Source organism: Astatotilapia calliptera, chromosome 1, assembly GCF_964374335.1.
Source record: "Astatotilapia calliptera chromosome 1, fAstCal68.1, whole genome shotgun sequence".
Lineage (NCBI taxonomy): Eukaryota > Metazoa > Chordata > Actinopteri > Cichliformes > Cichlidae > Astatotilapia > Astatotilapia calliptera.
The window spans coordinates 30,742,327-30,864,842 of NC_137422.1; the positions used below are offsets into that span (position 1 = coordinate 30,742,327).

General features: G+C 39.3%; 1 protein-coding gene across 1 annotated transcript; it reads right to left on the reverse strand.

The window, feature by feature from the left end:
* Positions 1-47,099: 47,099 nt before the first annotated feature.
* cd276 (CD276 molecule) lies at positions 47,100-120,647 on the reverse strand. Its single transcript, XM_026172836.2, has 8 exons — positions 120,394-120,647; positions 115,418-115,513; positions 102,840-103,190; positions 101,071-101,367; positions 69,185-69,322; positions 65,642-65,686; positions 58,185-58,223; positions 47,100-47,971 (listed from the first exon to the last, which is right to left on the reverse strand). Exons 2-7 carry the CDS (start codon positions 115,461-115,463, stop codon positions 58,201-58,203), a joined length of 900 nt encoding a protein of 299 aa, XP_026028621.1. The 5' UTR covers positions 115,464-115,513; positions 120,394-120,647; the 3' UTR covers positions 47,100-47,971; positions 58,185-58,200.
* Positions 120,648-122,516: the final 1,869 nt, after the last annotated feature.

A 122,516-nucleotide genomic window follows, 5' to 3' on the forward strand; every position in this document is an offset into this window, starting at 1 on the left:
GAGACCAGTGTAGATATGGAAGCTAAAGCCCTTCTTCTAAGGGATTTCTCTGTAAGAAGGTGATTTTGTTCTCTTGGTGTCCGTTATATTACTTTCAGCATTTCTGCAGCTAAGACGAGATCTCATTTCAGCATCGTGCCTGAAAGAAGAGCCTTAGAGGAGATGACAGGCCTCTGTCAGAGCCTCCGTGCCAGGAAAATTAGGGTTACACAATTACATACAGTTCCACAAGCATCACCAAAAAGCCCTCTTCGTAATTGGATCCATTTTAGGGGGTTTAAAGCCCGCTTCTTTGAGATATACAGTCAGAGCAACCCTAAGAAGAGAATTCATCATCCTTTCTCAGTCTGCATCCCTTTTGCATTTAGACTGGCCTGGAAGAAAAACAAAACAGCATTGCAGTTAGTCCTGTCACATTGAGTTGTAGAGCACAGATGCAACATGTCATTCTAAATCTCAATAATTCTTTCAGCTTCTATTTATACTTTGTTTTTGTTTGTTTTTCTTTTACAGGAAACGAAAGGTAACTCATATTATTAGCCCCATCTGGAGAATTTTGACTGATGGCACAAGATGATGCAAAACACTGTTGTGAGTTTTATTTTTGAGTATTAATTGCTTCTCAAAAAAAAAAAAGAATGGATAGACGGAGGTTGGATTACAACAGCAAGTTGTTCTTGTGCCAGGCCTGATCGGCACCAATTTCAAGACAGGGGTAGTATAGCATAAAAACTATATTTTCAGTCTCATAAATCTTATGTTTGTGATATTCTAATAATACTATCACTGAAAACAAGAGGAAAGGATGCAGTCAGATACATCATCGTCGTATTGAATCATACTGGACTGAGCCAAGCTGAGCACTGCACTGCCATTAGGCTTCTTGTATTCTTGAGTAAATGACAGATGAGGCAGAAATAGTAACTACACTATGAAAATCAGTGTACATGAAATTTCATTTTACTACAGTTTATTTATATAAAAACAAGGAGGTGGCATGTACTCATCAGCTTTCAAAAGGGCAATTTAGTGGTTGAAAGAGCAGAAAAATTTGTATGTTTATATATACTGTACGAAAACTTAACCAGTACCCATTGCAGCTTACATACTAATTAGATCCTTCGGTCTATCAGTTGAAGGAAATACATTCATGGCAATGTAAGCTATCACTTCTCACTTATCACATAACGGCAACTGTGTTGTCACCTCATATTCCCATGGGTGTTTATTACAGCCCCTGAGGATCAAACTGTCTGGGGCAGACTATAAAGGTGATTGCAGTGTTTATGAGAACTGATTTTCAATCAGGCAAATGCAGTAGAGTGACTTTCCTCTTGAGCACAATTCAGCCCTTAACATGCTGAGTGATAATTGCAGCTCATCTGTAAAGGCTGTTTTAATGCTCTCTCTCAAGGTGTATCCTCACCATTTTGGATCGGTTTCGTAACTCTGCACGGCTTGAGGAAGTCGTGAAACAGAATAAGATAAAAGTTACTGGAGCACAATGTCATTCCCCTCAGGCAAGGGTAACTTAAACTTTATCAAAAGCTCAACTGTAAACTGTAGTTTTGTTCTTGGCAAGGTTAAATGATTTGTACACTTGTAAGGAGAAGAATGAATGCCTGTTACTGTTGAGTTTTACAAAATATGGAAAAGGGAGAAGATAAAAAAAAGAATCATCATGCATAAGCACGCACACAAGACCACTTACTTAGGTATACTCCTGTATATGAACACATGCAATCAAAAGGACACTTTGTCCTTACCATACAACCCTCCATCCCCCAAAAACATGAACACACACAACTGTCACTTGCACACAAAACAACCCTACTTCCTCTCTTCATTTTCATCAAAATATTGCAGATGAGGTCTTGAGCTCAATTAATCATGCTTCAGCCCTCCTGCACTCCCCCCCATTAATCACAAAGCCCACCATACTGCAGGGTCAGTCCTCTCTTTCTGGGAGGGGTTGTGTTGTCACCTGTTCTGTATACATAACTACACCCCCACTGCACTGATACACACACCTGCAAGCAGGTATGCACACAATCACATTTAATGCCATTTTTGTGATTTATTTCATTCAGGCAAAAAGGTTTGGCTCATGTACAGAGATTATGTCATAAGAAAATTAAGTTGATGTCAAATTTCTAAAAACAAGACACGTACCGTTTCTATAGTATCAAAGATGATGTAGCTACCACAGAAACTGAACAGTAACAACATGTAAAATGCTGGAGGCAAGTGCAGATACATGAACCAGTCTACTCAGGACAAAAAAAACAAAAACAAAAAACACAGTTGTACACAGATTTTTTTTTTTTTTCAATAACGATGATATGGAATGTTCTGGCTGAAAAGTACACTGCTGTTACGATGGAAACAGAAATACAAGCAATGTTCTGAGGGGTTAGTGAAGCTGGATTTGTTTATATGAGCTGCAATTCCTTGGCTAGCTACAGAGGTTAGGCTACAAAAAAGCATCACTGCCATTATCCTTAGGTGTTAGGGTATGGGTTTGCTTTCAATATATGTGCTCGTAAGAATCAGTGAGCAACCTTGTCCCTATACATACTAAAAAGATAGTATAGTATAGCTGTCAAACAAGTAATCTTTCCATTGTATTTCAAGTAAAATTGAAACTCAAACTGCTAGGATTCACCATGGCACATTCCTCTTATTTAGATTCAGCAGTGAATAACTGATCAATATTTATTTATCTCTCCTTACTCTTCTCTGCTCTTCATGTCTGCTATTTTGTTAATGGAAGTAAAGAGTACAACAGCTTGAGAGGCAGGGGCAGCCTACTTAATTATAATAAATTTGTGACTCTTATCTGTCCTTAGTCAACCTTGGCAATTTTTACTGCATTCCTTTTACTGCTCACTCCTCAGTGGGCACAGAAAACAACCATCTTTCGTCAAATATCTGCTTAAAAACACAAGACAACCCCTTATCTACAAGCAGCTGTGAGCGTGTTAAGAGAGCAAATGATTTAGTTCCTCAGTACACTGCAACTTGGCCTGTGATGCATTGAATTTCTCAGCACTGAGGAGACAGTGCACTCTCCTGCTTTGAATGGAAATACTAGATAAATCTTGATAAGAGACATGTGCAACTTTAAAATGAATACAGATTTCAACATACCAAAACTATCAAAACATTAATTTTTTTCTTTATAGGCTTGTAGGCTAATAAACAATACCTTAATATATCATCAAATCTGACAACCAAGCAACTAAGCATGCAATGTTACAAGAACAGAGTTGGTGTCTTTAACATATTGCCAGTAAACAGTCTCAATGCAGCAAGAAAGTAAATCACAGTGGGGCTGGAGCAATGGACCAATAGCACAGTGCAAGAACATCATTGAGAATTCACAAATTGCCTGTTTTCCTCTCTGACAATCTGCTGTTGGGGCACTCTCACTCAAAATAAATCAGTTTTTCCAGACATAAAAAATTGAACAATTAGAACAATATCACAGTGGTTATGTACTGTATGATTTAAGACTGCATGCGAGTTCATATGCAGTACTCTTGGGTGTTACTTACACAGTAAATTCCTAAAAATATTGATTTAAAGTAATAATTAAACAAGAACTTCAGAATATACTACATCTAGAGCTGCTCTTGGGCTTGAGCAAAATTCATAATCACAATTATTTTGATCATAACTGAAATCATGAATATTTAACACAATTGCTCCTAGAAATGCATTATTGAACTTAAAATAAATAAATAAATAAAATTTACCCATTCGTCCAAATATCCATTCATCCATTTTCTGCCTCTTATTTGAGCCTTAATAGAAATTGAAACATTAATGAATTGCCAGATTCTTTATTGCACTTTTGGTAAATAAACAGACATAAACAACATCAATCTAATATTTTCTGTGTCCACCTTTTGACTTTAAAAATAGCACCATTTTATATCAGTTGGTATACTTGACCAGACAGTACCCTTTTAGATGAGGAGCTTTTAATACTTTTTATATCTCTTCCAAAGACGCCCTTTTTGATTCCTCACTGTAGGCCAAGAGCGCAATTATCAGTTTTAGGTTTTATTTCTCACCAAGTCAGAGAGGAAACGTTGGGTGAACCAAGTATATGTTGATTGATACCATACATAATGCTGCATAATGATTCCCTTTTGGAGAAAAAAAAAAAAACCCTCTATAAACACAAGTAAAACCTTAGCCAAGCAACAGCTCTTGACATCGGTCTTAAAATGGAACAGGATAAAGACTACTGGACTGACTGTGAAAGCCAGCTTTATCAAGCCTATATACTCCTGTACCAACTCCTGGCTGCATGTTAAATCATTTTGACACTCCATTGGTGGTGCAAATGTGAACCAAAAAAAAAGCCCCTGAAGCATGATTTCTCTGAGCAGCCCACAGCTGGGTAGTTACCCTCAGCATGTTCTCAGAACTGTTTGGTTCTAGAAAAAACTAAATACAAACAGACTACTGTAAATGCTTGCTACAAGCCAAACTGTGGCAGGATAATTGACTTTTTTGGGAAAACTAAACTTGTTCAAGTGGATGTCTGTCAACCTATACACTACCTGCAAAAAAGGAACCAAAAAGTAACAAAATAGAAACCCCTCTGCAAGCAACTCAGCATAACAAACAGTCAAGCGTGCTGAGTGATGGACTGAATACCTTTTTTGGTTATGACCTTTTCACTGGATTTTCTTTTTTAATTTATTTATTTTTTGTTAAATACCAAAAATAAAATATAATCCTAAATGAATCCTTTAAAAAGTGCGTAATCTCTTGTATACCCTGAATTTTAGAAATTATACAGATCAATTCTTTGTTCTAAGTATATTGTAACAAGATTAACTTTCTTAATCATTCATCCTTTAAAATGTGGTTAAAACCCACCTATACAAAAGTCCAATAAAATTAAATGTAAAAAAAATTCATGCTTCAGCAAAATTCACTACTGCTAATGTTGCATGTAGCGAGAAAAGAAAAGTGAAAGAAAGAAAATAGCATGAATGCTGTCTCAGCTCCACGCAAGTGCTCCAGTGAGACAGCATTCAGGGCCCTGGCACCAGGAATAGAAAATGGAATATAGCTACTATTAATGCTGTTAGTTACAGTTGTGTTTGACTAATCGAACCATCTTTTTATTAGACATGACTATAAAAAAGGCACACAATAGTCCATATACATTTTCGTTTCACTATACATGTCATATTGGATTAAAGCAAACCCTGATGTCAAAGAAAATTTTATGCTTTCAGCTCAGAACAATTGCTGATAGCTCTAAGGATCTCAATCATCAGTGAATGCTATGATTTTTTTCTTTTTTTTTTTGGAGGGGGAAAAAAAAAAAAAAAAAAAAAAAAAAAACACACACACACACACACGCACGCACGCACTGAAAGACTTACTTTACTCAATGAATAAAAGATGGTGCTATAATTTTCTGGTTATCTAGTTGCAATTCTATTTGGGCCTGACTTTGTGTGACATCCACCACTTACTGTTTAATGCTAATGGATCAAACATTTTAACACTGCGAAGTTTCAAATGAACTTGTCTCTTGTGCACAGGTTGAATATATCGATTTGTAGATATCTGTTTATAGAGTTTAGCTACCAATCAAGAGGTCCTGGGCAAACCTAGGAGAGGCAGGAACGATATACATTTTTCTGCTGGATTGGGAATACCTACGTGTCCCCAAATGATTTGGGGGAGGTGACTGGAGACAGGGAGGTCTGGGCTTCTGTTTAGACTGCTGCCCCCATGACTATCACCCAGGCTCAGATAAGAAGCAGCAGAAAATAAATAAAGCAATGGATGAATCAATCCATTTCTATGCATTGGAAGCCATGTTCTTTTGCCTTCAAAGTAATATCAAAAAGGATTTGCATAGAGGCCTGTAAGCAGACCTCTATGCAACCCGTTTGATGTGCTTTAGTTGACTTAAACAGAACAATGGATAATGTATTATGCAAGTCATATGCACTTTATGTCTTTGATCACACACATCTATAACTGATCAAAGCTTGGTTAGGTATGTGCATTTCGACTGGTACTGACAGTATGTAGACTGAACTATTGGTTTTTTGTTTGTTTCTTTCGGAGTGTAGGGTATTAGGCTGTGGTGATAACTGAGATGGATAGAAAGTGCAAGTACATCAAGTTATTACACTTTTATGTATGGTGAGAATCAATTAAAGTGAGATAATGTATCTGATTTTGTGGCTCTCACTGCAGTTTGAACCAGTACAAGAAACAAACTTGTTCCTACACTGGCTACATTTACTGCAACAGTACAAAAAGGGCTAAAAGCCTTTCCCCTATATGACTGTAAGACATGGACTCTGGTTGACCAAAAAAAAAGAAATTACAGCGTATGATTTTATTCAGAGTTGTGATATTGAATAAGCTACATCCTTCACTGGTTTAAAGTGTGATATCCAAAAACTGTTCTCTGTATGCTAACATTCATTCTTTTTCTAATAAACTTTCAGGACTCCACAGGGAAGGCAATTAACAGAAAAGCAGTGGTATGCACATTTTCAGTGCCCCAAATTCATCATTTGCACATCAAACAGCCTCCGCCTTTATCCCAGTCAATTTGCATATAATACCACAAAGGTGCATCAATGTCAAATAGAAGTCTTCATTCCAATGCAGCAACTATGTCTCCTCTGCTGGGATGCTGAGAGAGGTAGCTGCACCTGAGAAACACAAAGAAGCAGGTAAAATGAGGGGCAGGTAGAGAACAGATACTGAAATCACAAGAGAAGTTGTTTTGCAGTTAGAGATTAAAAGGCAAAGAAAGGCAAAGAAACCTTCATCCTTACAGATGAAGGTTTCTTTTGTAGTGCTTTTGCCAATGTCCAGATTAAACAGATATATATTAAAGCTAAAAAATAAAAAAAAAACAGTAAGGAATTTTAAAATGTAAAAGTATTTTTTCAAATTCAATCACAATAAAAAGGGAATGCATAGCAAATAGTAATAGTTACATTAAAAAAAATTATAAAGCATGCTTTTTTTTCTTCTTTTTTTTTACCTGTTGTGAGCTGGAAATTTGTCCCAGGTGCACCCTGCCTCTTACCCTGTGACAGGTGTGATAGACTCCAGCCCTAATGAAATGTTGCTAGTACAGTAAATGCAAACTATGCTGAAAAGCAGGAAAATGAAAATTTTGAAACATTTCAAACTGACAATACATCAACTCTCAAGTAAACTGAGAAAAAAATATAATAGTAAAAAACTAAAAAACTAAAAAAAAACAACAACACACAATTACAATGTTTTATCTGAACAAAATTAAACAATTATCTTGTTTCCATTATCAGTGTTCAAATTTGCCTTTGCAATGCAGAAATTATGCAGGAACACACCATGACCAAAGGACCACCAGTAATGCTATTGGCCCAAAGCATACTAGTAGTAATAGTGGTGACATAAAGCTAAAATTCTTAGTCAAGATTTGATTGACAAGATTTGGGCCCCACTCAGTGGATTTTTAGTGCATACAGGCCCTTACATTAATGCTGACAAGCCGGTTATAAAACACCTATTTTCACACATTCCAAAGAGATGTATCCCTCACAGCTGAGTGAAAAGGTTTGATCATTTCAAGCACTGACTAAAGTCCTACTTTAAATATCTAGCTAGCAAAACACAGTAGTCTGGATCCATGGATTATTCATATATTTTCTCTCCTCACAATGGCATATTAAATATTTGTTAACTGGTAAAAGCATCATGGAACACACTGCACCTCAGAACTATCAATTTTCCAGAAACGCAGGATTCTAAGGTACATGTGTTACATCACTGATCCTATTAAGGCCAAGATGGAGGGCTTGAATATTGGAGAGGAGCAGTTAAAGCTAAAAGACAGGAGAAATCACAACGGAGGCTCTAAGTCCACAAATAAATATAGCAAACATACACTCACTGTGAAACAGCTATTGCAACATATGAAATCCCAGCGATGCTATACACTGACACAGTGACACTGATGAGTGATTTTTATACTCTGAGCTATTCCTATGTCATAGAAACCTTTTGTAGATGGACCAATAGTGAAAAAAATATTACAATTATAATTAATACTGAAGTAGGAAAGAGTGTTACAGCTGAACATTTTTCTTTCATCAGCTTTTAAAAACAGTCTCTGTAATAACTTTCAATGTTCTTGGGATGAAAAAGTAGGATGTTCTGTACATTAGTTATTGTTTTAGTTTACTTATTAAACAGTCCCAATAAATCATCTGTAATCACTAAACAGCCAATGTAAGTAACCTTAATTTCATTCTGTGCATGCAGACAAGCCAATTACATTACACTATATATACGATCGGGTTCTTTTCTGCAATGATTTATTAGGGCCTATGTTGCTTAAATAATATTATTGTATTACAGATTCAAACATGTACGTGTTTGCATCTTTGTCCTTAGATAAATTAGACCAGAGAACTTTAAGCAAAACACTTGAAAAACTTTTCACTGATGTTTAGGTGGCCCGACCTAATCACCCATCGCCTCAAACTTGTAAGCCAGGTTTTATGCTTTCCACAACTCGACACAGGGGTTTTCCTTCATACAAGAATTTTTAGCAGACCTTAAAGAGGGTTAGGTTGGACTCAAATGCAGACAACATCACTGTAATTGTCTAATACACATTTTTTAATCAATTTTTATTTCAACACAGTTGAAATTCAAAATTAATGTAATGCAGAACAAATAAAGAGGAACTACGTAACATGTGGCTTTAAATAATCATTCAGGGTTTATTAATTCATTATAGTTCACAAAAGGTACGTCTTGTCAATTCAATTCAATTTTATTTATATAGCGCCAAATCACAACAACAGTCACCTCAAGGCGCTTTATATTGCACAGCAGATTTATATCTACTTTATTATCCAGGGCATTGGCTTTTTCCTTGTCTCTTTCGCTGACTTTTTGACCCATGTTTGCCAAAAATAAAAATAAAAAATCCTAGGCTTGAATTGTTCAGAATAAACACTTCTGGTTCAGTGTGCCAGTGTGCAACAACAAATCTTCAACGCAGACTGTCAGAAGCAACTGTAGCTCCACACAGAGACAGACACCATTGTGAAAGTTGTCTCACCTGTCTCATGCCTTACCTACTACCACATACAAGCCTGTATCTTATATGCAACTGTTCACTTATCAGCTATGTAATTCCTGTCCTTACCAAGTGAAGATTGTCTCCTGTCCTTGAATAAAAATTCTAGACTGTATATCAAGTTAAATCTGTAATTATTTACGTATTTTTTTCTATTTATTTCTTTATTCATTTTAGTTTTTAAAAGACAAAGCTAGAGGCAACATCATTTGTCTTGTGTGGCACTGAAAAAATGTCCATATTTTAACAAAGAACTTGCAAAGTAAAACAACTTTCATCAAGGTCAATGCAAGAAAATTGGTGATTAGAAGGTAATTTACTAAATGTAATTGTTCTAAAGGGAATGTAAAATACTACCAATAGATTTTTAACAAAGAGTTTTGATTACGTAATATATCAAAAGTTTATCTGCTTTGTAGAATAAATTCTTTATTATGTGTTTTTTTAGTAGGCGGACTTAAGTAGTTTCTTAACGGGTAATGTTTTATAGCCAACATTGATAAGGATATCCCAAGAGTAGAAAAAGCTGCTCTTCCTCTCTGCAGTTTCACCTCCAGATACAATCAAGGCCACTGGAATTCAACTTCTCTTTGAACTCTTGTGATTACATTTCAAACCTTGAAAAGGGTGCTTGTTTTTTGTAGATGAGCCATTGCATTGTGATTTAATTTAACATCCCAGTTCCTTTCCTCTTGGCATAATTAATATATCCAGTGTGTCTCTAATTAAGCAATGTGGATTAAAAAAAAACAGAAGAACATTGTTGCTTGTTTTTTTTTTTTTTATCAAATTTGATGGAGTATCAATTTCCCATCTCCCTATTAATTGAAAATGTGTTTTAGAGATAAAATGCAATACATTATATGCCCCCAAGACATGATTATCTTTGCTACTGTGCATATCAGAAGTACAGATCAAGACAGAGAATCTGGTATTTAAAAAAAAAAAAGAAAAAAAAAAGATGATGATCTTCCTGCATGCCGTCAGGACAGAAAAGGGACACACAGAATTTCAACAACCTATTAATTCAATATCTGGTCTATCATCCTGCTATGAAAGTCCACAGCAGACAAAAAATAAAGGCCACTAAACAAACAGGCAGAGTTTAGAGGGCTGGCTGTTGTTGCCCAGAGGCTCATTAAAGCAGCCGGCCTCTCTTCTTGAAAGCATTTCTATTGGCAGAGTCACCGATAGAAACTCCAAACTGACAGAATATTTCATTACAAGTCTTGAATATTTCATTTGAATGCACATCTTCGTATGCAATTCCTCTTCGCATTAGAAATTAGGTGCAACAATTAAAGACACCCATCTGCATATGATGAAAAGTATGTTGAATCAGCGCTGACTCCATGCAAACCTTGTCCCTGTTCTGAAATATTCTTTCCAAAAGATTAATGAGATAAAGGGTGCTGTAGAGTCAGTTCCCACGCCTACCTTACTGAGGCCTATCAGCAGGTTTGTCAACATACCTAACAACACTCATTACAGCTCTAGCCACTCCACACCCCATCTGAAGTCTTGTGGCCCATAGAAACCAAAATCCAGCTCTCCTGACCCATCTGCCACTGCGTCACCATGGCAACTGTTCTTTTTTTCTTCTTCTTTTTTTTTTTTTAACCACAGCTACATTTCCTGAAGGCTGGTTTTAAGCAAGCCATCCAACTGATGTTTAAGCACTTGAAGGTGAAGTTATGGCACAGTGCCATGTCCCCCACCCCCACCCCCTACAAAAAGTACAAAGCTAGATGAAAATAATTCAGGACAGCTGTGTAATAGTCCTTCTACGATTCATATAATTAGTAAACAAAAAGCACTGGAGCTATTGTTCTGAGATGTGCCAATTATTGTAGCATCAGTCTTTTTGTTTTATGCATCTAGAGCTTATTTGAGACACATCAACTACCTTAGCACTTAACGTCACCATACTAGATATTCCTTATAAGGGAAAAACAAAGACTTGTAGAGTTTATTTTCCATCAAGATATATCTATCGTTGCAGCTCTACAGCTCTGCTCCTATTTTCCATCGAGGGTCCAAGGAATTACAGAATCGACTCAGATAATACCATAAAATCAATTATTGACTTGTGGTCTGGTAACAAGTACACGTGAGCCACCTTGTACTTGAACATGGTTTGATTCAAGTCAGCCTATGTCTAGCACAGAAGTCAACCAACAAAACACCACTGTTTTTTCTCTCAGTTACCAGGCGTCTACAGCATTGCCCAAATGAGCATTCAAGTTTTCCGGGAAAACTATGGAGTCCCAAGGCAAAACCCCTTCCAAGAGTCCACCCATTGCTTCTTTGACTTTGCAAGATTTGGTGAGATTTATCTCTGTATACCCAATGAGGTTGTAAAAACATCTAAAAATGTATTTAAGATCACTCTCATTTTTTTTTTTTTTAAATTCAGATCCTTAATTATTTATCTACTTTATCATATCTCTCTTGCTCAGTTAATTAAATTTACTCTATAATTTTAGTTGCCCATTGCTATAACTCTTGTATTCACTGTTCAGGCTGCAAATGACAATTAAACTGACATGATAACAAGGGTATACTTTGAACTTAACAACTGCTGACACTTCAATCCTTATCAGCATTATATCAAAGCAAGTTACAACGACAAATGTCGACTAAAAGTGCCTAATTAATATTTAAATCACATTCAAACAGCAGTGTAGACACAGTTTTACTTGTTTTATTTATCTTTCCAACATCACATCCCAGTGATGTCTCTTCACACCAGTCACACTAATCATTATCCCCTCATTACATGTGCTACCTGTCTAAATTTATCTAAAATAGCCTTGGATTCATGCTATTGCATTCTAACCATTACTTTACACATTTTTACCTGCCTGTTTACGACCCTCCTTTTTGTCTTCTCTCCCCTTCCACAAAAATCAGCTGTGTTTTTTTTTTTTTTTTTTAAATCAGAAATGGTTAGTGTAAACTAAAAAGCTGATCTTCAAGTAATTTTAGCCAAGGGCTTATGAAGGAAACAGTTACTTGTCACACCACTAGTAAATTGGCACAGATTCATAAGTAAAGAGCCATCCATTATCAAATTGTGATTTAAACTTTCCTTTTCTTGTTGATGCTTGGTAGTACATGTGTCATATTTCTATTGTAGCTCTATCCCTTTAAACCAGTAAGACAAGGGCACTCAGTTGGGTATAACAACGTCTGTTAGAAATGGCTTAGGGTTATTGTGAAAGCGTAAGTGCTATTTGCAACAGTTGTGTCTTTGGAAGCCCCTCTGTGGATATTGCAATAAATATTGCATGCTTCAGATGTGTTTTTTTGAACTTCATATGACAGCCGTCCGCAGCGTGTGAAACTGCAGTGCATCTGGATGATGCTTTTGGGTCAAAGACAGATCATGACGTCTCTGAGCAGAGAGGAATCTGTTATCAAAGAGCTGCCTTGGAGAGGCGACACAGAGGAAGAGGGCCTTATCATGTTGAAGCTTGAAATATTTATTTGATACAATAGACACTTACAGTTGCTGTAGTTCAGTGTGATATGACTGAAAACCACAGCAAGACAATGTTTCACATGGGCTACAAGTAATAGATGATCCTTTTTAAACTCTCAATTTTTATATAGTAAAAAAAAAAATTATAATAATTTATAATTTTGCTGAGCACTGCTGCCTCACAGCAGTCCTGAGTTCAATTCCATTATCAGGCCAGGATTTTTCGTTTCAAATTCAAATTCAAACTTTATTTGTCATGTACACAGTTACACACAGTACGATATGTAGTGAAATGCTTAGACAACTGCTTGTGACCTAAAGAAAACAAAAAGGAAAAGGCTATGAATAAGATAGGAAATAAATATGAAAAATTAAAAAGGGTAAATTTAACTAGGAAGGAATAAAATATAAATTAAGGTTAAAAATGAAACAACTGTACAACACAAATTAGAAATTTTTGGAGTTTACATGTTCTTGCGAATGGTTGTCTGTCTCTATGTGTTACTGCGACAGACTGGCAACCTGTCCAGGGTGTACCCCACCTCTCGCACTAAGGCTACGTTCACACTGCAGGCGAAAGCGCATCAAATCCGACTTTTTTGACCCTATGCGACCCATATCCGATCATGGTATGACAGTGTGAACGGCACAAATCCGATATTTTCAAATCCGATCTGGCTCACTTTCGTATGTGGTACTGAATCCGATACATATCCGATATTTTAGAAAGCGACTGCTGTTTGAACGGTCATGTCGCATTAAATCCGTCTTTTACGTCACTGACACAAGACAGACGCCAATTATCAGCGCCGGAGAAGCACCCGAGAAGACATCGTGAACGCTTCCTGGCCATCCAGTGTAGATGTCAGTGAAACTGTTGGGAAGACAACATTGGAGAAACGTGTACATTTTATTTGTACTGTATAATCTGCAGATTCTGACAGAAATCTGCAACTAGCCTTTGAAGCACCGCTCCTCTAAAACAGCAATAAGGATAATTATTAGGTTATTTACATTATTATGTAAATAACAAAATAACTTAAAACAAAAACTGGGAAACGTAAAGTTCGAAGGCTTTATATTAAGGGCCATCAGTCAAACAATACTGTTTGCTCTGGGTCTAAACAGAGCGCGTTGTGTGTGACGTCTTCTTTTGCACATGCGGGCCGCTTTGAGGGTTCACACTAGAGCGCGTTTGCTGTCGCATTTTATTTGTAGTGTGAACGAGCAGACAAAAAAATCGGAATTGAGCATTGAGTCCTGCAGTGTGAACGTAGCATAAGACAGCTGGGATAGCCAGCCCCCCTCCGCAGAATTGATCGATGGATGGATAACATTTTGCCCATGTTTCTCAGTAATCTTCTTTCCTGAAGGTAATTTTCACTTGACATATTGTTTCAGTTGAAGGCACCGTTTTAAATTAATTCTTTTCATCTTTCTGAAAATATTCTCCCATTTACAGGGTGTATCCTGTCTGTAATCTGGCAAGCACAGAGCAAGTGTCACGACCAGCCACCTGCCAGAGCTTCACTGAAAATCATTAGGAATAAGGGCATTAAATTATAACTCTTCTATGGAATATCAGAAGTTGTTAGGAAAAATTTCTTGGTGATCGTTAACACTGCCAGAACAAAATGAGAAGACCTCCACAGCTTGTCTCATGTCACACTTTATATAATCACGGTACTGCTTTCCTAACTGTTTTTTCAAGACAAATGCTTGAAATCATTTTCCATTTCTCAGAAACTTATGAGATCACATTGCTGTACATTTACAGTTGGCCTCCAGATATAGCTTCCTTTTTTCATTTATATTCACTTTGTGGTCTCTCTTTAAAAAAAAAAAAACAACAAAAAAAAAAAACCAACATTTGTCTTTTGTTATTGCACTCTTTGTATCAATGTTCATTGGTGCCCTTTATAAAACCCAGCCTTTATCCACTCATTATTCTTACAGAAATGTTGTTACTGTTATGTTAAGAACAGCAGTTCACATGTATTATAAACAGTCATTATGAGAATTAATAACTTTGAATATTAAAACTTTAAAATTATCAATTCATCAGTTAACATCAAATCATTGCTGACACATTTTCTGACAGTTGTACTCTGCAAAACAATGGCTTGGAGCTAAATTAGTGGAGCGTTGGCAGTCAGTGTTTTTCTCTGGCTCAGAAAGGGTGCATAGAATAAAGGCAGCCTTTAAATGAGTCTTTGTTATGTTATTTGACAGTAAAGCATTTGATACTTATTTCTAGCCACGATAAACAAAAATGTGTATTATTTGAGTGCAGGAAACTAACAAAAATAGTTACACATACACTTTATTATGATATTGGGGATTTTATCTTGGCTCTGACAAAAACCTCAGTTTTTACAAGTAAGAGGGATCTTATCGACTGAATCCCTAATCAGTAGTGGCAATACTCTGAAAATAGCCTCTTGTCTGGTGACAGCCTATTCCAGCTGTCATTGGGTGAGAAGCAGGGTACACCCTGGACAGGTCACCAGGGCTATTGCAGGGCTAAAGCATAAAGACTGATCAATGTTAACACTTATGGCATATTTAGAATCACCAGTTATCCTAATAACCATGTCCTTGGACTGTGGAAGAACTTCCACAGAGTATTCAACATAGAAAGACATCAGCCGGCAGGTGGATTTGAACACAGGGCATTCTTGCAGTGACGGTGCCAACCACTGCTCTACTGTAATATCTGTTTTAAAAATAACAAAATGATTTCTCATTCTAAAGAAAGTCATCACATTTGTGAAATCATATAATATCTAAAGGCATCTGAAAGGGACATACACGCATACTGATGAGAACCACAATAATTAGAAAAATTCAAAGCTTGTTAAAAATAAGACTATGACAATATTATCAACAGTCTCTACTTAGTAATAAATATACTGCAGCCTCAGCTTATCCACAAAATTTATGGATGGCTAAGGGAAAGGTGATGACTGCTAAAAACTCACTTTTCTGTTGCACAAGCAGTTTATTTTTCAAATAATCGTGCATATAATTATTGTTTAGAAAGCCAGCAGTCTGGTGTAAAAATCTATTGTGAAGGTCTCAGAGTCCAAACTGCAATTGCTAAGAGAAAATATTTCAGATGTAGAAAGTAGGGTTGTAGTCACAGCCATGCAAACATAAGTCAATCTGACTCCTTGGTTGATTGTTCCAGAGGTGGGACCAAGTCATTGTTTTGCAAGTCTCAAGTAAGTCTCAAGTCTTTATCCTCAAGTCTCAAGTCAAGTCTCAAGTAATGTCAGGCAAGTCAGAGTCGAGTCTCAAGTCACTGGTGTAAAAGTCCGAGTCAAGTCACAAGTCTGAAACTTTGAATTTCAAGTCCTTTCGAGTCTTTTAAACAAAATAGTGAACTTAGAAAATATACACAAATTGTGAAATTGCACCTCTTTAAAATGCAGCTCAATTAAACCTAGCTCCAAGAATAATTTTCACCGACAGTTCTGAGATAAGCTGCATGTTATTCTTGGATGCGCTTGTAGGACTGGCTTTAAAATCGCATGACAAAAATATCATACACATTAAAAAAAAACTGCATCACCAACGTAGCCTGGACAACATTTGCTAGTTAGATGAAGTCAACTATCTCATCTTAGCATATTTATATGCATATTTATAATTATACGGTTCTTGGAGTGAGTGCATACACTCATGAAGTTTAGTAACTTCAGGTCACTGCAACAAGCCCAGGTACAGTTTACCGACGGATGGGTACAGGACCTTGAAATGCACCGTGTAGAACGAAAGACCATCGTACGTATCATAAGTTTACCAGTCTCACAAATTGTCGTCATAAATACACATTCCTTAACCGTTTATTAATAGGACCTTTGAGCTCAATGGTAATTAATTAGAAGTGGAAATAATTTCTGGTACCCATCACAGAAATGTAGCAGTGACAACAATATTGTATGCTGTAATCGTACTGGGCAATTAGTGATACAAAAAACCTGTTTTATCCTGTGAATAAAAGTATATGTTTTTGTCAATGTACCATAATAACAGAAGCGAAACACAATATTGTGTCAGGACAATTCACTATTTATGCACAATAAATAAAGGAGCATAGCGCGACAATTTCTGTTCAGCGCCAGACTTACTTGTAACCTATATCACCAATTATGTTAAGAAAAATGACGTATTAACTACTAAAAAACACTGACCTTCGTGTAAATGCTTGGAGCAGACTAACCTGTGAGCTGGAGTGTTCTGGGACGTTATATTTGGTCTTAGAATGGCTGCAATCCAGTCGCGTCTTTGTTACTTCGGAAACATGGCTCGAACAATTTCTCTTCAACGACGTAATCCGATAACAACCGATCTCTTTACCCGTCGGCTTCCCGTGGCTGTCATGCGACCGGCTATTGCAGTTAATAATACAACGGCTTCTTGACATTTTTGTGTTTCTTTTTATCGCTGTGTGACTGATTTTAATTGAAAGCCTGCGTGCGCTAGTACCGCTTGCCACGAGTTCCCAGAATCCTTTGCGGTTCTACCCGTGAATGACGTCACATTTTCAATCTCTATATAATATGCATGTTAAATTTTATATTTGGGGTAAAATATCAAGTCTTTTCAAGTAAACCGGTTCAAGTCCAATTCAAGTCCCAAGTCATTGGTGTAAAAGTCCAAGTCAAGTCACAAGTCTTAGAACATTTTTTCAAGTCAAGCCTAAAGTCATAAAATTAATGACTCGAGTCTGACTCGAGTCCAAGTCATGTGACTCGAGTCCACACCTCTGGATTGTTCCACTCTGAAAGCAATTGACCAAAGAAGAAAAAGTCAAAACTCACAGACACAGCAGGTCCTGGTATCATTTGATAATAGGCAAGTAATTATAACGAGAACAAACTCAAAAAGTGTGGGATCATTTCAAAAACACAGCTTATCATGTAAAAAGCTTAATCTTTTTCACTTACACGGTACCTAAAAACTTAAGAAAACCCGCATGGGAAAGCTGAATAGTCTGGTCAGAATGATTATCTATCCAATTAAACTGTTTCAGACATTGTCAGGCATCAACCAGTGCTGCTGTGGCAGCAGAGAGGGGCAAGATTGGGTCAGGAAGAGATAGTTGCAGCTAATCAAAAGAAAGATGAAGGAGAGGAGAACAGAAACACTTCAGTATATAAATTGTTCATGAAACTGTTACTAGATCATTTAAATAATGGTTTAAAAAAAATAATCCAACAGTGATGCGATCAGCACATAGAGAAGATATATGGTGAATTCAAAACAAACAACTGCTTTGGGAATGTCAGTGCCTTTCAGTATAATCTGCCTTCTTGTTTTTCCTTCAGCCAGTATGTGCAAGTTTCAGTGTCTGCAGTGCAACGACCTGGATTCCAATCCACTGGGAAGAAGGTGGGGAAGCAGGATAACAAACTTCACAAGGGACCTTAGGAAGGTTTGGCTTTAACACATGCACCAATTACAGTGAGCACAGCGTGTATCCCATTCCAAACACTGCTGAGAGTGCCACACACCCCCTGAGAAAACATCTGCTTCTGTACACCGATCCCATTTCTACTCCCACATACACATGTACTCTGGTGCACACGCACGCACACAAAACAATAAATAAATTCCAAACAACAATAAATGAACTTTTTTAAAATAAGAAAGCACATTTAATTTCTTTCCGTCAGAATAAAATATAATTGTAATTCATATCTGTTTTGCCATTATCCAAATGCTCACTGACTGTGAAATTAAAATTTGTTTCAAAAGTACTAAAATAATAATTCTTTAATCTTTCTCATCATTTTTCTTTTCTTAAAAATGAACAAACCATTTTCTAAAAATTTTCACAACTTTTCTGTCCATGATTTAAGATTAGACTCACATGTGACCAACATGCATCACTCTCCTCAGAAATTAAAATCTGTAGATAGAAGCTGGAAAAAAAAATGCCAGCTGCTCTTTTCAGTGAAATCTAGAGACTGTCAGATGTCTTGTTAACATTAAGTTCAATCAAGAGTTTAAGCAGTAAATCAAATACATCAATAAAACACAGCATAGATATACTGTAGTAACTAGATTAAAGAAGATGCACACATATATATATATATATATACACACATATATTTAGCTATGTGTGTGTGCGTGTTTATGAGAGTCAGTTCACCATAAAGGATGATGTGGCCAAACCTCAGTTTTTTAATCAAAATACTACTAATACTAAAATCAGATGTTACTGTAAATAAGAAATTATTTATGGAAGCATAACAGGCTCAATTTTTGTACAGCTACTGGAGGTACTGGCGCGCACACACGCACACACACTCATTCAGCTATCTTAGTGAGGACCTTCATTGACATAATGCTTTCCCTAGCCCCTTATCCTAACCATCAAAAATGAATGCCTAACCCTAACCCTTACTCTAAACCTAGCCATAACCTAATTGTCAGCCTGACTCTAAAACCACATTTTGAGCCTCAAAAATGCCTTCAAACTTGTGAGGACCGGTGAGTGACTGTTGATTCTCACAAGTATAGTAGAATGCAATTTCGGTCCTCACAAAGATAGCTACACAGGAACACATACACACGTAGCATTTAAAGAATATTACCATGCTTTAATGGCCACCTAAATAGCACTGACTGACTGTCTTATACTTAAATGCCTCAAAAACATACACTTTCACTATTCTGATACGCATTAAGCAATATGTAATCTATACCAATCAAGAACTGTCTCCTTACACAAGATGAACCACACCTGTGTGTTTTCGTAGATATGATTTCACATTGGGCCTCAGGTGTCCCAGGCAGGGATACTGATAATCTGTTCTTCGCCATTTCCCAGGAGATGTATTAGGGGTCGTTCATTTAAGTTGGTTAAAGCAGGAATAATATATGTGATCCATCTGCACGGTCTAATTTGAGGTTTGTGCTTCAAGTTTTCCAATCTCAACTCACAAAGAAAGTAGCCTCAATTAAAACTTTCAACTCTGCAACAAGTTCTGGTAGAATAACAAGATGACCTTCTGTACTGTGCTGTACATCAAACTGTTGGGCTATTCTAGGTAGTTTGTACTCCAAAATCACAGTCTCTCAGATAACGTAAAGGATCAATGCACACTGAGCCCCCTTTAAGCTCTCACACCAATTTCCCTGAAACAAAATTCCACACATATTCTCTGGTTAATGAAAATCAGATTTTAAATTTTGCAAATGAGTTTATGCCAGATGTTTTTCAGTTTCTGGAACCATGTACTGTAAATTCTTTGCCTGACTCTATTTCAATTTTAAAGAATTTGCAACACTGGCATTATTTCACTCAGTTATAATTACCCAAGTACGATCAAGAGAACAATGTCTTGTACTCACAGATAACAATATTGCAGATATGCTACTACTCAACGTTGCCTATAGAGTTTATAAATAAAAGGAAATATTTGCAGTGATGGTCATTTATATTATAGTTTTGCAGTGTTTGTGCTTTAGGACTTCCTATATCCCACCAAACAACAGAGAATATTATATTTCCTATCATTGAAACTTGAAGGGGTGCAGTGGAATTGCAAACGATTGCAATATAATAAATATAACTTGCATACTAAATGAACAGTTGTTTGTCTTAGCTAAAATCTTTTGATTGTCATCACTCACTGCTAACTCTGTTCTGTCTGAACTCATAATGGCTTATATAATATGTGTGGGCAAACAAAGGATGATGGAAATGATGATGATGTAATTTCTGACTGCCTCTGTAACAAGTTTAACAGATTTCATTACTCCCTTACACAGCACACTGACGGCCACCCAGAATGGGCAACAATTTCTTGCCAACCAAAACTATGCAAGGTTGTCAAAACCAACCTCTGCATCCATGACTCAACAGTGACTATGTAGGTCAGCACCGTCTGACAAGCTCTAATGCTTGGGGGGTGTTACTGCACATTACAGAAGCAGACACACACACACACCTCAACTATTAAAGGCGAAACCCAGTCAGTAAATGTACAGAAAGAGGTCATGAACGTCTAACAACTAATCCAGTAATACAGCAACATCGACGAGGAGGACGCAACAACATCATACAGCTTACATCATCTCAACTGACAACAATAACATTAAGTGAGGAATAAGAATCCAGAAATCTCCTGAGATAGTAATCAAGCAGAACATTAGAGTTTTATTCAAAGATAAGAACAAAATCCTGATTAAAATAATCAGTGATACTGGATTTTCATGGCCAAAAGCCATTTTTAAGGAGTTTGAAAAAAAAATCTGATATATATTTATTCATTAATTGGTTGTTTTTTTTATCATTTCAGTGTCCAACTTACATACAATTTAGACACCGCATGGCTCTCCACCACCAGCTACAATGATGCAAACTGGAACATAAAGCAGATAGTGCTAAGGGTATAACACCAGAATCAGAACAACACTACTCTTAAAACATTGACAACATTTTTCATTTAGCCCAACAATCTTTTCTGCCTTTTGTTCTGCCAGATGATATGAAGAAACATATGTAACACATACACTGTATAATATATCAGTGCTGCCATTCTTAAAAAAATAAATAAATAAAAACCCTCACAACCCACACAGACAAATTTATGCATCTGGGTACAAGAAGAGGCACAAGAAGCAGCCCAACAGTTTCACTCCTCAGTATAGTAACTATAGACAGGTGGGCTCATCATTGTAAGATAAATTATTATTTTGTAAGAGAAAGCACAACAGTGCACTGGCCACAAGGAGTCCATAACTACTGCCTTGTGGGGCCCTGCTTATCATCAGCAGCAATTTTTGTGTCGCAAATATTCCCTCAACAGCCTTTGATGTAATTACTTTCCAAACAGCTACCCTCGAGCCCATATCCTGTTCTAAATTCATGGCTTGACTTGTTCACAACGTCACTGGAACACACACGTTTTTCATTTGTTGCCTTCTAAAAACCACTTCCACTAGGGAGAGGACCCGCAAATATTTAATAGTACTATGACAGAAAGTAAACAGGTGAATTGCAGAGTCTGATGGTGCACCAGAAAACAGCTACATATAATTAAAAAGTGGGAGAAAAGTGTTGTGGCCAAGTTTGTGAGGGTGAAATGTAAAGGAAGGGAAGGTCTAACTTGGTCTTTAAAAGAATGAATGAAGCTCATTTAATAAATGAGCTTCATAAAGAGACTACAAAGCAAACAGAGACTAGATCTACAGTTACAGACTGCCATCTGCCCTTTTTCCACAGTGCTTCAGAATTGCTCTAGTCGCTTTGCAATGTACTGTTTTCATTGTGTTTTGGAGAATGAAGCGTTTCAAAGAGTGAAATGTTCTTTTATTCGTGTACTCCCTTCTTAGATTAAAAAAAAAAGACAAAGTCATTTTGGAAGCCTTACATCAGATTCTGTGACAATTGGAACTTCATTGGGAACAAAGTGCCTGGCCATCAACCTTGACTAAATTGCACAATACAATTCCACTTCTAGGCTTCCAAACAGGCAGAATTATCATTTTGAACAGCCACAGATAATTTGGCCTAATGGAACACATTATCACACTACAATGACCAGAGTTTATTTCATCTTATAAAAGATTGTTTCAAGTCACCCAATGTGCCAAGGATCACAAAATAAAGGTTATGAAATGAATGTGACCTTTAACAAGATATTTGTCAATGCTTTCACAGATACATCAACATTTTCATTACGACTTGATGAAATCTGCTTCAAAGGGTGCGTACATATTTTGGGTGGTGCAGAAAGGGGAATGCATTTCTGCTCATGTAACTTGACAAATTGTGCTTCAAGGTTTCTATTTATATCTTTCTCATCTCACAGGAAGGGTAGAATCTTCCCAATTCCCTTGCTGTTTGCCAGAGGCTTAGTGTGACATATTGCTAATCTGGTTATTATGCAATTTATCAGCCGTCTCTCTTTTACAGCCGTGCATGAATATTATGCAGGTTTCTCATGAGCCAAACTGCAATAACACTGCAAGGAGCTAATGAGCAACCACTACTACTGTGGTAATATATCTCAAGTCACTTCAGGGTACTCTTGTTGCAACAACTTGTTAGTCTAAGTCACTCCATTAAACTAACTAAATTATTTTTTTGCTAATGATATAGAAAGCCTCTCAGGCTGGAGCCAATGGATTGTGACCAAAACAAGGAGCGAAGAACTCATCAGTGTCCTCTGTCTGACAGCAGATACTTCAGGAAAGAGAAGTTAGAGACCTTGCTGCAGACCAAAAGCCTTGCATAACTGGCACTCTGAATTGATGCAAGGGAAGGAGGAATCTCAGCAAGGATTCATTATTGCCTCTGGCATCTCTCAACATATGAGGTATGGCCACAGTCACCAGTGGAAGCTGTTTTTGCAAAGTGAGCACGATTTGATACGGATGACAGATTGAGTGTGGCCTGAAGCAAACATCTTCCAGAGCCTTAGATGGTCATCCTTTTCAGAAGCGGCTGCGTTTTTGTGCCACCAGCTAATTAAGAGTGGCCCATCATTAAAGACGCGTAAATCAGACCTTAATGTGACTCAAGAGCCTTGGTGAGACACCGGGCAGAAAAATGTGGTCCTCTGATTTAATGAGCCCTGAACTGAAGGAGATATAAGTCTTGATAATGATAGTCAAGTACAGTGTATTGATCACATCTCCCACTGGAGTCTATGTGGGTTAAAACAGCCAGCTCGGAAATTGAACAGGGATTTCTCGACTGTGTAGAGCAATCTTACAGAGAGGCGGGATGGTCAAAATAACCTGACTAATGCATTTCTACAAAACAACTGTGGTTCACTTTGTCACTTCTACAATATACTACAATAGACAAAGTTCTATCTTTCCAGCAGACTAAGTTGCAGATGACAAGAAACATATATACACAAAGGAGAGCATGCTGTAAAAAGATCTATTATTTTTAACTGTTTAATTGTCAAAAGGATTAAGATTCACACAGTGGACACAAACGCTAAATTACTGTTAGACTCTGCAACTGGCTATGCTCTCCATACAATTCCCTTCCCTGTCACCACGTATTCATGAGTGCGCTAAATGCTGGCTGAGGCTGCTCTGGGAAATTGTTAAGACAGTTGGAGCTTTCTCTAATTACAAGACAACAGTGACAAAAGTTTGACATTCAGTGGTTTGGCATTTTGCATTCCCATCATTATTGTAATGAAACATTAAACATTTATCATATACGAGCTGGGGAGGAATCATTTTTCCCGATGTCATTAAGATTTTGGTTAATTATCATGGCCCATTGGGTCCAGCACCGCCTGCAATGTGCTACTATCCTCTGTCCATTATCCACAATGTAATTATCAACACATGCTGTCTAGCCACCATTACAGCATTTTCTCTTGGAAACATGTTTATAATTATACCTCAAGATGTTGATTTGCCAAATGCTGTTAATGGAAAGCTCCTGTTTGCCTGGAGTTGAAATCAAAAGCCATTTATGGAGGCACTTGAGAGTGCTATCTGCAATTACCTGTTCAGTGTTTTCAAAACCACTTTTCTAACACTTTTTTTTTTTTAAATCTCAGAAGACTTTGAATTAAAAGTACAATGGCAATATCCCATCTTGGCTAATGGTTGGCAATCTTGTATCTGTCACACTAAAAACAGGATCTTTCAAAAATGTGTTTGTCTACCATCCATCACGAGTCTGATTGATGCACACATTACAACAGATATGGTTATCGTGGTACAAAATATACACAATAGTGTCAGAAAATCAATCAATTTCTCAGACACAATATTCACAGAAAGATGCAAGAAATAAGTGCCTACCTGACCAGACTGAACCAAACCTCAGAAAAGTCTTACAGAATGAGATCCCACATCCTGTGCGCATTTCCTGTTTACAAAAATTCAAAAATAATGTAGAAGAATATGGATTTTACTTAACCAAAAAGTTGCAAGAACACTGTCTTAAATGGTTTCAAATACAAACAAAAAGAAAAAAAATTGACAAGTGTCCCTTTTATGGGTTAGTTTACTGTTTTTGACCTCTGGCGTCATTCTGGACCATCATCTACTGGCAAGTGATATACAAAAAAGCTCTTCAATACACTAATGCTAGCTAAGTATAATTTTAGTGTTTACTTTATTAATTTAATAATCTAGTTCTCTTTTTAGCTAGGATTAATTATATTTTACAGGGTGCTGCTCGTGCGTGCTAGCTAATTTGCTTAGCAAGCTGCAGCGATAAATGCACAGGTGCACCGAGATACATAATTAGACAGCTGAAAGCTCACCTCTCGCTTCTTCGTCAGGCTGTAACATACAGAAAGCCAGGCTACGTTCACACTGCAGGTCTTAATGCTCAATTCCGATTTTTTGATCAAATCCGATTTTTTTGTCTGCTTGTTCACACTACAAATAAAATGCGACAGCAAACGTGCTCTAGTCTAAACGCTTAAAGCGGCCCGCATGCGCAAAAGAAGACGTCACACACAACGCGCTCTGTTTAGACCCAGAGCAAACAGTATTGTTTGACTGATGGCCCTTAATATAAAGACTTCGGACTTTACGTTTCCCAGTTTTTGTTTTAAGTTATTTACATAATAATGTAAATAACTTAATAATTATCCTTATTGCTGTTTTAGAGGAGCGGTGCTTCAAAGGCTAGTTGCAGATTTCTGTCAGAATCTGCAGATTATACAGTACAAATAAAATGTTCACGTTGTCTTCCCAACAGTTTCACTGACATCTACACTGGATGGCCAGGAGGCGTTCACGATGTCTTCTCCGGCGCTGATAATTGGCGTCTTGTCTCAGTGACGTAAAAGACGGATTTAATGCGACATGACCGTTCAAACAGCAGTCGCTTTCTGAAACATCGGATATGTATCGGATTCAGTACCACATACGAAAGTGAATTAATCGGATTTGAAAATATCGTTTGTGCCGTTCGCACTGTCATACCATGATCGGATATGGGTCGCATAGGGTCAAAAAAGTCGGATTTGATGCGCTTTCGCCTGCAGTGTGAACGTAGGCTTAATGTCAGACGATTTCATTAAAATCCTCCAAAAACGCCACAAAAGTCAAACTAGCGAGGTGAGCCGTATCAGACAAGACTGGCTTCAACAGCAGATGTAAGGAAAGTTGCCACGTCACGATGTATTTTTATTTGAAAAAATAAAATAATAATTAAGACGCCCAATTTTTTTTTACTAGTCTGTAAAAGTACGCTTTCAAAAACTGAGAATTTTAACACATGAATCTGCTGAGACTGACTCGCTTTTAGAGACAGCCTCAAGTGGTCATCAGAGGAACTTCATTTCTTTTTCGGGGCTTCATGCCGAGAGGAGAAAACACGAAAAATCTAGAAAAAAGTAAGAGGACATAAAAAGGCTTTGCAAGGGTATAAGATGTATTGCCAAGAAGCATTGTTACAAGAAAGAAACAAATAGACCAAGCACAAATCTGTCTTTTTGTGCTAACCCGTGCTAACCTTTCACCTTTCAGACTAGTCTGAAAGGAGAAGCCAAATCAACCTCATATCTGCATGCTTTTTAGTGGCCACCAGGAGGCAACCCCAGTGTGTGCAAACAGGCTTCCTATCCTATAGAACTCTATGGGAAAATGCATCAATGCTGACCTTATTAAAACACTTTCCTGGTCAGTTGATGTGAGCCCATCAACTGTCATTCCTTTTAAATGTTAAGTAGAATATGAACTCTCTTTTGTAAACTTTGGTTATTCTAAGTGTCTCAAATGATATGTTCATTTACTAATGCTTCTTCATTGATTCATTTAAAAAAAACACCCAGGTAGAAGCAGCAAAAACACATTTCATAAAGAACTTAAAAATAAACAGGTTGCTTCAGTATTTAGTTTCATACACATGTATTTTTTCACCACTTCAGCTACTGGCTGGAATGTTGTTTTAAAAAGAGCTGAAACCCTTAAAAGTTGCTGAAGTTTTTAGTTATCTGTGTGTTCTTTCACATGGTGTTGTAAATTTAAGAGCATTAATGAATATTTAAAGGCAAACAAGGAACACTTGTTGGCTTTGAGTGGTACTCACTCAAGAAACCAATCAGTGTTACTGCACATTTGTATTCATCACAAAAATATGGAACTCACAAATTAATAATATAAATAACATGTAAAAATAGGATCCTAACTTTGGCTGTAAACATGCAAGTTTAGATAAAAGGAAAAAAATTATTTGGTCAGATATGACAGCGCGAAAAAATTAATGAGCATATTTCGACATCACAGAGGTACATGCTGTCATATGGCTGGGAAGCATTTCTTTCACGCTCCCAGTGTGTCCGGTGATGACAAACAGTAGGAAGAAGGACTGAACGCAGCAGTGCTTTTCCATTGCCTCATGTCTCTTCTCCTGCTGAGATGCAAGTACAAGTGTGCTAGTCTACGTATAACACGGTGCCTTTCAGGTGCAGGCATTAATTACTTGTTTTGTTTGTGAGTCCTTCCATTGCGTCTCAATTTTTGTGGCACCTGATAGTGGATCGTTGCCCAATCAGTCGTGAGCAGTCCTTTGGTCTCTTTTTTAAAATCTGATGTTCAATTACCAAAAATTCAAAGTCACATAATGCACACTACTCACAAATGGCAAATCTAGCCATCTGTCTGTGGCTTGTTGCAGTTGGCTAGTGGGAGTAATACATGAACTCTGTGGGCAAGAAATTACATTTCCTGTTTAAAGTACTGAGCATTATATGTGTTGTATTAAGAATTATGAAAATCAAATGTCATTTCCTTTAACAGATGCACTTCTTGACGTCAAATTTGATGCCTTTAACCTATTTATCATTTATGGTAAAAATAAAATAAAATAAAAATATGCTGCTTTTAGGACTTGAGGAAAACTCGCAAATGAAATCCACATAGTTCTGCTGATGCATGATATATAACTTCAGTTATCATTCTAGATGACAAAAGAAGACTTCTGGCATTAAATCTGGATTTAGTCAGGCTTAATATAGATATAATTGAAGGAAAAAGTGTCGAGCTAATGTGCTAGACTTGCTCAGAGGAAAAATGAGGCCCCCCCCCCACCCTCCAGCACACACACAGTTATTAAAAAGTTGTTTTGTTTTGTTTTTTTGTGCAAAAGTTAAATCAGTACCAGTCTCAGGCATGTCTGTTTCCAGTAAATACATACCCTAAAGCTTCCCATAAGGATTGCAGAAAGTATTTCTTATACTACAGTAATATATGACCACATAGAGTAAAAACACATTTAGATGTTTCCTTTACATCTATACTCTTAAATCTGTCTCATTTAGCCACCATATTTTGTGCTGGACAATAAATGACTGAGCAGTGGAAGAAAATGCACTGTATCAACCAAAGCACAGTTCATCATACTAACTGGTTTGTAAATGCAACAAAGGCCGTGAAACTGAGATAGAAAGTTCCATTCTTAAGCACGATTTTTTCTTCTTCTTTTTTTCATAAAGCAGCTACTTGACAAACAGTTTCTCCTCTAGTTAATCAAGACAATGACAGGGATGTTTGATTCAAAATAAAATGAGCCCCTGAGACACGTTGAGAGCCATGTTGACTGATCACAAATTAAGTGTATGCTTACTGAAGATTTCCCAGTTGCCTTTGACTTTGGGGGATTTCATAACTTTCACAAAGAGTCTGTCTTGAAGTTTGGGCCTCAGTGGGAAATGTATATATTTTTATGTATTTTGTTGCTTTATGCCAACTTCACACTGAGTACTCCTGCTTTCTCCCAATATCCAGAGGCATACAATAAGTGGGGTTAGGTTAACTGGTGATTCTAGATTGCCCATGAGTGTGAAAGTGAGTGTGAATGGTTGTCCATCTCTCTGTCTTAGCCCTCCATTAGAATGGTACATTGTCCAGAGTGTATCCTGCCTCTCACCCTATGGTAGCTGGGATAGGCTCCAGCCCTCCTGCAACCTGATTAGCAGAAGAGGATGGATGGATGGATGGATCCTCAACATCTAGGGTTCCCCTGAGCAGCTGAGCAGAATCTGAGAACTGAGCTAAATGATGCCTTCAAAGCAGGGTCTATATGTCTATAAAAAACATTACACATCAAAACTACAGTATATCAGTTTAGACCATGCATAGAAAATGTCAACCTTGCAAAGAGCTGTCACGGGATTGGTGGATTTTCAACTTTGCAGTATTGATGTAAAAACAACCCTAAATGTGACCTCACACAAAAGTCTTCTTTTCAATTCAAAGAAAAAACATCCAGGTATATAAGAGATTATAACAGAAGAATAAAGTGATGGCATTAAAACATCTATCCAAACACCTTAAATTCATTCTGGTTACTTCTTTAAGGAGTAGAGTATGCCACACCTTTTTTGTGTATAGAAACATGCTCCATATGATCCTTATGTTTAGTCCGCCAATTGTTGTTGTGTAGCTCAAACTGCCAGCTTTCATTTATAAGCAAATAAAACATGAATGAAAAAAACATGTAGTGGCTTCACTGTGATATGCCACACTTTCATATTTAAAGCAGGGTCATGAGGAGTTTTAACAATCCTCCTGAGGGAAACTGAACTAATTTTCATGACCAAACACAGCTGTCAACTTCCAATAAAAAAAAGTAGAGGAAAGAGATACAGTGCCCAATATAAAAGTCAAATGACCTCACTTTTATTTTCCTCCAGCTATTTAAAGCATAGCGGGTCATGAAAATGAATGCCAATGAACAGCAGTGTTCATTCATTATTCTTATCAAGTGTGACAATCCAAAGTTTATCAGATGTGGATTCCTGAGAGCAAAGACAACAGAGGAAGGCTTGGATAATTTGGCTGAAATAGCAAGTAGCTCCAACACCCCCACCACAGCTTCCACTTCCCCACACTGAGCTTAATCTTTTATTGAACAACCTGAATAACACAAATGAGTTCGTGCATCTTTATTTGTAACATTCAAAGGGACCAATCATTATCTTTTAATTACTAGTACCCAGTAGTGGGGCCCATTAAAGCAAAGTAATTAATCTAACACTTTGGCAAGGGAGGGGATCTGCTGTACAACAGCAAGTTCATTGAAACTGGTTTTGAGCTATAATATTTATACATGAAGAGGCAGTGAACAACAAATTAATGGTCCAAACAAGGACTAAACTGAGGCAGTACAAAGAAGTGAAAATACTCATGTGATGTATAGAACACAATAGTTTATCAGAAGCCTTCTTCAGACAGTTCTTTTTATTTTCTGGTCCCATTGATCAACAGAGCACTCCTGGCACAACAGATAAAAAGAGCAATAAACAAAGTGCAAGTATGTTATGATCATACATAACCCCTTGTGTAATATACACATTTGCCTGCTTTTAGTATGAATGTTATATCCCTTGTTAACATATAAGTGTTTGTCCTAGCTATATTGATGCCTGATTAGCATATCGGATTAAATCACTGTGAAAGCAATGTTAGCTGTGCCGATAGTCCAGTTATAGCTATTAACTGGGCGAACCTAGCCAGTTCTCAAGGACAACAGTCAATCCCAAGATGCAGTATGACTAAAGATCCATATTTGTTAATCATTAGTTATTAGAGGCTGAAAATTAATAATTGCAGTATATTTGCCACTGAGGAAAAATGTTTTTGGTTGTACCTGATATTGTTGGTCATACAGCACCCATGGTACATCAAGAACTGTGCATTCAAAAGTATCCTATAACAACAGAGTCAGGCTCAGTCTCTTCTCTGTTAAAAATAGTACGGGAGTTGTCGGGTGGCATGCAAAGGAAAAGGGGACTTAACTGTATTGTGGCTGTATCTGGCAAACCCGTATAGATCCATACCCTGCAAACGTCTTGAGCTAGCTCCACACTGACACCATATTCCCAGTGAAATCAAAAACCTCATCCTTGATTATTATAACAACTTCAGACAAACAGTCACTGCTGGGTCAGGGACATCAGACTACCATCAGTTTGAAAAGGGCATCAATGCAGACTGCAACTCTCTTTCTCTCAAGGTAGGCCATGAAGGCTGTCATGGCCTACCTTATGTTCATCAGATCAATCCCAAGCAGCAGATGGATCCTTCAAGGACTAGTGAAGCTCATAACCTGGGCTAGGGTAAGTTTAAGTTAAGTTGAAGAATAACTTGAGGCCTGGTTCACCAAGACGGACAAATCAGACCTTCCCAGGAGATTCAAGACCTGAATTTACCAGCACTTCATACTACCCTAGATCTTGTGGCCTCTGTAAGTGTTTGAGGTGCTCATTACCACAGTCTTTGTGGAGAGCAAGATCAGCATCTACATCTTGAAGGTTTTAGTGGCTTTACCACAGAGTTCATGGTGTCACAGATGTAGGAAGCCTTATAGTGCAGGGAACCCAGAAACCTAAAAATGGCAACCACGGGTATCCACATTTAAACAGGCAGGAAGTGGAACACAAGCAAATCTCTGGAGGTGGCAGAGTCATGGCTGAGACAGAAGGTTTAGGTGGGGTCCATTGTAATGTGCTACTTCACTAAAACCAGAAGTACCTATGGGCAAAAACCAGTGACAACTTTTTCAGGGCAAAGAGTGACTCAGCATAGATAAAGGTCAAACAAACAAGATGATCGGGGTGGGACAACAATGAGCTTGGACAAGATGGAAAGGTGCAGCAGAAAATCTCATGTTCTAACATCCAACTACTGCTGTATAAGTTTCCTGATCCAGCATGTATATGATGCACTACCAAATCCTCCAGACCAATCAGTCTGGGGCAGGAGTGAGACACCTTCCTCCCATCGGCTTTGGAAAGAGCTCCTCAGAACCCCTTCTGAGCAGCTGCCCAGAAGGCCTTAGAGACAGTTGTTATCATTTGTTTCAAGATTAGGTCCTCAGTGCAGTGACCCTAGGGAAGCAGCTGAAGTTAATCCAGTTATGATCATTGTATCTGAATCCACCAAAGAATGGAATTAACACTACCCCAGAAAATGTGTCAGGAACTTGTTGATGCATTGTTAAGGAAACGGTGGTGAACCCCTGCAAGAATGTGGCAATGGGCTGTCAAGCATTTGCACATTTGCTCTGTAAGGTGATTCTATAGGCATCACTGGTCAAGATAAAAGGAGGGTCATTAAATCATGTACTGAAGCTGCAGAGAAAGCTACTAGATGGCTATGGATCAAGGGGGCACATCTGTGAACAACTGTTACTGGGATGTAAGTTGGGGTAGGATGATTCTCGTCTGGGTTACCTGGGAGAGAATGTATGATGCTGAAAAAACATTTGCTGACTCCAGGTTACATCACTGATAATTCATGCCAGATCATCCGCACTTCATGTTTTTTGTTTGGTTTTTTTTAATCATCATCATCTATCTGATATATGTAATGCACGAGTGAAAGCTGCAAAAATATCTATTGGAGGTATTTGGCATTTTCTAAAATTGCAGCAGGATCTAAAAAAAAAAAAAAAAAATCCAATAAGATACTGCTGTTGCAGTATCGTTTTTCCCGTATTGGAAGTAGATATTACAGTATCAATTTTCCATTTTGATACTGCACATTGATTTTCGATATCAGTAATGGAAATCTCAGTGTCTGTTGACCCAAAGGTATGTTTTTCTGATAAATCTGTTGTAATATATACCCATGCAGTGCATATTTCAAAAAGAGCAAGTGGCATTCCATACTAAAAACAAATGCTGCACCGTGCTGGGTGTTTTGTTTGTTGATATGCATTTAATTCACAGTTTAAACTGATTATTGTTATCCTCCATCATTTCTATCTCAGTAAAATCATAAAATTCTTAGAGCTAAGATTGCCCCTCAAAACAATATAAAAAAACATCCTTTCACTCTGTGAGGGGAAAAAAAACCCATGAGTGAGCACTACTAATTGCACTTTGCAAAGATTTTATTCCTGCCTCAGGAAAAGAGAAGCCATCATGACTACTACTGGAAGAACACAACAAGGTACAACTCCAGAGGAAAATGGTTTGGAAATTTGACAGCACTGTGGTAGTTTGTCAGGGTCATTCTCCAAGATCGTCTCAACATCGTCCCCGCCCTTCATATGATGATTCATCTGCATCCAGAAGAGAAGCTAAGCGCTCTTTCTAAATTACCTATGAGTTATCTCCCCAATAACTTCTAATCAGACAGCTGCCGTTTCCTCCACTGTAAACAAAAGTAATTACAGTAGATGTGATGGATGGAAAGAATAAGACAGCTTCTGCATGCTCAGGACCAGTATGGGGCTCTACAGAGCAGAACACTTTAATTAGGGACGGCCTAGCCCAGCACAACAGAATGAGTCTGACAAAGCACACGTTCCAGTTACTAAAATAAGCCTCTGCCTATGCAGTGTCTTTTGTTTTCCCAAGTTTGGGCAAGTGATTTACTTCAGCACATTTGAAGAAGTTGTTTTAGAAAGGGAATAAAATCTAGCATGATATCACTTCATTCTTATTAAAGGTAATGAAATTCTAAATAGAATTTAGGAGGGAAATCAAATATGCAATATGGAGTCAGTCAAAGCTGCAGTTTCAATAGGCCGACCACAAGGGTGTCATTACTTATTTGCTGTTCAGCACACTTGATGATTGATCATTATTTATTAAATACTTTTACCCAGAGGAGACACTGTAGAGTACAACTGAAATACAACTAAAATCTAAATTGTTTATATTCAATTCTGCACACAGTAGAGAAAAGGAAACACTGACTGAGTGCATTTATTGTACAATACTGACAAAGGTTATTCAGTAAAGCATCTCCATTTATGTTAATTAGTAAGTTATAGAAGTTAGTGGGGACACTCTTTAGAGCCACATTTGCAGACCCTCATGAAAAAAAAAAATCGGATTGCCAGTATTCACAAGAGAGATGTTAGACAAATGTGAAGAGGCTTTTGCAATGACACAAATACCATATGTAAAACAGACTCTGATTTGCGACATTTGAACCTGAAAAAGTTTAGGCAACAGCTGAAGCTACCTCAGCCTATCTTACAGATAACCTTAAAAGTGATGTCATTATTTTAATCAACAATTCATTTATATTTACATGTGCTTTGGTACACTGCTAAACCAAATTATAAACAGGACCTTACAGTAAACTCATGAAACCCTGAAGTAAACCTAAGGAAAGATTTTTCTTTTATAGCTCCAATATCTCTCTCTATATATCTCCAAACACTGACCTCCCTTGATTACCACACTATACCCATATTCTGAAAGCTGTGTCTAGCAGGATAATGCACCATGTCACAAACATCTCGATTTATAGTTTTTAATACAAGTTCAGTGTACTCAAATGATCCCCAGATCTGAATCCAGTAGAGCATCTTTGGTTCGGGATGTGGTGGAAAGTGAAATTAGCATCGTGACAAAGCTGATAAATCTGCAGTAACTGTGTGATACTATCCATTCTGTTCATGCTATTGATTATGGACCAATATCTCTGAGGAATGTTTTTAGGAGCTTGTTGAATCTATGCCACAAAGAATTGAGGTAGTTTTGAACAAAAAGGGAATCCACCCGAGTACTAGAAAGGTATAGAAAGGTGTCACAGTCAGTCATGGGTAAAATGTCTGTTGTTTTGTGATTATGTATAAAATGTATGTTCTATCTCTCTGTGGTCACTGTATAATAATAATAATAATAATAATAATAATGCTAATAATCTGTCTTTACTAACAGATTATTAGCATATTTTTAATGTGTAGTATATTATGTAATGTATAAAGGACTGAAAACCAAAATAAAACAAACAAACAATAACAAAACTCACCTTTTCTTTTTATTGGTTGCTTCAGAGACCCAGGCTGCATTGCTTAAACCACAGTACATTTTCACTGATCAGCAGCTTGTGAGTGGGGAAAAAAGGCACATTCATGTTGGTATGGACGGCATGTTTCCCTGACTCACACATTCGTTTGGCAAATGACAGCATTTTGATGAACTGGCATGTCGAGTTCAGTTAGCAGCGGGGATTTAGCCATTTCATTCTGTTTTGGAGGATCCAAAGGTTGGCTCGCTTCCAGATTCAGTGGCCAAGATTTCAAACAAACAAGTACCAAACATGAAATATGGTCAGGTGCAGTTTGCACCTGTCTAAGTATTTACCTCAACAAAAAATAACTTGGATGTGAAAGTGTGTTTCAGGGAAGTAGAGGTTCAGTCAAATACTATTAATTGCATGCAGAAAATGGGGCACACAGTGCTTCTTGGAAGAGCAAAAACATCAGAACTCACCATCATGTCAGGTATTAGACTTTTCACTGTTGCTGATTACGTGGAAAATAAAAATAAAAAAATCACAAAAATGTTCTTTGATGTCACTTTTGCAGCTTTGTATGTTTGCTTGTTCAAAGCAATCTCATGTTTGATACTGCAAAACTCCTTACAAAAATATCTGTCATGTCATTGATAAAGACAATGAACTTGTCAAGAGCCATGTTATGGAAATAACTGAGCAAAAGATTAACATACACTACATCACAGCAGGGAAAAATACACTGCTCAAAATAAATAAATGGTAAAATAAATCCGCTTGGCATCTTTCTTGGCCTTAAGACAATAATTCTGATGGCTAAAGATCCAAACGGGACACAAAATAAATAAATAAATAAATGAAATGCTTTAAACACTTTGAGATGTCAGTGCGGGTGGGGGACCATACTTGATATATATTGATATGGACTGGGTAATGTTCAATTCAAAATTCAAATTCAAAAAACACTTTGGTTTGTTTTAGGAACCATGGAAATGAAAATGACCAACCTACACAGGGCGGAATTCAAAAGCAACTGTAAAATCCAAGTGAAAAAAAAAAGATATGTCAGGATAGGCAAAATAGTGCTCAGTTTCTATAACACCCACTTGCTTGCGTGCGTGCTTGACAGCACTGGAGCATGCTCCTAATGAGACAATGGATAGAGTCTTGGGGATCTTCTCCCACATCTGGAACAGGGCATGACTGAGCTCCCGCACAGTCTCAGGTGCAACCTGATGGTGTCAGATGAACATAATGTCTTAGAGGTGTTGTACTGGATTCAGGTCAGGCAAGTCTGGGGACCAGTCAACAATATCACTTCCTTCATCCTCTAGGACAGGGGTCCCCAACTCCAGGCCTTGAGGGCCGGTGTCCTGCAGTTTTTAGATGTGTCCTTGATCCAACACAGCTGGTTCAAATGGCTAAATTACCTCCTTAACATGTCTTGCAGTTCTCCAGAGGCCTGGTAATGAACTAATCATTTGATTCAGGTGTGTGGACCCAGGGTGAGATCTAAAAATTGCAGGACACCGGCCCTCAAGGCCTGGAGTTGGGGACCCCTGCTCTAGGAACTGCCTGCATATTGTGCATCAGGGGGACCCAGGACCCACTGCTCCAGTATAGGGTCTGACAGTGGGTCCAGTGATTTCATCCTGATACCTAATGAAAGTCAGGATTGAATTGGCTAGCTTCCACGTCATCGCTGATCCACCACTAACCTGGTCATGCATTTTCCACAGCTTCTCCAAGGTTCAAGGTTCAAGGTTCTTTATTTGTCACATGCATAGTTATACAAGTATAACACACAGTGAAATGTAGCCTGACACGCTCCCCGACATGTGCAAAAAAATTGGGGGGGGGGGGGGGGGGGGGGGGGGGTGTAGAGGAAGAACATACATACACACACATATATATATATATATACATGGATGACATCAAGCTGTATGCCAAGAGTGAACGAGACATCGATTCACTGATCCACACTACCAGGCTATACAGCAATGACATTGGAATGTCGTTCGGACTGGAGAAGTGTAGTCGGATGGTAACAAAGAGAGGGAAGGTAGTCAGAACTGAGGGGATTGAACTACCAGAAGGCAACATTGCAGACATAGAGGACAGTTACAAGTACTTGGGGATCCCACAGGCGAATGGGAACCATGAAGAGGCCGCTAGAAAAGCTGCAACCACCAAGTACCTGCAGAGGGTCAGGCAAGTCCTGAGGAGTCAGCTGAATGGTAAGAACAAGATCCGGGCCATCAACACGTACGCCCTGCCCGTGATCAGGTACCCTGCTGGGGTAATAGGCTGGCCAAAGGAGGAGGTAGAAGCCACTGACATAAAGACAAGAAAGCTCCTTACCATGCATGGAGGGTTTCACCCCAAGTCCAGCACCCTGAGGCAGTACGCTAAGCGGAAGGAAGGGGGCCGGGGACTGGTGAGTGTCAGCACCACAGTCCAGGATGAGACAACGAACATCCAAGAATACATTAGGAAGATGGCCCCAACTGACCGAGTGCTCAGTGAATACCTCAGGCAGCAGAAACCCAAGAAAGAGGAGGGAGACGAGGAACCATCATGGAAGGACAGGCCCCTGCACGGTATGTACCACCGGCAGATAGAGGAGGTGGCTGATATCCAGAAATCCTACCAGTGGCTGGACAAAGCTGGACTGAAAGACAGCACAGAGGCACTAATCATGGCAGCACAAGAACAAGCTCTGAGCACAAGATCCATAGAGGCTGGGGTCTATCACACCAGGCAAGACCCCAGGTGCAGGCTGTGTAAAGATGCCCCAGAGACAATCCAGCACATAACAGCAGGGTGCAAGATGCTAGCAGGCAAGGCATACATGGAACGCCATAACCAAGTGGCCGGCATAGTGTACAGGAACATCTGTGCCGAGTATAACCTGGAAGTCCCGAGGTCAAAATGGGAGATGCCCCCAAGGGTGGTGGAGAATGACCGAGCTAAGATCCTGTGGGACTTCCAGATACAGACGGACAAAATGGTGGTGGCTAACCAACTGGACATAGTGGTGGTAGACAAACAGAAGAAGATGGCCGTAGTGATCGATGTAGCGGTTCCGAATGACAGCAATATCAGGAAGAAGGAACACGAGAAGCTGGAGAAATACCAAGGGCTCAGAGAAGAGCTCGAGAGGATGTGGAGGGTGAAGGTAACGGTGGTCCCCGTGGTAATCGGAGCACTAGGTGCGGTGACTCCCAAGCTAGGCGAGTGGCTCCAGCAGATCCGAGGAACAACATCGGAGATCTCTGTCCAGAAGAGCGCAGTCCTGGGAACAGCTAAGATACTGCGCAGGACCCTCAAGCTCCCAGGCCTCTGGTAGAGGACCCGAGCTTGAAGGATAAACCGCCCGCAGGGGCGTGCTGGGTGTTTTTTTTTATATATATATATATATGTGTGTGTATATATATATACACACATATATATATATGTGTGTATATATATATATATATATATATATATACACACATATATATATATACACACATATATATATATATTAATATTAATTGATTAATATGGCGGATGTAGCAGGTGGTGGTGCAGACGTAGCTCCGACTTTCAAACGGTCACGATTAAAACCAGAGATATATAAAACAACTGATGGAAGGGTAATTGTAGAGGATGAACTACTTAATTTCCTTGCTGTAAAAATCAAAACTTTAAGTCAGGATGAAATTGTGTTGTTGGCCACGAACACATTTGAATCCGAGGGGATTGAAGCCTCCAAGAAAGTTTTGTTTGAGCTCTGCCCCACTACCTCACAGCGGTGCGTTGGATATAAAGGACAGCATAAAGACGCCAACAATATTAAACTCTGTCTTAAAGTGCTGAATGAGTGTGGGGAGAATATCCCAAGATTTGTCTCTCATCACCTGGATGATCTGCCGCCTGTTACATACTCCAGCATGGATGTGTGTTGTCTACTACGGCGAATGGACCAGCTGTGTGCTGAGGTGGGTGCTTTAAAACATGTAGTTAAACTACAGGCGGATGTCTGCGAGCAAGTTATGACCAATGCTGTGGAGGTCGACCAACGTGTGACTGTTCTTGAGTGTCAGCCTGAGGTACCGGCTGAGCCTGTTATGCTGAATGCTCAGGGGTCGGGGACCGCTTCCCACTTTCCCCTGGGGAAACACGCAGAGGAGCGGTGGGGGAATCGAAGTAAAGGCGGCCCGCGCGGAAGGCAGGGAGCCGGAGCTTTGGCTGCTTCAAGGACTGGGACAACAAGCACAGTGTCAGCGTTTTGTCCGGAGATGTTGCTATGTGGTCAAGATCGGGCTCCGACGACAGCCCGAGGCCGTAATATGGAAACTACAGCAACAACGGAGGATCCCGTTGAGACAGTGCTTTCTACATGCTCTCCACAATGGAGTAAAGTTGTGAAAAATGGCAAGCCTCGTCTCAAGCTGGAGAAGGTTAATTCAGGTTCAGGAATGCATGCTGCTACCACTGGACACAATAAGAGGCCTGGACCTGTATCGATTATCGGCACTGGAGCTGTGAGTACAATCAGAACTGTGAAAACTAAATTGGTGAGCGTGTTTGCCACTAAATTTGCCCTGGATGTAGATGCAGAAACTCTTGCTCTGTATTTGAGAGAGAAACTTAAGAGATGTGACCTGTCAAAAAATTGCTAGTAAACGTAGCAGGTTCGGCTCTTTCAAGGTTACTGCTGAATGTAATGATGTGGGTGAAATGTACAATCCTGAACTCTGGCCTGAAGGGGCTCTGGTCCGGCGTTTTTATGAACCTCGTAAGCCCGGTACGGTGGTGCCAAGCTCAGTGGATCCAGCAGGGGAGATAACTGCGCCTTTTGGTACCAACGTATCAACATGAAGATGTCTATTCGGGTATTATCTTACAACTGTCGTGGTCTACGTTTGGGACAGAGTGCAGGGGACAAAGCTCGACGGATTGTTGTGGACAGTCTGCTTGCAGAATGTGACATTTTATGCTTGCAGGAGACATGGTTGTCCAAACAGGACCTGGGAAAACTTAACTGTCTAAATGCAAGTTTTTTGGGAGTGGGGGAATCAACAACTGATCTCAGCACAGCTATAGTCAGAGGCAGAATACCTGGAGGGGTTGCTGTGCTTTGGGACAAAAAAATAGACCCTGTGATAAAGCCCATTAGACTGGATGTAGACTGGTGTATTGGTATACAATATACACAGAACAATAGTAGTTTTATCATTCTTAATATTTATACTCCCTATGAATCTTGTCAAAATGAGCAAGAATACCTCAGTAGGCTGGCTTTTATTAATGCATTTATTCAAGACAATGATACTTACAGCATATATGTTTTGGGTGATTTTAATGCTGATCTCACAGACAGCAGTTCTCAGTTTGCTGACCACTTAACTCATTTTTGTCAAGTTAATAATCTTATCTTGTCTACCAAAGTGTTACTGCCTGCAGATAGCTATACATACATAAGTGAAGCCTGGCATAGTACATCATGGCTGGACCACTGTATCTGTACAGCTGATGGACATGCAGCTTTAGCAAACATGACTATTAGGTATGAGGTAACTGTGTCAGATCATATACCTTTTGGTTTTACTGTGAATGTGGAACAAATGCCAGCAACAACTGGAAACAATATTGCTAATATTGCTACCAGTGTAAAATTAGACTGGTCAGCTTGTAGTGAAGATGATTTCTTAGCTTATCATAGTAATACCGATATACATCTGAACAACATTTCTTTGCCGAAAGAAGCTATTTTGTGCAAGGATGTCAACTGTAAGAATGCTGTGCATAAACATTTACTCTGCTCCATGTATGATGATATAGTGACTGCTCTGCATGAAAGTGGTACACTGCTTGATAAACAATATAAGCATAAGAAACCTAACATCAGACCTGGCTGGAAAGAACATGTATCCATGTACCATGATGAAGCTCGCATAGCTTATAAATGTTGGGCCATGGCTGGAAGACCTAAACAAGGCCCAGAATTTGAACAGAAAAAATGTGCGAATGCCAGATATAAGTACGCTGTTCGCTTTATAACTAAAAATGAGCAAATGCTGAGAGCAGATTCTTTGGCCAGGAAAATGTTGTGTAATAATACGGCAGATTTTTGGAAAGAGGTGAAAGCTCTTAATAACTGTAAACCATCTCTACCATCAACTGTTGAAGGTGTTTCTGGGGCAGATAACATTGCAGCATTATGGAGACAGCATTACAGTGCGTTGTTTAACTGTATAAAAAGTGATCCATATGAGGACAATCTTGACATGAGTAATGACACAATAAGTGTAAGGACACATGAAGTATATGAAGCCATTCATAGGTTGTCTGATAATAAATCCTCTGGTTTGGATCACATCACTGCAGAACATTTAAAACATGCTAGTTTAAGGCTAGCTCCTCTTTTAGCACTCTGTTTCACTGGGTTTATGATTCATGGCATATTACCAGACTCAATGCTGTGTATTTTACTGGTACCAGTTATGAAAGACAAAGCTGCAAAAGTGAGCTGTTTGGATAATTACAGGCCGATTGCACTAGCCAGTATTTTATCTAAGGTGTTAGAAAGAATCCTGTTTGATAGAGTTAGTGTGTTTATCTCTTCTCTGGATAATCAGTTTGGCTTTAAACCAAAGCACGGCACTGACATGTGCATATATGCACTCAAGGAAATAGTCAGGTTGTATAGGGCTAAAAATTCATCTGTCCTCATGTGTTTCATTGATGCCTCTAAGGCTTTTGATCGAGTGAACCACAGAAAACTTTTTGATAAATTGAAGACACGGGGAGTTCCTCAATACATCGTGAGGATTCTCTCTTACTGGTACGCTCATCAGAACATGCAGGTTAAATGGGGAAGCAGTATTTCTGCCCCCTTTGGTGTCAGCAATGGTGTCAGACAGGGTGGGATTTTGTCTCCAATTTTATTTAATTTATATGTCGATGATTTGTCCATACAGCTGAGAGCCTGTAACACTGGGTGTATATTAGGTGAAGCACTGATAAATCATCTTATGTATGCAGATGACCTGGTTGTTTTTAGTCCAAGCAGTGCTGGGTTACAGGATCTTCTTAATGTCTGTACTGAATATGGTGTGCAATATGACATTGAGTACAATGCTGCTAAAAGTGCTGTTTTGATATGTAGAACCAAGCAGGATAAACAGCTAAATTTCCCTTTGTTTAAACTGGCACAAAAAACTCTTGAAGTTCATAAAAAGGTGAAATACCTCGGTCACTTTATTACTGAGCAAATGAATGATGATGATGACATATACAGACAACGATGTAAGCTCTATGTGCAGGCAAATACTATTGCACGCAAATTCAGCTTTTGTTCACTTCCAGTTAAAGTGGCTTTGTTTAAAGCGTATTGCACACCGCTATATACTGCCCCCTTGTGGTCATCCTACAAACAATGTAGCATGCAGAAGCTGCATGTTGCATATAATGATGCGATGAGAATCCTTTGCAGGATACCTAGAAGTGGTAGTGCCAGTCAGATGTTTGTAGCTGTGGGTGTCTGGACTTTTAAAGCACTTTTAAGAAAGTTAATGTTCAGTTTTAGAGAACGACTGGATGGTTCGAGTAACAGTATAATTTTAGCACTTACAGATCCGACAGTGAGTGGTTCCCGTTACTCATCCAGTCTCAGAAAGCACTGGTTAAAGTGTTTGTGTATTTATTGATTTATTTTAAGTAATTGTGTTTTATGTATATTATGGTTTTATATTTTTACAAATGCTTTATATACTTATTTATATATATATATATATATATATATATATATATATATATATATATATATATATATATATATATATATATATATATGTGTGTGTGTGTGTGTGTGTGTGTGTGTGTGTGTGTGTGTGTGTGTGTGTGTGTGTATTTTATATTTATTATATACATTGGGTGAATGTGCAGTAGTAGCAGCAGACCCTTTCACGTTTGTCACAAAGGCTCAGGGTGAACCTGCTCTCATCTTTGAAAAGCACAGGTCTCCATTGGTGGACCTGCCTATTCTGCTATTCTATGTCAAAAGCCAGTTGGGCTCCACAGTGCTGGGCAACTGGCCCTAATGAGGCCACCCTAATGAGGTTTCTGATTATTTGGTCAGAAATATTCATACCAGTGACATTCATATTCATACCAGACCATTTGTAGGATCCTTGCCGTGCTCGTCCTGTTCCTCCTCGCACAAAGAAGCAGATACCAGTCCTACTGACGGTTTGGGACCTTTTATGGCCAGCTATCCAGCTCTCCAAGAGTAACTGCCAGTCTTTTGGAATCTTCTCCATGATCTTTAGCCTGTGCTGGGAGACACAGCAAACCTTCTGGCACCAGCACATATTAATGTGCCATCCTGGAGGTCAGTCAGAGAAAATATGTAGGGAAAAACTGCCAGTGGCCTTCACCTGCAAAACCTTTTCTATTTTGGGGGTTTTCTAATTGTTGCCCCTCTAGTGCACATGTTGTTAATTTTATTAATGCCAAAAGTATTCCCTTATTTATTTTTGAGCAGTGTACATATGCAGCCAATAACACGATTCTGACAACAGAGGATAACACAAAGACTTGAGTGTGTGGCTCCAGTGATTCATCCATTTTTACTGATTATCTACTTCTAGTAGTTACGTGGTGTTTATCCTCAGCTACGTACCCCAGAACCTAGGGAGATCCAAAGACCATCCCAGGTTAACATGCTCTTTGTCTGCCCAGGTGGGTTTCCTCCCAGCTGGATATCCTCAGGATGACTCCACAGGGAAGAATTCAGTAGAGGCCACTGACTGGAGGCCTCAATTGGCTCATTTTAAAACAAAAGCCCAGTGGTGCAACTCAAATCCGATATCCTCAGCCTATCCCCCCTTATACCTTTTCTTTCTTTTGGTCTTGAATCTTCAAATTTATTTTCTATCCAAGTTAAATCAAGAGCTTTGCCTTCAGGCTCATTTCAATCTTACCACAGATCCCTGGTACAAAGAACACAATAAGTGCTGTATAAATCCCTGATTCGATTCCTTTCTGTAAATATTAGTCATATTTTGAACAGTAAAGCTACGAAAACTATGAAAAGCTGTGTAAAAATCCCTTCAAAGACTTTACAGTACATATTCACAGCTCGTATTCTTGAAAAATTCGGAATACGGCTTTACTTCTGACAACCCAAGCTTCTTTTTGTTCTCCTTCATTGTAGCTTGGCTTTTCTGCCCCCCCCCCCATAGAAAACCTTGATTTTCTGACTCCATTAAATCCTTGCACTGGCATTTCATGCCCAGTAAGGTTGCTTGTCATTCACAGAGAAGTGTTATTCAGCTACTTTCAAGTAATTTATTTTGTTTGCGTGTTTCCTCTTCCACTTTCACATAATGATCCATTCAAGGAATTTTGATCTAACCTCAAAACCTCAACTCAAAACTCTTTTGTCCTTGAGGACGCAGCTGGGTATGCATCCTTGAAAATCCACAACACAAACTATGACCTGAAGAGTTTGTTTTTTAACAAATATCTAACAAGATGGTTCAGCTGGGTTTGTGTACACAGCATCCTGACTTATATAATAAAAATGTCAGTATTTTACATTCAAATTCTCTAAAATCCATTGTTGTTATTAATTAAATAACCTATCTGTTGTAGCAGTTTTTAAAGCTGCAGTAACATGTTGAGCCTTTTGACAGAACATTACACTTACACTACACATTATATATTATGCATTATGCTCAGGTTAACTTCAAGTACTTTCTAGGTCTGGTCTGGTTGTGCAATGTATTGGATTTCGATTACTATTTAACATAAACACAAAGCCACTTTTAATAGAAGTTGACACAATACCAAGCCTGCTTTTGTGGATTTTGATGGAGGCCGATGGTTTGAATGGCATCTCAAAAATTCATCAAACATCACAGCCATTAGCAGCTTTGTTCCTGAAGTGCTGGTCTTAGCTTACAAGAGTGCATATTGGTAAAACACCACAGCAGTTGCCTGTTTAATGTTTTGCTCCAACCTCTGCATACAAAATGCACTGCTGAACCTCCTCAGGAGAAATAAAACACAGTGTAAAATGCTGGCAGTGTTTTCTTCTTAAGTGGTGAACAAACCAAGCAGATCGTAAAAATGATGCAAGGACGCTCGCAGTGAGCTGAATTCTTAGTAGGCGTTTACACGCTATGCTTAAATTCTGGGTAGCTGACCGATGGCTAGAGCACAAATTATTTACATGCATCTTGATAACTTGTGATGAAGTGGCCTGTCCCATGGTTCCATGAATAAACCAATTAAACAGCAGTCTTCAATCCTGGTTGCAGAGCTGGTTTTCTTTACTACAGCCAACTTAATTGCAGTCACTTGCAGTCCCTGGTGTGAATCAGTTCATGATTAGACTGAAATCAGCCGAACTCTAGATCCAGAGTACTTGGACTGGGAGTCACTGGCCTCAGGTGTTTCATCACAAACAGAATACAAATCACCAGTAACTATGAAAGGGTGAATTTGCCATTTGCCTCTTCCTATTAGACTCATTACTTTTGATAGATGTGACAGAAATTATTCATGTTGTAATGAAAGGATGCTTACGCAGAAGAATCTGTTAAACAAAAGGGATAGAAAGTACATTTCCAAAAGAGCATTTACCATGTACTAAAATTTAAAGAGCACAGCTGTCCCCATTTAAATTACTACTTTCCTAGAACCTCATGTTCAAATTAAGTTAAATGCTGAGTAGCAGAAGTGCTTACATAAATATATTGTGGGGTTGGACCACAATCTGAGGCACGCTGTGCTCTGGAAAGTAAAAGAGGGAGAGCTTTTTGAAAAATAGATACTATTTTAAATAAGTTACGGTTTCATCTTGTCTGCACTGACAGCAACATTTATACATTTTTCACTGGATTTTCATTGTGAAGTTTTCTTTTCCTTTTTGACTTGACAAACAGCCAACATATAAGTATATACAAGGTGTGAAGTGTGCCTGTGTCACAACTATTTAAACCTTATGTACTAGAACTTCAGCTGTTTCTCCTACGCCTTTGCAGATTGACAAAGTAGAAACGTAGAATACCTGCAACTGTTAGGTCATCTAAAAGTATGCTGAATTTGTCCCAATTCAGAATTCGTCTACATCAGTGTGCCTCATTTCGTGTTTGAGTGACTTCATAAACACTCGTGTCACCTCTGAAGTATTCCAAGCATGGTAACTGTAACATGTAGTCATCACCACAGATGAAAGGGAGCGTTCAACTCTTAAAAAAAAGATTATATTTCAAAGGAAAAAAACAAGTACAAAGAATTTTAAAATGACTGAGTATGCCAACTGGACTGCACTGCCAAATGAGAAGCTGGCACGAGCAGGGATGCTTTGCTTGAAATCACAGATGCTACTTACTATACAAAGGTTCCATATTATTATTATTGGTCATATTCATGAGTCTATGCACCAGAAGAGATTTAGGTCTCACAGTTTGAACTCTTTTTCAATCTAAAGCCAAACAAGTCTAAATTTTGATGTGATGCATCATTGGTTTATCATCTTTTTGTAATAAGTATTAGCACTACTGCAACAGTACTAGAAGTACTAGAAGATGGGGACAAAAATCAGTTTTGTGTAAGTAAAGCTAATATAGAGCATCGGTCATCTAATTTAGCCAGATGAGGCAGTTTTCTAATAAAATAAATACATTAATTAATTAAAATAATTAACACACTTTCTTTTTCTGCCTTCAAACAAACTGTATGTGAATGCAGTTGGAAGTGAATATAATTTTTAATTAGCGTAACATTTGCCTTTCTTGTTTTCCCTAAAATAATAATTTTTTTTTTTTAAATCCTATTCAGGACGGTCAAAAAGTAACTATGACCTACTGAGACGACGCTTCATCAGAGTTCAGCTGAGCCTCTGTCACTTCCTCCTATAATGTAAGATTTAGAAATCTTTGCAGACAATTCAATTTTATGTGACCACTGGCTGCAGCACTCGCTGTCACAAGAAAGAAAATATCTTCAAGACTGGAATTTTCTCCCTTAAATCCCACAACATCTTTTCCAGTTTGTGAATGAGAAAATGAGCGCTTCACTGAAGGGCCAACCAAATAAACCCCTCTTTGGGCCTGGAGCCACTAATCTGTAATTTAATTTCAGGCGGGTGTCTGGGCTATAAGGACACACAGCAAGGTCAAGGGCTACTGTACAGAGAGATCTGCGCATTTGGGCACAACCTGGGGTTTGGTCAACAGTCTCAGCCAGCTTAAGCAAAGGACACAGTGTGTGCGCGCATGTTCCTGTGAATGCCGTATGGGTATCAGTATGGTTAGGTGTGCTGGGAAGGTATTTCTGCAACACTTCTACAAGTCAGACTTGATACAAGGTAGCTATTTTATATATGACAGGAACAAACAATCACAGAGAAAATCCATTATTCAAAACAAGTAAAATGTTTGGGATGACTGAGCATCTGCAAACAGAGAGGGATTAGGCCCAAAATAGGACTGCGTCTAACTGGGAACAATTCAACATGTCAGTGTTGATCTGCATGTAAATGAAATATTTGTGTTACTTTGACCATAATTCATGTTTTACTCATTATGTAGAATAGGGTAGTCGGCAGACATATCAACTAATAGAAAAGTGGAAGGACAAATTTGAACTGCGTGGCTAATCCTGTGAGTGAAGAGAAGAAATGTCTTCTCTTCTCGACCTTGCTCTGCCTGAACGAACACACAGTGGCCCTGGGAACTGGACCAATAATTACCAATGACCAGCCAGTTTCACCTTGTCTCTTTAATGTAAATAGGCATTCGGTTATCAAACACAAATGGCTTTGACATTCATACATGGACATACCTGTACTGCATAGGAATCTACTTAAGTACTGCAATAAAACAACCTGCACAACCCCTGGCCTGGGCGAGATAAATCTTTCAACACCAGCTGTAGAAGCTAGCTGTGATAGTCTGACTTCATTAAAAAAAAAAAATTCTTACATACAAGGCAGTCAGGTCAGTGAGGAAATCAGGGTGTATCCCATGCACCATTTGCAGTTTGTTGGAGCTTAGCTGGCATTCAATTTCAATTCCCTCAACTTACTGAACATAGGAGAGCGGCACACACTGACAGGTACAAGTTACTCCAGTGACAGACGCTAATTAGCAAGTGCAGGAGTAATGGGAGAGCCAAGTTCTCTCCCTGGCCAAGAGACAGTGATAGCAACTGAGGCAGGGTCATCTCTTTAAGTGTCTCACTTCCTATTAGACAGGAGATCTCTGGCACATGCCCCATCACTACCCATACAGAGTGATCTCAGCGACAGAGAAAGGATCCTGTCACATCCTGTAGTTCTCAAATAGAGCTTCTCTTTTGCATAGAACACAACCCACTCAACTGCATTCACTCACTCGCGTGGCCCTCCGTCGACAGAAAGGGAGGACGGGCAATAGAAAATAATGGCACATGATGTGTTTATGTGTTTTGATGGAAACTCGAGGGAAAGTCTTCGAAAGAAGATGATGGACTCGTCTTCTGCTCAGCGAGGCTTTGACATTCTGTAGGGGATGCTGGAAATAGTCTCCAGGTTGATGGATAGGTGGAGTGGGATCACCCGCCAGACTCATCTTCTCCCCCCCATCTGGTCCTGACTCCTGAAAAAAGGCACAAAAAGAAAATCGGCATCAGCCTGCTCAGTGTGGAAAAGGTGACGATCACAGCAGAACACAGAAACGAAATAACTAATGCAAATAGTGATGAGTCAGCTTCACACCAAGTAAATAACAATTTTCAAAGCACTATTGTCATTATTAGTGGCAGTAATAATTTAAAAATTGCAAAGAAAGAGTCAAAAGAACCCAAGTGGATTTCACATTATTAAATAAACAGTTACACCAGTAAGAATTAGTCTTTTCAACACTGTTACAACCTACAAGTCTCTCTCTATCCTCCTCTCTGTGTCTTCCTGAACTTCCCCTTACTGGTGGCCCCCGTGGACCATCCCACTGCTAGCGCAGCGAAAGAAACTGTTCTCCCTGCATCATTAAACAGTATGAATTAACTTGGGAGGAATTTAATTATGTCACACATGACGCTCTTCTACTTGAAGCTTTTAAAGGCAGTATAGTTGCCTACACACTTAGAGGTTCAGTTTTTAGATGCAATAGTCAATTTAGCCACATCTGCTGGACTCCTAAATAAACATATTGAAGACAGATATTTTCATTTATGTTTCCTGCTAAGATGAATGTACTCTGAGAGGGTCTAATAATCTGACTTGTGTGCTCTCTGTACCACTAAGACTTTGGCTGTCTAAACCCGTCATGAATCTACTTTTGTTTCAGATAGGATATAACTTGAAAAGCTTTGACTCTGTGCACTCAATAAGCAGATGTATTGTGGTGTTTGAAGCCCTCACTATAAATTTCATCACAGGAAGTACAAAAATAGTCCTGTTAGCAAGCTGCTCCTACCTCCTAATTAATGCTTATTATCATCCTTTTATTATATTTTACACATGACAGCTGGTGTGATGTGGATAAATCCTAAATGAAAGCCCTAAGGGTATTGCTAACAGCTCCAAAATGTCAGAGCAACAACTGATACAGTTGTAGAGACTGTCATTATGAATGATAGGAATCTTTGCAAATTGTAAAGCTTGCCACAAGAAGATCCATTTCATTTGCTCCCTGTCAGAGTGTAATCTGACTTCCTAACATATCCATCAACCAAATGAACAACAGATTTTTCAACTGATTCAAATCTGCCCTTAGAGTCAGACATACACATTCTCTGAAGATGTGTTTTTCAAAGTCATCAAAGCTTTTGAGCCCAGAGGTGAAATAAAAGCACCCTTTGTTCAGTGAATATACAGCTACACCACAGTAATGTAGAATCTTGCAAAATAACAAGCTGTCCACCGGTAATCAAAAAGTAAGATCCACTTTAAATGTTTAATTAACAGCTTCTGTCTGAGAATCCAGAGGGGCCCTGGCAAGGCAAAACCACTCCTGCAACCCAAACCCTGAGACACAAGGAACCACAGATTTACTGGGGCTACAGGAGGATATTCACTTGAATGATACAGCTGCAGAGGGGGTTCAATCTAATGATTGATTAAATCCACACTGTGCCCATTTCATTCCTCATTTACAGTAAAATAAGCTCCATTTCATTTTTGTCATTGGTAACTTCTCCCTAAAAGAATAACATGAAACTTCAAGTTAATAACAAGCAACACAAGAACAATCGGAATATCAATCAAAGACAAAGATCAGGCATAGCGCTGTGGAAGAAAACCACTGAGAATAACCTTGGAGACGAATTTAGAATAATGAGGAAGCAGCTAAACCTTGGTGATACTTAAAAGATGTTACCGGATGATAAACACATCATGACGCTTTCTTTGCACAAGAATGAATAATTATGATAGGTTAGACATCTCTGCCTTTAAAAGTACATTTATATTTATTTTTAAGTAGATACCCTAGAAGCTTATAATGTAAAGATGATGCCAGGGTTACGGCAGGACAAAAACTGTATGCTGTGAAATATATTTAAATAGCAGTTACTATCATCAGTGTGGGAAGACCCACAAAAGGCTGTTATTATTAGGCCTAACCATGCATGTAAATGCACTGCCTTCGAGTAAAGTATGAGGAATGTGACTCTAAATAAGGTACTAAAAAAGTTAAGTGTTTTATTACCTCTCTCTTTTTTTTTGCAGCACCTTCTTTTAAAAATAAGCTGTAGAGTTCGTGACATACGCATTACTTGAGGCAGAACTCTTAAGTCAGATTTCACCATTTATTTTAGAATGACATACGTTGTCATTGACTGTCCCTGAGATCACATCCCAGAGACTGAGATTTAAACCATTTGAATGAAAGAAATACAATATGTACAATGAGGAGGAAGGAGATGAATTTCAGTGTATCTGGGCAATGTAGTGTGATGAGGTGAGCACAGAGCAGCAGGAATAAAGGACGTATGAAGCAAGCTACATGGTTGGGCTTATGAGTGTGGCCCTGTCTGAACTAAAAAGAAGTACCATTAACATTAAAAATTTCTATTCTTAAGTTAAAAATAATTACTAAATACTGTAAGTCCCGCATTAGAGCACCTTATAGGACAAGAAAATAAGAAAAAGGGTCGGAAAGAAAGAGTGGCAGTAACAAAATCTGCCTACTAGCATCTATTAACACCTTATGTTGTCTTTGGTAGACCTGCACAAAACCCATACTTTAAATATAAGTGCTCTAAAGTGAGCTCTAGAAGAACTGGGAAGCAAGCTGGCCATAGCTTCATACTTACAGATGGAAGAATGCTATCAATCTTCTCCTCTGGTTCTTGTCAGGAAAACAATAAGTGATAAAGGATTACATACGTGTCATATTCTCTGGAAATCGGCGCAGACAGTTACTTAACTGGAAACTGTTAAGAAGAGTTGTGGGCACAGGCCTGTGCTGGGATCTAAGGGGGAGGGGGGCCCTGGTCCCGTGCAGAGATAATTCAATAGATCAGAACATATAACAATGATCACTATGAATGATGGAGTAATGCAGCAGCTCTTGCTATGGGCTTTTCCACTTTATCCCAATAACAATAAGCCAGAGTGAGGTGTCTGACAGGTCATTCTGTTACCACACTGTTGTTCCAAAGCAGCAGCATATATCACACTCTAAAAATCTTACACCTTTATCAGCTCTTTTTCCTATGGTCGCGGTACCCCACCCTTAACCTCTTTCCAAAAGCAGTCTGCAGCCCCCCTGGTGTTAATTATAAGACTTTTCCCCCCAGAGCCTGGGCAAGACGTGGAAGTGCATTAATCTTGATTCTTCACTTCAGTCTAAAGGATCATTTGAAGAGACTCCTGTGGTAAGCCCCAAAGGTGAGGTGACTCAGTACCAGGAGAAAGGTACAAAAAGGGGTAAAGAAACTGCCCTAGTTTATTCTGGGCGCACACTGGGACGCTGGCTACCTCAACAGGCAAGTCGATCATTTACCCTAACCACTTGTATTCTCAGTATGTTAACTTTGAGGAGTATTCAGTGTCATACAGGATGACATGCCAAGAGTCTCTTACCTGTGTTGTGATTCATTTGTTCCCTGATGCAGCATGAAGGTGACTGTCACCTTACAAGCTGAACTGAGGCGAGCTGAGAGACAGCTAAAGGGCTGTGACATGTTTACGTCAAAGATTTTAGATTCAGCTCCATTTCATTGCACACTTTAGTCCATTACAGTTGTGCATAAAGGTCAATTCCAAATGTTTTTATGGAAGATTCATATTTCCCATTTCAGTAGGTTTCCGGGTATCTTTTTGGCTCTTTAAATGACTTTTATTAACGTAGAATAAAAGTGTTTTGTGATGTGTAAAAATAGTTTGGTACTCATTTTATAGCAACAATCCATTGCTGCCTGATGCACAATTACTTATACGCCAGTGCGTTCCTGCACTGTTTTGCTGGCTGTGTCACAGACTGTTAAGTGGAAGGATGGAAATGACACGGGTAATCGGGCAATTGCTTAAAAAAACAAGCAATAAAAAAGCCTGTACGTGATAAACAATGGTCTGAACACACAGGTCATTTCTGAGGATAAGAGCAAAATGATCACTTCTAACTGACTGACAGATTGAATATTTACTCATGCACTACTATGCTGGATGCGATAGTAAAAGAATTAATGGTTCCATTAGAAGAAAAGAAAATCTAGAACATTCTTACAACCGTGTTAACAAGTGCATTTCAACAACATCTCTTCTGTGCACTTGATTCTGAATAGCTTGCTCTTCGCATTTGATCATGGTCCTTCTTATCTCATTAACTACTCTTCTGCATTACTGAAGCAGTTAGCCTGCCGGGACGTGCATGTTTAAGCTTCCGCTGTCTAATCATGCGATTTCTCCTGTAGTTTCACAATAATGTGCACACTTCTGAAAGCTATCCATGAAAGTCATCACGCCATCTCTCCGAGCAATATGGTTAACATATTCCCTTCACAGTGGGGGGTTTGTTCAGTGTTTAGGTTTATGCCATCTGTAAATTCTCTAGTGCTTAGCATATTCACTTTGATAACCAGCAGCATCATAAACAATACGCTGGGATCCATTTAAAAATACCAGTTTTTACAAGTGATGAGTAATTTATGTATAAAAAGTAGGTGCCAGCCAGTGTTGCTTGATATGAACTGAACATTTTCAATGTAAAAAGACAGTTGAGGAATATTAACCGATGCTATAGCTTATTATAATTGAGTTTTAGTCATTCTGTCCTTACCGTGTTGCACAGAGCCTAATAAAATAATCTCACAAGATACAAACATGTGCACACAACAGTGTCTATTATCATTATCAGCATAATAACTTTGTTGTTATTGTTGCTGCTATTTGTGTGGAGGCTTTTTTATAATCTATGCATTGATCCCATATCTCACAATCAGTGTCCATTTGGTCTGTATCCACGAATGCATCCACTTTGTGTTCGCACGTTTTTCCAACATCAACACGCTGTCGTATGCAGTCTTTCATCTGCATTATGAGTAATATATGGTAGTTAATTGAGCCCAGAGGCAGTTGGTTTCAATGAAGGCTCCTGTGCTTTCCTGGCAAAAACAGTAGAGAAGTAACTCTCTGGAGAAGGCAGCTCTCTGTCGAGTGGCAAACAGAGCAGAACTCCTGCCGTGTTCATTAGCTGTCATTGATCAGTGATTCAGTTGCTGTGCAACTCCTACCATAGCTCACATATTACCAGTTTCATCTCCTAAAAATTAATATAAAGGTAAGAGAGCGAAGCCAGCACAGCATTTTCCTTCTTGTCTTTTATTTTTATTTTATTTTTCACAGCACTATTTTGATGTGGATGGATGTTTGCCAAGGTTTTCAACAGCATGCAGAGATTGCTACGCAGCACACTTGTCCATTCCACAGTTTTCTGATATCAATATGAGCTACTATATTCAGTTATTGGCTTCCCTCAGAGGCTATCATCGCTGCAACCTACTCCATCACAGGAGATGTACTGTAGAATGAGGCTGCGAGGTATAAAAATGCTGATAAATGGCTGAGACAAAAGCATAAATAATGCAGAGATCAGAGATACTGGAATAGTGAGTCAAACTCTACTTCAAGATACCCCACACCTCCCTGGAGTGAGTCCAATGTAAGTGTCCTGTCTGACATGATCAGTGTCTGCCGGGCTTCACCTGCCACGTACAACACGGAATTCAAGAACCTCCTCTCTGGCTCCCCTTGCCCTTTACTACTCCTTGCTCCAAAAAAACACAACATCAGAGAACTCACATCCCATCTTCTAGAGTACACCTGGCTGCAGCTAGCTTTTAAAATACACTCAGGCTAGTTGTCTGTTTTCAAATTTCACCACATCTCCCCCCTTTTCATCTTTTCATATCTTTGAAAAAGAACTCCCTATTTGCAGCACAGTATGTAGTTAAAAATCCATGATAGAGCCAAGCCGGAGCTACTACTGCATAGAAATACAACAATGAGATGTATTATTCGCATGACAGTGCAGAGTTTAAGTGAATATATAGGGGTGAATTAAATCAATATTTCACAACTCTGCTGAAGGAGCTGCAAAAGGGCCATTATGTAGCACTAATTGCACCTATAGGGCCTATCTTTAAAAAATGTAATCTGCACTCTCATTGGAATTCATCGAAAGTCCTCAGGTAGATGACCGGGATCGTCCGTGCTACCCCTTATTTCACTGAGTTTTCTTTATTCCCTTCATGTCTCCCTTTGAATATTTATTCTCATCTCATTTGCAGCTATCTCTGGCTAGGCCAAGGTTCTGCGCAGTACCAGTGCTCATCCCCCCTTAACATGCACAAAGAATAAAAGACTTTAAATATCATTTCAAATTACGAACAGAGAGAGCAAGCAATGAAATGCAGAATTTCACCTGGGAAGCTCTAAGGTTTCTCTAGATAATGTTACTTCTAAGATATTCGCTGTTTTATGTCAGACGAGTCCATTGTACGATGTGATACAATAACTCCAGCTCTCTAAGAACAATGCATCGATGTTCAACTTTTTCCTCGAAGCTTTGCTGGGAGCATCATTATTCAGTGAATATCCTTCCATAGGCAGAAATACAAAAGGGAGATTTTAAACTAAAATGACAATTATGAAAAACTGGACTCACGGTGTTCTGTGGACAAGAAGGAGATTTTGTTAAATGTTTAATAACTTTAAGGAGCTCCTTGTTGAGGGAATAAATGAAAAAACCTCTCTTTTAAATCTCACTTTAAAGAAAGAACTGTTGTTCCCCATCAATTGTATCTGACACCTTTCAATGCTGAAAATATCCCACATATAGAATTGAACTTTTATTAACAGAAATTTTCAAGGACCAATAAGTTACCATAATGATCAGCACCTTATATTTACAGTGTTTACAATCTACAAAATATTGAGTGTTCTACAGATAGTAATTATCTCTACAGTCTGTGTGTATTGCTGCTAGAAATAAAACAATAAAAGTTTGAGTTGATAAATAAAAGTCACAAATGAACACATGTAAGGCAAAGGTTTATGAAAACAAAGTGCCCCCTGACTCGAAAACGACTTAATTAAATCCAGAGCCTCGCTTTATTAAATAGAATATGCTGCACTCTGCATAAATGCATTAATCGATAGCAAAGCTGCCACACAAATATTAGAATAATTGATCCAGGATGATTCAGCAGTGGGGAGGTCTTGAGGTTTGCAGGATATTACCTTGCAATAACAGTCTTGATGAAAGTCAGTAGATGCTACAGTAATGACAAATGTCCTCTCTTTGACTCCTTCTGGCCAGACTTTATTTTGGCTAGTTACAGGAAATTACTTTCTGTACCCTCCATCATCTTCTACTCACTCTGCATGGTGCTGCTGCTTTATGGCAATGACCAATCAGGGTATAATAAAAACAAGCTGTAACTGTCCGGCTTTATAATAAAAAGTATTCACACAATCGACACCAAACTGCTGGTTATTAAAGTACGAGCTAGAGGCCCAGCGAAGAACATTGTGATCTATACTTTGCTAATGTGTGATGGTAGTAAGTAAACGAGCCAACAAACTCCACTGGAACGGCTTGTCAGATGGTGGGATAGCTTAGAAAACATCCCGCCAACTGTTTGTCACACTTTTATGAGTACAACAGAGTACAACACTGTGAATGTCATCTTGTGGAGATGGTTTGAAAATTAGCCATTATCCGCATATTTAAATTACATTGCATCCTATCCCTACGCCTGCTGGTTTTTCACCCCATACTTCAGTGTGTCTGTACTGAACAATTATATACACTTAATTCAGGACAGAGTTGTTAACCTTTCATACTGATCTCTTTATTGCTAATATAACTGCTCGAGGTCCATGTGCATACTGTATCTGTACAGAGACCTCCAGGTCTGTATGTATGCAAATCTGTACACACATACAGACCTGGATAACAATTAAATGCATTAGAACTTGAATTGTAGATAACGGCAAACTTACTGTGGAATACTCTGAAAAAACAACAGCAAAAGTATCAGAAATTTTAAATAAAACAAGCTGTGTTTCATTTTCTGGCAAAAGACAGACTCTTATCTCTCCAGCACCTCAGTGACAAAATACTTCAGTATTTGTCAAATCAAAATGAATGGACTACCTTCTAAAATGTCTCCCAACATATCAGCACCTAATATCAAAAGATCTATGTCAAACCAAAGGGGAAAATATATCTTTTCACTTACAAAAGAAAGCTTTGAAGACAAAAATATCTTTTTTCCTCATAACAACTTCTGTCCTTTGTTGGATACAGTACTGAAGCTTTCCCAAAATAGCTCTAAGGTTCTGGGCTTTCCTGGCCATGTGCTGTGTTCGGGGGGAGAAGGCTAACATAGCCATATAGAGAAGTGCCTAGTTACCCAGCAATTTAAACACTGCAATTCAAGTACTAAGGAAAAAGATATACAAGAACAATGCCCTTGTGATAATACCCAGATGACAAACAACTGCCAAAGTCCCTCAGGCTAGATAGAGAACATGAATGGATTCAGTCCAAAAGTATAAATACCCAGAGAGCATCTTTTGGGTTGGAGAATGGCAGCTAAAACAGGGAGGACAGCCCAGGTAGAAGGTGCTCATAGGGGAACGTATCTACAATGCAGCAAAAAAAAAAAAAGAAAAAGAAAGAGAAAAAGAAAGAAAAAAAAAAGGCAGTTTCCTGCATTCCAGACAATATGGATATCATACAGACAGAGAACTCCGTGAGTTATCTGTTTACTTGTTGGGCCACTTCTTTGTGACTCTGTATAATGCGTCTGTACTGATGAGGTTCCTCTCAGTATGGTCACAACATTCCCTTGACAGTTATGTAACAATTCTCCACACGCTCTCCAGGGAGAATCCCCTCAATAATCTAGTTCACTACTCTGCTTTTATGTTCACCAACTCTTGACTTTTCCAGAGGGGTATATCTGAGTCATTCACTAATTCACAAGAGACCACAGTTCAGACTGGCCAGGTACATCACCACTATTAACTCATTCACTGCCAGCCATTGGCAGTGAATGAGTTAAACCCATTGACTCATTCACTGCAATTGACAGCTATAGACGTCAATGGCAGTGAATGAGTTAAGGAGGCAATCCCATTCAGAAAGCAATACCAAGATATGCAGATCTTCAGCCATCTGAATCATTTGGGGGTAAAAGTGTTGCTGTCCATGGTGCTGAAAGCCTTTTCTCCTCTTCCTTGCATAAATAGTGGCCTTTGGTTATGCATCACTTAATAAACTTCTAGTTTATTTCTTTTATATAAGCTTTAAGAAATTGAAAGACAACTATCTATTATTCTATGCTATAAATGTTTTCTTTTATATTGCTACTTGGGATAAATTGTTGCACTTTATTTTTAGACTTTTAATTTTCATATTATGGATGAAATCTATTTTCTAATGTGAAGACTAAATTCTCACGAGCCCTGCTGTACTTAGTATATCATGAATCCTGTGCCTTTTTACTCATTCTTCATTTTCTGTAAATACACTAATGTTGTCAGATCTACCAATCCCAAGTCAAGTCAAGTCAGCTTTATTTGTATAGCACATTTAAAAGACAACAAGTGTTGGCCAAAGTGCCAACACCTGAAAAACAGAGAAAGTGACTAGTAATCATGTGTATCTTTAATGGTGACAAGGATGTCCAGAAAGCCAGCATGATGGTACCAAAGTGTCCACTGTATGCTGATTAAAGTAGATGTGGTTAGTTTGGGTTTGTAAAAAAATAGAAGCTTCTTTTATCCTGCAACACTGGGTGCACTCTTCTAAACACATTACATTCTAGATTATCCAAATATCTATAAAGAAAGCATCAACATTTTAAAATGGTCTTATTAACCTTAAGGCTCTGATTTAAAAAAAATCAGTGCAGTCTGTTATAGCTATGTTCAGGGTGTAGCTAGCAGTTTAAATGCTTTATAAGGATGACACTGAGCACATGTTTCAGATGCCATCAAAAAGGAAGAGACCCTGCATAGCTCACAGCTTAATTGTTTACCATTATTAAGACTTTCACTGTGGTTTTAAGGAGTCCAGGAAATCTGTCTGCATGGCAGATGAAATTAAATAGATTCATCACATCAATCAGTGACCCTGTGATTCCAAAAATCAAAATGTCAAGACTTGTCATATTCCAGACTTTCTGCTGAATTAATACATCCTAGCCTCATTACAGCTGCACTTACCCGTATCCTCCAGAGCATTACTACTGAGTAAGACTACCAGACAATTGTGATAAAGAGAAAAAAACAAGTGCGACAACTGAGCAACACATTAAAAAAAACCAGATCTACTTAAAGACACATATACTCACCTTTATTCGTTCGACCTTAGCTTTTCAGCGATATCATTCCTGAAGGTAAGAGAAGAAAACAGTTAACAATTCTGCTCAAAATATGAAACAACTGTATGACAACTGTACAGTGGTCACTTTAGTTACTTTCTTGTCCATTGTCTTATAGACCAAAGCATTATCATAGGCTTAGTAGTTGTTATCCTGTTCCCTTCTTCAGTAGCACCCCTCTGCTCCATCTTTGTGCACCAACCTTGCCATGGCTAACAGGAAGCAGAGGGCACAGCGCTTTATTTAATTAGTCACAGCAGCTGAGTGCTCATGTGGAACCAAACAGGGGAGGCAGATTGGGGTAGTGAGATGGATAGGCACTCTCCCACTGGGTCTTGGCTGTGCTGTCAGAAGAACGCAGATTACATGACAGAAGAGGGATTGTTATAAGGTGGGTGGGTATGGCAGGAGGATGTAAATGGCACTTGTACAGGGGGATTCATCCCAGAAAAAAAGAAGAAGATTGCTGTCACTCCTAAAGTAGTCTTATTCTTTCACAAAAAACCCAAAACATAAACTCTTACTTACATGTACTGTTACATTTATCTAAGCCGTGGAACTAGGGATCTGTTTTTGTGATGCGCAACAGTGAGCAGTTTGGCTGCTTTTATTAACTGTGACAACGCTCATTATTCCAAATGATTTAGGACCTGTTCTTTCTTACTCTTCTGACAATGTTCAGGTGGCCTTTTCCTTACAGACCAACAGATAACCTCTAAGACACTGCAGAAGTTGTTTGTTGTGAAACACATTCTTGATGAATTTCTAAACTCAAACAACTTGCAATTCACTTTTGTAAATGCTGATTTTTCAACTTACGTGTACTGAATGTATAAAATAATGAGTAAGCATACAGGAAATAATGCAACCATTTGTATATAATTAGAAGATTATATGTGATGTGAGGACTACATGATTCATGTGGTGTGAGGTTTATAATTCCATTATCATCGAATCAGTGTTACTTGGCCTTTAACCCTGAAGAGCTGCCTCAGGGTTTACCCTTGCTGAAAACACAACTGTAAACATGTAGGTTACTGTATGTTGCTGAAACAGCAAAGAACATGAATGCAGTACTTGTATAATTGTGCGCAACTACTAAGCAGTGGTGTGCAGGGAGCTCTTTTAATTAGCGCTCTTGAAGACATTCAGTGACCCACATCTAATAATGAAGGCAACATGAATGTTCTATTTACATATCTTTACTCAGTAATGTGTGACCGTTGGGAGAGCTCAGTGGTGGAGATTCTGGTGCCAATGAAAAGGGAGGGCATGTCAAGCAGAGCTGCCTGAGGCTACCTTCCAAGGCCTTCTCAATCTGAACTGCAGCAATGTGAAATGGTATGCTAGCGGCCTGCAGGTCTGTCAAAGTGGGTTATGTTATAAGGAAACTGTGTGCAACTTTTAAATAAGGCTTCGACTTGTAATACCATGTAGTCCAAGAAGTCAATTCCGAAAGCTCCCCCCCCCCCTCCACCGCAATATGCAGTTCTGGTTAGGGCTTCTTGATTTAGACCATTACAATTATTGTATCACAATACACACACTGGCAAAACTACTGAGGCCCATCAGATCTTTTACTTCTTCATAAAACATTGAAAAGCCCATATCTCAGAAAACACCTAAAATATTTATTTGTGTTTACATCAATTTTTCTTGCAACTAGCCTTCCACTAAACCTCTTGTTGGTGTTGCTGGTCGGTTAATATCACAGAGAGCAGCTCAACAGAATAGCATGGGGCGATCGTGGCTCAAGAGTTGGGAGTTCGCCTTGTAATTGGAAGGTTGCCGGTTCGAGCCTCGCAGTCTCGGTCGTTGTGTCCTTGGGCAAGACACTTCACCTATCGCCTGCTGGTGTTGGCCAGAAGGGCTGATGGCGCGATATGGCAGCCTCGCTTCTGTCAGTCTGCCCCAGGGCAGCTGTGGCTACAACTGTAGCTTGCCTCCACCAGTGTGTGAATGGGTGGATGACTGGGTGTGTAAAGCGCTTTGGGGTCCCTAGGGGGGGCAAGTAAAAGCGCTATACAAATACAGGCCATTTACCATCAAACAAATAAGAACACCTGATTATTTATTTATTTTTATCTGCCCCAAAAAACAACCAATCAAAAAAATATTACTGCTTGGGGTTATCTAATTTTTTACATTGCAAATTAAGATTGATTAAAAACTACTTGCTTACTCAATAGACAAGACGTTAAGGTAATCCATAAAGCGTGGCTGTCCTTGTTTCTGTTTGGAGTCACCATCTTGAAGCCTTTAGTCAGTCAGCTGTTTCAAATTATCACAATATCTAAGGTGACAAAGTGCTGGGATTGAATCTTTAACATGAGTTCAGTAACTGTCATTCTTCTTTCAGTGGTAGTCTTGGCACAAAGTTGCTAAGAGAAGAGTGAGTGAGAAAAGATGGTGGGACTTCCCTCTGTCATCACCTTTACAGGGCTTGCTATTCCCTAACCTTACACCTTCACAGAACCTTGCCTCAGTTAAAAGGGGTCAATAAAACCCTTTTTCAAATTCTGCTTCCTTTTAAAGGAGTATGTCAAATTGTTATTTTCCAATGATTCTTTGTCTGTGAAAGAACTGGGTCACTGACTGGCACTCTCTTTCAGGGCCTTGTTGCTAAGGCCTGACTCCTTGGAGTCCAGGCTTATGGAGACAGGGTAGTGCACACAAACTGAAGTCAGGTTCTGACAGGAGTTGCACTTGCATGACTGCGGCCTTCTCTAAATAGCACATCATGCTCAGATTACTGAACACATTTCTGAGCGGAGGTAAGGGATGAAGGCAGCTAGAACTGTATGCACTGCACGTATCTGCATGTGAATGGGCACTGGTGTAAACCACTGCTTCTGTCTGTGTGCTGCGGGTGTGTTCCTTTGCTTCCGACTGTGTGTTTGTGTGTGAAAAGGTTGCTGCTGGCTTTAGCCCCTAGAAATACATCCAGAATTTGAGCTTCACTGTTTGTTAAACATTATTTGCTTCTGCTGTAAAGGCAACAAAGGGATTCTATCCCACTGCAAATGAATGAGTCCAGGTCTCTAGTTATCGCTGGTTATTGTTCCAATCAGGCTGGCTTTGAAAGGGGAGGCGCGCTTTCCTTTGGACAGCTCATTAAGATAACACACAAACGTGGCTCCCCATCATCCTGGGTTTATTAAAGTGGGCCTCATTTCAGCTCCTTTGTCTCATGCAAGAACCTCTGCCTTTGTCAGCGCAATTGGAGCCAGATGGCAAAACAAAGCTGGCTGTCTGGATTGCTTAGAGAGCTATCTCTGAAGACAGAGCCATTAGCTTGACTTCACAAGCTCACCGCCTACTATGTCCACCTGGATCAACCAGGTGTGCAGACGATGACGAGAAGCAGTAAGACCAAGGGTGGCCTCAAGTTGTGCTCTTGTCACTGCAATACATGCATGCATACTACAGTCTCTCAACTCTGCTATCCTTTACTCAGGCCTTTTGGCTAAAGCTGAGCTATTAAGTCTCGCTAGTTGCGGGATGGCTGACCCTGCTCCTGGCTGCACAGATCTCTGAAACATTCATGAGAGAGGCAGTAGAGAATAAAAGCCACTGTCCCTCTTCACTCAAAGACTCTCCTTCACCTCTCAGCTTATTAAAATCACATGGTATTAGACTTGGGTGTTCACAGAAAGGCTAAATAATTCAATCAGAATAAAGAAGGTGTCAAATGAATAACTCTAATGACATTAACGCTTGAGGGAGAACTGCTCAGGGCTGTGAGGGGTAGTTACTGAGGCTAGGCAGCCAGAAGAAACTTGCTCTGCTTGCTAATGGCAAAATTAATTCTGAACTCAGAAGGTCATATTAATACTAAGCAAAATATCACAGCACTCTATTCAAGGGAAAAAAAGGCAAACATGACAGTATTTTATTTTCGTTCACTAGCACACTAGAAAAGGCAAGGATAAATACTGAAGAAACCTGCAGCTCTGGTTTAATGTGATGGTACATCTCGAAAGTTTACTAATTAACACGACATGTAAACAAGTCTGAAGTTTTACAGTGTTTGTGCCACTACTTCTTCCCGCTTCTCAGACTCTAACTTCAACGGTACTTTACATTTACTGCTAATGAGCAAATATTAACATAACATGCGAATATGCTAAACTAAGACAGTGAAGATCCTCAATACAAGGAGGAAAGAAAGAAAGTGCAGCAACAACCATGTCACAGTGGTCTCTAGAAATAGTAGAAAATGACTCTTGTACCGCTCTGGATTTTCACTGCTGTCAGTGCTGAACTTTGCTTTCTATACAAATCATGTAGTGAGTGCAAAAAAAGAAGAAAGAAAAGATTCTGTGGACACAGACAGTGTTACATTGCAAATATGCACAAGTCTTTTTTTTAATTGTCTAATTTTTGTCACTGTTTCTGGTTTTGATTGGTGCTTACTGTCCTGCATTGTTAGTTAATCTATTTGAGTTTTCATAAGAATTTCTATTGTCTAAAGTTTTGAATTTCTGATTTGATCTTTTTATAAGTTTTATAAGTGTTTCGAATCCTTTTTTCATTGGTATTCTAGTATGCTGACCTTTAGTTACCATGGTATATTGCCATGGTAACCGCCTACTGATCTATCAGTTCTCAAGAAAATAGCGTCACCATTCCTGGAAGATCCCTTGGACCTCTGCGGGGTGAGAAGGTTTTTGCATTTCCCTCATGAGTATCATTCGTGAATATCAGGAATTGTTTATAAAATTTGAAGATTTAGAAAATGTATAAATTCTGTTCTACTTGATATTAATCTGCTGCTAAATCTCTTTTAAACTGCTGGAGTTGTACCTACTAGAAAACAGGACACATGCCAAGAATCCCCGTTTGAAATTCATTTTATTTTGATCTGTATTTAAATTAAAGTGATTTCCACATTTCCTTACTTAGGGCTAGTAATGTTTAATGTTTAAATGTATCCCGTTTAAAGTTTCAAAGCTCTAATGTGCAGATGTCATGCTAGAAATAAACAGTAACATAGAGAGAGCACTCAGCAATAAAATAATTAAGTTGAATTATCGAGTCAACTGAGTTGATAGCTAGCTTCGTGTGACCGCTTACCCCGACTGCAAATGTTAGCATAAGTACATTTGGATATTGTAAAGATACCCTGAATTTGTTGAACTTGCTTTATAGTACAGGGACTCAGTCCTCCCCATATCCTATGTCATATTTGTTTAATCCTTCTGTGTAACCCGTAAGCTTAATTTAGGCTTCTGCTGGATATCTATGTGCTAATTTATGTATCTGGAAACTCCTTTTATCGGTACACCACAGCCTTCATGGTATGTGTCGACCCAACTTGTAGAATAATTCCTGCATTAGTGTGCGTTGTCCTGCCGTTTATCCCTCGTGTTTTCTGGTACCTCCCAGCTCTTCAGTTTTTGGTTTTGTTTTGATTTTCTGTGTCATGTTTCTAATTTTGATAAACCTTGATAAAGCTTGTCCTTCCTATTCTGCCTTGTTCTGCATTTGAGTCCTCCACCTCCACACTACAATCCACACAGCTACATTGTGACATTTTTAGTAAATTGGCATCAGTGCTGTGCAAGAACACACTATTCACATTTTCAGTAAAAGGTGTTCGCAGTTAAAGAATGTGTTTCAGAATACACGGGTGCTCTGAAGTGCCTGCGCCGCCTGTGATGGACTGTAAACAATAATAGAGAAATGACTACTGCTGGCTTCAGTTCCAACAACATAGCTACCAGCAGTAGTGCTGAGGCCAATCTATATGAAGATTTGAGGGCAAAAAACTCTGACTGAAAACTCTCACATTTCAGTCAGATCATCAGCTAAACTGGCAATCACTTTGAAACAACACTGACGAGCCTGTATTGGGTGACTGATGACAACAGGAAATAATTACCAATGAAAATGAGCCAACAGCCAAACAAGTTTCTATACAGCTGTTTTACATTTGTAATCTTTTACTTTATGACGCAATGCGGTAAAGTCGTAAAACACACAAATGCATGTTTTTTCTAGACTTGTGAAAGTAAAGTGTGTGTGATTCTATAGTGGTAAACAGTAACTGTTTTTATTTGGTAAATGGTAGTGTAAGATGATGTTCTACTGGAAAAGAAGACCTCAGAGCACCTTATTTAAACAAGTGCAAGAAGTTTATGTTTTTTGTTCTTTTGACACATCCGCTTGCAAGCTGATTAGCATTTCAATTGCAAGCATGCTATTATCATATTAGCATGCATCTTTCTCTGCCTTAGTACTACCCAAAAGAACTGCTAGTGTGTGTGTAGATGGTACAGCTCTGACCAGCTCCTATTCCATGAAAAATTCTAAATAATAAGTAAACGACTTTAGGCTATTGGCCCATTGGATACATTTAAAGAAATAGTGGCGTGGAGACTGCTAGAAGTGTGTATTTATTTTGCTAGACATCATAAAATTCAAGGCAACTTATTTCAAGTGACAACAATATGCCCAACACATTTCAGCCAGGATTCAATTGCAAAATCAATTTGCCTTGATAAAAAGGATAATTTAAATGCAGGACACGGCAGCACTATTGTTGGCATTTTGAGAAACTTGAAACTTGTGGAACTTGTTACCATTAAATTTACAGACAAGATAAATTTTACTTTTATAGCTGTAGCTTTGGGGGGTATGTATAATGTAAAACAGCTTGTTGGCATCACTAAATTAGTGTGCCCGTCTCCCTCTCCCTGCCTCAAACACTTACACACACACACACACACACACACACACACACACACACACACACACACACACACACACACACACACACACACACACACACACACACACACACACACACACACACACACACACACACACACACAGTGGAAGAGTTATGCCACCGGGTTGCTGTGTTGAATGGATTTGATGCTTGGAGCTGGTCTTGTTTCTCACACGCACTCATGCTTCATCAACGCTCACTCACACTTCAGTAAACAAACTTAACATTCAGTTACTTGTGCTGTTGAGTCCCTACAAACCTGACACCTGCATTTCGTGTTAAAGAAGCTAGACTAAACTGTGGGGGATTTTTGCATTATTTAATATTTTTGCAACTTGAAAGCCCTGCACTGTAAGTAAAGAAACCCATATGTCAGGAAAACATACACTTCTAGATCAAACCACATATCCAAAGTGTTGCATTTGTAAAGAATTGATTGCCTTGTTTACCAGCTTGGCTGGGTTGACTAATCCAATTAATACGGAACTAATTCTTTCTTTTTTTGTTACCTTGCCTGGTACTGACAGTACCAGGCATGCATGCATGATTACATTTGAAGTATTTAAACATATTTAAACATTTTTGATACAAGCTAAAAGATGTCAAGCTTTAAAAAAAAAAAGCTATTTTAAACCACATCTCTTCTCTGACCATTTGAAAAGCTGAAACTTGACCAGGTGTGTATTTGGCTGACCTGTCTTTGACTCCTCTTCTTCTTCCAGCACCTTGGCTTCTTCAGCTGTGGGAAGACAGAGGAGCCATTATCAGTGGAAGCAACAGTACAAAGGCAGGCACACAATGTAGTCACTTCATCATAAGCCTGTGGTGAGCTGATCCTTCCCAGCTCAAAGGACACGCTGTGATGACAGAGCTATATGACGATGACGCTCCAAACAATAGTACCCCCACTACATCACACGCAAGCGCGCACACAGACACACACAAAGAGTCATATCTACCCCTTAACCTCCTATCCAGCTCTCTCACAAAGACAGTAATCACATTAGGCTTTAGCTGTGGGCTCTCTGAAAACCACTGTCAACGGAGTTAGGGAGCCCAGTGATGACTGTCACACTTTATACACATGTGGCATACGTGTACACACACACACACACACACACACACACACACACACACACACACACACACACACACACGCTAAAAATAGCCTGGGACAGAGCATCCAAGCACCAGATATGCATTCTGTGACACCATTTTCACTGCAATCAGACTCAAGATCCACTCTTTAGCGTGTGATACATGAGATTAAACTGCTGGTTGAACAAAACTAAATGTCAAGGAAACACAATTCAGATGTTTATATTCCAGCACATTTGCCTGACTTTCCTGGACTCTGACAGCAGGGACTATAATCCTCTAGGGAAATTAAGCAAAATCCGTATTATTACAGCAGCAGAACGTGTTGAGTTTCCAGATTCAAACAGCCTGTATCTAAGTCTTCCCACACCATATTCCTTAGTTTATCCTCCACTGTGTTATGATGTATTTGGAAACGTATTACACTCATTGACACATGTGTCATATATTATCACACATTTTCGTTAATCGGACCAGGTTTGGGCTTAAAGCTGAGTTGAAGATTTTGGGAAGGGTTTAGTGCCCTCAGCAGACATATTTTTAGCAACTTTAAACTAAAAAAGCAATATAATCCATAATGTTACCACATGAGCCTGTTTGAATTCATGTCTTTATTCAGCACCTCCAAGTTTGACCAGTCCTAAAAAATGGAAGCAGTCGAAATACCTTGAGGGACAAGACTTTGATAGGAGAGTAAGGTCCGTTTAAAAGCCACCTTAACGTCAGGGTGAAGACGAGGCCAACCACAGAGAAGGGGTGAAAACTGTCTCCCTTGGACACTGAATGTTATAATTTTATACCCCTACTGGCAGTATTCCAAATGCGTGGGGGTAACAAAGAGGGCGGCTATGGCTTAAGTGCAAAAGCTGTCCGAAAACACATAAAAGTAGAAAGAGTCAGGGGACAGAGATTGCTGTTCATTGAAGCTAGTAGAATGTTAATGTTCCTCTTCAACCTGCCATCTGTCCCTGTGCTTCTGAATTTCTTTAAATACTGCTGTGCCATCATGAATGATTCACATGTAAGCAAAAGAAAGGCCACAGTTAGAAACCTATAGTACTAGAAATACACTCATTAGTGGCTTAATTCATTCATTCTTGGACCCTAGAAGCAGCAGAGGCTTATTCTTATAAACCCTTTGTGCATATTAAAACACACAAGACTTAATGGCAGCTGCGTTTTGTGCTGGTAGGGTTTTAAATCTCCCTTTGAAAATGAGTGCTGGATGACAAAAATCAAGCTATTTTGCCCATTTAAAAAAAAATAACCATTTTGCTAGTATTTTGGTAAGAGATTTAACGAACGCCTGTTTTAATGTGCTTTTTACATACACCTGGAACAAAATAATTTTGTTATTTCAAAAGCTTGAAAGCTTTTTGGCATGGGGTATTCCTGTTTTTTGTGCCTAACCGTTAACCCCAGTAAAACATGTGCACCACTGTGCTACAGCCCCACAGGGAAAACACTGACTCCCTTCTGACTTTCATCTCTCACACGGGGGAGCTCTGTCCTGTGTCCCTTACAGATGATCCCAAGTGTAGGCTTGATTAAATCACACGCTTATGTGAATGTAAATTATGCTTTAGAGAAATGGATCAGTGGCCCCTGCTAGCATATCTCAGACACATAGTCATAGTAATTATGTAAAGAGGCCAAAGAGAAGTATGAATGAAAAATACAAAATGGGAGAGGGCCGAGCCGTGCTGGCGTTGAGGCAACTCTGCCTCTGGAAGGGAGCTTTCACTTCCAGCTGCAATACCACAAGCAGCTCAGCTCTGTTATGATACATATTCTAGTGCCCCACATACATTATGACAGGGAAGAAAAATGACTTGCTCACTTCTCCACTTTTACTGACCCTTCCACCCTCGATACCCAGACACAGTGAAAAGGAGTGTCAACTTCAATCTGACCATATCCGGGAATACCATTAAAAGATAAGACAACCACAATTAAGTTGCATATCCCTGCTTCCTATTCTCCCCACAGCTCTGGATATATGCGTACCAATCCTATTTTAAGCCACTCAACATCTGTATTCACAGAGTATCACTTTATCAGGAGTATAAAACTTTGCATGATATGTGAATAAGTCAGCATTCCCACTTTTTGGATCGGTGCTCGGAAAAATACATTTTAATAAGGTGGGCAGTGGATGACCACATAATCAATCCTGCCTTCAGTGGTAGGGCTGCAGGCGAGACAAGCAGATGATCTTCCAGCCCACTGAAGAAAGGGGTCCCACAACCCCTAGGAGGCCTTTGCCCGTGGGAGGAACTGCATTATATTTTTCTCTTTCCATTTCATTTGATTTCATATGTTCCATGGAGCTATTTACTCTGAGTCTGTGTCACTTCCATATTTATTTTTAAACCTCTGGGCCTTGGTGCAGACACTGGCTGACCTTTATTTAAATGTCTCCTCCACTCTGAGCAGATCTCATTACAGCAGAGCTGGTGGCTTTGCACTATCTATCTCATTTCAAAACTTTTTCTCTGTGCACTTGCGGCGATCCTTGGCTATTCCGCAACGCTAATTACCAGAGCCTAGTAATGATGTTCCTCTCAGCTGAAGATATGTGTCCCACCATCCAAGATCCTGCCTATATGCATTAACCAGAACTCCCTCTGGATTCTCACAGTTCCTTGAGCAGTTAACATCTCATCTCTGCTTTCTCCTCTATCTCTCTCACTATCATTGTGCCTCCCACGTGATCTAGGCGACACATTGGAGTACTGCATCATCCACCGGGCCAATATGTGAAGAGTTTAATGAATCATCCAACATTTTAATGAAGGCCCTGAGAAGGCTTGAAAATGCTTGAGAGCACCACTGGTTAACATCCATTATTCAGTAAGCCCTTGGATTATGTATGTAGTAGGCAAACATAGTCCAAAAACTAAAATATCAAAATAGACGACATAATATCATGACTTTATTTTATTTTTTGTGGGGGATAAAAGCTGCCACTGCTCTAAGATTAATATTTCATATTTCCTAATGAAAGCAAGGCAGCCCTAAAACATTCTTTTATCCAACCTTGAGGACTCAACACAGAATTTGAAGAGGTCATCACCCATGAAATGTGAGAATATACACTGGTGTTGCATGTGCACAGCCACCTCTCCATTTCCCCCACCTTCTCTCTTGGCCTCCTCGCAGCTCTCCTTGATCTTCCTGCGGCAGACAGCAGCCAGGGCAATGAGCAGCACCAGCAGACATATAGCCAGGCCAACAGTTACCCACAGAGCCACCGGAGGGAACGCAATGTTCTGACCTGAAGCAGAAAGGGCAGAGGGAGAAAGAGCCTCATTATTCACTCTTGCAGTGCTAAAATAAGAGTGCAACTGTCACTGCTGTATCCATCACCATTATCGTGCTATTTGACAATTTTGCTGTTAGAATTCCTTGCCATAAAGAATCTGAATTACCAAGCCTGCAGAAGTACTAAAGCAAAACATGATGACACAGATGATGATTATTGCCATCATCATCATCATCAACACTGTCACATTGACTCCATATTAGGTTTGACTTTCAGAAACACTGGGACTGTCAGAGAAAATAGATATTACTGGGAAAATTTGCTTGATGTGAACAGTAAGAGCTTCTTTACTACTGTCCAATTAAGACACTTGAGCCTTTCAATTGAGCCCAGATGGCAGATAGTTTACCAGTCACACAAGACTGTGTTGTCGTTTCAAACAGCACTGGCACCGCTTTCAGAGGTTGCTGGCACTAACTATCCCACTCCCTACCTTCTGCTACACATTGGTCAGATGTGACAAGTTTTGATGATTTTAATACTCTATAACTTCCTGATGTACCCAGTCAATGACTAGTTCTGAGTTTTGAGATGTACAACAAGCCAGAAGATTCTCAATTGTGGTTGCCAAAATTTAGTTAATGTTTGTTTTGTTGTTTTTTTTGCTATACATATGCCCATATGTTAAATACAGGTTTCTAACCATAAAATGCTTTCACTTCACATCACTTTTCAGAAATTATCCATCAAAATTGGTGACAGTATCCTGGCTAACTGGAAACTGATGAGGAAAAATAAAAAACTGGTTAACGGGACAACAAAAAGATATCAGACACAGCCAAATTTCCCTGGGGTATTCAAACTGAACAGAGGGAGAAGGAAACAGCAGAGCCACTAAATAGCTGCGAGCCTGGCTGTAGCACAAACAAGCCTCCTTCAGAGAATGCCCACTCGGGGCAAAAAAAAAAAAGAAAAAAAAAAAGAAAGAAAACAAATGCTGAAAAAATGACTGGCATTGGACAAACGCAATGGTGAAGCATGTGTAAAGACTTGGCATCAGAAATGAAGACAGGCAAGCTAAAATATAAACCAGCCAAGATGGAAGGCTAATACCGGCATTTAATCTCCGAAGGAAATCCATTAAAAAAGTAAACACCACAACAAAACAAAACAAAAAAACATTATCCTGTAAAACAAGTGTACTTGATATTAAAAATAGATTTATTTGATATGGCAATATTATTTGGTCAGTTTGTTGGCTTACCATATTATTAGATGGAGTGGTGTGGCATTTATTGTACAAACATGACTCCTAATGACTTCAGGAAAGATGCCAGTTAATGTTTTACAACACTAACTGGAGAGATCTCTTTAAGTCTGTACACATATTGATCCTTTAACTCTTTTGTGAATGCCACGATCACATCAAATTCTCAGTTTGTACAACATTTTGGTTTATTGACAAAAAAAACCCCTGCAAAATGACTATTCACCTTCACTGTGAACATATTAGCATGCTGATGTTAGCATCTAACACGATGCACCGTTTGACTTACACCCTGCTTTGTTATTTCTGCTCGACGAAGATTCATGCTTTGATATCACTCTAAATTAAGAGAGCAGAATTGCATACAAAAACGTATGTTAAGATTATACTGTAATTTTAAGGTTGCCATGGCCTGTTTAGCTGTTTATATCCATTTCAAGAGTGTCTCTCAATACAAAAGGCATTATAAAGACTCCTTGGTGCTGCAACTGCAGAGCAGAATAAAGAACGAAATGTCAGAGAAAGGATAAAATCTGGAAAGTCAATCTTGTCATTATGATGAAGCTGTGTAAGCCTCCCCAGGCTAGCCATGAGTGATGATGCTGTGGACTGCTGTCCACTGAGCCCTTCGCTCTGCTATATTTAAAGAATGACCATCTGAAAGCCACTTCGTACCAGGAACGAACACATGTATGAAAGAACTAATCGTACAAGAGCTGTTCACGTGTTGTGATTGCAAAAAAAGGTAACAAATATGTCTAGCTTTTTGTGGCGAGTAAAGAAGGTGCAGTGCTCTTTGTTTCCATGGTCTCTCATTCTCTTTTTATTCTCATACCTTCCCCACCATGCTTTTCCTCCCTCTAGGCAGGCTGATAAAGACAAATGCCATAGTCGGCTATCATTGCAACGCTGGGGCCCAAAGGGCTGCAGGATCATATTTTTCTTTTTCTCTTGTTTGATGATGTGATTTTGTTTTCTTCAGAAATAGATTTGTCTCTAATGGCTCTGTTTACCTATCCTCTCTTTCCCCTTTTTCCCTACTCCCTCTGTGCAAGGGTAAGGATGGAGTGCTCTGGGCTGCACTGTCACATTACCTGGAGCCTGCAGACAGAGGACAAACTTAACTGATACACTTGGCATTTTCTCAATGCTGTTAATGTGTAGCACTAATCAGAATACACACTTAAAATGTTGTCTGTTAGAAAAATCAATTATAAATTTCAAGCCAACTTTGTACTCAACACTGTTGGAAGTGTAATGTGTGCCTAACATTAAGCTGATTTGATTTGATAGAGACAGACAATGATAATAACAGACCTAAATGCCAAACTCTCATCAGGGTTCCTTGTCTGTATTTATTATCCTTCCATGTTTGCTGATGCCAACACAAAGTGTTGTGTTACCAGTAAACATGAAATGAATATTATGTGCACTGTGGGCACAAATGAAATCATGCTATCTACAGAGTAGATCTTTTTTTGTTGTCATATTGGCACATAAAGAACTGGAAGCACAGTAAGGATCTAGATACTTTTAGCGTATTTAAACTTTACTGCATTTATGAATTTAGTCTTGCGTAACAGTAATACATTTTATCCTGAAATAATATTTGGTCTTCTAAAAATTACATTTAGTATACTTCATATATGAAAGAAGATCAACAGAAATCTCAATTTGAATTCTGAGGAATTTTCTTGCTTGTGGCATGTGATTCCAAACAAGCAGCCTCTGGTTACTCGTTTATTAGATATTTCTGTCTTGTGATGTGGCCACTAAGAAGGGACATAATCCACAGCTCATGTAGAGATCACATATTTTGTGTACATTACTGATAAACAGATTGTGAGGACATGGCAGTAGTAACACCAGTGCAATATCATAGCTTACTGATTATGTTGTGACTTTACTCAAAGTGTTGGTGTGACGCTATATATATGTAAAATATAAGGTAGAGATGGCACGATACCACTTTTTTATGTCCGATACCGATATCATAAATTTGGCTATCGGCCGATACCGATATGAATCCGATATAGTGTGTTTTTTAATCAATAAAACTGTTTTTTTTAATATCTTGCTGCTTTTTGTATAAGTTCATACTCAAGTAAAAAAAACCCCCAAAAAAACACACTAAAGCTATTCTGTTATACCTGTATGCAAAAAATGCACTGCACCCAAAATATTTCATAGTTCAGCAATACTGATCAATCTAATAATCTTAAACCTACTCCATCACCCCTATTCTGGTATTTTAAAGAGTAAGCAACCTAACTAATAGGGCTCTAAAACTCCCAGCAAAAAAAAAAAAAAAGAAGAAAGAAAAAATAAGGAACCACCCCCCACCCTCCACCTCATGATGCTTAATCGACGTAATCAACTTTAATTTGAAGCAGTGTGAAAAAAAAATGCACAGAAATAAATTATTTTTCAAGAATAAATAAATAGATTCAACATCTTTCTTCAACATAATTGCAGACTGCACAGATGGTACCTTCCCAAAGGAAAAAGTACTATAGCTTACTAGGGTATATTAGACTTAATAGCTACTATATACAGTAATGGACTTCTATTCATTTTACGTCAGATTAAAACTTTGGGTCTAAGATTCAGATAATTATTTAATAAAAGCTAGACATTTTAAATGAGAATAAGAAAGAAAAGTATGAGTTTTGTGAGGTGCTTTTTTGATATTTAATGGATAGGATTACATTTTGTATTTTTCTCCGATATCCGATCCAGTAATTTATGTCAGTATCGGACCGATACCAATATGTAATATCAGATCGGTCCATCTCTATTAGAGATGTGAATATTACTGCAGATGTTACTGTCAAAGTTGCTGTGACTCAAACATAGAAACATTTGATTTTTTTTATTTCCCTCACCTAGTTTATTTTAAAGTATTTTATAGCATAGAAAACCTTTGAAAATAGGCTTCAGTTCACATTTAAGTCCAGAAAATCATAAATCAAAATATGGATATTACCTGTCCACAGATTCATGGTGACGTAACTGCTCTTTTAACTGTCTGGTGTCTTTGCTTTGTTTGGTGTTTGTAGACATGGTTTACATGAGTTTTTAGCTGAGATTCAGAGGTTTCTGTGGACACTACTCATGTCAGCACTTATATTTCTGACCTTGTGTTATAATTGATTAAACGCGATCTCCTCCCTTTTGCCCCCATTTTTGATGTTGTGGGTGCAAATGATCAGGCATGACATTCTCATAATAAATCAGAGAACATACTGCAAATAATTATTTCTGCATTTGTGTGATTGAAATGAATTGAAAATGTGTGCAATGACACCGTTTTAAAGATTTAGCCTAAATAATTTTGGCGTGAATGAGCCTAAACATGATGACCTGACTAATGACACCATATCACCTGTGACACTCACACACGCACGTATGACTTTGCCAGTTTCAGCTGAAACAATTTCAGTGTTTCAAACCATGTTCCAGAGTTTTTAGTTCATCGTTCATGAGGTTTCAAGAAGAAAATGAAAGACAGATCTGAATGTTTGAAAGTGTTTTGGAGAAATTCTATAAAGATTAGATGAACAATACTCAAAGGATAAATTTAATTGGTTTATTTTGTTAGATAAGTTGAACAAAAAGTTAAACAAGCAAGTAAATAAAGAAACAAGGTAAAACGAAGTAAGAGCAAAAAAGTTAGCAAGTAAATAACGAAACAAGGTAGAGGAGAGAAAACCCCAACAATCCCCTCTGAGCAAGCACTAGGCGACAGTGGGGAGGAAAAACTGCCTTTAAACGGGCAGAAACCGCCGGCAGGAGGGGGCAGTCAACTGCCGGGACTGGTTGGGGGGGTGAACAGAGGTGGAGCAAGACGAGGCTACATCAGTTGAAGAAGCAGTATTGTCCCTCTTCCGAAAAAAGCTGAAGAATTTTTTCTTCTTTTTCATGGACTTTTCTACGAGCGCCTTTTTCTCCAGGATGAGGGTTCTCAACTCATCGATGGTTTCTGTGTTTTGCTTCTTAAGTTTCTTGCATGTTTGTTCCACCTGTTCTAATGTTGCTTGTGTTTCTTCAAGCTTTTCTTTGAGGTCTTTGGATGTTGCCTCCTGTGTCAGCTTTGCCTTCTGCAGGTCTGCATTTCTCACTTGATCTTCTTTGTGCAGGCCTTCTAGCTGCTCATTTCTTCTCTGGATGTCGTGGAGCGTACACTGCAGGTCTACATGCGTTTTGTCTTGCTTTTGGGCCTGCATTTCGGTGTTTTCCCGCTTCAAGTTGTTGAATTCCAACAATATCCCCTTAATGAGCTCCGAGTTGTTTTTTGCCATTTGATCGATCCTTTTCTGCATCTGTGAGCATCGTTTTTCCAGTGTTTTCTTTTCTCCCTCCAGCTCACTTGTTTTGACCTTCAGTTCATCACAGAATCTTTGCAACTTTTGATTTTTACTCTCAAAGTCCTTGATAATGCACTTTTCTTCTGTCAGTCTTTCTTGCTGTTGCTCTTTCTCTTGAATGAGGTCTTTATTTTGGCACAGTGTTTGATCCAACCTTACCTTCACCATTGTGTACTTTTCCTGCATGCCTTGGAGTTCGCGCTGCAGGTCTTTTTGCTTTTTGTCCTGTTCTTCCTTCTGTTGGAGGACTTCTTTATTTTTTTCTTCAGCTTCATCAAGCTTTCTCTGGAGCAGGTGATTCTTTTGGTCCATGTATTGGAGATCCCACTCTATCTTATCAATCTCCCACTCTATCTTATGCTCGGACATTTCTTTAACTTCAGCGCTCTTTTTCTTGTTTTCTTTGATGAGGAATACAATCTGCTCTCTGGCTTGAGCAAACTTGATCCCCCAGCCCTCATTAATAATGTTGATGTCGGGCTGGCGCTGTAGTGTTTCTTCCAGGTGTTTATTTTGTGCTTCCATTTGTAAGCACTTCTTCTCCAGGTGAAGTTTTTCTTTTTCAATTTGTTGAATTTTGTTCTGGAGATGGTTGTTTACATTTCTACTCTCCCGTAATGCCCTTTGAGTGGATAAGAGGCCATTTGGAGAAATTGGCCGGCCACGCGTGGAAGGAGAGGCGGCGTAATCTTTTTGTCTTGGTTGCCGTAATCTTGGATACATGTTGGCGTTTGTATCCGATGACTCTGACAGGTTTCCGAATGTTTCTGTAGTGAACGTTTGAAGGCTGCAAACACAAAGGCTGCGAAGAAACGAACTAAAAATTGCTGTTTCTCACCCCTACTTAAGGAAAAACTTCAAAGGATCAAAGATCCATATGACATCATCACTCCTAAGCCAATCAGATTGTCACATGACATTTTGGAATGGGGATTTTTTTTTTTTTTAAACAGTTTTCAAATGTAACTTAATATTTCTTAAGTGACCTGTTTAGTTGATTAAGAAATTTATTGCCACAAACGTCCCTAATGTTAAATAAGAGACAACAGAAAAAAATAGGTTTTTTCCTATGTAATAGAGCTATAATATTTTTTTTATAATTATCCTACTTTTTATAAAAGGGAACATTATTTAAAGAATATGTAGTTAATTAAACAAACTCTCTGTTCATCTACAGGGTATAACGAGAAGGGTGAGCTTCCTGCTCGAAAATGAAATGACCAAAATAAATGTATTTCTCTGCAATTACAAACTGTGTAAACAGTCTTTGTATCAAAAAGCGAACGCTTGTGAGATGTCATTAGAGATTACAGATGGCACGATACCACTTTTTTATGTCCGATACCGATATCATAAATTTGGATTTTGGCCGATACCGATATGAATCCGATATAGTGTGTTTTTTAATCAATAAAACTGTTTTTTTAATATCTTGCTGCTTTTTGTATAAGTTCATAAAACAAAAAAACAAACAAACACTAAAGCTATTCTTTTATACCTGTATGCAAAAAATGCACTGCACCCAAAATATTTCATAGTTCAGCAATACTGATCAATCTAATAAACTTAAACCTACTCCACCCTCCCTATTCTGGTATTTTAAAGAGTAAGCAACCTAACTAATAGGGCTCTAAAACTCCCAGCAAAAAAAAAATAAAAAAAATAAAAAAAATAGGGAACCACGCTCCACCTCATGATGCTTAATCGACGTAATCAAATTTAATTTGATGCAGTGTGAAAAAAAATGCACAGAAATAAATTATTTTTCCAAGAATAATTAAATAAATTCAACATCTTTCTTCAACAGAACTGCAGACTGCACAGATGGTACCTTCCCAAAGGAAAAAGTACTATAGCTTACTAGGGTATATATATTAGACTTAATAGTCACTATATACAGTAATGGACTTCTATTTATTTTACATCAGATTAAAACTTTGGGTGTAAGATTCAGATAATTATTTAATAAAAGCTCGACATTTTAAATGAGAATAAGAAAGAAAAGTATGTCTTTGTGCCCCCTTTTCCCTGTTCATGCCCTATCGGCCCCCCTGGCCAAACTTTGCTAGATCCGCCCCTGCACAGTTACCAGCCGTCAGCTACGTAGAAAAGGATCCTGGTCTAGAAAGCAATATCAGAATCAGAATCAGAATTGTGTTTATTGATTCTGATATTATTAAATATCCATATATTAAATAAATTTTAACAACAGATTATCAAGCTTAAACGTGCTGCTGTTATTCAGCCGCTGGTTTCCTCTTTCTGGTGCAAAGTGGGAGATAAACAAACAAGAGAGACGGACTCGCGACAGAAAAGCCGATCAGCTGATCACTGATCAGTTTCATGATTGAAGTAGCAGCAGGAGGGGGAGAGAAGAGGCAGTCGCTTCATATATCGGTTGTTAAGCTTAACGTGGGAATGCTTTACAAACATTCAGAGATGAACTTACACACTTGCTTTACTTCTCTCTGGGATCACTTCCTCGGAGATGAAATGCTGGTTTGCATGCTACAAATACACACAGCCGCTCTATGTGAGCACACTGCTTTGACGTGCTAAGGTTATGAGGAGAGTCACGCCGTGTCGCAAGTTTTGTGAGGTGCTTTTTTGATATTTAATGGATCGGATTACATCTTGTATTTTTCCCCGATATCCGATCCAGTAATTTACGTCAGTATCGGACCGATACCGATACGGTCCATCTCTAATATAAGGCAGGTGCAGAAGCTATAAAGCGGTCATTTTCTATTACGCTGCACATGGATATAACACACTATGTCGTTTCCTTGCAGATTTTTTATGAGCATAATCAAATTTCTCAAAAACAAGTGCCATATGGAAAGTTGCTACAATTATACCATCAATCAATTTTTGTAGCATTTTTATATGTGATAACAACCACACCTAACCCAGGGCTTATCCTGAAGTAATACTTATTATACAAGGGGTGCATCACCGTAGGTGTTTTGTGGACTGTAGAAGACCACAGGAGCCTACTAAGATAAAAATAGATATTTAATGGGGGCAGGTAAGAGAATGATAAAATACCACCTCCATATGGAGCCTCTAACATAGGGCGCAACGCCAGGGAGAAAAGAGGCTCCCTTAGTCTCTAGAAGACACTATAGAGGACTTGCAAGGGCCCAGCTTAGGTATTGTTTGGGCTTCAGTAAAAGATTTGCAGGCATTTTTACAAGCCTGAGTGTTTTCTCTCCAGCACCTCTGGAGGAATAAAGTGCTCCTAAGACTCCCTTGCCTGTCATCTTGGTTCTGCAACGTGAAGGCGGTCGAGATCAAAGCTGCTTTCTCTCCAACTGTCACCCCAGTTTTACCTTCCTAGAAGACACCTTGCCTCTTAAGCTGGGACCAAAGGAGAATAATGTCTCTTGACGGAAGGATGGCTTCAGGCTAAAAAGAGCCTCAAGGCTCATTGTAGACAAGCTGGATGGATGAGGAAGAGGAGAGGAAGAGTCAATTAGGTTTTTCTTTCATTGTCAGGATGAACAACTTGGCTTTTTCCTGGCTGGTTGTGAAGATGGAGGTAGAGAGAAAGGGCACCTGTTACAGAGGAGAATTGATCACAGAAGAGCAAGCTGGACTAGGGGCTAGCCCAAGGGTTGAGCAGCAGCAGAGCCCAGCCCTGCTAGAGGGCCTATACAGCCCTGGAGACCACAGAGGCACAGCTAGAAACAGGCTTATATAGCTTTCTAACAATGAGTCATAAGGTAGAGATAAAGACATTTATTCTGACAATACAGTAAGAGCGGGAAGACAAAGTAAAGTGAATGAGATATAAAACTCAATGAGACAAAACAGGAGCTCAGAATTAAATCATACTCACCGTAAACTAGTGAAGTGATTGATATATATACACAAACTACCTCAGAAAGTGCAAATAGATGCACAGGCATCGATGATTTCAACTTTTTTCATGCACTTTCTGCGTAACACAACCTGACCACGGAAGAAAAGATTGGCAGAAACAATAACAACTGTGCTAATGGAAAGATGGCCTCAGTGTCAGAGGACACGGATTAATCAGAATGAAAAACATGAGCATGAATATTAGGATTACATTGAACGAATGACTTTGAATTTGTTTCAGCTTCAGTTTCAATTATGAGCCTTTATTATCAACCTCGAAGGTGTCCATCAAAACCCCAGAACCCTCCCCATTCAGCCCCAGCTTGAAAAGCTTGTGACTGCACAGGCACACCAGCTGTTCTTGCAATATTTCTAGGAACACCTCTCCTCACCAAGAGAGGACAAGGAGCTGACTTGTAGAGGGAAAACTTGGCAAACTGAGATGGATGGCGACAGGTTTTTGTCCTGTCAGCATCTTCGCTTGGAGCCTTTGCTCTTTTTTGCATTTCAATAAATAGCTTTTCAGTAAGATGCTACCTCACTGTCATATTGGCATGCAGAGAGGCAATGTGCTCATCTCTAGGACGACCTAGCGCCCATTTACTTACACAATTTGTCTGACATTATTGCCCTTCCCCTGACGCTATGGGTTTGAGGCAAGCAGGAGTGTATGATGTGCAGACGTGCACATTAAAACAAAATAATGGCTCTGCATTTATAGGAATAAAGATTCTAACAGCCCTCTTTTTTTCTCAGCGGGAGAACTATAAAAGCCATCTGGTGGTGGTGCAGAAAGTAGTGGAAAGTATGCAGGAGAGCAAGGTGGATGAGTTAGTGAGTCAGTGAAGGTTGAAGCGATGGGGGGTAAGCGGGGGAGTGACCAAGTGACCTGAGGAGGTGAAAAAACAATTGGATGAATTAGTTTTTGCTTCATAAGCAAGCAGAGACTGAGGCTGTGACTGCGTGAATGCTGGACTGGGCTTGAATCACAATGAACTCTGTGGTATTAGTCTACTCTCAACTCGTAAGCTATCTCTCAGACATGTCAGGCTGCTTCTGACCTTTCTCCAGTGGAAGGTTGGCTCAAAGTGTGGAGGTAGTCTGCCTATAATGCAGTGCTATGGATTTAGAATGATGAGATGGTGTGCTAAGGTTACCACCCTCATAAAATGAGTCAGACTTTAATCTGATTGATCCACAGGTGAATATTCCCTGCCACTCAACAGTCGCACAGCACAGAGAGGTTACAATGAGACATGGAGATGGAGTGTACTTGAGTTTCATTTGGCAGGTCAAAGCCAGAGATGGATTTCGATGATCGCAGCTTTTGCATATGAAACAAAACAGTGTAGCAGTATGAATGAAAAACTAAATTAATAGTATGAATTCACCTTTTTTCCCTCTCTTTGTGTTTATACGCCACTCTGCATTTCCACAGTGTGTCTTTTGTCTCATCTCCCTCCCCTGGCCCCCTACTTGCCACAGCAGATGGCTGCCCCTCCTTCAGCCTGGTTCTGCCAGAGATTTCTTCCTGTTAAAAGGGAATTTTTCCTTCCTACTGTCACCAAGTGCTTGCTCATGGGGGGTTGTCTGATTGTTGGGGTTTTCTCTGTATTAATATAGGTAGGGTCTTTACCTTGCAGCAACTTGTTGTGATTTGGTGCTATATAAATAAAACTGAACTGAATACAGAGTATAAAATGGTAAATGGCCTGTATTTATATAGCGCTTTACTAGTCCCTAAGGACCTCAAAGCGCTTTATATATCCAGTCATCCACCCATTCACACACACATTCACACACTGGTGATGGCAAGCTACATTGTAGCCACAGCCACCCTGGGGCGCACTGATAAAAGATGGATATAGCAACTGTAACATGACCCATTGGTTTCTGAAGTCATGTTTTGAAGCCTCAAACAATTCTGTATCAACATCTGTTTAAAAAGGGTGGAGCTGATAACGAAGAGGGGGCTCTGACTGTAAATCTGCATGCTGATTGACTAATAGGTTTTGGCAGACAACTTATTAGCCAATGCGCATAAAACCATTCAATTTGAAGCACAGTGTGAGACAGATTTATTAAAAATGCTTAGCGTTTTTATTCAATGTGACCACGAAAGATTGACTAACCCATAAACTCAGGACTAAAGTGTTTGCAGAAAGCTGTTTTCTGAAAGACTTCCATAATGCCAGAAGTCTTTTTGCAACCATAGCTATCGCCATCTGGTGGCCTTCAGACAGAATGAAAATTGTTAGGCTGAACTGGCTTCATTTTTGTGACCCAGAAGCAGTGTTGGTCAAGTTACTTGAAAAAAGTAATCAGTAACTAATTACCGATTACTTCCCTAAAAAAGTAATCCCGTTACTTTACTGATTACTTATTTCCACAAGTAATTAATTACTTAGTTACTTTTTAAAAACACGATTTACAACCTGAGTAGGTGATAAAGCGATAGATCTTTCAGCCCAATTCTACTTTTTCTGCATAATCCATCATACAAAATGTAATCAAATGGAAAAGTCTCTTTTTAAAACTTGTTTAATTAGTTTTAAACTTTTAACTTTATGCATCAAGCAAAAATTTAATTATATGCAACATTCTCTGACTGGAAGAAATTTGTTTAACATTTAAACTTATTTTCTGCACATTCCAGCACATAAAATATTTTTTTTTTGTGTGTGTTTACACTCACTCTTTCAAATAGATGCAAGTAAAACACAGCAGAAAATAAATAACATCAAAGACTCAGCGGTCCTCTTGCTCTATTTTCACCTGTAAAGCAGGAGTGGCGTAGGCGGAGGTTTACCCTGGTGCAGGTGTGCCGCAGCGGTCAGTGGAAGAATCCGCGAGTTTCTCTGTGAGTTTCCCATTACGTCGTAGCGCACTCGGTGCTTGCTTGGAAGTTTAGGGGGTTTTTTCGCTGTAAAAAGAAGTTTTCTTCCCACGCACAACGGACACTAATGTTTTTGTCACTTTTTATGGAATCAAACTCAAAATAAGGTCAGTACTTCCACGCTTTAAACGCTGCACGCTCATACTCTCTCCCGCACTCGATATATGATGCACTGTTGATCTGCACACAGCTGTTGTCACGAACGTCGCACTCGCTTACCTCACTGTCGTGAGACATTCTCGCAAAAGAAAAAAAAAAAAAAAAAAATCACGGTTTTAGTAACGCAGCGTTCCTACGGGAAAGTAACGGTAATCTAATTACCGTTTTTGCAATAGTAATCCCTTACTTTACTCGTTACCTGAAAAAAGTAATCAGATTACAGTAACGCGTTACTGCCCATCTCTGCCCAGAAGTGATATCCATGTTTTATACTGTTGGTCTGTGGGTTGTGTGTGAAACAAGGTTAGCCAAAGAGCAAAATGACATGCATTTTAAAAAAAATGGCAATACCATATAAACAAAAGGGGAAGAAGGTAGATTCATAACTGTTAGAATTTTTGAGTTTTACCACAGTACACATAGCCAAAAGTACAATGAATGTTACTGAACTGTCTGATGGGAAAAGCATAGGGAAACTAAGTCACAAGTATTTACAGAGAAATTATTTCAAGTCTTGCTCATATATGCCAGGGGCAAGGTTAGCGTGAATTTTCTCATCTTTACAGCTGAAGGTAATCCCATACCCAGTAGAGGGGCTAATTAACTGAATATACAGCTCAGAGCCAACTGCACGGCTGTCGTGTTAGTAATGCAGAGGGTACGTTACAGACAGAGAGGTGCGAGGATGCGTAATAGCTCTGTGCTGGCATATATAAACAATGGCCTGGGGTAGAGGTGCGCAGTATAACCAGAATAAACTTCAGAATGGTAAAGACACTATCTGATGTGGATTGGGATACACTTATTTGTTCTGGTGCAGAATGGAATTTAAATGTCACATCAAAGAGCACAGTGAGCATCTTAAATGGCTTACTGGATGTTAACCAGTAAGCATACACTTGCATTTTACAATAAAAAAATGAACATTTGCATGCAAAGAAAATGGTGGGTGAAGAAACAGACTCAGGCGGCTTAACAGAGAGACGCAAACCATGAGGTAGCATGTCAGTAAGTGTGTGGGATGTTTGAGAATGTGACCCAGCTGTGACATGAACAACCCTTGCACTGGTGTAAAAAGAAAAACCACAAGGCACAAGACACTGCTGACCGAGTCCCTGTCCTAATGATAAGACAAGTCAGCCATGGAAGGACATGGTGAAAAAACAGGATTCATAGTACATGAAACACACTTGCAAGCCTTTTACCCAAAATGAAATCCCAAACCAGAGGTTTTGTGAAGCACACTGCATGGATATAAACACACGCACACACTCTACTGGCTACAGGATGCGATGAGCTCTTAATTTTAACCAGCATGGAGCTAACCTCCACAACTACTGTAAACTAGAACAACGTTTAATGTGATGATAAGTTAAACTTTAGCTAAAAAATGTATACAAACAATTCTGTGCACATTGTCTACCCTGCATTTGAAACCTATTCAATTAAAAAAACATGAACTATTAAAAAAGGTACACAGTTCTGATGTTTGCACAGAGACCACAGCTGCTTCAATAATGTTGAGGTTCAGGTTCTGGGGAGGAAAATCTATGACAGTGCTCCATTGTGTGTTTTTCTGTCCAGATATGCTTTTACTGCAGTTTGAGTGTTGAGATCACTGTCACTCTGAAAAATGACGTTGTCGCTGATTAGATGTTTTCCACATGGTATTGCAAAGTCGAATAAAAATCTAAGGGCACTTTTTTATCAATTTTAATAAAATCCCAAACACAAAAATCAGCCCTGAACTGTCACAGCCCCTGCACCATGTTATACAAATGGCTGTAGGCACTCATTGTTTTGCCTCTCTCCTGACCAAATCTTGACAGCAATCTTTCCACCGAGACCATTTCGGATGAGGCTTCAGCAAAAAGTAGATGGATCAAGTGAAAAGTTAACTGCATCTTTCAGGTCCATGGCTATATTTACCTAGTGTCCAGCTAACAGTTCTTAAGGGATTACCTCATTAATACTATTTTATGTCTATCAAACTGAGTTATCTTTGGCATTTTGGTAGAGTTGACTATGAAAATGGGAACAAATGTGTTTTTTTGACATGCTCCCAGTAACAAAGTTCCTAGAAATGTAATTTAAAATAAGTTTGTTATCCGTTACGTGTAAACATAACAGTGTTAAGTTAGGTGCATTTTGTATGCATGAACAATTACCCTATGGATCATTAAGTCCTTTAACAAACAAACAAACAAAAACAAATTCCTTTGAAAATGGTCAAGTTCAAGGACTCGACTAAAAATCAGTGAAAAAGCAGCCAATGCCCTTGAGAGCAAGAAATGAGAGGGGGCTCAAGACTTTTGCACATTGCTGTACTATAATAAAAATTGTAATATAGTGTGCAGCCTTAGCATAGCAGAGGAACAAAAGCGTGTGAACACTGTCTCACAAACGGCCTTCCCATGTCATCTAATATGGGCCAGGCTAACGCTCTTCTCAGCATTTCCTGTCTCCCTGTCTGCCCCGCTGGGGCCTCAATTAAAAACTCCTCTGATGTCTAGTAACTGACAGAGAGTCCATCACTTCCGCACATCCCTCTCCTCTGAGAGTGGCATTAAGATGTTGGAGGCAGAGTGGACTATTGATTTCTTTTTTCTTTTTCTTTTTTTCCCCCCCTTCGGGTGGGGGTGGGGGGCTTCATTTCTTCACAAGGCCATCTTCACGATTCAGTCCCTGAGTGTCAGTGCAATAATCAGGTTACAATGTTGCCTTGTCTAAATTTTTAATTAGCTATAAAACAATCACTGTCTCTGAAGATGGTGAGAATGTGTAGGAGATAATCACTAGTGACAACTATCTGTACCAAAGCAGCGTATCTGGCTGGTTGATAATGGAATAGTAGAAAAGCTATGTTACAAAAATACAAAAAACCAAGAGCAAATAGGTTTAAAACACTAAGACAAACAAGAGCTGAATCTTGTTTCTTTGGTAGCAATATTATTTTTTTAGCTATATGGTGGCAGGTCAACAAGCTGTAGCCACTTATATTATACAGTTAGGTCCATAAATCATTGGTCAGTGACAAGGTTTATTAAATTTTGCCTCTGTACACCCACAACAGTACATTTAAATCAAACAATCAAGATGTGTTTGAGGTGCAGGCATTGAGCTTTACTTCAAGGGATTTAACGAAAATTATTTGGGCAGTTCACTGGCATGTGAGACCAATTCCCTCCTTATTTCATGAGAAATCAAGCAAATAAAGGTTTTGAGGTTGAGTCCAAGTGCTGAACTTGCATTTGGCAGCTTTTCACTGGCTTTCTTAATATGAAGCACAAAGAGATGTTAATGCAAGTGAAGGATGTCATCATTAGCCTAAAAGTGAAAACAAATCTGAGCGAGAACAAAAACTGACTGGACGAATCATCACTTTGGTACATTCTTAAAAACAATGAATGCACCGGTCAGCTCACTGATACAAAAAGGCCACAAAAGACAACGATAGAGTATGACTGCAGATTCTTTCTTTTGTTTAGAAAAATCCATTCAAACCATCTAGCCAAGGCAAGAGCACTTTGTTGGAGGTATGTATTTTTGAATTGAAATGCAGAGAGTCTATAACAAAGTAGGGTTATACCAAAACAACAGGAAGCAGAAAGTAGGAGAAGGAGAAAAGGAACATCTACCGCCATGTTTAATAGAACTATCATACATAGTGGAAGCAACTCTATGGCATGGGCACATGTCCACCAATGAAACCAAATCGGTAGCGTTTGATGATGATGTGAATGCTGATAGAAGTAAGAGGATGAACATTTTCTCTTTGCACAGTGTTTCACAGCACAAATAGATAACAACCCAAAGCATACTGCAAAAACAACTCAAGAGTTTCTCAAAGCAAAGAAATGCCACATTCTTCATCAGCCAAGTCACCTGATCTCAACCCAACAGAGGGTACGCTTTAGTTACTGAAGATGAAGCCAGAGAGACCGGCACATGAAAGAATAAAGTTACGTTGAAACCAAGCACACCATTGTTTTTCTTGTGACATTACCAATACGTTTGATGTGTCACATGGCCGTCTTCCTATTGAAAAAACAAAAGTTGTATCCAAGATGGCCGACTTCTAAATGGCCACCATGGTCACCACCCATCTTGAGGAGTTTGCCCCCTCACATATACTAATGTGCCACAAATAGGACTTTAATATCACCAACCATTCCCATTTTATTACGGTGCATCCATATAAATGGCGTTTTCTTACTGAAATGAGCACGGCCTTCTCTAGTTGTTGCTACCTGTGCATAACGTTCAGTCTTAATGTTCCCACTCAAGCATAAGACACTTTTCCCATTCTGTGTCTACTGATGAAACCAGATACCTTTTATAGAGGCTGTCTTTGGGACCAACATAGACTCTCCCTTTCTTTTTTTTTTTTTATAATAAACTTTGTTTGTTTAAAAAGAAATCCAAATGATTATAAGTATTTTGAAAAGTGATAAAAATCATCATGTTTTCTTTGTATGATTTTCAATTATATGAATAAGGAAATAAATGTAAATGTAAAATTATTACATTACATTTCTAGGGATATTTTATGCATATTTTATGTTTTGGAAATGGTGTTTTAGGACACATCAAAATGAGTGATTTTTTTTAATTATTTTTTTTTAAATCGCCAGCTAAAATTTTAATGGCAGTTATGACATTAAGCTAAAACAGACCATAAAACCAAATCAAACATGCCTTGTTATCACATGGTACCTTTTCCCATAATTAAATGTAATCCACTATCACTATGAAAACATGTTTTACTGCAGCTTTAGACATACATAACTTACTGAAATGTTTTTCTCTGCATTTTCTCTGTATATACACTGAAAAACAAACAAACACTTAAAGTGATGATTAAGTGAACAGATGGAACCATAACAAGAACGTCTGCATGCATAATACGTGACACATAGACAAAAATTAAATATTCCATTTCAAAATACTGAAATGTCAAAGTTCCATGGTGGATGAGCCATATTTCCAGATTCCTGATGCTCATTCCTGCGGCTCACTGCTCCGAGAACAAGCTGCAGCCTGAAACCCTCTGCAGACACTCTGTAAAGTGCACACCTATTGCTGAAACAACTCCTGTGTTGCATCAGTATAGTGCAAAGTGGGAGAGAAATATAATTCAGTATATGAACCTCAACATGACACTTATTGAACCATCCATTCGAAGTGTTCATGCCAGAAACATACCCAGTAGCTGCACTAGTTTTGTAATGGTTTTTCACATTTGATTTTCATCTCTTTAGACTGTTAAGAAGCTGTAGAACACTACATCCTGTATCTAGTGTGCTTAAGTTCTAAAAACGAAAGAAAAAAAAAAAGCCATATCACTTGGAAAACTTTCACTCAGTCATCATTGATTCTGTCTAGCATCCTCTGGTTAGACTTTGAAAAAGTGAGGCAGAGATTTTAAAGTATCAATGTTTGTTTATGATGAAACAAAGCCATAGTTCAAACCATCAGGAATGGTTTCTGCTTACATGACAACATCTCTGAATAAAAAATGACAGGATGTAAGCTTAACCCTGTATCACAAAGCAACGTAAGCTCTATCCAAAACATTAAAGCACTGCCTGGACCGCTTCAAAGAGCACAACTTCTTAGTATGCTTCTCCCACTGCAGTATTACTAGGAGAATATATAATGATAGATTTTTTTAAAGACATGTCTCTGTATGTCTCTGCCTAGGGCTCTCATTATAAAACAGCATTTCTCATTTTCCTGTGCTGCAGTCTTTGGTGGTTACTGAAGAGACAGATGAATATTCTCAAAGCACTCGAGCTAGGCTGGACTCGGATGCTGATGCAGGTCAGCTTATTTGTGTTATTCATTTATCTCATGAAAACAACCAAAATTCCTTCAGTGATTAAACTACATTTTACCTAGTCTAGAAAAAATATAACAAATCTTGTTGCTTTTAGGCAAGTCAAAGATCAGATTTAGCTACTGAGTACTATATACACAGGGCTCGCAAAATCGCTAGCCCGACGTCCCGGGGCTAGCGATTTTTCCAGTCGGGCTACCAAAATCTATCTCAGCCCTGCCCGTCGGGCTATCATAGGAAGGAAAAAATATATGTCAATGCTTTTGCATTCTTTCGGAAATGTAGCTGGGTAATTATGTCATTGGCATCGGTGAGCCACTGTCAATATGTGACATATTGAAATCGCGTTTGAATTTGCGCTTGTTTTTTGCTTTCACTTTGCAAATGTCCAGGTGCCTTCTTTTGGCGCACCAAGTCACTCGGGTCAGAACATGGGGTGCCACCATCATCCCACTTCTGACACCAATGTGGCGAGCTCAGACAACGAGGAGACGGAGGTGTCGTTTGGTCTTGCTTCCCGTGAGCTAGCCAGGGAGCACAGCCGTTTATTGACATCTGCAGAAGAACGCTGCCGCTAGCTAACTGCTCAGCGCGGCAACCGCACAGCAACAACAACAACAACAACACACAGGGCGCCCTCTGACCCCGGAAGGACACACCGTCGCAGCGAGAGGGCGTCACCCGTCACTATAGCAACATAAACAAAACATAACTGTACAAACAGAACCCCAAACAGCCCTGACCCGCTACAATATGCTGCTGAGAATATAGCCCAGAAGAAGCGTATAGTATAGCTTTTATTTTGGAAAGAGCCATTTCTCTGTAATAAACTCTCTTTTCCAAAGTGATTCCTCAATCAGATACGCAAACGCGCGTTGCAACTTCTTATCTGGTGCGAGTCTTTTATTTTGACAGCGAATGCGCACATGCGGACCACTTATGTGCACCCGTGTAAATAACATAATGTTCTGCCAGGTGTGTTGTTGGTTTTCTCTCGATTTCTGAGTCGACAAGCGCCTTTGTTACTGGGACCAGTCATTTTAAGAAAGGCCCCCATTAGAACCCATGAGAAATGCAAGAAATGCATTATTGCTCAGTCTGCAATATCTTTCCCAGAACAAACACCAATTGCAAATAACATACTAAAAATAAACCTGAAAAATCTGTTTAGAACAGCGTACTATGTTGCAAAGAGTGAACTACCACTGGCAAAATTTAGCAGTCTTTGCAAACTTCAAAAAGCAAATGGCCTAGATCTTGGTTCCACTGTCTCTTACCCGTGACTTCAGCGGAAATTTCAAATTCAGGATCTGACACAGACTGATTCATGTCCTACACAGTTCTTACAAGTTCATAGAAATTTCTGTTCAATTAGAACCAAGTATTTGAGTTGATGATTGTAATTTTTATACAATGTTGTAATTTGTTTTTCAACAATTTTTTGATTAATGTTTTGTTTCCTTTACAATATTATACTTTAATGTATAATATTGTAAAGGAAACAAAACAGGAAACAAAACATCAATCAAAAAAATTGCTCTCTTTTTTATTCGGGCTACTTACATTTATTTTTGGCTACCAAAAACTGAAGAGTCCCTGCCCGAAGGGCTACCAGGGATTTTGAAATTTTGAGAGCCCTGATACATGACAGCACTGGTGCTATAAGGGATAGCACATTTTAAACATTAACATATTTTTTTAAACCCATGTGTCCTCAAAGGAACAACAACATATTTATTTATTCAACATCCACTAGTTAAAGCAGACAGCAAAGAGGACACATAGCCTTGGAGGGAGCACGTGGCCTCTATGTAATACTATTACAGAGGGTTTGAATGCAGCCCAGGTCCTTTGCTGCGCATCTTCCCGTTGCTCAGCTGTTCATTCAGCCTCATAATAGATGCACCTATAAATTTAAAATTTCCTCTGTGATTTTTGACAAACTTGACCTCTGACCTTGACGTTGACGTCACTGGGATTTAAACTTGAGATTATTACACATGCACCTATGACCTATGGCAACTTGTTTCATGAGTTATCACGTTCATGGGATTTTCAGAAAACCCGACCTTGGTCAAGGTCAGAGGTTCAAGGTCACTGAGATTGTCCAAGAGCTTTCAAAATCCTGTGTCCGTTGTAGTGAGTTATCGCATTCACAGTCTTGGGTGTTCATGACGCTCGCCCGCCATACCAACAGGGTGATGATAATACCTCGCCAACTCAACACTAACTCAGCAATAAATAGCTTAAATAATAAATAATAAAGCAGTGTGGAAGCTGGCAGGAAATGATTAAAAGAAAACAATTCAAATATTTTAGGCTGTTAAACAGTAAAACAGCTTCACCATGTCCATTAAGAGCTCTTCTAAATCAATATAGTTCGTTTTAGAAAATCTAGCCATTTATTGAGTCTAAAACATAAAACAGTCCCTTCATTCACTTTTCATTGACTGTGTTTGAAGTTCTTGTAAAATACTTTGTAGCCAAAAGTCGGCACTGACATTGGTAAGAGTGTCATTATTGATGACTAAAATCACATTAAAATATAACATTTTGGCACACTTACATTCTTTCTTTACTGCAGTCATTTGACAAAAGCAAAAAGCTACTCCAGGCTTTGCTTTGACAGTTCTTTTAGAAGAGTCTCTAACAATGCCTTTAAGCTGTTCCAAAATCACTGTCAAGTTCAGCTTCTCATGGCTTATTGCTTAAATATACTTTGTCTCCTTCCAGCACTTTTAAAATACGGTATCTTGGACAGACTGAAAAAATGGCTCTGTAAATCTGTCTCTCTCAGTGGAATTTAGCTAATCACAGTCTCACAACTTGTGTGTAGCTAAGTTATTTAGCCTGAGAAAATGCTCAGCCTCTGGCTGAGAAACGAGTCAGGGACAATATGTTCATACTAATGTCCCACAAGGGTAGCCTTTCCACAAAACGAATATATTATAACTAAACAATGCCTTCTTATGCACAAATGAGGACAATTATTCTCTCATTCACCTTAGAATATCTACACTGGGGGCACAAAACAACTGAAGTAAGTTCTGAAAAAGTCAGAGTCAAACCAGATTAAATCTGAAACTGACTGATCATAATTAACATGTCAATAAATCCCTTTTTTCTATCAACAGATAGAAAAGAAGACAAGGAAAAGCGCGACAATGATGAAAGAAAAAATGAAAATGAATAAACACCAAGTTTTGCTCATTTTTTTAAAAGTTAGAAAACAGAAAAGTATGTTTAACTGTCCTTGAGCACTGTATTATCTCCTAAAGCTCACCCCAGCTCAGTTACTGGCATATGAGAACACTGGTCATTCCCAGGTGTGACTATGTGAACCAGGTCACTGCTATAAACAGCAGCTATGCTAAGCAAGCATTTTCTTAATAAATAAAAACAAACTCAGTTGGGGCATGACTTTGAGACAATATTCTTTCTGTAGAACAATGAATGTCTTGAGAACCATAGGTGCAAGTTTTCAAACAGTCTGACAAGATGCACTTACACTAGGGCTTAATTATAATTACAGGTGAATATAATTTGCTCAGGGATGTGCAAAAACACTGAGAAAGGATTGAGTCACAACTACTATATGAGGCCGGTAATGTGTCAATGCATCCAATGTATTCTGTATACCTGGTTTGATGGCACATGTACTACAGAATGGATGATGATTACTTCTACCAGGACTTAGTTTTTGATTGTATTCTTCTTTTTTCAGTTACAGAATACATCTTTATAGGTCAAGGTCAAGATAATCTTTTTAACCCTCTTTAAGCAATTTGTTGAACAGCCAGCAGCAAATACAATCATCGTCAACCGTCTACACACAAACAATTTATACAAAAAAAAACCCCAAAACAAAACAAAATAAAAAATGAATTTAAAAAAATTGCATCATGTTATTCAGAAGCACGATCGCAACAGGAACAAATTAGTTTCTTATCTATTAGTCTCGCTACTTGACAGATTATATCAGCAAACCAAATGGATGTAATCTGAACTCAGTGAACAAGGCTCCTACCATCACTGCACCTAAACGACAGAAAGACCTTGAAGCAAATGTTAAAATGAGTTTGTCCTTTGTTTTCCTCTTTTTTTAAATCATATTTGAATCCATTACAAAGCACACCGCTGTCGTCTTTGAGGTTGTCTGTCCCTCGCTTTGAAGTACATGATAAATAACAAGGAAATACAGGGAAAACATTTTAAGACACTGTTGAAGAATCAATGGCAGGTTTACAATGTTCAGGATTACAACTTGAATCCTATTTTACTCTGTAACCTTGACAGCTTCTTTTCCTGCTTTGGAGTACCGGCACTAATTCTTCTCATGGTTCACAATACAAAACAGGACACACTTACTTTCATCTCTGGAAGTAAGTCATAGTTGGTGAAGCAGCACATATTTCATACCTATAAACACTTACATTATCTGGTCAACGGTGTCATCACTTTATGTCAAATAACTTTACCCAGAATTGGCGGAATAAAGAATTCCAAGGACATCAGTCATCAGTGTGCTTGTAATGTATTTTAGCAGGTATATAAACAACATCCTATAATACGAAATGTAATATCACTGATACAAAATCTCTACACACCTGAATGTGATATAGGTGAGTTGATGAAAGAAAACTTCATAAAAACAATTGTCTCAGTTACTGCTGGTGTATATATTTACATATTTATTAAATTAGCTTGTGCTGTGCATTTGTCTATTTCAGTTGTGTTTTATTCAACTTCCACTGAGTTTTTTGCGCCACTTTTTGCATTTGCTGTTTTTTCCTCAAGTTACAATGTATTTTACCTCTAAGGGCTACCATCAAAAACTATGTTTTTGACATGTGGTGGAGGACAGAGAAAAGGAAAATGTAACTGTCCAAAAGCTTAAGCCTCTAAATGTATATGAGAAAATGAGAAGTTGCCCACAGAGGTTGGATGGACTGGAACATGATTAATTAACTGTACCAGTAGTAAGCATGCTAGAGTTCTGTTTAATTTTTTTTATATAAAGATAGTACACTGAAAATGTATGCAGTGCTTATTTATTTTGTTTGTTTGTTTTTTTCATTTCACAAGCCAAATTAAATAAAATGAAAAACTTGAAAATTTGGCATTCCAAATGTTTACAGTAATGTATATTAGTATTGTTATGATACAGATAGCTTACATGTATTAAATTAATCTTGCCTAGACACCACTCTCATATCTGAACTGTAAAATAAAAATCAGATATGGCTGCAGTTTTGGCCATTCTGCTTGTCTTTGTACAAAGCCTTATGTCCAATCAGAAAATCACTTTTAAAGTTAAATACCTATCAAACAATATTTTCAGTTGTAAGTGGATTTTGCTACCTTTGGACATAGCTTGGAAGTTCCTGGTTCCACAACACACTCATAGTACAGTGAACGATCCAAACCCTGTTTGGTTTCACTTGACCCCTCTAACAGCCACATTTGGAAAATAACCCAACAAATAGCATCACTCTTATTCCGGCAGAGTCACTGACTGAAAGTGTGGAGACAGATACATCATAGATATGACAGACTCTTGTGGTGTGGGTCACTGAGCTGTCTGTGCCACTGACAAAGAGTTGCACTTACTGCGGCATCACACATGAGAAGGCCAAGTGATGAAATTAAACACAGTTGACAATATTAATAAGGTAAGTGGAGCGAGTTTGCTTCCTTGTGGACAGTTTGTCTGTAATGAGCTGCAAGTTGTCAGGCAATAGGGAGACAGGCATGGCTACAAACTCCAAGCCAGCAGGAAGATATTAATGCAACGTGAAGGGGATGTAAGTCATGCTGAACTACTGTCCATTCAAACTGGTATCATAAGGAGCACGGCCACAGCATGGCTTAATCACAGTTATTACTGTGATATTTGACACTAGGGGTTGAAATAAAGGGCTCTGTAATAGGTGCGTTTCTTTTCATGCAGTGAGTCAGCGGGTGCTTACGTAGTTTCAAGTTGAGCTGTCAGTACAAAGAGAGGTGAGCGAGTCCAGCATATGCTTGCTCAAAACCACTCTCCTTTGGGACACAGCCACACTCAGTCCATTCTTAACTTCCATTTCACACTTGGCAATCAATTACTGCTCTCTAGAGCTATTGAAGAAAAGAGTCACCTATCCCGAGAATAAGCTAAATCTCTCAACGACTCCTAATTGAAAACACATTATAGCGCTAGACAATGGTTTTTGTGTGTTGCCAGGCACTAATTTGGACTGCTTGCATGCACAGAACAAAGCAATTTACTGAGGTTGCAAACATCCTTTGCAGGACAATAATTCATAGTGTTATCAGGTGCAGAGTTTAAACATCAAATAAATGGGCTGAATAATTAAATAACCAAACTTTGAAGGTGTGCCCAGTCATTCGTTGGTGGTTATTCTCCCAGCAACTCTAAAAAGCTGAAACTAATATGATTTCATATCGTGAAGCCAAGACAGATGCCAGACCTCCCGAAACCAATCCCTCTTACAGGATTTACAGGGAGCTGTGTGAAATGTACACTGCAGGGCCCGACTGGTCCCAATGATAGTCCATGCTATGAGTCCGAATCAAAATGAAATCGATCAATAACAAAAGAGGACTTTTGTGTGTTTACTACCATCATAAATACAGTGTCCTGAAAAGAAAAGCGAGGGTAGACATAGAGAGACAGACATAAAGATGTCAACCTCTACTTTGTGGGAAGGCAGCAGAGGCTAACGTCATACTGTGTTGGTACAATGCCAAAGCTGGACCCCGTTTTGATTAAATACAGAAGACCAAAATAAAAACTGAGAGGTGTAGTCTTGTAGAAACTAGACACATTCATCACTAATGTAGTCTGTGTGTAAATGCACATAGACAGAAACTGTTCTTAGAAGATAAAATACTGAACATAAAAGAGAGGAAAAATTCCCTATGTAGTAAGAAATGCTCTAGCCAGGGTCCTAAGCTTTTTGGACAGTTTACAATTTTCAGAATTTTGCCTTTCTATATCACCACTATAAAAAAGTGAAGTAATATACATAATGAATTGCTGGTCTACTAGCTTAGTAGCATTTAACCAAAGAAGCAAAAATGCTTCAGCTTCTATCAACAGTTAACACTGCTGAGCCATTTGCAGACATACAAAGCCAAGTCTACCTTTACCATGTTTGATAGGTGATTTGATATGTTCTGAATTATGAATGCTTCCTTCCCATCCCCATAATATTCTCATGTGATCACGGTGGTACAAGTTCATCTTGGCTTCATTTGTCTAAAGAATCCTTTTGGATGTTTACTAGCAAAGTCTACTTCCTGTTCTTGAGTGCTACCACTGACAGGTAAACCCTCATTACATTCATGAATGCACTGTTTGTGGACTTGACAATGACATGCCTAAACAAGTGTCCTTACTTGTCTGTAAAGGGGTATTTCTTGATCAAATAGAAAAGAGTATTTCTTCTTTTTTTAAGACTGTGCCAAATTGTTGATTTGGCCTCTCCTAAAGTTTTTGCCATTGCTCTAAATTGGTCTGTTTTCTTTTCGCCACAATGACAGCTTCTTTTGTAGCACCTCTCTGGTCAACATACTGAGAGTTTATAGAAAGCCCTATCAAAGGTAAATTGAACAATTGGAAATAATTTCACACCAGTTTATTTCCTTAATTTGTCATTAAATAAGAAAAAGCCAGGTCACACATGGCCACGGTACTGCATATCAGTCAAGTTTCCAATTATTATTCAGCCTATGAAAAATGTAAAAATGGGTAACTGTTATATCACCTCGACTGCTTCATTTCAAATCAGTTGTGGTGATGACCAGAGTCACAATTACAACAAATGTGTTATTGCCCAAAAGCTCAGAAACCTGACTGTAGGTCAGTGTTGCTTTTAATTGTAGCAAAGAAAAACATTCTGACAACCTGACAATGCCAAAAGCTTTGCAAAACCACACAGATCAGCAACTGCCCACAACGGAATATAACCCAACAATCCCTCAGAGCTGCTAACAGTACTGGGACCATGACAAATAACATTGCCTGGGCCATAATACAGGGATAAAATTTCCTATACTGAAGGCCCAGAAGAGGACGTCTTAGAGCACTGACAGCAGCAAGTGGCCTGGAGTTAATAATCCTGATAGGAATTAATGTGCTTACAATGGTGCATTGCTGCCTACCTGAATTTATTTTAGATTGCCTACATTACTTCATCTGTCTATTGGGTTGTTTTCCCTAGCTGGGCTGCAGATAACACAGAGCATACATTCAGCAAGAGGAAGAAGGCCTGTTTGTGCACTGGACACTAATTAATACAGTCGAGAAACTTGCTTGCTTGCTGCTCTGCTGACAACAGATTCATTTATACTGTTTTTTTTTTCTGTCTCTCTGACGGCTCTGTTAATTGCATTTAAATTAGACTTTGTTCAACAGAGAACCAAGGCCAACACAGTGGTTTGTTGTGGAATCTAGAAGCAAAACCTTGATTTGGGGCAAAATATTCCCCCAACATTGACGGACAGAGCTTTTGATAAGAGATCCTACTGAAGTAAGATGCAAACATGCTTGTAAAATATGTCATGAATAATTGCAATTACTACATTTCACCACAACAGCTACTCTAATGAGAGAAACTTTAAAGCAGCAGATACTGCATCTTTCTGTTTAGCCCTTTAGCAACTGGAGTACAGCAATGCTTTTACTTCAATTTGAGATACATTAATGTTTCAAACTGCTGCACAATTTTTTCTTCAGGGATTCTAGGAGAAAATAAATAACGTATATGACAACATTCTGAGAAAACAGTCATTGAAAGTCTTAGAAACAGCAGAGAGCTGGGTGTTTTATGGGTTGAATGAGTCTGGCAGGTGGCTATTTAGATGGCAATATGATGCCAGGATTAAGCTTTGAAAACGTAATGACACAGACTGAAAAAAGTTGTAAGAAGCAAGCTGGCACACATCTAATGATGTAAAATAATACTTCTAAGTGGAATGAATACAGAATATTTTCACAAACCCCACTTACCATTAGCACCTGTGTTAGAATCCGTCTGCCTGACAAAGGTCAATGTTTGTATAGCAATTAAAAATACTTTTTAACCTTGATTTATCCAGCGAAGGTTGAATATGTATGCATTTGTTTCACAATTATACAGTAACAAACAATCTCCTTGGGGATACACTGCAGGCAAAAGTTTGTGGGTTGCCCAGAAAAGACTCTCAGAAAGAAACTGTTAAGGTATAAACATTAATGTTCACCATCAGGCATGTATTTGCATAAGAGTCTTTCATAAAGCCAAATGAGTTGAGCAATCCTTTAGATATTATGAGCTGAAAGGGATTTAAGGGCGGTTAGTATTAGTTAGAGTTAGGGTTCATGCATGGTAAAAAATGTCATGTACTGCTTACGAGCAAGAAGATTGGCGATTGTTGCAAAGCAAGCAAAACACACACAAACAAAGCCAATCCCAACCATTTGTGCCATCAGCACATTGTCTCACACCAAGAAGATTCTGGGTTTCCACCCCTGTCAGGGCAGAGAAGTTAAAATGTTCGCTGTGCTTGTGTGGGTTTTCTCTTGAGCTCCGAAGGAACCACAGAGGAATCGAGTTTCTCCTACCATCAAAGACACACTAGGTCTTTCATCAAAGTGATCAAGTACCACCAAGCTGCTCCTAATATTAAGGATTATTTAAATACCAATAAAGAATTACCCTACACGGATCAGTATAAAATAACTTAAGAAACTGTAAACTGCCCTTTTACCTAGCTTCCTTAGCTAGGGTCTACAAAGAACTACACAATGCCTTTGAGCACTTGACAGAGGACATTCTAGAAAAAGTTTTTCTTTAATACTTTTGCTCCACAGCAAAACCTTTTTTAGGGTCACACCAACATTTTCACAATAATATAGTAGGGTGCTGGTTTTGAGGCAATTTTAGTTGAGCCGGTGAAGCTGCCTAATGATCATGGAAGTCTTAACATAAGGTGGTAATCACCTCAGAGGCTGCTCCATTCCTCTTTACACAAATAAGGGTACTTACTGAATTAAATCTGAAAAAGACCCAATCATGGCTAAAATATTAAGAGTTGGAAAATGTAAAAAAAAGAAAAGAAAAAAAATGATGAGGTTAAAAATAGTCATTTTCCCAATGATTGTTCAGGCAGTGTACAAAACAACAGTGCTAACCTTTAACTAACTCTGCTACCCAATGAAACCTTGAAAAATGTGTAAAGATAGTAAAATCCAGCAGGAAATTTTCCGTGCTGGGTGGGATGGCCTCACATTCCATCTGCAAGTCTATCTCCAGTGTGTCAGGTCATAAATGCCACAGCTCTGGGCTCAGCAAACATTGTTGTTTCCATCTTACTTTCTGTCATCTACTTCATACCCCTCCTAACTCTGCCTCCCTTGCTCCCTCTATCTCCCTACATCATCTCTCTATCTCCTTCCTTTCCTCACTCGATCTCCATCGGCACACTTTTCACTGTAAATGCTGTGCCAGCAGAGCAATGCCGGGGAAATGGTGCCTTTCACATTGAGAGAGCAAGCAGACGGAGTGGGGGTGGTGCTGGAGGGGGTGTTCAGTGACAGTCCTGAAACCCAGCCATCAGACAACACACTGCAGCAATCACACAGCTCCAGAAGATGGGATACACTGCTAAAGCTCTACATTCAGAAAAGGATCTGGAAATCAGAAAAAAACAATGATAGGAGACAAACTGCTGATCCCCAAAACATAATTGTTTTTGACAAGAACAAAGTGGTCAGAATAGGTTGCGAGTGTGAGACAGTGAACGGCCTCAAGAAAAGAGAAGGGGGAAGGGAGGGAGGTTCACAGGCACACTGTCCAGGCAAACAAATAGGCAACGGTTCATTTGAGGACAGAGGCTGCGCCTTTCCATCATTCAACTGTTCATTAATACCAACTATTCCTGTGGGTCTCCCCACACCTAATCTGTGCTTCACTCTGCAAATTTATCAATATCCCAGCAACACAAAAAACGTTCTCTACTCCAGGACCTCAGCTTAAAAGCTGACCAGCACTCTGCAGGGCATTGCTAAAACAGTCTCAGAGATGTCTGATGATATCTGCATATGCTGTGTGAATGCTTTGTTGGAAGTTAAGATGTTTATGGTGCATAAGTTTAAATTGTACTAACAGGAAAAGAGGTATGAGTATGTGTTAAGGAACACTTTACACAGACTCTCAACATGTTGCTCATGCCAGACTACATAGTGCTTGGCTCAGTTTGGGTAAAGGGTTCATTTTCTCAAAATTAACCTTGTCAAACTTGTGTTCTGCCTGGGGGAGATTTGTATTACTATTGTAATTTTTCAATCAAAGACTGGGGAGAGTGTGAAATTTGAACATGCTTGTTCACACTTTACCTCTTCTCATCTCTCTCTCTCACGCTCTCTCTTTACTCTCTTATTTCTTACTCTTTTTTTTTCCCCCACATTCATAGTCCATTTAGAATTTTAAGCAGATTTCACCCATTCTTATAATAGGATTCATCCCTGCCTGAGTGTGGTGTGCTGTTCCTAAGTGTATACAGCAAGCGCATTCGCAATATCAACTCAAGCTCGGCACACTCTGCTACTCCAGCAGAAGAGTTCTGCTAGGTCAGAATTAATTACACAAACTGTTAAGTACACACCAGCTGTTGTAAACAAATGCAAATACATTTTCATTTCAAACAAGCCCTCTTGTATCGTGACACACAAAATACTATAAATCTTCTGTGTGTTTACTTACAACTTGGGCCATCATCAAGCTGTGCTGCCGCTCCTACTGAGAAATTACTCTTATTCATGTGCACCCAGTTGCTGAAAATTGCAATCACCACTGCTTTAATTAAGGGTTCCCCTAGTTTATTTGTGGATTTGCTTCTTTTGTTGTCTCCGTTTGTTACAACAAGTTTCAACGCAGTCTTTAGCCAGACACATTTTTGGACTATTTTGGTTTTTGTTGTCTTCTTTGATTGGGTTTCTTGACACAGGTTTTCTTTGATGTTTAGTTTGGGGAAAAAACCAAAACCGTAGAATGATATATAAGAATAGCTTTACCATCAGGGAACAAATCTGTAACGTTTAAATGTCTGGATTCCCATGTACAGGCTGTATTATTAATAAAAGCTATGCAAATAAATAAGAAAAATATTGTTGTGGTATTGACTTGCCTCTCCTAGAAAAAACAAAAAGACCAACTGCATGACCTTTTAAATCACTAGCCCAGAAGGCTTCATCAACATTTTTCAAAATGGAAGACTTTTGTTTGTAGAGAGGAAACAGAGGAGTGAAAGAAAATAACACTATTATATCTATCTCAGCAAAACCAGAAATAGTCCATCAATCCAGCAAATGGAGAAGGGTAATAGCCACCACAGACTATTTTAACAATTACTTTACTTCCCTTCAGTCGTATTTCATTCACACCGTGTTTTTAATACCTTTCTACTCCCCCAATGGTACTTCTGACTGGTTATCTGTGCTGTTTTAAAAGAGGCCAACCAAATTGTTAGAAAGGCCACCTTCCCTCAGCCATCCAGTCCTGCCAATCGGCCATCCTGTTTCCAGACAGCACAGTCATTTCCCAGCCCAGTGGAGCAGCACTCCCTGACCTCTGCCTCGACCTCCGCCTCAACAACCCAAGCTCCAGCACCAGCTTCAGCCCAGAGAGCAGGCTCGGGCCACCTCTACTTATTTATGAGCCATTTCACACAGTGCTGCTCCCATTAGAGACCCAGCCTTGGCCCACCTTACACGGTACTCTCCTTGCACTTAACACATAGAATACACCAGCAGCGCAGGGGGGACATGGATGGTAGGTGGTGGAGGGTGGGTGTAGGAGACTATTAGACCTGTCATACAGGTACTGTCACACATATTGCTAAAGATTACATAAAACAATGAAAGAGAGGACAGCACATCATCCTGATCCCTGGTTAGCAAATGCTTCCTGCAGACAGCTGCTGGGAGGCCAATTGCTTCTTACTGCACATTCTTTCATTATCTGCTGAATAGCTATTTGACTATGCTTAGGGAAATAATAACTCACTGATCTAATTTAACAATGCACAAGAACTGATAGGTTATGCTTATTGGACCATAATTGGACATTTCATTATTTCTCATTCATTTCTTTATATCATTACTGTGACTTAGAAAGGGAGAAAAAAGTTAAGCATCCACAGCAGAAAATTCAACTCATTGATTGATTAACAAAAGCGTACAAGACTTTAATAAGAAATGCTACATATTTATGAATGAACAAAAAAAAATGCAGTGTAAGCTGGTTACGTTAAAAAACGTTGGAAACCAATGAGAATTTGCTTGTTCGCTCCCCACATGAATGAGAAAACTTTTATAAATCCCACCTGTGACTGTAACGGAGATGTAGCCCTCCTCTCCAAGTATTGGGTTGATCAGTCGGCAGCTGTAGGTACTGTTGGGCTCCAGCACCACTGTTAATACACTGGTCACGGTAAACAGCCCTTCTCCATTGGCCACAACTGAAGTGGTGATATTCTCTGTCAGGTTGCGCCCGCCCGCGTCCTGCCATATGACATCACCCTCAGGATAACCACCATAGGAAACACAAGTCAGGGCAACCTCATCACCTGGCCGCAGGTTGGATTGAGGCTCTAAAGTCACCACGGGCTTGGAATAGGGTGCTGGGGAAAAAAATGTGCACACAAAGAAAGATAAGATATGGGTTAGGACTGAAGGAGGGAGTGAAGAAAAAAAGAGGACTAGGATGAGTAAAGACAGGTGAGAATAGGGATAAGAGAGCAGCAGAGCCATACTGAATTCACTAGTTTTAGATTCTCTGCAGTGAGTGTCACCCTGGGAACTGTTTGACATGATTCCCATTAAATTCTTAATTATATTTAGGGAGCTTAGCATAACACAGTGCTTAAGATCCCACAGACAGCATCTGCGGCACATCCTGATGCTGCATCTCTACACTCTAACGCCACTCTCTCTGGAGACCCAAAGCACTGAGCCACTCCCAGAAAGAAAAATATAGTGCAAGCGAGTGAGGAGGAGGCCTGGGAGAAAACTGCCATGCTGAGAGATTTGGGACGACTCAGCCTATGGCACAGAAAAGAGTGTAGAGGGGTGGAGGTGAGGGGTGAGTCGTCAGCCTCGGCTAGAATCACGCTTTTCCAATCCCTTGAGCTGAAGCATGAGTACAGAGGTGGCGAAGAAAGAGGCTGCTGTATTCCCAGAACCAATCATTGCACAACAAACAATGGGGTGGAGCTGAGGGCGAGATGAAATAAGTTTGTGCTGCTTTTTGAAAAGTGGACTCTCAATACGAAGACGGCTATAGTGTGGCACACACTAACTTCCTCAGCTGTCCATTTGACTGACAGATTTCCGTTGAGAGTTCCATTCATTTTCTTTCAGCGCAGCTGAAGGAAATCTGCAGTGTTACTTTAAATGCTGGCTAAAAATAGAATACCTATCATTCTAATGCATAAAATGAAACCAATTTGTCACCGTTGGAGGCAGTGCTGTCCCTTTCCCCGGCAGAGGGGAAAAAAAAGAATACATATGAAACATATTCATTAGCACTGCCTGATGCATAAAACAGAAACAAACTCATAACAGATACAGAAATGTGAGAAGGGATGAAAGGCATAAAGTACCACTACAAATAAAAAGAAGAATCCCTGCTGTCAAAGTGGGATGTGTGGTTACCCAGAAGAGAAGATGTTAGCGATGGCTGATTGACCATAACAACGGCTAATAATCAATGTCATCAGATAATGATGACAGAATCAATGTTTGACCAAAATCAATGCTTAATAGCCCAGAGGAAACTATTTACATCTTGAGAAAGGAATTTATCCCAAAGAAGTTAATTGTACGAAAGTTAAATTGATTATATTTAACTGGTGCATATATGCTCATTATGTAGTTGTTGTTAGCGATACTAGATCAAGGTGAATTCATAAAAATGTGCAACTCTATTTCTTTAGCCTAATTCAAGAATCAGAATGAGAATACTTCATTAATCCCTACGGAAATTATGATTCCATTACACCACGAATGTAGAATATAGCATTTATCGATCTTGAAAAACACTTTTCACACTTTGTGCATTTTAATGTGTCACAGACATCACAGCTTGACTTACCAGCCACCTGCAGCAGCAAAGCAGCGCTGCCAAAGTCCTGCACCCTCACAAAGCAGGTATAGCTGCCTTCATCAGCCACCACCACCCTGCTTAGTAGGAGTGAAGCATTGCCCAGGCCCAGCTGGTTGGGAAACAGTCTGGTACGGTTGGCGAATCTCTCTGCCTGGTCTGCCAGCTGGTCGTGTCCCTCCAAGTACCTATGCACACTGCGTTGTGTGTCTGTCAACTGCCAGAAGACACTCAGATCGGACAGGTTGAAGGGGTTGGTGTGGTTAAAGGAGCAGCTGAGTACCACATCACTGGAGTGCAACGCCACAACTGGCTGCTCTGGGACATTCAGTTCCAACACAGCTATAAGAAAGAACAAGCATTACATGAGTATAAATAAAAAGAAAACACTGGGAAAAATACCAGTACTGTAAAGAAATGTTGTATTCTGTCAGCAACAGAAAAAAAATTAATTTATTAAATATACTTTTGGACATTTTTCCAGCAGACATCTGTAGTCAGAAGCCTTTACTATGCCAATCATGCATGCCAAGCATTATCTCTTTGCCCCTTGGCTAGCCTAAAATAAACAATAAATAGTATTATTAAAGACTATTTGGCTCATGTGTAGTATAAACATAAAGTATTCACTGAATCACAGTATTAATTCAGTGTTCAAATGTGAAAGACTGACACCTACTCAAATGTGAATGTCTTTGAAAATGAAATCAATGCTGCATTTTGAAATGGATGCTGTGACTGAAACATCCACTTTGGGCAGCACAGTAGCATAGAAAAGGCGAGACGAGATGAAGGCGAGAGGGGGATGAAGAGTGGAGATCTGGAGGTAAGCATTAGGACTTTGTTTGTGTTCCTATAGGCCTTGCCTCCTGGCGATGGCTCAGTGTGCTGAAACTCAGCAACGGAAGCAACAACATCAGTATAGCTTTAGGTTAAATGTTAGTGAAATCTAAAAAGACTTTGGTGGTGATAGCGGTGGAACATAAATGCAGAAACGTGTGTTTTTGGAGAGTAAAAAGTGACTGTGCTTCGTACTCAGAGGCTGTGCATCTGTATGTATGCATTTTGTCTGTCTAGACTAGGCCAAGCACAAAGACACAGCATAATCATTGTGGATTAGTAGCCATTGCAGGCAGTCTAAAGTACATCCATGGTATTCTCAAGAGTCAGCATTCTCCATTGATCCCTGTCTGCTGTTATACAACTCTGAGACACTCATCAGCATCACAGGAGAGAAAAAAAGCCAGTCGGCCCCTGGAGCAATACACTCTATGCTCAGGCTCTCTAATTGTTATAATCACAGCGTCATTTTAGCCTCAGCACCCCTTTTTGAGCTCTGTCTATCTCACAGCCAATGTCAATGTTGAATCACTTTGCTATGAAGGATATTTGACTGCTGCAGAGGTGCAGTAATTACTTTGCCTATTAACAACAAACAAGTCTTTCATCTGAGAGGGTTCATATATGGATGGATATTGCCAAGTCAAGGCAGACCTATTTTCAATCACATTCAGCCAATCCCAGCAAGGTGGCCTCCACATTACACCCCCCAATACCCTGCTCCTCTGCAGGAACAGTGCCACCTACTGGATTACCTCTCAACTGCAGATGAGGACAGGAAAAAAGCGTCGATTTATGCTAGTAGAATCTCTTGTATGCAGAATACAACTGCATATAAATGGCTAAAACTGAAAACACAATGAGGTTTCTGTGTTTTTACCCAAGTAAAAAAGTTACAGTGAAGGACACGCTGCATAAAGCAAAAACAGTAACATAAAAGCAAAAGCACAAAACTGTTTCTCTTACAGAAGACCATCATATCTGTGTCATAGGTTAATGAGTTGGTATTACCTCAGAGTGTCTGCACCAACAAAGTGCCAGTCACAACAATTCTCTTATCCTCAAGGTGAAAATGGCAGGAGGCTTTTTTTCTGTGATTACAAAAGCTCTACTGTTGTTGTGGGTGTTTTCTATCTCCCTATACTGTGCACACATTCACTCAGCATGGCTACACAATACAGAAGGGTTATCACACCAAAGCGTGGCAGAAGCAGGTGGCATTCTGTCACCACCAATGGGGATAACTGAGCAAATTTCTAGAGTTTGTATCGGCACTGTCTTAGAAGACAGTCCAACCTTTGTGGCAACGAACAGGTTGATGGTATTTTTTGTATAAGTAGAGGGTCAGTGACGGCCTCTACGAGACATGCATGTTGAGGGAGGAGGAGAGAGAGCAATTAAATCACTCCCCGAGCAGCCTGGGATGACTCACACCACTGAGTTCGTACACGAAGGGGGAAGGGAAGAGGGGAATAAGAAAGAGAGGCTGGTGTTGAGCTCACACTTAAAGATAATATCTGGAAACAAGCCAAGGAAGAGGCTGTGGTGGAGCCTCACACACTAATCCCTCAACCCGGACCAGAGCCATGTCAGAGAAGAGAGAGAGATAGAAACTCCCCTCTCTCATTCTACATCTCCACCTCTTCCCACCTCTTTCATTCACTGCTTCTTTAAGCAGTGACCTACCACTCACTCCAAGGCCCTGTGAGGACACAGCTCTACACAGGGACCTTGTGTAGAGACACCGACTTGGGTTTGGAAAGAGAACACAAGTGGGGAATTTTGCATTGCATCAAGGGGAGGGGATTGGACAGGAGAGGAGGGCAAGCTAGGCCGGCTGACGTCATGGAAAACGCACATCTGATGTCCTATTCGTCAGAGGTGAAGCACCACAAGCCAAAGCGAATGAGCACACGCGGTTTTTGATCTGCTGCTGCTTACAACCGAAATCATTTATACGTTTAAGTGCAAACAGCAGAAATCTACATATATTTAAATACGGAAAAAAGAGATATCGGATTGCCCTCTAAAAAAATCATTTGAAATATAATGGTAGCAATGCATGTAAAACATATACAAAAGCACAAAATTGTTGTTTTGTTATGGGGGGTTTTATTCACCTGTGCCTACATAATCTTTGGTTTATAAAGCTGTATGCACTAAATGAAATCAACTCATATAGCATAAAGACAACATCCCCAAGAGAATGCAACTTTACACTAGCATGCTGTACCTTTTTGGAACACTGCTGCACAACAAACATCATCTTCTGTACAACAGTTGACTTTTTGATATATTTCCACAGAGGTCTGCTACCGACACGGAAAAAAAAAAACCACGCTTACTGAGCAGAGACAAGCATAAGCAGGAGAAGATAAAGAGTGCAGTGCTTGTGGTCTTCCATGAGGAAGCTGCCCTGCACATTGTCTCCAGGCTATTCATGTCTTCTCAGAGGGTAAGTGAGGATCTCACCTCTCCCTTCTCTCTCTCGATAAAGAGATGCTCAGAAGCCATAGAGGGCAGGCTGGGAGATGTCAGGCTGTGGGGATTTACACACTGCACTTTGTGTTTATGGGTCTCAGCTCTGTTTGAGTGCCTGCGAGACAGAGACGGGCACTTTCACAGCCGACATGAAATAAACTCATTACAGCCTTTGCGAGCACTGGCAACGGGCCCCGCTTAGCAGCAAGGCACAGGGCTGGCTAGAAAAGGCTGCAAGTGATCTTAACACTGCTCTCCACTCTACTTTCAAGACTACCCACTACCTTGTCACTATCAACACCTCCTTCCATCCTGCTTTCCTGAGACATGCAAGGTATGGGTGCTACTGGGGTTTCTTCTACCCAGAGTTTTTCATATAGTGAACAGCATGCTCACTAGGCACATGAGATGAGCTTGGAGGCTGACTGTGAGACTGAGAGACAGTGTGATATGCAAGAAGACAGCAAAGGTGAATCTGAACTGTTATACTGGGGCTGCTCACAGGGTAAAGCACAAGTCTGTTGGTAAATAAAACCCACAGATGCCTCGCATCAAACTGACAGATACCGACAGGTGAGTGTGCATGTGTTCACCCACATGCATTTACAGATGCAGTATGTGTTCGCGTTGGATTACCGAGCTGTGACTGTAGGCCTTCAACAGTCAATCTAGTTATTACGATAGGCTTTCATTTCGACAAGTCTGATGTGCACACCTCAATTACTGTGTTATGTGCTGGATTTACAGTTAAACAAAATCAGTCGCTGAGTTTGTGTAATTTTCAACAAATTATTTTTAACCTTGATGTACTTCCGTACTTCTGTATATGTAACTGTACAAACAACATCTGGATTAAATGATTAACGTTAGAAATAACCAGATATATGAAGATTAAATAAGAAGAAACAAGAAAGAGCCTCTTAACCAAGTATACTTAAACGGTGGAATGAGTAACTAGTATTGGAAAGCCATGTTTCCAGGGCACTGATATAGTAATAGAGTCTGCTGTGACATTAGTGAAACCAGAAAATACTCCTTACTCCTTGTATAGAGTGAATAAAAAAAACTGACTATGTACAATTTATACTACCAGCTTTAAATATCATGAAAGAAGGGAAAGTATAGTGCCATTGAGCTTGAGTTAGCTTTATACTTGTGGCAGCTTTGTACTCTGGCAAGCTGTCCAGCCCAAACAGCAGACAAAAAAGTTGTATTAGAGACAATTTGCAATATTTAAAGTAAAACGCTCAAAACCAAATATATTAAAAAAACAAAAAACAAAACAAAACTGGAAAGATGTCCTGTCATCACTTTCCTCCTGTCACTCACTCACATGCTTCACATGCGTCATGCAATTTACTCATTTCAACATCAACTTTTTTTTATCCCACAGCTCCAAAAGTGAGTCAACAAAGGGATAAAATGTACAAGCACATTCAGCTGCAAACAAGACCATGCACATACACTATTACAGCAAGAGAGAAAAAGATAAGACAGACTTCCAAATGAGCTTGGACATGTGTGTGGGACAAGGACAGTTTAAAAAGGTGCAAAAATGAGAAGAATATCCTGTTGCAGACAAGCATGCACCAATACAGAATACAACCAGGGAGAAGGAAGAAGAGGCAAGTTAGGTAGTGGTTACTGGTCTAAAGCGAAGCATCCATTAGTTTTCTGCTGCTAGATCATAGTACTGCAGAATTAAGATAAAAACCAAGCCTTTTCCAACAAACAGAGGTAAACAAAAATTTAAGTAGAGCAAGAGTGCAAGGGACAAGCTACTACCATATGTTCTTTCTGGAACATACTGAAGTACAGATGAAGACCTGGACAATAACACTCTTATCTTGCATTGTTGTTGATTGTTATTACCTGCTGTGAATCACTTCACAACTGTAATCTAACTGACATGAAATCTCTTTACAACTAGATTTCAAATCTACAAATGGAAGAATTTTTGATAATTAAATAAACTAATATATTAGTGAAAACTTGAGAAAAGTTTCCAATAGCAACAATACACTATGTCTCAAAGGCTGCATTCACTCTTTTGATCAGCTTTAAGTATTCTTTGGGGTGTTTTAGCTTTTATTATGAGCAGAAAGCTTAGAAAGAAAACAGAGGAAAGACACAGAAAATGGCTCTTGGCAGATTCAAACCCAGGCATCTGCAACAGCCTTACGGCATATGAGCCACCTGCTCAGCCTCCACGCCACCTAGCTTTAATCTCTAGCCTTCTCAGAGTCATCATGTTCCAGTGGTCCTAAGTAGGGATGGGTATCGTTTAGGCTTTATCCGATACCGGTGCCAAACCGGTACTTTTGAAACGGTGCCGGTGCTTAAACGGTGCTCAAACCGGTGCTTAAAGAATGGAGAACACAAAATTGGTCCAAAAACCTCTCATGTTCAGCTGTTTTTTTTTGTAAAAAGATAACAATGTTAGCCTTTTCTGCAGCTAGAGGGCATATATGGTATCACTCTTGGCTGGAAGCAGTGCTTAAACAATGGAAAAAAACACCAACTTTGTCTAAAAACCTCGCATGTTTAGCTGTTTTCCACTTTTTCTTTGGTCATTTTAGCCTTTTTGGCCAGGGTGAAGGGAGCATCTGCCATCAAACAAGAAGACAGCCACATGTAACTACGACAGTGTTTGCTAGTTCACCTTGCATGCATTAATGTAATAACGTGGTTAACCTACTCAACGTAAATTACACACGAACAACATTAAGCTACTCACGCAGAGAAGAACGGCTGCTGCTGCCTTCATCATTTCTGCTACACTGGCAGGGCTAGGGGCCAGGACTCTCCTCTTCGGGCTTTTGGGGGATGTTGCTAACTCCGGGTCCGATAACAGGCAACCCACCTGGAGTGGATGTGCTCGGTGTGAGGTCTCGCAGCAAGCTATCAAATACGGCGCATTTTTCGGCTTTTAAAAAAAACGCTATGCGTCGCCAGGTGTTTCATCGGATTTGAGGTGTTACCTCCTTTGACAGTATCACAGTATCAGCTTAAAGCACTTGTTGCAGGCTGCTGAGTTTGCATATTTTGCTATGAAGTACAGCCTGACTTTTGACTGCTTCGCCTTGGGCATTTTTAATCTGTAGCTCTGCTCTAAAAGAACGTACGTACCTGGGCCCGCCTACTATCCTCGGAAACGTAAAATGATTGGCTAGAATTCAAAGTGTATGACATCTCAGGAAAATAAAGCACCGAAATAAAGCACCGAAATGTGCGCTGCTTTTCGGTCTGGTTACTACCGTTTATGTCAGAACGATACCGGTACCCATCCCTAGTCATGAGTTTAATCAAACTGTTGATCGTTGCAAAATCTGATCCCTTCTGGAAAAAAAAAAGCTTGGAAAAACAAACTGTGCTGATGCCAAAAAGGGTCAGTTCTGCATGGATGTTACTACAAGATTTAAAAAATAAAAAGATGGTTATGCCATTCCTGCTGTCTTTCAAAGAGCTGAAAGGTTTTGCACAAACAGTATTGTGCAGTAGGAGTAACAAGTGCTGTACAAATGTGTATATTGCAGTAGATCACTACTATGCTTTGTTGGAAAAGGGAAAGGCTACATAAAGTGTTAGTATTGATGAAATGTATCAGTGTTATCTCTATGAATGCAATTTTAAACAAAATCCAGGTCCATAAACACAATCCTACTGACATATACACATATAGAGACAGAGACACAACTTCATGCAGAAACAGACACCCAAAGGCCAGACAGCACATTGATATTCCACACCTGTATGACTGCTGACAGCTCCACAGCATCACACTGTCAGAGGATTTGGACATGAGGTACCCTGACACTACAATGGAGACACTGTTACAAAGTTGCTCTGGAGCAGAGAGGTTCCATCAGCCACAGACACAAACACACACATGTATACACAGTGCTACATCACTACCCGGGCCCCTTCCAATGTCCTTGACACACACACACACACACACACACACACACACACACACACACACACACACACACACACACACACACACACACACACACACACACACACACACACACACACACACACACACACACACACACACACACACACACACACACGTCATTATTCAAATCAGGAGTTTCTGCAGTAATCTACAAAGATACCTCCAGTCTTTATCATCAATGTCCACTACAAAAAAATATATTTTTAACACTCAGTTCAATAATCATTTTTTAGCACTACAAAAAAGTGTCTTTGCTCCAATTAGAGTTAATTTCATTCCATTCTGTCCCACTTCATAAAGCTAATAATGGCATCAATTCACTAACAGGGAATGGAGCTATTTGCACAATGAGTGTTTAACACAGTAAGTGCATGTTTAAAAGGTACAGCCCTGCTGAAACATGATACAACAAGTGCTAATATGATTTAATACATAAGGAACATCAAGCACAAGCACTGGAGGGGAAATTGCTGGGGCAATATTGACACAGCAAAGCAAACCGGTACGTAAGGTGCAATACTAACAGACTGCACCGACAGTGGGTTTTGGTTGGGCAGGGAGAGACGCAGGAGAAAAATGCTTTTACAATAGTGCCCCCCTCTGTTGATGAATGTAACTGTAGCTCAGCACATTTCTATTCTACACATTACGCTCTACCTGAACATCAAAGGATTTTGCTCAAAGGATCTGCAAGCCCTTTCATACCGATTACTCTTATGATATTACCAATCCCTGTATAAGTCTGAGGGGAACACTAGCTTTTGATTTCATGGTGTCAGAGCAGATGTGCATGTCCATAACACTCCTATTTGAAAAAAAAAATGCATTTGGAAAACATTAACTGAGTGATGGGAGCATGTGCATAGTAAGTATGATATGGATAGAAATCACTGAGGACCGAGAGCTTATTCTCAAAAAATATCATAAATCACAACAGGAATTATCATTGCTCTATTTTCCTTTTTCTCATTCATCTCTTACTTGTTCTCTACCTGTGTTTTTTCTGCCTTTGTTTCTTCATAGAAGTATGTCATCTCATATCCCGTCAATAACTCGTTAACGGATTTCGGCAGTCAGATGGTGTTGGCTAAAGAACAGTGGGCAGATAAAGGCAAGCCTCTGGCTTACAAGCTGGAGGGACAGAGAGCCTTTGATGAACAGGAGACAGAAAAACTAGTGAAGAGATGGTGTACATGAGAGCGCCTGAAGGTAGCAGTAGGGTCATGGGGTCATATATTAGTAAAGTGAACATGATTTCTAATATTTAAAGCCTAACAAAAATAAGTGCTGCAGTTTGTTTCCAATTACAAAAGGTGAAAAACGAATTCATTTACTTGTTAATGCTCCACTAGGTCACAAATTGTTAGTAAGAACTGTTATTTGATGATGAATCTAGAGCTGATAATTTCTCATACTCTTCAAATGTTTTAGTAACGCCAACAGTGGCTGAAGAAGCTGAAAATTAATCCAAAGTAGGGGAAGGCTATAATTTCAAATATTTGTCACTACGAGGTATCTGAAAGGGATTCAAATGTCACGCAGTTAGGCAAGAAACTGAAACTCAAAATTGGCTCCTACGACAAAATAATTGCAATGAGACCTCAAAATGTACTATGAAGTAGATTTTGCTGTAGTAATGTGCAACATCTACCAAAGAAGGGGTACTGAAGAAGTTTCTTGTACATATCTGTTACGGCCCTAGCAGGGCCTCCTCCTGAAGGTGCCTGTGTGGGCGTGTCCCACCACCTCTTCTACCTGAGGTGCCACCTTTCCCTGTTACACAGCTGACTCACATCAGTAATTAAAAGTATTTAAGCCCAGGGAAAGGTGAGCTCTGGGCCAGAGTGCCATGAGTGTGTTTGTGAGTGGTTACAGCTAGTGAGCTGTGTTATTGTGGTTTGCAGCTAGTGAGCTGCTCTCTTTCTTTTTGGCTTACGTTTTACTTTATTGACCACGCCTGAGTTTTGTTTGTTTTCTTAAATGGTGATAGCGGCTTGTCCGTCTTTTTTAGTTGAGCTACTTTAATAAAACTCTTTGATTTAACCCTTTTGCCTCCTTGACTCCTTTTTCTAACCCGGTCACTTTTTGTTACTCCCCCCTCACCGCCTAGACCCCTCAGGGGAACGTAACAATATCTCACAATTGTGGTTGGGTTTTTTCAGACCAAAAAATGTAACTAAACAATGCAGATCACGCATGCAAATTCAGTTTGATAGGTGTTTGTTGTTGGAGTTGAACATGAAACAACCCGACACATCACGACAAAAGACAGAGGCAGAGTTTTATCCCCACAGCACCTGACGTCACCACCGCCGTGTGTCAGACGCAACACCAGGCAAGCAGGGGTCTCCCTCTGTCAGCTGCTGGGATGCTTTCGCAGCAAGCCAGTAGTAGCTGTGACACTTCCCAAGCACAGATCAGCATCCGTTCAACACATTCATCAAAGCCTACTAGACACACAGCAGGCCCACATATGGCTTCAGGCCTCTCTTCCCCTCCAGAACTGCAATCTCGGCATATTACCTGTATCAATTTTTTAACGATCCACAAGCCAGCATTTTTAAGACTTGTTGAAATAATCATGAGGTGCTTGTTGGGTAATGCACTCTATTTCAATAAGTGCACTGTAAGAAAAGAAGAGCTGGGAAACAGTGAGACAGAGGCAAGCCAACAGAGACTCGTCATTATGTATGCACTGCAGCGAAACCAATCTTTGTTGAGCCTGTCCTCGATTGTTTTTAAAAGGATACTTTACTGGACACAATCAAATTAGCAAAAACATCACTGATACAGGGTAATAACCCTAAATTGAATTTGTGCACAGGCTAAAGTGTCCCCTCTCTGCAGAATCAATTGCTGTGAAGAGAAAAGGAGGGAAGGAAGAGGGTATTCATAGTTAGCAGACCTTTAAAAAGTACACTAGAGATGAAGGCATGAGCGGGCTATTTTCACGCTCTGGGGCCCTGCCATAATCTGTGCCTGGCGACTACTTTACTAGATGCAATCTATCCAATTATGCTAGTTAATTTGAATTACCTTACAGTTGCCATCACTGAGAGTAAAAATCGTGTCTGGTTTTCAATTCTACATTTGCATGGATGCGATTCTCTTTCATTGTTTGGTTTCTAAGAGCTGCCCACAGCGAGCTCTGGCAGCCTAGTGACTGTGCTAACTGAACACAGAGTATGACAACAACAAGCAATTAGCTAGACAGCCCCCTGTTAGCTCTGCAACAGGCTGACACTGCTGTGTGCTGCAAGCCAAGACTGTTACTGTACTCAGCTAACTGTTGTGGCTCAGGCATTACTGTACACAGATCTGCAATTTATTTTGCATTTTGCAGACACCTGTAACCACAATACGTTATAATGAGTGTGTTAAAAAAAATTAAGTAACACTTAAGGTCAGGGGTCAAAGCCAATTCTGAGCAGGGTGGCAATCTTTTCTCTCTCCTGCTTCCTAAATAGAGAAAAACAACATCCACCTACAGACAAGGCTCATCCTAGCTCTGGAGGCAACAGCTGTGCAGTGCTGTATGAGTAACATCAGGGAGAGATTTTACTGAGAATAATCCATCATCTGACTCCTGAGTCAGGATACAGCTGGGAGCTACAGAGACAAAGTTACTATGCTGGGATGACAGTGCTGTCATATGCCTTATTTCTTTTTCTTTTTTTTTACCCCAAAACATACCATTCTCACAAAGTGTTTTGGCAAAGCCCACAAAGTAAAATCACGTCTGCTGATATGGGAACTTGCAGGAATTATCAAGAAATGACATGGTTGAGTACAACAAAGATTACAGCAAGTAATCCCAGCGAGGGAGTTAGAGACCTCGGAGACCCTGGATCATATCAGCACAGCCGTCCACACATATAAATAGATGCTCAGTTAAATGCACAAGTCTGTAGGTTTCTGTGTGTGCCAGCAGAAGCTCTCTAAAGCTACAGGAAGTGGTGATAATAATAGTTTAAATAATGTCCACAAAATATGAGACTTTTGTAATATGATACGGTGTTACATAGGCAGACTGTAGTATCAAACTAGACTCCAACTAATTCACTTAGTGCTCCAGTTAGCAGAAAGTGAATCATTGTGTGAGCTACAATATAGCCCATTACCCGTGAGTTAAAGAGCTCCATCAGTCCCTGACACCTCCTCCTCTTCCCTCCCACTGAGGGAAGCGAGTTAGGCAGTGGATGCTATACAGCCAGTAATGAGCAGGCCGCAGGCCCATTTGTGCTGGGAGAGAATGGGTCCCTAATGAACCACTGAAGACACTTAGGTCCACCGAGTCAAAATTGTAATGTGCCACTGATGGCCGATAGGAGGTTGTGTCAGCTCAACCGGAGAGCAGAAAAGGCAAAAAAAGCTCTTTAAATGATGGCATTTTGGACGATAAAAGTTCTTTGTGAACTTTGAGGATTTGCGAACTGATTTTGTCCTTCTTCTTCAGGCTATATATTAATATAGAAGAATGGTACTCAATATGAGATTTAAATTTACATGGCATCAGCCACACACCAACTGAGAAAGGGCTGATGTTGAAATATATGCACTGTTGATACTTCTTTCGGCATATGCCATTCCCTTCTTTTATTTACTGTCATGAGATGCCATCACGTCAGCCCAGGCTATTTGTTTCTTTTTTATGATGACAAGTTTTCTTTGAGCGTCATTTCTACTGAAGTGAAACTTTTGAGTATGCGAGTCATGCATCCTCAGTTGCAACATCAACCACCAGCACCCTGCTTCCCGGTGTTATAAATATAATACGATGACTTCCTCATCACCCTTCTTGAGTCAAGGCAGGAAAACTCAACTTCTAGCATTTTTCACAGCGCACCTTACCTATGCCCAGAGCTCTCGCCACTCCTCACATGCTTGGAAAAGGTCAAAGCTGTTCTCTTTTACAAGCTGAATTATAAAGAAAATACAAAACACCCTCATATGATGAAGTTGTAACCCTTTAAAACTAAACTCAAAAGAATTACTTTGAAAAATATCCCTTTTCTCCTTTAGCCAGACATCTGTTTAAATAGGAATTTGCTCTCTGACAACTCATTTCAGTTGATGTGGGTTTAAACAGGGACAGTTTATAACTTTTAAACTATTGGCACATTATTTTTTGGGAGTAGCCTCATTTGAACGGTTGTTTTTTCCCAGTGAAGCTTTTGAAGGCAAAAGACTAATAGGCCCTGCAGGGTGTATTGTTTAACAAGCGATGACATTTCCCACCGCAGCCACTCAAATCTAATAGCAGGGCAGAGGGAGCAGCAACACCCACCCATCGCTTGGACAGCCAGCACTGCGGACAGCAGGAGGGACAGCATGGTCTTTCAGGATGGATTCAAAGTGCAGGTCAACTTCTTCAGACACAGCGCTGCGGAGGAAAAAACACAGACATATGAGGAGCCCCGAGATTTTTATAACAAGGACACAATAGTATAGCAACATAAGGTGATGAGCTGATTGGAGGATTACTGAAACCAGACGGGTTGCCTTATACTAATGTGTCTTGGCGTTCTTTAACTTGTTCTCCCAAGTGGAGAGAATTTGAGATGAGAAGACAATATGTGCTATATGAAAATCTCAAATTAATTTTGTCATTTACAAACTTTACTGACAAACCAAGTTACACGTGAAGGTGACTAAGACAGTCCTTTCTCTGGCCTGCTGAAAGCTTCTTTCTTTTCAGAGCGAGTAAAGCTGTGATGACAAATGGGGACTTTCAAAGTTGACAGGAAGCAGCCAAATCATTTTCTCCACTCCCCAGAGGGAAACACTTTGTGAGGACTAAGTACAGCCAGACAAAACTATCTCCTCCTTGTCTACCTCCACTCTCCTATGCATGAAATATTTATAAGATACTTATCTCAGCTAGATTGGTAAAGGTCATTATTTGTATCTGTATTTGCTGAGACAAAGCCCTGATTTTGCATCTTGGATAAAACTGAAGACTATTGTTTTTTCCCCAAAGAAAGAAAGTCACTGTGATACAACCACAGAATATGAACTAGTGGTGTAAAACAGTGTAAAAAACACACAAGTTAGAAAGCACCACTTTGTTACATTTTTTGTTACATTTTGCAACTATTGTACACACAATCTCTAGGTAATGCTTTCTTGAGATAAACAATATTGATGAACAATATTTTGGCTATTAAAGCAGAAAGGAAACTGGTATTTTGTGGATTATAATACTACATGCGTGAGTAATTCTCACATTGTTAACAATGTTAATAACAAAAAACGGTCAATTATTTAAAAAATATAACTTAATTGGACAAGGAAAACTGAACTTTTCATATATGTTTGTGGTCAGAAGTTGACATGTGCTTATCATGGGCATGAATATAAGGGTTATTTGGGGCTTTTAATGATTTTGTTGAACCAATTCTTTTTCCAGAGTGAAATGATTGCACAGCATGCATCTTTAATTACTTAAAAAAATGTATGCCCATGATAAGTATACGTAAACTTCTAACCACAACTGTACATTCTGTAGATAACTCCCATTGCTTCGAGTTAAAAACATCTAGGTAGAAGGAGCAAAAGTCATAAAAGGCTTCTGTAGGTGAAACTGTGGAAGGATCCTTAACGGTTGCCTGCAGCTGCTTTCGTCTCCCATGGTCTCTCATTTGGTCTGGTTTTGGAGGCGTACGACCACAGCATCAGTTGTTGACCTCAGCTTTCCATCTCTTTCTCTCTGGCTATCGTGTAGCTCTCCTGAGCAATGCGAATCTGCCTTTTGTTGCCCCTTTCTGCACCCGCTGACATCCCAGTAGAGACTGTGGGCTGGCAGGGGCCAAATGACTCTGTTTCCCGCAGTATCCCTCGCTTTTTTCGTTAAAAGTTCACTCCAAAGTTTTTAAAGATCGAATAAATCACTTGTAAAAGGACACCCTTTAAAGTTAACGTTGGTGTATTTAAATAATCTAGATAATTACTGACCAATATAATCACTGCTTTTGCCACATCCGGGTAGTCCTACCTCGATGCAACTTCTTTGAAAACACAGAAAATTAGCTCAGGGCTTTGTTTTTTTCTTTTATACCACATGAATGAGGATTATCCAGGATTTATAGCAATCACTGAGTGTGATTCACTGCTTTGATGAAAACCCTGAAAATCCAGGTATGACTGTAAGCTGGGCAACGCCCTACCACTCACCACAAGTGATAAAAGTTTCTGGTGGATCATACAAATCTACAAGTTCTGGAAATTTTGCGTTATGTTTTGCATGTGCAAACACATTTCAAAATGGGAAAACAGCTGATGGATCAAATGTTTTGTTTTAGTGCTATGAATCATTTCATCATGTAGCTCCACCTCATGGCTTAGCCAAAGCTTTTTCCATGAGTTTCCATTTATGGCTTCAGCAGAGAGGATGTGGGCCGGAGTGCCGTTTCATCGCATTTTCCACAACAGCTCTGCTCTCCACTCCAGACTTTCTGTATCACAATGTGAATTTTTCTAACCTTAGAGACACTGAATTCTTCACAGCAGCGAGACTCAACAATGAGAATAAATATTCATTGAATAAAAGAGCAGATGTGTATTGTAGCCAGCATTTTTCCAGCTTTACCTAAATATATTCCTAATGGTAGCATGAACTGTAGTCTGCCAACACACCAAACCACAGTCTGACTCAGTCTGTGCAGCCCAGACATCAGGAAGCCATCAAACAGATTTTACTGAATGAGTCACATTGCTGACTCCTTACCAGCTTTTGTTTCTTTCCTTTTTCAATTTAAGATTTTGTTAACTAAACTTGCATGTCACAAACTTTATATAAGAATACAATAAAGCTTAACTGTAGGAAGTTGCAGTTGAATATTATCCATTACCATCTTACATCAATATATAAAAAGTACTGCCAGCTTTTTATTCAGGTTTTGACATTTAAATTATTTTCATGGTATTATAATAGTTAATTGACAGCACTGTCATAAGACCATATAAATGAAAAAAAGAAAGGGGTTCAAAAGCTTGCTTGACAGCAAAAAAAAAGCTCAAATTTCTCTTAGTGATTAGTTGTAAGCTTTTGAGTCATAATTGCCCTTTTATATCATTTTGACACTATATGTTAAGGACTATTAAAGTTCTTATTGAGGTCAGGGGAAAGGGAAATGATTCTTGAGATGTCACAGAACATTAAGATGAACAATTTTGCCCTGCTCATTGTACCATCACTCTATTCTTTCAAGTAATCTCAGTTATAGTGGTCCTCTTTCTTTACTACTACACTCTTGAATCCAAGATATTAAATCTTGACTCACCTTTCTGACTGAAATGTCTGATTGGCATAAAGCATCGTTACCAAGCTCCTCAAATCATCTGGACCATCATTCACCTTACTCACAATACTGACATTTTTTTAACCTTAAAGACAAAAACAGAGCCCCTGAAATTTATATAGAGGCATAACTAGATTTTACCTGAGTCCTCTTAGGAATGACTGGATTCCTTTAGTCAAATCATTTACAGCATTACCTAATAAAAGTATAATATAACATATAATTCGCTCATCAAACTGAAAAGCATATCTTAAACTTTAAAAAAGGGCTTATGGCTAAGGAGCTGTATAAAAGTTTGACTTTTACTACTGAATGCCGAATTTAGTTTTCACTACAGCGCCACCTTGAGTCTCATACTAGTGTTCAACATGTAATTTAGTGACGGCTATGAGGCAGGGGTATACATCTGTATGAATCGATATTTGGCTCCTGGTAATCTGCAAAGTTTAGAGAAACTTTTATCTTATGGCATTCTTGATATATGCTGCATGTGGATTGGCATGGGGAAGCAAAACAAGAACTAAAAAAAGGTAGCGCACCTGTAAAAAAGACTAAATAAGCTCATCCCCTAGCCAGCTCTTTGCTTTTTTTTCAGTGATCAGTTTTCAGAGAGAAATATCCTGAATGATAAATTCTACATCCTCCTGCTTCCCACGGGTAGATCTACCTGCCTGCTAAGCGCAGCTGCACAATCAAGTGACAATTGCAGGATGACGGCAGGCAACATCCTCTTTGTACCATTCCTGTGGCTTCCAACCTTCTAAGCTTGTTTTCTTTAAAGAGCAAATATGCCGACTTCAGAATCAGAATCAGAATACTTTATTGATCCCTGGGGGAAATTATTTTATTGCAACCTCACTTTCCTGACTGTCATCCTGCTGTGACATCCAAGAAGTTCACTCTAGAGAAAAACTTATCCTTCAAGTTTTGCATTAAGAAGCAAAGATTAGGAGAAAGCCTTGTCTTTCTATGGTAGAAATATGAAGCCCCAATCTGTCTTAGAGTACAGATTGGTGACCAATGTAATCTAGGATAACCTGGTTTGCCACTTTATGCGTGCAAGCATTTTTATCCCCCGCATATTGAGATTTGATTTGTCTGATTTGGTTCTAGTTTACAAAAGTAAACACATACAAGTCTCATAAAAATCACATAAGAGATCTGTACTGAAGCAGAACAGCGGCTGAAACAGCAGTTAACAGTTATAACAGTTAATGGAGGAAATATTTGAGTGTAAAGAGACCTCGCACAAAAAAACTTTAGCCTTTATTTAAATTTATAACAGGGGTGTTAAACTGTATTCAAAGTAAATAAAGTATATGTGTTCTTAATATTCAAACCTTTAGCCTGCATAGCTTGTTTGTGTGATTTTAGGTTAGATATATCAAATTATCAGTCTGGTAGGACTTTTTAGTACTACCAGGGTACTATTTACCCCACATGTAGTTTGTTTGAATCTAGTAACGGTAATATAACACGGGCCTCCATCGCCACAGCTCAATCAAAAACACAAAGAAAGAAAATATGAGGAAACTGGAGGAAGATATTGCAGTAGTAAGCAGCTTCTTTATGAATGTTACTTTATTTGGAACTACCGTTAAATGCAATGCTCACTTTCTATCAAACGAGGGCGCAGTCCGTTTAATTCATAAATATGAGCTTTTTAGCTCCATTTTTGATAGAGTATACGGTCTAGCTTAGTAGGCCCACGACTTGTTTAAAAGGTAAGCTACAAACATCTGTACCAGACGTGTCTCTAGACCCGGTGAACAGAGCAGACTAAGCCTGTTTAAGTCAGCCATAGCGCCTCCCTGGTCCGACTTCGTGGAGTTTCCCTTCTCCCCAGCTGTTGCTCGTCTTTTAAAATAACCTAAGTTTCCCGTTAGCTTTTTCACTATGATACAAACAAAACATGCCGGTTAGCTGGTGCTTTTGCCCCCAAACACTATGTATAAATGCTTACCATGACAAGAGGGAGAAACTTGAAAACCACCAACCCTCCAGCGGAGGCGACTCTTTTCTCTGTTCAGCGCTGGCGGTGTGATTTTCCAGAGCAGTTCATTCCTCTTAGAGCAAAGCACGGCTATAACACTTTGTTTTGACGCTGGATAAAACTAGAGGGCGTTTTTCCTGAGTGTTTGGGTATGTTCCATTGATTTGGGACGGGGAGCTCTTCACAGAAACCACTCCTTGCTGCTTCGTCCAGCAGTGATGTCATGCTGACCCCCATCCCCCAGTTAACCATTTAGTAGTGATGGGACGTTCTGTATCGAGGCTTCGGAGCGTGTGTCGAGTAATGGAGGGGGCGTTTCCGCGAAGCGCGTATCGAGGCTTGCTTCATTTATGGGAGGAGCTGAAAATGATGACGTCCGAAGCCTCGCTGCCCGGCTGTACCACGTGACTGGTTCATGAAGCGGTTCGAACTTTGCCGCAAATAATCATTTTCCATACTGCCAGCATAAATATACACAGTATACTGCCATCACTACACTATAGGTGTTTTACACACTCCTTTTGTTGTTGACATTTACAGGCTGTGTGCAAAATGCCACACTCTTCAAATTCATGCCAGCTATTATTTTTACGTCCAGTAGGTGTCCTGCTAGAGCAAATGAAGCTTCATGAAGCTTCGCGTTGGGGTGAACCAATTGGATGAAAAGCTTCAGTGCTTCATGGGGCTTCATCTGCCCATCACTACCATTTAGTGTCGTACCTTTTTTCCGTGAACTCATCGACTTTTCTTGCCACGTTACAGTATTTCAGGATAAATACATGGTTTGACTGAGTACTTCCAAGTCCAAGTGTGTGCAGATCGTATGGTCCTAAAAGGTATGGTGGCCCTAATGTGGTAAAATTTACATTTTTTTTAATTAATAGGTTAATAAATAAATAAAATAAAAACACACACACACACAAATAACGAAAGAATGAATTGTATTGTGCTTGGCAAATTTTTGTTTTCACCCGGGGATAACACAAATTATTGTAAATCATTTTTGGATGCTTGCAATTTGGTTGCAATTTCAAAACAACGCCACTGAAAAAAGCCCCCCCACACACTGGCACCATCCATGTGCCGCCTAAACAGGAAATTATGGTTCAGCAGTGCTAGTGCACTGGACATCTGTGGCAGTCTGTGAAGAGCTACAAACAGTGTCTGTTGTCAGATAGGGGTTGTGTCAAAAGTATGATACTCTTGCTTGTGCTGTTCTTGGTCCATCAGCCAGCCACAGAGACAAAAACGAAATAAAAATAATGGAAACTGTCCACTGCAGCCACTGTCTGCAATATTCATACAATGTTCAATTATTTGTAATATCTTTGATGGGCTTTTTGTGCTTCTTCCATTCTTGGTGGATTCTGCTGTTTTCTTCTTTTTCTTTTCCCTGTTCTGGTCAGCATTCGACCTATACACAGCACTACCCACATCCAGCAATCTGCAGTTGAGATTGTGGAGGACTGCACTGGAGCACTTTTAGGTTGATTGAAAACCCTTCTCCATAGCCAAATACATATGGAAATGGACACAATCATGGTGCCATAAATTAAGCATTATTTGGCACACTTTTTTTCCCCACATGCAGTCATCGACTTTTCTTTCCACATACAGCATTGCTGTATTTCATAAAACACAACATTCAGAACAAAACAACACAATAACAGAGGGGTGTGCTACAAAGTGATATTAATGGCTTGGCAAATTAATTTCACTTTGATCTGCTGACAAACTAAAGTTATGGGCTATGGGATGGTAAAAATGTATCTTTAAATTGATTAAAGTTTGACATTTCAGAGCTCTAATGTGCAGATGTGAAAAAAAAAGAAAAAAATATAGTGGTATTTAGAGTGCGCTCAGTGATAAATATACATATATATATATATATATATATTTTTATTTTTTATTTTTTATTTTTTAAACTGGAATTAAATGTTTACCACTCTTCATGTAAATTGTTAAATTGTTAAAACCCAAGATAAACTATTTTATACAGTATTAATCTTTTGTCTCATTTGCAACATGATTGCATTTTACTGTTATATTTTAGATGTTCTTTATTGATTTTTCATCACAATTTTATCATCATC

Coding starts and splice junctions, on each gene's coding strand:
- cd276 (XM_026172836.2), bottom strand. CDS start 115,463: ATGCTGTCCCTCCTGCTGTCCGCAGTGCTGGCTGTCCAAGCGATGG. Junction 103,191..115,417: donor GCTGGCTGTCCAAGCGATGG/GTGGGTGTTGCT, acceptor TCTTTCTTATAG/CTGTGTTGGAACTGAATGTC. Junction 58,224..65,641: donor AGAAGAGGAGTCAAAGACAG/GTCAGCCAAATA, acceptor TCTTACCTTCAG/GAATGATATCGCTGAAAAGC.